This window comes from Pholis gunnellus, assembly GCF_910591455.1.
Source record: "Pholis gunnellus genome assembly, chromosome: 9".
Taxonomy (NCBI): domain Eukaryota; kingdom Metazoa; phylum Chordata; class Actinopteri; order Perciformes; family Pholidae; genus Pholis; species Pholis gunnellus.
This window is the reverse complement of record NC_136535.1, coordinates 14,345,683-14,454,204: the sequence shown is the minus strand read 5'-3', so window position 1 is coordinate 14,454,204 and position 108,522 is coordinate 14,345,683. Positions and strand designations below refer to the sequence as shown.

Below are 108,522 nucleotides of genomic sequence, written 5' to 3'. Positions count from 1 at the left end.
TTGGAAACAGCCCGACTAAATAAAAATGTAATAAAGTAAGTTCAAAACAGCACCTTCTTGAGCAGAAGTCACAAGGTGCTTAACAACAATAGTTAAGCATATACCAACAGAACATAAGAATGAAAAAACAAACTAGAAAATAAAACCTGTGCAGAGTCAGACTGCACTGTTTGTACAGGTGTTTGCACCGATTTGACTTGAATTGTCAAGTGCTTTTCGACTTGTCAAGATCCAGTCTGTGTTCTCTTTCCATGAAAGAAGTGAAACACTTTAGAGAGTTCAACTTTTGTCAGCATTTTCTACCTACATGCGTGAAAGGCAGCGCCTTGTGAATATCCAGCATAGTTTACTGTCATTCTCTCCCTGAATACAATGCACATTTGCTCCGCTATCAACCAAAGTGAATGCGGCCTAAAACACATTCAGACATGAATACAAAAAATACCCTTAATGAAAACATTCAATCACGATAGAACTAAATTAACATATTAGTATGACAAGTACTCGCCATTATACTCTGATGATTATTATATACTTTATCAAATTAAATTAGATTATAAAGGCTAAGCCTCCAAATAGCTGTGGGTAAGTAAATCATGTGCCGTTTCAGGAGCTGAGCTTAAGCCAAGCAAACTCTGTAGCGTAGCCACCGAGACACAATGCATTGAAACAAATTAATAGTCCATTAAATAAAAGCAAAACTCTGGCGGCCAATAGTGCCTTAAAAGCATATTAGCATTAGAACAGGATAGACACTCATTTGTCTCATGAGAGACTGTTGTAGCAGTGAGAATCTGAGGGATGAGTTAGCGAGCCTCGTGATTCTTTCTTTACATACATGTGACATCTGGTGGAGGTCTTTATCCCTACAGTGGTGTGAGTGATGGTTCGACCTAACCCCGACATGATCAATTCTTTTTTTTTTCTTCTTTTCTTACATTGTCACTAAAACTCATCCTTCTCATTTAAAAGGTACTGTATCTCCCTCGTCTCAATTAATCTCACTCTCTCCCTCTGTTTGCCCTTCCGCATTTCCACTCCCCGCATCCCTGCATCCATCTTGTTCCTGCCCTCCCCCTTTCCCCGAGGCCCGGCCACCACTCTGGTATTCCCAAAGTCATCTGCAATCAGACATCTTCAATGGATTAATTACACTGTCCTCACACAGCTTGATTGAGCATCTAACATCTACACCCCACCTCCTCAGACCCCAGTGCTCCCTCCTCACCTCCACCCACCTTCAGACCTCGAATGCTTTCTTCTCACCCACTTTTCATCTCTCTTTCATGCCTCCTCTCCTTGCCTCCTTTGGTTTTTTTTATTTTTTTAATCTTTTCTCCTTTTAAACCTCTACCTTCAACTCCAGACCCCACCCCGACCTCCTGTTCTCAGACGATGACCACAGCGGACGTCCCCCTCTTCTCTGGGCAAGAGAGCCTTTGCTAATTGGACATCGATTTGCCGGGCTCCCTCCATGATCTCTCCTGAAAATCGGGATCACACTAATTGAAGAATTAACTTAGGTGAGACTTGAACCTGGAAAAAAAGGAAGAGGGAGAAAGGCAAAGACAGACTAAATGCTTCAGCTTAAAGAAATACAATAGCGCACATACAAGGGTGCATTCAGGCGCATGCATGGGCGCTCACGTACAAAACGGGGAAAAGACATGCAAGGAATCGGAAGCTCCATCAAAGATAAATGTCTTGTTTGCCACATTATTAATCAGTAGAGCTTCCAAATAACTTCCCTAACAAAACACTTCTCCAGAAGAGCTCTTTACTTATTTTTAGCACACAAATACGCACAGTCTCTTTTTTTCACTCCTCCCTCCAACATACACACACATCCACTTCACATCAATCTTGGATCCCAGACCCTAACCCCAAAAGCAGAGTGCTGCTTTGAGTCATTCTAAAATCATGATGGATGACAACTTCCCAAAGCAATCCCTCTGCGTGCCAGCATCATTTAACTAAAGGCATCAACCTGCCCCAGCCAATACCACTCCTCTGTTTCCCCGGCCTGAGAGCGCCGGACCCGCCGTTCAAAACCACTGACATGATTCTGAAAAGAAATCCTCCTGAGGAGACATATGAGGGTTGCCACAGAAGAATGAGCTTCACCCAAGTTCCTGATCATAAATCTGTATTTGCCCCCCCCCCCTCCCCTCATTCACAAGCAGTAAAGACAACGAGAGACGAGATTGTGAGGAGGTTAAGCTGACCTCAGGCTCACGCTTTGGAGCAGGCTCACCCTGGAGTGTGAGATGACAAAACATTTAGCCCGATCTCACTTGCAGCTCGCTGACAGGCTGAAACAAAAGAACAGCCTCGAAGGAATTTGAAATCATTGAATGAATGTCAATTAATTTCACAGGACGAACTTGAATTGATTAGAATATAAAACAATCTTTCTTGAAAGCAAAAGGGAATTGATGTCCAAGGCCTTCAAACAGCGAGAGAGTGGGGAGACAGAAAAACGACAAAATGAAAGACGGCTGATTTTGTGTGTATGTGCGTGAGCTTAACAGTGTCTGTGCCAAGGTGCATGCATGAGTGTGTTTGTGTGCGTGTGTGTGAGCTCAGCAGTTGTGTTGCACGCTTGGTTGGCGGGGTGTGTGTAAAGTAATTAACATGATAGCCTCCCTCTAAGCCTGATAGCCTGTTCCCTGCAGCGAGGTCGTTCAACAGACACCTGAGCTGCGTCTCAGACACAACCCTGCAACGCATCTCTAATGCAAACACCCACACACACACACACACACACACACACATAATAACATGTTAAACTCACATATGTCTGGTACCAACAAATACTTGGAACATACAGCCATCAGCAGAAATGCCATGGTACATGTATACCTGTCAGCAGCATGTTGCATGAAGGCTGAGAAACTATTTATTGACATTAATCAGTTCACGTTGACAATAAAATGCAAAAAAGATGTATTAAAGAGACAATGTGGAAGCAAAAAAAGAGATAACAAGAAACTCAGGGAGCTCATACCTCCGCCAAGGCTTCACAGAATGCCCCAAATATTAACTTAACAACACGAAACGTTTTTTTAATGTGCATCTGGATCTGAACTAAATAAGACATTCTGAGAAACATCTTTCCTTTAAATCGGTTATTACTAATTTATGATAATGCATCAAATGACAATGAGAAAGGTGTTGAACAAAATGACGGAGAATTATCACCTGAATTTCAAGCTCCCCTCGGCTTTAAAGGGTCTTCATATAGTAAGTTTCAGCTCTTTGTTTAAGTGCCCCCCACCGCAAATGTACTGTTTTGGTTCACCCTCACTGCTCTCATAGCGTCATTTTTGGCGAGATAAGCCAGCTGAGTTAGTAACTAGCTGATGAATATAGTGACACATTAAGCTTCTAAGAAGCCACATCCTTTCCTCGGGAGTTGATAGAGCTCATAAACAGCTAAATGAGAGTGAATAGCATTCAATTCTGTATGAGAATGTTATGGTTTTATAAAAATAATGAATTTTGCCAAGTAAGACTCACGACCGGTGAGTTATGGAAAATGAAATGTACTTTTTCTTGTAGCGCCGCCTATGGATGATAAGCCATTACATTTTGCAGGACAGCTTGGAGTTTAGATGTTCACATTTTATCTAAATGTGGTTGCAATTCAATGTGTTCAAGGCTTATAGGTAATGACACATTGCATATGACCACTGGTGGCCAACATAATGCTGACAATATCCTTTTCTTTTGTTCCTATACAATCTATTGTTTCCATCTTCTTCATCCCTCATAACCCCAGGACCTTCACTCTGGTCCTCTAATACTATAACTGTGGCTTGGCGCAGACCCCCGGACACCCCCCTTCAGCCCCACACAGCCCTCATTTGCTAAAGGATTAGAGTGAGGGCACTGGGGTCAAAGTGAGGCCACCACCAGAGACCCTAAAAAAGAAGAAATGCACACACACCAGGCACCATAGAACCATGGTTACACACACACACACACACACACACACACACACACACACACACACACACACATTAGCATTGCGTACACTGTGCACGTGATACTGCTTGATAGCACACACAGTCTGAGGAGCGTAACAGCATTATGTATTCACATACTGTAGGTGTGTAGGCAGGACCCAGACACGTACCGCAACAGAGACACAAATTTGCATGAGCATGTGCAGAACTAAATAAATTGACCTTAACTCTCGAACTCAAAAAAACACTAATACACATTTGTGCGACTTTAAAAAACCAGGGTCAAATAACAACTTCAGAGAGAAGGAAGAAGGTTGTTGATAAATCACAGCAGCTTTAAGGCGGCATGAATCACACCTTCGGAAGAAGTGAGAGAAAGAGAAAGAGAGAGAGAGAAAAACACGGGGAGAGTCAGTGAGAGAAGAAAAGTGATTGTCAGGGAGAGAAGAAACATCACTCTGAAAACTTCTGAAGAAGGCCCTGCTCTGGGTTTTAAATGCTCTCCTCCCTCTATCACTCTCTCTTCCCACTTTCCTCTCATCCCTTTCATGAATTAAAAGCACGGCCGGTCTGTGGGGAGAAGCATAGTTAATTCTGATCAGATCTCCTCCTTCCCCCTCCCCGCCTCCCCCCACCCCCCCTCCTCTCCTCCCTGGGCGACGGTTGCCGTGCAGTCTGACAGACGGAGATGGGATCTGACAGTAAACAGGCGTGTGGATGCCCGGCGCGTGATTGACACGTAGGCAGGTCGGCGGGGGCCCGCCCCCCTCCTAATCCTGCCCTGTCAGCTCTAATTGGGGAGGTGGGGCTCTATGTCACCAAGGTGACTGATTGACAGGACCCCAGCTTTGCATAGATATGAGGGAAAGGTGGGGAGGTTCACGCATGGCATAACACTGTTAACACTACCATACCGCTAATAGAGATATGTGTGTGTGTGTGTATGTGTGTGTGTGTGTGTGTGTGTGTGTGTGTGTGTGTGTGTGTGTACTCTTGCACATTAACAGACACAGGTGAACTCACTCAAAAACATGGCTGAGCCCACAAATAAACCCACAACAATAACCATGAAGAAATTCAACATGCATACAGGATGTCTGTAGCAGAGTGCACTTACAAACACGCACACAGACACACACACACACACACACACACACACACACACACACACACGCACACAATGTCTTGGCATGCTGTGATGAAGAGCAGAGGTTGTAAATGCTACAAGAAGTGGGATACAGGACGCAGGGAGAAGCAATTCAGAGGTCTTCACCATGTCGAGGCCAATGATCGACAGGGTCAGGGGTCAGGCACTTTGCGATAACACTTCAACCTGTGGACACGCAAATGTGTAATGTGTGTTAAATGAAGAGAGTGTATTTAATAGTCTATGTGTTTGTTGGACACATTTGATGTTCTGTATGGCAGTGGTTCTTGGGGGTTAGGACCCCCGAAAGGGTCACATTATGATTAACCATAAAAAGAAACAAACAAGCTGTGCTTCGTGACTCAGTGAGGAGGTGCTTAGGTACAGCGAAGCTTTGAGCTAATTGCTAACATCAGCATGCTGACATGCTCACAATGACAAGTTAATCAGGTATAATGTTTACCAGGTTCCTCATCTTACATTAGTGTGTAAACATGCGAATATTTGCTAATTAGCACCAAAAATAAATTAGCTGAGGCTGATGGGAATGTCGATAGTTATAAATACAATTATTGGACCAATTTTGACCTGATGATGGTGCTAGATAATAAGTCGGCAGATCACCAAAGTGATTACAATTCATCCTGAAAGGTTCATGAATGTCTGAACCAAATAAAATTGCAGACAAGAGAATGTGTATTTCCCTCAAAACCACAAACGTTCACCAAAGTCTTAAATACTCTCACCCTCTGGGCACCATGATACCATGGCAACCCATCCAATAGCTGTTGAGATATTTCAGTCTCAAAGATGTGGACCGACCAACCGACCAGCTCACAGAACATCAATACTTTATCACTATTTTAGTTAAAACTATTGCTGTCCAAAAACCCTGCAATAAATACTACTTTCAATCTTTTTTGAGAACTGTTGATTATGTCAACTTTATATCTGAGGCTTTAGTTTGTGGTGGTGTTGTTGAATTGTATTAAGTTTTATATTGTTCATCCCATGTGTCTTATAGCACACTGTCTCACTGTCCACCCTCACTAGGTTTACCTAATAAACTAAATTCAAACAAATTCAATTCATTTTTTTAGAATTCAACTTATTAATCTTTGTTTTTTTTCTTGTAAAATTCTTGGCCGTTTTGCGCAGCGTATGCGGAAATCTGAGAGGGAAAAATCAAGCTGCTCACAATCGCACAGACATGCACAAACTATGAAGAGGGGTCGCATGTTACTGCCTGCTTCATTATAAGGGGTTATAAACCAAAACCGCTACAAGAAACTGTCAAAGTTTGTGCTCCGAAGCATCTGAATTTGTATGGCTAATTATACATTGATAATTGTAATAGCTCATATCTTTGTGTATACATATATTTTAGTGATGGTGTGTGAGTGCATGCATGAGCGTGCATGTGAATGTGTGTGTGTGTGTTTTGATTGACAGCTGCCACTGACCTGTGCCAGTCAGAGTGCCATACTGCGGGGCGGTGGGGTCGATCGCTACGGAGAAGACCTTCGCCCTCATCTGCATCCTGCCTTCATTAGCAGAGCCAGGCAAGGAGAATAACAACCCAATAAATTAATAAAGAGAAAGAGGGGAGAGAAGGAGGGAGGGAGCGGACAAGAGGAGAGCAGGCAGAGCAAGGGTAAAACAGGAAGAGAGAATGAGGAGAGGGAGGAAGGAAGCAGGCATGAGGAAAGGGCAGGGAAGGAAAGGCGTGAGAGGAAAGAGCGACACACTGAAGTACAGAGGGCTGGGAGTGAGGAGATGGAGGGGAGAGCTGCAAAAATAGTGTGTGCGTTTGTGAGTGAGAAGTAAGAAGAAAAGCTAGTGAATTAAAAGTACAGAAAGCCCAAGGAAGTTGCGCAGGAGGAGAGTAAAAGGTACATAAGTATTGAATTCATCCCTAGTATTCAATTCCAAGTGCAGATAGAAGATGCATCCACAGGACATTGTGACAACGCACCGAACCGCAAGTCGACCAAATTTGTAAATCTACCCAAGAAGGACTGGAAACGGATTTTGCCAAACATATCTCCGGGGCTGATTAAGAAATGTGGCTCGGAGCCCTGTTTAAACAGAGTATTGATACATTACCATCTGTACTGGCTCTTAAATGCCAGTATTGACAGAGATGCTCTAACTGGTCCACAGAGTAGCATTTTGACCGGGCCAAATGTTCCAGACTTCCCCCCTCCCTCTGGTTCATGATTGGGTTGACCACACAGCAAATGTGTTGATAAAGTGTGAGGTTTAATCATCCACTATTGTAACGGATACATAGCCGTGCTGGTGTTGTTCAGGAGGTAAAGAAAAAAAAATACCTCTACACTAGCAGTAAAACACACACAGCAGAGTCCAGAGGAAGCTTGCCACGTAAATAAATTATGAACAAGTATGTTACACAGGATATACTTGGTCGGGAGCTTTCCCAGGAGGACTCTAGCAAAGATGTTTTCCCATCTTCCAGCGGAGTTTTGCACCATACAGCAACTTCCATTACTCCGTCTTCATCAGCATGATGGATGAAATATGCGGCCTATCCTTATGCCAGGAGATCTATGATTTAGCCCTTTAACAGTGAACTGTACGTTTCAAACTCATCTAGCGTTCTACAAAGAGCCTGAGGAATACAATGGCATAGAGATCTGGGATAGTTTTGTCACTGTGTTCGGAAAACGACCGTATAGATCGATCAGTTTGAAACACTGAGAGATGTTCATCAAGCCGATCACAGCCAAGTCGAACTGAATTCGGAGAAGCAACAACATCAGCCTTCGTGCAGCCTGCTATAAGCACCCAATAAAACACATATATAATAATATCACATCAAAAAAGCCCCATCTGATGAGAAGACACAGGTAATGTGCCTGACCCTGTTTTCTCTGGCTCTAACAGAAGTGCTGGCTGTTCAGGGTCGCGGAGAGTGAGCGGGGCCTGCTGTGCTGGGGAGGAAATTCTCAGGACGATCGATGCAGAGGATTAGGGCCGGCTTTGGGGCTCAGAGGCCTGGATCTGAGCGGTATTCTCAGTGGGGCCCCTGCGAGAGCCGGAGAGGAAAGCTGGAGGAGAGAAAAGAGGAGGACCAGGGGAGAGGAAGAGAGAGGCTAACCTGGAACTGTCAGGAGGCTGAGGGAGGGTTGGTCAGGCTGGGAATAGAGGAGCTGTCATGGTCCCAGTTGAAATTATGAATGGCGCTGAGACTCAGCCACCCACTCAGACAAACACTGGCCAGTCTCATTGGATAAGCTGCGGAGCAATGAGATTGTATGTAACACAAGAGAGAAAACAGACTGATAAACACAGATGAAGTTGGTTATTTTGCCTCCTTACTCTCCATATTTTTAATTTTCTTCACGCCAAATCGGTAGTTGTCTTCTAACTTGATGATTGCAGCACACAACAAAAGGCTCCCTCCGTCTGCGAGTCTGCCTCTGATGCTCATGATTGGTCAGCCCGTTCGCCAGCTCGCCGCTTTCCCCCGGGTACAGACGGTTGGATCCATGATTCATTTTGCAATGAGGAAAAGAAAAAAAAGAAGAGAGCGCATGTGAGAGAAGAAACAGCCAAGACCACTGGGAAATTATACGGTGGAGCGGCGTGGTGGATCTGGAATTAAACGGCATAATTAATCAAGCAAAAAAACAAGCACGTTGCTCATACATTTATTATTTGCATTTTTTCCACTTCAGGAGATGTAATCAGCAGATATACGTCGGGGCCCCTGATCCATGTCACGGGGACCTGGAGGCCGAGCGCCCATTTAGACCACTGACCCTAAAAGCGTAAAGCGGGATCAGTTCTGTTCAACGCTTTATTTTATTCTCACTGACTATCATCTCCACACAATGCCCTCTGCCTCCAAAGTAATCTCCACAACAAGAAGAACAAGTCCCACAGAATCATGTTGTTATCTCCCTGTCCTTTAAATTAGGGTGTCTGCAAAATTGGGTTCACAACTCTGGGCTCTCTGTGGAGTTGTTCTGCATTATGCAGTGTGTGCACTTGACCTGATGAAGCAAAAACTAGCCACTTTTATAAAAGATAGCGTGGAAATATTACAGCAATATGATCACATAGCAGTAAGGGGCTGGCAAAACCATGTAAACACCTCACAAAACAACTTTAAAATAAGTAAATCACCATTGCAAACACAGCTACAGAGGTCACATTAGGTTGCACGCCAATTAGCAGCCCTCGCAAAACCCCTGTACACTACTGCAAGTTCATCATACTGTATCCTTATGAGTTGTTTTTCCTGACTTGTAATGACTTTCAACACTGGTCCTCACGATGCACCTGCAGGTTGGGCACAGATAATTTGACTTATTTCAAACTTTATTAGCTGTGTCGTATGTAGTGAATGCCAGGTCGTTTTTTTTACAGTCTCAAATTTGTAACTGACAAATGCTGCCGTATGTTTAATAATGATTTATTGACTTAAAATCCTTTTTTTCATGTGGTATGTTACAAAACGTTCCTAATCAACTACATTGATGAATCCCAAAGTTGTTACTCCAGTTTTGCAATAGCGCACCATTAAACCCCTTCAACATCCCCAGCATCCCCCGTCACATGATGCAGATGTCTATGAGCTACAACATGAGCAGATTGCGTTATTCCCCCCTCAGATTGATTTTAATGGTGTTTGGACTCCTGGAGATGGAAAAAATAAATAAGCAACGATTTGTGGTAAAGGAGAAATAAGCATAATTTTGTGAGTTGTGTTTATTTTTTCCTCCCTCCTTGATCATCTCACGACCCCTCTCGGTTCGATCTTGTGATACACCAGGGGGTCCTGTCTCCTCTGCTTGGACCAACTGACCTTAAGGACAAAAAGTGTACATTCATTTACATTTGAAGAAACATTGCATATAATATAGAGTATATCACAAGCATGCACACGACCTATAGGCTATAGCTTTCTAACTTTGATCTATTATTTAAGCTTATGGCTTGGATGTTATCTGTAATACTCGATTTTCCTCCTGGTGATCAATAAAGTTTGATCTTATTTGATCATCTTATACAAATAAAGAAAGCTATAAAGCACAAAATTGGCACACTATATTTTACCCAGTTATAAATTGTAGTCCTGCTATTGTCTACATAAGTATTGACGGTAGTACAACAGCTTGTTGTTATTATAGGAATATTGATCACGGAACACAGAGCATTGCTGAATTTGCACGTAGAATATATGTTGCAGCCTACATCATGACATGCACTTCATCTTTCACCTAGTTCTCCTGTGCCTCCGCCGCATGTATCTAACCCTCGTTATGCCCATTATGCATAAATACATCCGCCAAATAGTTTGAAACGTATCACTTTCCAGCTGGTCAATACGGCTTGTTCCTGGAGCGCCGTCATCAATCGAGCCATCAATATGGAAATACCACTGTGACCCAGACATTAATCAATGGGCTCCTCGGGGAGACGAGGGAGGGCAGGGGCACCTAAAATCATCAATGAGACGGATCGGCCCGCAGTCAGGCTCGGACAGTCCGTATTGATAAGAGCATTTCCACCTGTAGCGGCCCAGAGCCGGGGAGGCAGGGCCGCATCTGAATTCAATACCCGCCGCCGCAGCTGCGAAGCTCGAAGCCCAGAAAGACACGGTTGAGCGGAGATACGTGCCTCGACTCATCATAAGACCAGTCTCTTTTTCTCCATATATGTCCCCTTCCTCCTCCTCCTCCTCCTCCTCCTCTCTGTCTACCTCAGAACTTTTTCTTTTTTTTTGTGGTCGTGCCTCGCACTAAATAACCACATCACGCCTCTAATACAGAGCAACAATAGCTTCAAATTAAGTTCTTTGTCTTTATTCCGCGGCTTACTTTGCCGTGCACCTCCTCCTCCTCCTCCTCTCTCTCCCCACACGATCTCTGGAGTTTAGTCAAACCTATTTCCTCCTCCCAACTTCACACTGTGAGAGAGGGGAAGTGGAGCTCGACATCAATGAGAAACGTCTTCAGACGCTCGTCTCACGCATTCATCTCACTGTGAGCGCTGGATTAAAGCCTCGTCCCACTGTTGACGTCCAAACCTTAAACCCGAGCAATTAGGTCCACGCTCCTCCGCGTTTACCATGCGTTACCCGGGTACAGCAGAGCGATGGCTGGTGGGTAGTGTGGGACAAGGCAGCCTCCCAGTGGCGTCTTTGTGTACGCACAAGGAAAAGCAGCAAAATGCCAGTGAATACATTTAATATAGAATAAAAAGGGAATATGAGATCATTGTGATTTAGTTAAGACGGCTGAAATGGGAACAAGCACTAGCTCTAAAAGCTTTATTCTTTTGTCTCATTTTGTTATTTCCCCTCAAATTAGCTACTAATTATGGCATTCCTGTCAACCCTGAGTGGCTTCATCCCTACACTGGCCAGTAAAGCAAATGTTGACGATCCCCATATTTGACTTCCAATCAAATCCCACACCACTCTCTCCCTCATGACACTTCTTAAAGGTTAGAGTTCAAGGGTTGTGTGTCCTGTGTGCACACGGGCCTGCCCTTTTCATTCCCAATCAGCCGCTCTCTCGTCGTTTTTTTTTCCTTTTTCTTCCTGAGCCAGAATGGAGAGATGGACCACAAAGGTCATGGACATGGATTTCCTTTGGTTTGACTCAATGAAAAGGTCAGATGAGGGCACCATGAAATGGCAGTGAGGCCTTCACATCGCCCTCACAGGGACCCGAGTCCTTAGGCTACATCGTCCCTGAAAATGGCACAGGCGGAGCCCTTCTCACAAAAAAAACAAACAGGAGAGTCCCGTGGGTCGCTGTGATCCCATCTGGTCCCCTGGGTGGCTTTAGTGGCCCTTCAACAGTGTGCAGAGAAAACGGAGACAAAAAACTGTGGTGGAAAGATCATAGCATTCTGTGAGAAACTAAACTTATAGACTTATATATGAATGTACACGTCTTCTTATAACTGCTACTTAACTGGCAACAGTGTTCCGCAAACTGATAAAACAACAGACAAGAGTTTATGGAAATTGCTCTTTACCCACTTTTCTTGTACAGTGATTTATTTAGTAAGTGTGTGTGTGTGAGTAGGCCCGTCTCTGTAGTAATAGATCAGAGTTGTTTTGCTCCTCCAAAGCAGCTGCATCTCTGAAGGTAGGGCAGAGTGGCCATTAATCGTAAGGTTTGTACCAGATTCCTCCCGTCCACATGAAGTGTTACGACACGGAGCACCAGACTGCTCTCACTTTGGACTAAACATCTGCAAAATGAATGTCACGTATCTTAATAAGGGACTTAGCAAGGAGTTTAGGTGAAGATGGAATCTGCATGTTTGTTGTGCGCAGGAACAGATTTCTAATTTACCAAGCTAATTGGTTTACATATATATATATATATATATACATATATATATATACATATATATATACATATACATATATATACACACACACACACACACACATACTGATTATACAGTTTCATATGATTTTTCTTTTCAGCAATTCTTGACATCAAACCTCTTACTATGACACTTTTCCCAGTTATCCTGTAGGTGGTTCCAAGCCACAGGGGGCTGCAAGATGAATCTGAAGGGTTATAAGATGATTAACAGCTAAATATAGTCTACTTGTTACACATTTTATTTGATAAGAATTTAACTGAATCTTTATTTTCCTTTAAGAGATTAATTTACCTCTGAGTCTCTAAACCTTTTAAAAAGTAAAACAACAAAACAAGGACAAACTCACATTTTGGGTAGAACTGGTCACAAACAGACATATGTAGCCGCCGCTGACGGGCTGCAAGTAGACGTCTCTCTGCTTTATGGTGACGCAAGCCAGGAAAGGTTGGGAACCACAGGGGTAGACCATCACTGTACCTGCCCTGAATGCACTCTTCTGATTTTACAAAGTAGGTTTTGGAATTTGGATGTGTTGCCTGACAGGAAAAGTCATCAGAGCCATCATAGAACGCTGATAAACAGCAATGTATAAATAGTAGTTTGACAAAAAACAAAACTCAACTCAAGTTCCCCTTTCTAGCTGTTCCGGAGCTTGTCTGAGGTTAATTGAGATTTAAAAGTTGATTAAGAATGAATTACATTGACTGCAGACTGCTCAGGATTTCCTCATATGTTCACGCTAATCAATTATGTGTAAAAAAAAAGAGACAAGAAGCAGAAGTTTTACAAGATTTGATTTATTAACTATGATACAGATCACATAAGGCCTTGCTGTATACACCATTCCCATTGAGACAAATTACCATACTCAGCAAATAATGACAGTTTTTTTGTTTGATGTTATCTTTTCACTTTACAGCACTTCATTTATTTTTTTATTATTTTCTCCCCCCCCACCCCCTCCCTCCCTCCCTCCCACATTATTTCTTTATATTTTTTTTATCATCTCTTAAATAGTGAGAGTGGTGGAGCCCTCTTCCTTGGTTGGGAAGAAATCATGCACTATACTGGGCTGCTCTCTCAATCGTTCACAAAGAAATTGTTAAAAAAAAAAAAAAAAATGCTTTGTATTTTTTAATTATTAAAATAAAACAAAAAGAAAGTTTTTTTTTTTTTTTTTCTATCACCACTGACTAAAGGGCAACGTGTTAAACCCCCTAACATACCAATAAACAACCATTTGAATATAGTTTTGCTTGTTTCTCATTTTAACTTAACAGACATCTGTCACCATTGTTGCAAAAAAAGAAAAGAAAAAGAAAAGCAATGCAGCCACATATCGCTGAACCAAAGTCACATTTTTTTAATTCAATTGTTCTTCTAAACTGTCACTTTGCTTCCTATCTCTCCCTCGACCCTTTTTTCCACAGTCTTTGGCTGCCTCACAGTCGGTTCAGTATTAACACATTGATATACACAGGGAACGCCACTGGCCGGCGTTCACACCCACAAGTACCAGTGGTCACCCCTCCTTCCTCCCTCCCTCCCTCCGTCTCCCAAATAATGATCCCATTCACCCGTTTGCTGCCCGTCTTCCCTCCCTCTAACCCTCCCCAATCTCTCCTCCATCTCCCTCACACTTTCTGTGAGGATCAGTGTGTGTAATCTGGACGAGCTAACAGGGTTACACAGCGGGGTAATGACCGCAAGGAGAACTGCATTCCTCTCCTTCACGTTTATTTGGATCACACGGGTGTCTGGCCGTCTGCCAAGCACAGCTTGCTAGCATGTTCGCCCAAACCCACCCGACCAAACACACGTTCTTAATTCCTCTATCCCCTAATCACACACACACACACACACACACACACACGGTAAATAGGTAGTGTTGACTTATAAAAGCTCCTTTAAGAGTTCAGTGATTGGTTAAAAGTTGGGTTTTTTCTCTCCTTTTGGGCAGAGGACAGTCTGGGGAGACATGCAGAGATGCAACTCAGTGTCAGACAGAATAAGTGACCCTGCTGAGCATCTGCTTAACATTAACACGCATAAGTTCACATGCGTGCACACTTTCTCGAGCTCACAGAAACACACACACACACACACACACACACACACACACACACACCTACACACTTCATAAGCTGCTTCGATCAGGACTCAGTAATCATCTTCCAGCCCCATCTCACTGGTTTCTACGGTGACAGCAGGCCGGGCCGAGGAATTCTGTGATGCTCGGTTCCAGTCATGCAGACGGATGAATGGACTGTCTGTTCTGTCTGTTCCGTCTGCTGTCTCTCCCAGACCCAAGTGTCTCTCTTGGACTAGGAATGACTAGGGGATGTGGTGGCATAACAGTGACAGCGGGGGCCGACTGGTGTCGTGGTTACACTCTTGCAAAATCATATATTTTGAGTGCACAGAGAGCAAGTTTGAGTCTTCCTTTCAGAGGTATGATGCTGTGTCCTAAGAGGGACAGCATGCTGAGGCCTGGAACAGTGCTCACCAATTACTTCCAACAATAAAAAGCCTCCCCTGCCACCTGCCAAAGCTCGAGCCTCACTTCCAGCTCTTACTTTCTGGACCCTACTGCTACATTTTGCCTCAATCTCCGAAATTCTTATATCCTACCACTCACACGGGGGCGTCTGGAAAGTGGCCTGCACTCCTTTACAAAGGGCTGAGTGCTGTGGTGAAGTGTAAAGTAACAACAAAAGACAGAGGACATTTTACTCACTGCATATCTAATCAACTGCAAGAGCAGAGCCTGAATCTATATAATCTCAATTGATTTGTATCAGATTTAAAACTGCAGTTTTTTTTTTTTACTTACACTTTATGAGCTCGAAAGTTAATTTTTACCTGACATACAGTGATGAAAAATCGTAACAATTGCACCTAATAAGAGAATCTGACACCACACAAACCACAGAAGGAAAATGGTGCTACGCCCATGCAGTAGTGGAAGTCAGGTTATGGCTGCAATACCCATTTCTTCCTATAGATGTCAGTGGTGTGCTCCCAGAGTGAGAGAAAGTAGGGTGGACTGACATTAAAGTGAACGGTGGCTGTCATGTCATGGCAGCTCCAATTTAAAATGTGCCTTCAAAGTGCTCAGAAAAGTGCTTTTTGAACAAGGTCCTTACTGTGGAAACTGCAGAACCGACTCGCTCGTAAAACCACCACAGCGTGAAAGAAGCAACATGACAGGTGAAGGTCCGACACTGGAATTATTCCCACTATCTGCCTAATGCAGGGAAATTCAGGTAAAACAAAAAGGCATGGATATATGCACACACAGACTGGTAGACTCTCACGCAGACACTTACACACAAGGCCACGCATTGAGTGACAGGCCCCCTCCCACGATTCTGTCAAATGAAGGACAGAATAAAACACGCGTTGGGACAGCGGGAATGTAGAATCAAGATTTAGACCGATCAATATATCCAACCGTTTCCTTCATGTGTTTACAAAGTGCATGAGGTCGAAGTTGAAACCAAGAGAGCGAGAAACCAAACAGGAGACTGGGAGGAGCCTTCCCAGAATGCAAAGGGTGTGAGAGTTCCCATAATCCTTTGCTCCAATGTGCTGCCAAAGCAGATCCGGTCTGTTGAGATTTTGTTTTTTCGGCGCTTGGCATACTGCCTCAACTGAAACTGATTTTGTCTGTGTGCGTGTATCTGTGTGAGGGGTTGATAGATAAGAATGCGTGTGTGTCGCAGAGGACAGAACATCCTGTCGGGTGAGTAGTAACACGTGTTTCTTGCCTCAGTCCTCTGTACAGTGGCCAAATAAACAAACGTGTGTTAAGAACTCGCTCTCTGCTACACCTTGTCCCAGCCACAGCCTCCCAGGTGGGAACAGTATGTGGGCGGATTGCAAAAAAACGTGCGCTGGCCACAAAAACTCCCAGGTGGCTTAGGGATTGAGGAGAATGGTTGTCGGAGGCACACTGGCCACTGGGTGTTTTGTGTGTGTGTGTGTGTGTGTGTGTGTGTGTGTGTGTGTGGTGAAGCAATCCCAACATAGCAGAGTTCACATTCCCCTTTCCACTTTACTTCTGAGTCCCTCCCTGAGTCCCTTTAACAGTTACTGGCAACATCGCACTCATTAGTGTGTTTGTGTGTAGGTTCTCTATAAGGCAAGGAGGGCAGGTCTAGGTGAAGTGACACAGAGACAAAGGGATGAAGTGGCGAGGGGGTAGAAAGATCATACCGCCAGTTCAGAGGCTCTTCAGTGTTCCCCTTTTCTGCCTTGTGTGTGTGTCCGTTTTTCTAATATTAGCAGAGGCTCAAACGCCCCCTTCTTCTCCCAAACACATAGGTCTCTCCCTGTACATACTGCATCTCACTCAATCTCTCCCAACTTGTCTTCCTACCTCTGGTTCCCATTTCAATTTTTCTTCTTCAATTCCTTCCCAAACTTCAAAATCTCTTATTCTAAACCCTTAAATCTCTCTGAATCTCGTTAGCCGTCTTCTTCGTTTTTTTTTTCCCCCCTTCTTTCCCTTGATCCCTGGTTCACAGCGTGTGTTGTTCCGTAGGGGGGTGATGGGGGTGTAGGGAGGGCGGCAGCAGGGCTGGGATGGGGGACTGGGGAGTAGGAGGTGGGGAGTGGGGTGGGGACTGATGTTGATGGAGGTGGTGGAGGTGGTGGTGGTGGTGGTGGATAGGAGGGCCGTAGTGTGGAATGACTGGAGGGGTTGCTGGGAGGACATAGGGAGTCGGGGACGGAGTCGGCGAGGCTTGGTAGCCTCCAGCCATGCAGGAGTAGGCCGAAGTTCCTCCCCCGGAGGAGAGCGAAGAGGTGGGGGAGCCGGGGAGGCCGTCGGCCAGCGGCTGATTGTAGAAGAAGTATGCGCACTGGTGGATGAAGCTCTCGATGATTGTCTGGTAGGTGCGGGTGGCAGTCAGGGCGTCCATAGTGGTGAAGTCTGGTCTCATCAGTGTGGGCCAGAAACAGATGGACAGGTTCTCACTGGTCATTAGGTTCAACTTGTTGTTCTGGTTCACCCTGCGCAACACAAAGACACCAAAAAGAGAAATTAATTGGCCACAAATCCCCACAGTTCAATCACATATTATTATTCCTAAATAGCTTCATTTGAAGGAGGTAAAAGTATTTTATATTTCTGTGTGACAGATTAAATTTTCTCTTATTCTTTTAATCATCTTGTGACAACTCAGATTTTTCTTGGGACCTCTTGGGGGTCCTGACCCACCGGTTTGGAACCACTGATTTATACAGTTTGACTACAAAGTTTTCCTCGCATCTATGGAGCAGAGTATTCATCAACACACACATAGAGATAACACTGCAATAACACAGATAATGACTCAACCCGAGCAAAGCAACCTCTATTCTGTCAGTAAGCTACTATCGGTGATGTCACTGCTAGGTCACTTGACTGGATGACCGGCGGGGGTTAGTCAGCACGGCTGTCAGAGGCGGACTCTGACCCCATCACTCACTCACTCACTCACTTGTTCAAGTGGCTGGCGACATATTTGAAGACCTCGTAATTCTCTTTGGGGAAGCGGCGCAGAATGTCCTTCATCGTCTGGAAGCGCTGCTCCCTATCATTGATCTCTGAATGGTGGCAGAGAGAGAGAGAGACGATAGAGGTTAGAGGAGGGAGGAAAGTGGCTGAAAGGAAAGATTAAGGGAATCTATGGCAAAGATGTCAGGGGAGTGAGAGTTAAGACGAGGGGGCTGGGGGGGGGGACGGGGGCAGTACAACGGAGAAGAGGAGAGTTTGAAGAGCATAGTGAAAGCAATTGGATTCAGCTCTCAAAAAATACGTGCAGAACACAGCAGTACGAAGTCATGAAAAAACACACACAATCAAAAAGGACTATAGTTACAGTACAAAAAAACCCCAGACAAAGACCACACACATTCCAAAAGAGGAAAGTACACCCATCACAATGTCCTATAGATTACAGCAACTCACACACAAACACACACACTGGGTGTGTTAAGCCTGATGGCAGCGAGGAGTGAGTCAGAAAAGCTGACGTCACCGGCTAACACAGTCCATCCTGTGTGTGTGTGTGTGTGTGAGCGAGGCCGAGCGCTGCAGTGGGAACAGCAGATGTTCTCGTCCACTTCGAAAACATGATTTACAATCAGAGAATTTGGGTTTTGTATTCCCACAATGAGGTCAGTGTGGATCAAAAACAGATTTCGTGCCTGATGACTTAACACAGCCCCAGTTCCTCCTGCTGTACGTCCATCGTCGGTAATGAACACATAACTTCCTACGGCTTATTTAAAGTAACGTCACCATGACAATGTGCACTAAAAATCCACCCGCCCAGCTTTTTTCGCATCCCTTCTTTTTCTCCACCTCTCACGCCTGACAGTAAGAAAATGCCCAGCGCAATTTGCAATTTTCAACCGAATGAAGTCTTTCTCGTCTCTAAACTTGTGTTCACTCCGCTCTTCTTTTCCTCTATTGTGGCACAGACTGCAGGAGCTTTATCAGGTCTCTGTCACGGCTGAAAACGCTCGCCATGGCCGTTAAAAAACACACACATACACACACACAGAGCTCAGTGAGTGACAGCAGCCTTGCGGCCCGGGGGTAAATCTCTGTGGCGCGATGCAAGACTAAGCTACGCCTTAAATCTCCATTCCAACAGATTACAGGACACAAAGAGAAAAAGAGAGGCCGTGGAGAGCTCAGGAGCACCCTCGTTTATCTCGCATATGACTGTTTTCTCATGACTTCATCCGGACCCCGCTATCCATAGTGCTCCTGCATCCCTTCAACATGTGCAATCATCCCCAAATTCTCCTCCCACAAGCCTTAAATATTCTCTCCTCCATCCCTTTTTTTTTTCCTCCGTTCCCCATTTCCTCACGGAGTGGCAAATCTAATTCTCACGGATGGTTTGGGATTGCAAGAGTTTAGCTTGTTAGGTTAAAGAAAAGTTACAGAAAAGGATTTAAGGTCAAATCCAATACACTTCAGGTTTTCGTGCAGAACTCTGCCCCGCATCCCTGAGCCCCAAGTCCCCTTAAACCAGAGCCGAAGGACTTACTGAAGGCCTCCACCAGCTCTCCCTGCATGTTGTAGGGCACCAGAGGCTCAGGTAGCTCGGAGAAGAAGGCCTTCATGGCTCCGGCTACTGTGTTCATGGTGAAGTCTTTCTCCACCAGGTCCAGGTTGTGGTCTGGAAAAAGAATTGAAATGGAGAGAAGACATTTAAAGTACAAAACGCACATACCGTATATATACATATCATCATTCTACATGCATACAGTAAATAAGAGAGGAGGCTTCAATAATAATGATAATAATAAAAATGTTATTATTATTAAGACAGCATGGTGGCTTGACAAATCAATGAACGGGAGTGTTTTATATGAGCTTTGCATGAATGTAATATAGTCTGTTATTCAATTTTCTGGATCAAAAACTGACATTTCGGTCTGGTTGCGTTTGAGGGTTTTATCCATAAAGCCTACTTACGGAATTATTCACCGTTTGTGGTTGTTTTTGATTGTGCAACACAACTTGTAGACAAGCCTGGACAAACAGGTCTGTTCAATTCATCATTTAATCAATATGAATAGAAAGCAAACGGCATCTTTGGCGATACCATAAGATACTTTAGTTTAATAATAGAGGTAGAGTGAACCACAGACACTTGTAAAGTAGATTTAAGCCGAGAGAGACCGGTCAGACAGCAACACCACTAAAGAGGCACTCAAGTGCGTGAGTGCGTGCGTGCGCGCACAAGAGACTTAATTAAAAAAAGTAATTTTCTGATAACTTTTTACTTGACAAAAGGTAGTATGTGTAGAAAGATGAGGGGCTGAAAAAGTAATAGAGATACGGTGAGTGAGTTCTTGAACAGTCCGAGGAGAGATCCCATTTTGAGAGTTCCCAAAGTGCGCGGCTTCTGATGCTGCTTTGCCCTGTAATGAGATATCTGAATCTTCACGGGGCTGTTGAAGTGCCATCTTCAGTATGGCTATGAGACACCTTCGCTGTAGTTTCACCTGTAATGTCCTGTCCCATCGGCCGGAGGCTCAGAATGATTCAACGCAGGGCTTCAACTCTGATTACCTGAGTTGGATTTTCGGCTCAACCAGGCGTGGACGCACGCGTACACACACTCATACACAGGCCATCTTGCTCTGCTATCTATCTCGGCAGCGCCACGCTTCATTAACCGAACCAATCTGGAGGTAATTAACTGCCCACAGCAGATAGACACACGCATGGAGTCGCACACGGAGAGCACTTGCACATGCACACGTGTGAAAATGCGCAGGCACGCAGGAGCAGGTACAAGATAGACGAGGCAGCTCTGCAGTCTCAAAGGAAGTGAAGGCCAATTCGCTCCGTAGAATTAATGCTCCCCGGTTAATGAACCCATCCATCTATTTGTTATAGATAGAAGCAGACATACATACGCACGTCTTTGTGGCCTTTTCGCCAAGCTTGTAAGTGTACAGCTGAAGCGAGGATGAGCAGGTGTACACTTGTAATGTAGGTTGAAAGTTACGTACCTTGGTCAAATTGCCGCTGCATGCTCTCCATCTCTGCCTTGTTCCCGCTGACCCTGTAGAGTCCCTCTGTGCTCAACCCTAGTGGAGCGAGAGAGAGAGAGAGAGGAATGTCATTATCACAGTGTTCTTTTCGCGTGTCTAATTTTCAAATATCAAATATTTACAGTCGCTGGTCAATCACCACCAATAACTATTTGATGTATCACTATGCTGCTTATAGATGCACTCTGAAGACCTAAAAAAGCAGAACTGCTCTAATGGCCTCTCCCTATGTCCTCTTCCATCTAGACACACTATTAGCACGATTTATTAAACCCATAAAGCACTCCTGCAGGTCTGCTAAGAGCCCACTGGTGCACTGTGACAAGCTGAGGCTACCTTTGTAGCCACACATACTTTAAAATGACTTGAGGAACTGCAGATGCCAAATACCAGCTTCATCCCTCGGAGGATAATTACTCAGGATGTGCCGCCTTTCTTTAGACACGACGCAGTCAAATTGTATCCGTATTTATTAAGGGCCGTGCTGAGGCTTTATACCCGAAGACCAATGAAGCAGAAGAGACCGTGTCTGATATGTAATGTCTGGAAAAATGTATCCGACACACACATAAGGAGCGTACCGGCACATTAAGAGGGTTACAGACAACCATCTAATAGTTCAGACAACAACAACATTTAAGTGGCTGCAATAAATAATACTGCAGCAAATTAAAAGATGCATATAAAAAGGTGACCTAAGAAGAGCTCTCCATTCATCACTATAACAATACAAGACAAAAGAGCGGGAATCCAACAGTCTGCTGCTTTTCATACAAATTCTGCCTTCCCGTTTCTCTCGCCTCTTGATTAAATATGTATTTTTCAATACGTTTAATGGCAGTGGAGTACTGGTTGTTAAATACATGTTAAAGAGGCCTGTTGGTTTTTATTATTATTAGTGTTTACAGCAATAATACATCCCATTATACTCTAATAATCTAATATAGTCAACGCTTTCAAAGTTTTAACAGCGAACAAAAATCTCCCCCATTTATTTTTCTTCACTCTTGAAGGGCTTTTTAATTAATTCTGAGATCTTTTTGTTGAGCCGACAACCACTGACTAAGCTAATATGTACTGTAGTCGCATGCTGTATAATTTAATTTTATGGGAAGAATAAAGCACAATACAAGTTTTAAAAACTGTCGACCCTTCAAAATATTTTAAGTTCAGCAGCAGAAAGCACTTGTACAAAACACGTCTTCTACGGCCCAGCGTCAGTTCTTATTTTGCATATCATCACACATATGAGACTTACTAAATACTCCCTGAATTCAGTAGCGGTGGTGATTAGCAGAAGGCTTAACCTCTTAAGTATTTTCGCAATACATCCACGTTCTCAGAAATGGAAAACACATCAGTGAAAGGCACATGGATAGCTGGTGGGAATGAAAGCTCACTTCATTTTACTTAATTCTTTTCCCAGTTTATGGAAAGATAAGGTTCCAACTCCTGCCCTTGAAATTCTCACTTCGTTCACACTTTGGTGGAGATACAGGGAGACAAAGAGCAATCCAGAGGGAGTGAAGGAGATAAGGAGTGGCAGAAAAAGAGGGCGAGATAGAGAGGCAGGGAGGAAATGAGAGAGCTCTCAGTCAAGGCATACGGCATCGATCGCCTCCTTCTACCAATCAATTATCCACAAAAGCTTTTCTAGCCAGACACACTAGGAAAACAGGGATGGGAGGAGAGATAGGAGAGTAGTGTAGCAGTGGTGGGGAGAGAGAGTGAGCGATAGGGGCAACACAGGACAAGCACCCAAGTATGAGAAAGATAGTGGGGGGGGGGTGAGGACGCATAGGAGTGAGGGTCAGGACTGATGAAAGAGACAATGATAAATAATAAAGGGATTAAGATAAGGAGGGATCTGTAGAGGAAAAGAAAATGTGTTTGAAACAACGCAGCATATCAAAGATGGAGGTTGCAGGAGAATGAAAATAATGGAAGAGGAGCCACAAAGCATTGGGAGGGTGGGGGGGAGTGAATGGCTAACGGATAGAAGAGTTTTACAATGATAGAAATGATGAAAGGTGAGCTCTCCAAAACAAACCACGGCATCCTCTTCCTCTGGGGTCAAACAAAGCGGCAGCGCTTCCTGGGGTCAACGTAAATAGGATTTCTTCTTGTGGCAAAACAAAGAGTTTTTTCCTACATCATCTAAGAATTGTTAGATAAATGTAACAACTAATCAACTAACACCGTTTCCATTCTTTTAATCTATACTACATAAATCATGACTTTTTTTCTGCTTCTCGAGCACATACCAGCAGAAGCCCGACATTAAAACCATCAATGGTGCCGTCACAGCACAGCACTCAAGTGGGCAAAACACACCTGTGAACCTGCAATCACACAAACCCTGAGAGGGCGATAAATGCCCCCCTGCAGTTAGCCGCTGTGCTCCTACAGCGTGTTACTATCAGACAACACACCAGCTGATCCCAAATCAGCCCCAGACCCCAGCGGCTGATTTCATAGTTCACCATGAAAACGCGTCGGTGGCTGGGTGCTGCCCTTTACGTCGCTATGGAGGCTCCTACCACCAGCAGATATGCCCGCACACGCTAACACACACACACACACACACACACACACACACACACACACACATTCATCACCCCGGCATCCATGAGCAGAACACACTGCGGCTACCGCGCCAAGACAGAAAGCCAGAGCTGAGAGATAAGAGCAGTCACAATGGATTGATTTTATATAGCTGCTTCTCTACAAGCTCAGAATGCATGAAAACAACACAGAAAATACCACATCTACTCCTATTATTCTCAGGGACAAAGGGAGTGAGCTGGGACGCACAATTAAGAGATCCAACAAAGAAATAAGACTTTTGAATAGAAATATTAAAACAGAAAACAACTTTTACTTCAGTGGCTCTTGTGTGTTGCCAAGACATGCCTCTAAAACATCTAAAACATAAGAAAATCCATAAATGCAATGATTTGTGACTAGTAAATCAACAATTTGGCTTTGTCTGAGGGCAAAACAAATCTGTTTCCATCACATAGACCAACATCTTCCTCGGTATATGAACACAAGACTGTAAGAGGATTATGATATTTAGCAAGTTAAGAATAAAGGCAGGAACCCGGAGTTTGTTTTTTGAGTATTTGTGTTTGATTAGGAGGTAAGGGGGAAGGATGTATGTCAAAGCTGCAGGTCCAGGGTCAGCCTCTCGAGGTCAGTCATTATGAGCTCACTCTATAGTGACAAACATAGTGTCAGCACTGAATGGCAATTTCCCGTGAGTGCCATTATACCCACAGATTGTAGACACAGATATTGAATAAGTAAAGTCTGACTTACAGCGACTACAATTGAAACTAAATAGCACATTGTAACTCATTTCCCCTTGCAGTCGCAGTAATTGTCTGTCTGGGTGTGCCATTCTGTACTGCATGTGTTAGTATGTAAACAAAGCATTTCTGTGCACAGACTCTTCTTAGTTCCGACAGTGTGACGTGTGAGGCTACACTTCTCACACACACACATGCATAAATAACTCAGGAGCAAGCTAAACACACACACAGAAAAGAGCTGAGCCCAAACATTCTTCCAATTTCCTACCTTGTGATATCGATCGGACAGAGGGAGCTATGGGGCAGAACATTACCTTGCTACCTCCGGGCGAAAACACACCCTGACACACACACCCTGACACACACACACACACACACACACACACACACACACACACACACACACACACACACACACACACACACACACACACACACACACACACACACACACAGCATGCTGTCAAGAGGAAGGAGAGGCAGATATAAAAAAGCGGGGGGGGGGGGGGGCATAGCAGGAGAAAAAACTGCAGTGAATTGAGAGAGGTGACGATAAGACGGGGAGAAATAGAAATATGGGTTAGGAAGAAGATGAAAGAAATCAAATCTGACAAGTGAAGGTACTCGTAGAGACAGAAGGAGCAGGATGACTGGATCGGGAGAAAGCAGCAGAGAAACAAGGGCACAGGAGGAAACAAGGGGATTAGGCGAAATACTAAAGGAGTGAGTGAGGGTAAGAGGTGTACGCACACACACAAGTGTGTGTGTGTGTGTGTGTGTGTGTGTGTATTAACGCATATTCAACCAGTTTTTTCTCCTTCATCCAGAACTAAGTGCCGCTGAGTCTGCTCCAGTTAGCACCTGAACAGGGGGAGGTGAAATCTAACGTGATGCCTTGTTATCTAGCGCTTTGCCCCTATACTCCTACACAGAAGAAGGCGGTGGATGTTTTGTAAGGCCGCCACAGTAATCCACAAATACAGAGTCTGTAATCAGGACACAGATCACAGTGGAATGCAGTGGCACGTCAGTAAGCATCAGCAAAGGTTTCGGCAAACACGCATGCAACTCCCTTCATGGAAAGTAATGAAAAGACAATTTAAGCAACTGTGAATCATTAAAAACTTCTGTATTCTTAGACCCAGTAATTTAAGGTAAAATAGACGGATTCAGAGACGGTTCCTGAGGCTAGATATTAGTTGTGTTGTGTTTATTAGCTCTTGATGATTTTTCGAACATGTACAGATGCTCAGTTTAAATGAAACTTGTAGAAAACACAATAAAACAGCCAAATAATCAATAAAAAAAGATGTTTGGCAGTAGAGGGGTGAGAAACCGACTCATGACTTTAGTATCTAAAAACCTGGGAAGAATAAAGTAAGACGTGTTCAAAGATCTACACACACACACTCGTTGACCCTAAACTAAGTCGCCTCTGGTTTAGTGTAACAGCTGGTGGCAGACTGAGAGGCAAGCTGGCAGTCCTGGGGCAGTGGGACACCAGCACAGCCTGGCAGGGGGTTTGGCATCTGGGACAGGGTGGCAAGGTTAGGAGAAGCTATCCAATCACAACCGTGCTCTCAGTACTCCCAGGGAGGAGAGGAGAGGAGGTATGAGGGTCTGTGGATGACTGGTGGCAAAAGCCTGAAAACCTGTTAAACACAATTGAGCACAGACTCTAATCCACACAAAGTTCAAGGTCAATCTAAAAAGATGAGAGCATTTTAGTTCAAATACGTGGAGCCATTTTAATGTCATACTCCATGACAGATATATTTGTTGCTCAAATTCAACCTTGGATTTTCTCATCACAACATTGATCTGAATGAGGCTCTGAGGACTCATTTTAAAAGTTAGCACAAAACACCGACTGTAACCCACAGAAGCCCGCATGATCCACTTGGTGTTTTTACTCGAACCAGTGTGGGAGTTGCCACACAAACAATACTTGTAATATGCATGTACAAATAAGGAACTGGCTTCACCCGTGGATCTTATCACACCTCGTTTTGCTTTACTTTTATGAGACGACTATTTAGGTTATCAAAAAAGTTAAATAGCAACTCCAACCTGGTTCATGTCCCTGAAAGGTGCCCACCTATAAAGTCTACAGCTCAGCAAAGCAGTACCATTTGTCAAACCTGAACAAAGAGGAACGGAGGTACAAAAGAAAGCACAGAAGCATGTGCACGTTGACACAAAGGCTGTGATTTAAGAAGGACCAGAGAATCGTCACTGCGACGAAGACCACAGTACATAAGAATCCCACCAGGGAGGGAGGAGGATTAAGATAAGGAAATGAGGAAAAAAAAGAGAGCTGAAATGAGACAGGTATAGCATACACAGAGGCAGAATGGATCCTTTTAAATCATTTCAAAACACTTAAATGACTGAAAACAACAGCCTGTTCTGTGCCCGATTGGATCCCATTAGGCATCTGTACTCCTTGTTATGTAAAGTGAAACAGATTCTTACCCGTTGTTTCAATGAAACGGATGCACTTCTCAATGAAGACTGGGATTGGCCTCTCGGGAGAGACCACGGTGGCCAGTGGGATACCAAAGTAGTTGCTCTCGATGGGTTTCGAGATGGAATGCCTGGGTTTGGGTCGTGGTTTCTGCAAAGATATGATCGAGAGGAAAGAGAAGATTGGTAGGAGCACTCAAGAGACTAAATCTAACATTATTTGAGCCCGATTGACCCCAACACTGCTGACATAAGCACACATTTCCAAAATGACACTAAGTTTAGAGTTGTTCTTGAAATGAGTTGATATAGATGGAAAGGACCATATTTAATAACTATTTATGTTAGTATCTGCTTGAGCAAAAAGACTAAGACACACACACACACACACACACACACACACACACACACACACACACACACACACACACACACACACACACACACACACACACACACACACACACACACACACACACACACACACACACACACAATCTCACACATTCCTTAGTATCTTAAACTGATAAGTAATCAAACATTCCTGACTTGAACCCTGTTCTGTGCATAAATGAGATATACATCAGTTCCTCCATCACTCTTATCTCTTCATCGTGATCCTCCTTCCTTCAGAGTTCTGTGTTTCTCTTTCTGCATTGCAGCTCTCGGATAATCAAACGCTCTTATTCATTGTTTAATTACTTTGTAACTCCTGTTATTCTCCTGTTAAGAGACCTCTAATGCACTCCTGCAACATCCTCTGCCTGCCTCCGTAAGGCTGAGGGCATCAGCAGTAATTGTGCTGCACTTTAATGGTGTTCAGCAGGAATGTTTTGAAGGCCCCAGAGGCCTGGATCTCTAGTAAGTCTGTCAGCCCCCCGAGGCTCTGCTCTGGCAGGCAGGCAGGCAGGGTGGTGAGGCAGGGATGCATGGTTGACTGGGCACACAGAGAGTGAGAGCAGTGCAGGCCTGACAGACACAGACACAGGAAAGGAGCAGAGGCGTGCTCATTAGAGAGAAGGAGTCCGGCGTGCCCTCTGCTCCAGATACTGGCCTCACTGCACTCCAGCAAACATTTTTGATAGCACATATACACACACACTCACTCACAGCGGTATTCAAGGAAACAAGCAGGGAAACACTAATTAATACTGAGCAGATTAACACACACTCACCTGGACCTTTTTCTACACTGTTTTTTTTTTGTTCAAACATTTAGTGAATTTATTCTGTTAGTGTGCGTTATCGTTCAGCTGGCTTTCTAGGCTTTCACCTAAAAAGAGCCTGACCAAGCCAATATTATTGGCCGATACGTGGTTATTACAGATAAAACATTACCAGTTACTATGTTTGGAGATACATATAAGAGATCGAAGAGTAAATTAAAGCAATACACGTTGTATTGGTGGCATTCCAATGTATATACATTTTCGCATGTGTATACTTACATTTATAGTGTTATTAATGCGTCATTTTAAGTTAAAATTCTAAATAACTCATATTTTAATGTTTAACGTCCAAATTGTACCGTTACATTTACTGTTGTGGTAAAAGCTGTCATTGTATTGTACAGTATTGACATCAGTATTGGCCTCAAAGATCCAGTATCATCCATGATTGATGAGTGTTTAATGATAAACTGTAGAAAAAGGGGGCAGAGTCGCTACTTCACCCGTCAACTGGGTGCCAAGTGTCAGGAAAAACAAAATGTCAAAAGATAACTCGATAACGCTGACCAGCTTAAGAGTCTGCACTTCATTCAGCAAGAGCTGCTGATGAAGGCTCTGCGCTGAAACACATCTAGGGTAAATAACGGCCGACTTTCCCAGCAAATCAACAAATGTTACCCAGTTATCTTTCTATGGAGGCCCAACATGAGCAGATTCCTAACTGGAATTCCTTCACTTATCACTCCGGGCTAACTCCCCTGTGGCCCTGCCCGATCCCCTCTTTGACGCTCCCGTTCTCAACGTACAGACATCCATATACTTGTGGCTATTAGCTGAACATCTGCGCATACATAAATGTGCGGTGTGTATCCACACGTGCACAAAACACTCACACGAGGCTTTAATTGGATTACAGGGGTAGTAATAATAGATGTGACACTACAAGACAACAGCCTCTGTGGTGGTAGAGAGCTGCGCTGTCATAACTCACTGCCAGCTTGGTTTGTAGCTCCAAGTAGCAGCTCATAATTTATTTGTGTCCTATCACACTGACTGTGTTGTATATATGTGCCCTATCTCATTTTAGCAGACTGTCTCTGTACCCCCCCCCTTCTCCTCTCTTCCGCCCACTTTTCTCTCTCACTGTCTTATCCCCCTGCAGTTTTGCCTTCTGGACACTCCTTCTAGTTGCTGACTGAGACAGGATATGTTGCCAGCGCTGAGAAGACAAAACAGACCTCTACCGCGAAATACAAACAAAACACATCCTTAATAATAACATACAGACACCATGGTGAGCGTTTACATACTCTGTAGGCTGCTGAAACACAAAACTGCAATTCAAAAGAAAAATAAACAGTTCTATCTTAACTCTTATTTCTCCCCGGCTCCATTTCATTTTCTTCCCGTCGTTGTGTTTTCTGTTTTTCTTTTGATTGTCTCCCTCCCTCTTATTTTTTTTGTTTGAGGACACTAGACTGGAACTAGGTGACTGAGGAATTTAAAGCATTCCTCTTGCTGGCTGAGGAGGTTTGAAAAAAAGCTGCAGGAGAGAGAGAGAGAGGAAATGTTTCCGGCCTCTCGCTGAGGGAGGGCGGGCGGGACAGAGACACAGTTGGTCATCGCCCGAGGTGAAGGGGGTGTTAAAACAGACTTTAAATCTACTCTCAATTATTTGTTCCTACCCGTCATGACTCGGGAGTGGGAGACAGGCTCCCTAAGGCTCTGACTAGGAAAGTGTTTACAGTGCATGAACCCAAACCGTCACCCTAAAACCAACTGCCTTGTTTAACCCTTGCAAGCCACTATAACAGGAACGGCTGTTTCTATACCAACCTTGAGTTACTGCTACAACACGTCTCCCTGAGATGACCAAATAACTCAAGAACATGCCAGCTATCCTTAGGGGATTTTAGACTACAGCATATTGAAAATTGACTCTTATCTTTGAGACAGCTGCTTAGAAAATTGGTGCTGGACCTTGATAACTTGTTACAACCACAATTAAGCCATTATGGCCTTTAACACGGATATCCAGACTCCAGACCGGCTGTAGGGCAAAAATTAGAGGCAGTAATTACAGCAATGGTCAAGAAACTGATCTAAATTCAGCTGGCTTCAATTTTCTTGTGGATTTTGTTTTGAAACAAGCCTAATAATGTGTCATGTGATTCATCGGTAGCCTGTCCTTGCACACTTATTTCAGAAGCACCGAGCACACTATGTGCCAAGTCAGTTAGTGCATAAAGGAAATAACGTGGTTTCGGCAGCAAGGAGCTATGTGAGAAGACAGCCTTCATGCAGGTACTTGGACATCACAGCTGAGTGTGTGATAACATTAATCATCCCCCCTCCTGTTCCACCCGACTGACAGCCATGGTAATTATCACAGACACACAACATACAAAGCTGTAACGCCTATTCAGCTGACACTTCTGTAACACGCCATGTGTGTGAGTGAACAGCATTCCAGGCTGATAAGCCTAACAGAGTAAGGTCAAAACTATCGTCACACGTGTGGGAGACAAGCATAGAAAGAAACAGGACAGGGGTAGACAGAGACTGACGATAGAGAGATATGAGGACCACATAATGGGGGGGGGGGGGAGAGAGACAGAGTAGAAAGTATGAATCAGCAAGAAGAGACGAAAACGGTGTTAATATGAGAGAATGAAAGGAAGGAAGAAGAGAAAGCCAAGCTGACAGGGAAGAATTTTGGCGTCTAAAGAACAAGCTGACCAGCCTTGGCGCATACTTCCCTGCAGTACCACAACGCTGAACAGTAAACAACACTGCCTTAACCTGATGACACTGATGTCAATCACGAGATCATTAATAGCAAACACACTGCACCGTTGGCAACCAAGTTGTAAACAATGCGTAGTCGTACTACTAGCGAGGCTTGAAGCAAGGTGACTGCACAATCGGGTACTGTAAATTACAATTAAGGAGTGAAGGACTCCATGGCTGCGATTCTCACACATTTAGTACTTTTGTTTGCCGAACAGCAGGGGGTGTTTACAGCTAATTTGCTGAGGGTCTAACATTAGTTTTTATTTCTCTTCATGTATCGCTACAGCAAGAATTGTAAGATGGATGTTGATGCTTTCAAAATCTTGCTAAAATAAATATCAAACATCATTAAGTCAGCTCTTGTATAATGGGAAACATGATGCTAACCAAGCAGACATGCACAAACAGATAAAATAACAGTGTGCTTCTCTGGATCTGTCCCAATTCATTAAGAGTTTCTGCCTTCTAGTATAAATGTTTAGCGACTAGAGTTTGTCTCTTTTCTCTCTGATTATTTGGCTAGTTTAGAGAGCTCTCACACAGTGGTCAGGGTCAAAAATAGCAGACATGCTTTCAGGCGAACTCCTACGGTATGGCTTGTTTTCACTGATGTAAACTACAGAGAGTAGAAAGAGTTTACTGAAATCATTCCTCGCCTTTAGTAATTAACACAGCTATCCACCAAAGCTAACAGGTGTTGAATCTCAACCAACTAATTGTACTGAGGATTTTGGACAATTCATTAATTCTGTCCTTAAACCAATACACGTGTATTTATACACTGCAGACACATTTGTATAGGTGAACATCCAACATCCAGTCAGTAATAAGTTACAATTCACAGTAAGTATTTTGCTTTCAAATTAAATTTCCACTGTTCAAACATGTGCCACTTTCCTGCCTAAATACTTAGAAGGATGGTTCTTCACTTTACTTGGACAATGTTCACGAACAAATACGCAATATTTTTAAATAACACTTGTTAACTGCTGTCTTTGGGAATAGTTAAATCAACCAATTAAAAGGAAATGTTGAAAATAAAATTTAAGATTTAACAGTATTTTAGTAACAGATTTGAGACTCAAACATCAATCATATCTCACAGAAACAGATGGATGCACAAACACTAACCTTCGTATTTCTGCGCAGGCTCTTCAGAATATTTCTTCTTTTGGGGTCCTCACTCTCCTCGATGGAGTTGTCTTTTTGGGCTCCTCCCTCATCAAGGTTAGCCTTGGGTGGACCCCCCATCTCATCATCACTGCCTATAGAGAAGCTCGTCCTAAAACTGCTGAACTTGCCAAGCCGTTTGGATCTGTCTCTGTAAAGCTTGGGCTTTACTCCAATGGCGGACAACTTTCTCCTTCGCTCCAGCGAACTGCTATCAGCCTCACTGTCTGACCCATTCCCCCCAGCACTCCCGTTGGAGTGACCTTTGTTGGCATTGCGGATAGTGATAATCTTGCCTTGTGTGCTGTCATGAGGGACAGAGTAAATATTCTCCTCTTCTGTGGATCGAGGTTTGCTCACAGCATCCATGGGCTCTGCGTAATCTGAGGGGTCATAGCCACCATCGCTACCTGGAGCCCAAGTGACAGCTTGGGGCAAGGAGCGGCGGTTGGTGCCACCCTGTTGGTCCATGTAGGGGCCGAGGTTCACCTTACGGACAGGCTTGGGCTTCACTTGTGGAGGAACCTTGTTGTTCAGCTTGCTCTCAAAGGTGCTAAGCTCAGAAATAACAGAGAAGGTGTCACTTGAATCCAGATCTGGCAGCTTGAAGCTTCCCAATTGGGAACTGAGGCTGCCATCCTCCCTGAGGGTAGGGTAAGGTGGTGACGGATCAATATCGTCCTCTGAGTCCATAAGAATATTAACTGGACTAGGAGAGCCACAGCGAGGGCTGATGCTCTCATTGGTACATGCCTCAGCCACATTATCATACATGTGTGTGGCCTCAACAATAGTGCACTTCTCTACCGCCTCTTTGAGAAAGGATTGGAAAAGGTCTATCTTATGAAGCCCCCCTACTACCCCACCATGTCCACATATCACTGTGTTGAACCTGGCCTCTATTTCATGGGCTAGTTCCTCTCCTTGACTGACCTGCTCCTTAGCTGACTCTGAGTCTGACAGCTCCATCTGGCTCTCCCCAACTGCTAGCAACTGGACTGGGATGATGTCTTGGACCTCACACAGGAAAGCACATAATGTCTCCATAGAGGCCTTGCGGCGAGCAGAGTAAACTGCAATGTAGCCGTGGACCAGCTTGGTCTTGCGGAGCGAGAATGAGGAATGAAAGGAGAGTAGCGACAGCTCAATATTCAGCCTCTGACCTCCTATACTAAGATCCAGCAAAACCGAGGTGCCGCTGCTGAGGTTAGCAGCAGGACGACAATGCTGGGGCAATAGGAAAGGAGCAAGCAGCTGGTCTATGTCGTACGTGTCTCCACACATCAGGCACATGACTATCCTCAGGTCTGCCTCTAGCACTGGCTGGGACTGAGAGTCTCTGAAGGCAGAGGATGGAGGGGGTAAGGGAGGGGAGCTGGTCCCTATGCTTCTCCGTGATTCTAAGAGGCCCTTCAGCATCTGGTTGATCTGCCTCTCATTGACATTGCGACCGTAGCCCACGCCTGGAGAGGCGGGGTCTAAGTAGGCACACTGCAGCTTTCCAGCCACCTGCTGCCCTTGTTGGATAAGAGTCTGAGCTGTCTCCCCCCCAATATCCCCAATGGACCCCACTCCCCGCTTGGTGACCAGAAGGAGGGACAGCGGGGGTTGAGCTAAGCTGTTTTCCCTTTCCCTTCTGCTTATAGTTGACTCCCTAAGCTTCTCTAAACTCTCGACAACATAAGAGAGGGATTCCTTTGAGTTGTACAAACACAGGCAACCATGAGGTGTAAAGGTCGGTGTGTGGAATGAATTGACTGGCAGACGTACGTTGCCCTCTATGGGACGAAGGGCTAACTCATACATCTTGCCATCTAACACGTACCGGTCGTCACTGGTGCACATGGCCCTTATCTCATTTGCCATCTCTCTGGCTAGCCCATCTTTACCGAGGATGACAAGATTTATCCTTTCAGCCCTCCCCAAATCCAGTCTTGAACTATCTGATGATGGGTAGCGGGTAGGGAATCTGTAGGCCAGTATCTGCTCTATCTTACTGTCCACACAGTGGGGATTGTTGGGACAGGTGTCCTTTGTAGGGTGGTAGACAAAGTGGATATGTTTTAATACCAGAGCATCCCTTTCTGCCTGCAGCTTCTGCAGGGCTTTAAACCGTTGCTCCTCACCCAACACCTCCTGAATGGCTCCCATTTTCTCTTTACTTGGCTTTGCATCCACTTCCAGCTCATAAAAGAGCTCAGAGTATTCAAGAAGTAGTTCCTGAAAGTCCTCTTTGGCTCGGTCAATAATTTCCTTCTGGTGTTTGTTGTAGATATCTAGATATTCAGCCTCAACCAGCCACTGGTAGAAGTCTTCATTCATGATGAAGCTTCGGGCCTCCTCCCAGGGTTTCCCTGGTGTGATGAAAGGAGAGACGCTTAGCTTCTCCTTGAACTCCCATCTCATCTCAGCCCGCTTGCGCTCATTCCTTAGATGCTCCAGATGGGTCTCATAGATAGCTTCAGCTGCGGGAGTCTCCAGGAGGTCCTGGGGGATTCGATCATCCTCCATGTTATCAATGTGTGTCGTGGTCTCCCAAGGGGTGTCATCTAGCACTATAAACCATTGGATGAAATCTCTCTTTGTCTCCAGGACTTTCTGAACTCCAGACCAGCTGAGGTGGTCTATCACATCCAACTCTGCTAACAGTATAGACAGGGCCTGTGGTAGAGTACTAAGATAGGCCTTCCTACGTTTCTCTATGTGGTCTTGTTTAAGTCTATGCACATGCTGCTGGAAGAGCTTCTTGGCTTTAGCTGTCCCCTCAAGAAAAACATAGTCCTTGTACTCAGGGGCAGACTGCATGCGACGACTGACTGTGAGCCATGCCTCATTGTGGTTCTTCACGATTCGGTTGACCAGCCACTCATAGCGGTCTTTAGCTGAGGCAATCTGTTGACTCTGCTGTTTCAGTGCCTCAAAGTAGGGAATGATTTTGGGCTTTCCCCTACCCTTGTCTAGTAGCTGAATCAGTGTAAGAAAGGCAAGTTCAACATTGACATTAGATCGTGCTGATGTTTCCACCACCTGTAGGTTCTTCTTGGCTAGGGCAAAGGTGTGGGAGTCTTTAATATAGCGCTCAACTCCTTCATCGCATTTGGTGAGAACCAGTACAACAGGTTTCTTCGTTTTGGCTAGCTGGTTGTACAGGTTGGTAACAAACTTCATCTGGTCCTCAAAGCTACGGTTCATACCCCTGCTAACATCCACACAGAGTAAGAAGCCATCCACCATAAGCTTGCCTTCAGGCATCTGTTTCTGCTCAAAGTCCTGCTCCAGCCCCAGCTGATCTGTGCAAAAGTACATCAGCTTCTCAGCCGAAGCCAGCTTGGTGGAAGCTGCCCTCTTGATGTAAGGCTGGAGCGCCGTGCTTCGGTGCGGCTGGAACGTCTGATCATCAATGAACTCTGTCTGCTCCACCACATTCATACGGCATTCGGGCCCCTCCTCCAAAATCCGCCCGGCCTCTCCCCAAAACAGGAAGTGGTCATTGTTCACCACACGGCCTCCAAAGTCACTGGTGCTGAGAACGGAGGTGTGGTCTAGGTAGAAGTCATCTGCACTTGGCCGAACAAAGCGGTTACACAGGCAAGACTTGCCCACGCCACATTGGCCTTTCTCCTTTTCCGTGCCGGACAGCCCAATCACGACCAGGTTGTAGGTGGGTGTCCGCACATCTTGCTTTTTGGCCATCATCAATGCTGGCAGAGGCTCATCCTGCCATGCTGGCCAGTAGCTCTAGGGAGAGGAAAGGACTGCCAGGGAAAAAGGGGTTTCCATGCAAGAGGATCTCACTGGGCTGGTGTCTGGCCCTGCATGATAGAGAGAGAGAGAGAAAAATGGAGAGATATAATTAATCTACAGAAATACAGAAGAAAAACACATTCCAATGACAGGCTTTATTATTAGAGAGCTATTGTGTCACTCATCTAAATTCCTTCTGCACGCCTATGTCCTGTTAATAATGTTTAATCTGTGATCCTATTTCTCTACTGAATGTTTCCTGAAAAGATTGAGGTCAGTGGCAAAGCTGCTGGAATGCTGCAAATTACTTAACCCAGCTGTAGCTCAGTAAAAGGCAATTTTTCATCATTTAACTCTTTTAACTGCCAGGACTGCACTGCTAACAATGGTGCCTTCCACATTTCATTCCTATGTGCGTTGAGACTCTGTATGTGTTTTGGCGTATTATCCAACATCTAACGCGATGGTTAGTCGTCTCACTGCCAGTAGCGGAAGAATAAAGTTATGTGGATTTTTCGGTATTGCAGAAACATTAATGTGCACACAAACACATGCACACGCACCACCACACACTTGTGAAAACCGGCTCACTAAGCTCCCTGCACCCAAAATGAAAGACACACAAGAAGATGAAAGCAGATAAGTGTTCCAGAGCTAAAGTTACTAATTGGCCAACTAGGGAAAGCCATCTGCATTTTAAAAGGCTGCACTGCCTGTTGGCTGACTCGTCTCCATCAAAAACATGTTTTCCTATGTTTCTCACTATACAGCACTCTGCAAACCAATCAGACTTGGCTGATGCACCATCACTAATGTCTCAACATATTTCACTACAGTAGATGAAGGAAAATATGGAGCCAATTTCTGGGCCGCATCAACAGCAGACAACATCCAGAACTGATTTTTCATCACGCACAGCCATTGTTAACTAAGAAAGTCTGTTGTTCTTTTAAAAGGTATGCTGATGAACCTCCCTGTAGTGCTGCTTGGTATCAATATTGTTTGCATTATTAGTTAGTCACATAGGGTGGGGTTCGTGGCTGGGGGAGTGTTAACAATGTGAAAATGTCCTAAAAATGTATTGCAATCTTCATGTTTCGACAGAATGTTGGACACAAATAAAAAAAAAAAAGAGATGAAAACAATAGCACATAGAAAGATACATAGAGATTTAGTAGACTGGCCAATCACAGTTTAATGTATTCCATCAGTAGATCTGGCCTAAAAATAACAAGAGAAAGGACGAGGGGTGGGGAATGCTCTTTATGGAATGGCCCTCTTTGACAGCACAATTTGTAAAGGAATAAAAATCTTTCAAGACAGCCAGCAAACAGACTTGCAGTACAAGACCACCCCCTCCTTGTCATAACTGAGGCGTTAATGTAGTAAAACAGACATTAAAACCACTATTAATCATGAATAGCTCTTTTGACAGAGAGCACAAAAGCAGACAAAGCCTTCACTGCTGCTGAATCGAGTTTGTCAGACAACACAGAACTGTGGATGCGCAAAGATGAACTTCAAAGCCCAACGCTGCTACACCAGAGGGCGAGACAATAAAAAGGAAATGGAAGGAGGAGTAAGAAACTCACTACAGTGGAACACACTGTAGATAAAAAGCAGCCTCACACCTGCGGTGTACCGACTACTGCATATACTGTACATTTTTTGTTTTTACTTGAAAGCGGAGCCACTAATTGAAGTTCAAAGCTGACAGTTATGGCCTTGAAAACCTGAGTTTCACGAAAGCAAATTCCGATCAGACTGTGAATTAACATTAAAGAAGCAAGACATCCCAAGTGCCAGCACAAAAAGGAATCAATATCAAAAAGAAAGTCTTGTGTTTTGATATTTGCAGAGGAAAAATGCATGAAAAATGGATCAAGGCACCCATAGATGGACTCAGTCTCTGTGTTAATAATAAGGCATGGTGTTGTGTGTTGTGCTCGGCCAGACTTGCTGGTCTATATTTTTCAAGTAGGTATATGACCTTTGAATTATGGTTAATTCAAAATCGTGTCTTTCCAGACTCTCTTGTAAGTTAGTAAGTTTACTGCAAACATGTGTATTTCCTCGTCTATATATGTGTGCGTGTGTGTGTGTGTGCGCTCACCAACATCCAGTTGGAAAACAGTGCAGTATATACAGCCTTGACTAGTTGAGAAGAACTGCAGGTGTCGTATCTATAAAGCTGGAGTCTGCAGGTTAAAAGCACACCTGTGTCCTGACCTAGTCATGCTCACAATACAGAGCAGACAGCCTAAACTGCAATCAGCCACAAAAAAAACATGACTTGCGGCCCCTGGATATTGTCCACCGGCTAAAGAGAACATGTATCCAGCCTGTTAACCATCATTTGTATATCCTGTATCTACATGATACCTGTGCTACACACTGACCAGGTTCATAGGCATTACATTATAATGTGAAATTCATACAATAGATACCTCTGACATCTAGAAGAATTTATTAACAGTTCCTCACTAACTTTTTTATCATTTTGTGTTATCGTTAACTGTGTTCTAAATTGTATATAGTTACTTTTGGAAGTCAACCAAAAAGGGCTCAGCTATTGCAAAAGGTTGCTGTGATCTGCATCTCTGCACAGACTGAACCGTTGTGACGTGCTCGAAGTAGCTGCCTACTCAGCTGACAGAGGGTGTTGCATACAGATAAGTATGGAGACCCACATGAGCACAAATGGCCTATACGAGTTTACACATAAAAGTGCACACATGCATGCACACACAGACCATTTTTGTATCCTATGTAACTCCCTGGTGACGAGCGTCTCTTGTGTGAAATAGGTCATGTTTGTGACCAGTTGTGAGCGTGTCTGTATTAAATAAAGTCAAGCACTCCTAATGTCCCGACGGACCTGGAGGCTAGCCAGGCTCAACATTCTCACAGATGCATTGCTAACATCTGCTTTACTGACCCCACCTATCATTTTCTAGGAATGTTCCTATGTATGTACCGTGCATGTCAATCTGCAAGTTCGTACACATTTTTTGACGGTTAACTAACATACTCACTGCGGTAGAGTGCAGGTTAGGTGTGTGTGTGAGTGTAAGAGGGAGAAAAAGCTGTTTTTTGTTGGTTTTTAGTTTTTTTTTGCAATTTCCACAAAAGGAATATCAAACAAAAGAGAAATGATGCAGTTCTGATTTTTTTTTTCTGGTCTGTCCGTGGTACACGTCAGTGTGAGTAGCAAACATACAGCTCAGAATTCAGTTTCAAGTGATGTGAGGATGCAGTGGTTTAAAACATAACGGCAGCAGATTATGGAAGAAATTAAAATGTCTCGTGACTGCCGTGTCCAAGCCAAAACGGACAGAAACCTTGAATATATATGACATTACAACTGCACAACTCGGCTTGTTTCAACAGCCTGTGTACTTGCAGTCGAAGTGCAGCATTTCACACACAATAGATCTAGTCATTTAGGGAATACATTTACTCTTTCCGCAGACCTATAAAAACACCACCGCCTGAGCTAAACTAGCCTTAGTGAAGCAGTCCAGTTGTAGAGCACTCAGACAGCAAGTCTCCCAGTTCACCCCGAGGCCTGGTGCCTGGTGCGCATGTCCAACAACATACCACTGTCTCGAGACCCAGGGCGGTTTAGGGCTGAGGCAGAGATAGGTTAGGGCCTGCGTTGCATCTGCCTCTGACCCTGAAACATTAGGGTAAGCAGAATATGAGAAAGAGAGCGTTTGAGGAGGTAAAAGAGATGCAGGAAGGAGTGGAAGGAGTTGGGGGGAGGAGACTGAGGGCGGGAAGTTAGTGCACATGGAGAGGATGGGGGTATAGAGAAGAATGGGTATGAGGGGAAGGGGAGAGGGGTCAGTGGCCTGGGTCATGTGAGCTGCACATTGGAATCCCCTCAGGGAAGAGAGGGGGGAGGGCGTGGTGAGGCCTGCATGAGTTAAGGGTCAGGGTCTGACCCTTCACATCTCTCTCTCCCCCTGCCTATTCACAAACAGCACCACAGGGAGGACATACCCAAATACCGCATGTCCATTTCCCTGTTGCTTTTTTCTCCTTCCTTTCCCCGACAAGCATTTACAAATCTATTGGTTCAAAACAGTCAAAACACAGTTAAGACAGCCAATCTCGCCCCGGCTGAACCAGCCATTTCTAGGTCACCGACTGTCTCACGGACAAGAGAAGCCAAGGAAGATAGGATGCATCTGTGGGGTATTGGGAGTGCAGCCTGAAGCTAATGCTAGGGCGGCAGGGCGTGAAGTTCATCATAACACGTGCTACAAAAGGGCAGCAGGGAAGAGGCTGTGTTCACTGCTCATAAGGAGAGACTATGTAGCCTTCACGGGGTGGCTGCATTCCTTTCATAACAGAGCACGAAGGAAGAGTCAGCCTGGGAGTAATTGTCAGTCAGGCCTGCTTTGACATGCCAAAATAAATCCTTATTGCTTTGACGTATTGGCCTAAATGAGTGCACATAGACTGACTGAGATAGCCATGGAGGGTAAGCTGGATCTCAAACGGAGTAAGAGGAAAATCCAAGTCAAGTAAAGTAGTTGTGAGCGAACTTATAAATGTTGAGCAGGGATTCATTTTCCTAATTGAATTCTTAATGAGAGGTTGATATAAATCAAATATATGTGGGAGTGCTTGGAGATATCCCGTGCTCAAGTTGTTCCCCCAACACAATGACACAACTATCAGGTATTTCTTACTACATGCCGTACAGTTCATACTGAAAACTGCTAAACAAGGATAAATGCGGAAGATCGCCTGCATGGTTTCCCAGCAAGCCCTCTGGTTGTACAGTATTATACACTCAGGAAGGCTGGGAGTTGACAGAAACAAAGGTCATGAAATAGTCATGAAGCAGTGTGATGGTGATGATGATGACAGAGCGGCAGCGAGGAAAAACTCTCTCTCCCTTATTCTCTAAGGCTCGGGGCTGGCTAGCCCTCCCTTTGCTGCAGTCCAAAACATGTTTTCCCTCCCCTTTTCACTCCTTCTGCATGATGTAAGTCTGCAACCAGTCGTACTTCCTCTCTCCTCCACCTCATTATGTTTCTGTCTCTCCTGCGCTCAGCCACAAACATTACCCTCATCATATGGATTTCCCATCTCCATGTGTCAAGATTATTTTCATTCCAACGCTTCCCCGTCTCCAACACTCTATCCCAAACCCTTCCTCCCCCCCTTATTCTCCTCCTCTGGAGACTTGTTGTCCATTAGTAGAAAAACTAGGGTCGTGGGCAGGGGATTGGGCTGTGGCTGGGTTGGGGTGCGGGGGTCAGTACTGTGCTCCCTCACTTCACACGGGTATAAACACACAAATGAATGTACGGAATAAAACATGGGACGATGAATCCAAAACAACGTAATGAAGATATATAGCACACAACGGCTGATGCACACACGACCATAAAAAAAATAATCAAAAGAATATATAAGTAAAAGTCTGGCTCTACACCACATTTAACACGCTTTATATAAAGTGCACTGTGGTGCAGTGTGACTCGGTGTATTCGCTAATACAGAAGTCATTTGTCTCTTCCACAAATGCAGCACATCAATCCAGCACTCAAACAGGAAATACAAATACCCTCCGTGTTTCCATTAGAGATGAAACGTGTCATAATGACCAAAAGAAAATAGTTATCAGTATTATCGCTGTATAGATTCAAATGTGCTGAAACATTCAAATAGTATATATATATATATATATACACTGAAATCATTTCACCAAGTTTTATATTGGAAACAAATAAAATTAGCAGCACTACACACTAACCAATACCTTAATCAGAGCGCTGTCATTGACCCTCCGCCATGTTTTCATTGACGTAAAACAAACCCTCGGTGCATGCTGCGCCTGTTAACTTTGGTTGATGGACAGTATTTACCATGACCAACCAAACCACCTGAGCAAATCCAACAGAAATGAATTATTTCAATGAGAAGAAAATACTTTGACGTACCACAAAAGCTCAGCACGGATTGTACCTATGTCCTTCCATTCATTTAGCATGTTTTGCGTCACACAAAATACAGTATCTGCCCACAAACGCACAGAGATATTACATATCCAGGTCCTGATCCAGGAGAGCTGGTCAGTTGTGACTGGGATTATGGGCACCATGGATTACCTGCAGCTATTTTCATCTTTCCATTTGCAGGATCACAAGTGGTGCTGTCTGAGCATTAGCATGATCTGATGGCATGGTGATATAACCACATGCAGATAACAAATCCTCCTTACGGCCGCTCTATCACACTACTGACAAAGTGTGCACACAGAAACACACAGGTGTGCATGAAGTGAACAATTAGCTATTCCATATCTTCTAATAAAATTCATTTTACATGCAGTTTATGTTATGTATTCCACACCTGTCTGCTGCGGCCTACGTCTTCAGTGTACTATAGTTTTTAGTAACCTAAAGTGAAGCTGCCATGTAGCCACTTCCACCTCCCTCCGCCTGGCACTGCAGAGATAGAGGGACAGTTACCGACGGGCCCCCTGAGGAGAAAGGTGGACAGACAGACAGACAGACAGACAGAGGGAGGAAGGAAGGAAGGATGCAGGATAAGAGCAGGAAAAAAAAGGATGCGAGGGACAAAGACTGCAAACAAACATTCAGTCAACAACGGAGAATGCAGCATATCAGGAATAAGACAAAGGGAAGAGGGCAGAGAAGATGAAATTCAAAACGGAAGAGTTCACGGAGCAGAGACGGACGAAAGAGCAAGGTTTAAGTCAGATAAAGAAAGGATCTTGAAAGAATGGGCAGCCTATTTAGAGAGTGGAAGGAGAGAGCGGTAAGGGCAGAGAAGGAGGAGTGTGTCACTGTGGTGAAACCTCTTCAAATTGTACCAGAAGGCCTCACTGATAGCACAGCTAAACATAATGTGCAGGAAACATCGACAATGACAGTTATAGATTTGGTACTAGCACCAATAAAGTGAGAGGTCACAGTGTTTCTGCAGCCGCAACTTAGCCAACTGCAACGCCAGTTCTCTGACCTTCACGTGCCGCTTTGTTTGATTTCAGTCACTAGGCTTTAATCTGTTCACTTTCACCGGATGTTGAATTTTCTCTTTGATGCAGACGGAGCTTGAATCATCGGTCGATTGATTGTTTTTGTTGAATAATAGAAAATTAATTGGTTCATTGTTGAATTCATTTATCAGACGAGATGAGCTGAACATCTCTGCTTCTCAAATGTGAGGCTTTGAGGTTTTATATAATTGTAAATGTAATAACTTTGGGTTTTGGACTGTTGGTCCGTCGAAACAAGCTTGGAAGAGGGCATTTTGGGTTTGAGTCTTGGATGATCTACATTTGATATCAAAGCTGCATGGGATATGGGGAACCAAACACTGGTAGATGGAAACATTTGCTCCAGAAACTCCCTGTTCAACAGGCTACACAACATAAACAACAACAACAAGTGTTGCTTTATATGCACGGTCAGAAAGACAGACAAGCCTGTGTTTTCCTTTGGCACAAAAGCTCATCTGTGGGCCTCTGCTCTCCCTCCCACTTAATTCCCTCTGCCGGGCATGAACTGCCTTACTCATTTATTTCGATGCCCCCTGGCCCTCGTCTAATTCTGCCTACATTTCCTGTCTTCCTCCGTCTTACCACGTCTCTGCTGTGCTGCGTATCTCTCAGCAGTAGTAGCCAACCTCGTGGCCCAGCCCCTTGTCAGACTATAGCAGACTGTCTGCTGCCGGTGTTATTAGCATACATCTGATCCCTGCTCCCCTGCTAGAATGCCTGTCAGCATCAGCACAACTGTATACACACATTCAGACATCCAATACAGCTGTCCCGTCCTCCCAGCCAAACTCGATGCTACAGCACAAACAAACAGCTACAACGCAGGCAGATATAGACCGCACGCAAATATGTCCAATGCGCTCAACAGTTGTGTGGTTCAATATGACGGCATTTTGCTCTCATCCTAGAGGAGAGGGATTCGGGGGCGGGTCTTCAAATCCAGCTGCTAATCTTCCACCTGAGTGAGCCTCCGATTGTAGATGTTATTGCAATTGGTTTGACAGCAGTGTGTGTGTGTGTGTGTGTGTGTGTGTGTGTGTGTGTGTGTGTGTGTGTGTGTGTGTGTGTGTTTAAAGAACTGGGGACTCCCATCATTTTTTCAGTACCAAGGACTGGATATCGTTTGATGAATATTTTCACATCTATGCCTGTTTTTCAAACAAAACAAAAATTCTACATTCGTCTGTGTTAATATACGTGTTCATGTCTTGGTGCATTAGTGTGAAGTGAAAATTGCGTAGAGCTCATCCTCTCCATTTACAAATAAAATGAGACTGTGCATAATAGATTTCCTCTATAAGAAGAGCCTGTAAACCAGAAAAGGAGTTGTGCTCTCATACTGCTGAAGGGATATTACAGCAGAAAAGTTCCTGAACAGAAACTTAACTACTGTCAATACATCTGCACTCTGACCTCTGGGTGGAAAGGCGTCACGCAGTCAGAGTGTGTCTCAATAAAACATAATTCCATATTTCATAAATTTCCAATAACTCGACAAAGTGACTCCCACTTATTCAAAACCTCAATTCCACTCCCAGGCAGACAAAGCCATCCACATAAAACACTACGATTTGTGAGGGACAGACCGACTGCGGGCAGCTTTAATTTAATTGTCATTATCAAACCATTTTTAGTGGAGTGCTCATTATTTGCTCGAGCGGGTTTCTGTCTAATAGATGTGTTATCTGTGATCTACAGCTGGGATGGAGGGTCGTGATGGCCAGACTAAACTCACGGCACAGTTTTGATTGCAACAACAACTTGATTGCAGCAGCACAGCTTTCATTGTCTTGTCTTACAATGACAGAAAGTTTCCATCGTGCAGCATATGGCCTGCGTTCACTCAGGGCAAAGATTAGTCTACTAATCGTCCATCTTGGTCGACTAAGGTTTCTTTAATTGTTATATTTTCTGCTTTATTTCATGCCAAATTACTCATTTCCAAGATACCTGTGAGAACATCTCTGGGAAGATTTAAAGTGGTGCTTTTGTGCGATTCTTTGTGGAGAAACTCAGTTGTTTAACAAATCAAATGTCTTTGGTCGAGGACAGCTCTATCTTTTGCATCCCGTGCTTTAGGGGTTTGGTGGAAAGATGGGGTAGAATGAATCATGCAAAATGGCTTCTTCTTGGATTTGACTTTAAATACCAGTTGCCAAAATATGACCATATTTAATTTGCACCCATTTAAATGTGGCGGTGCCCCACTAGCTAGAAAAATTCTCTATTTGGCCTTTTACTTGACTAGACTCCCAAAATAAATCAAATTATGATTAAGCACGATTAGCCAAAACCTTAAAAAGGAGCTGTATTTAACATTCTGAACATTAATATAGCAGAAAAAAACAATTAGCTATGTAAAGACATAGTGTAGTAATGTCTACCTGAGCAGAGAATGAAGTCACTCTGCCTCCGTGTGTGATTTTATACAAGTTTCTCCTTGCTTTGTTGACATAGCCGGGTGTGCTTTTAGTGCATAATGGTGCATGTGAGCGTGCCCCGCTGCTCTGCACTGCTCTCATACATCGCCGTTGACACGACGAGCTGTTGAGAGGCAATCGAAATATTCCCAATCTTTGATCTTGCACCTTTAACGAAGGCACACAATGTTGTATATCAAATAGAGAGCCTTTAATAACCTGCACCATCTGCTGAAACTCATCAGCCAAGATATATTGTACTAAATACACAGGATTCAGAAAGACTCCATTTGAACGTTTATATCGCTGAAGTATAATGTTGCTTAAGTCTTTCCATCTGGGCTTGTAACCCCGAGGCTTTGTATATAATCAGGCGTTATGATCCCAACAGGGAGATCTACCAGTCCAGAGATCACACAAACTGTTACTAGGTGACAGATGGTCATCTCACACACACACACACACACACACACACACACACACACACACACACACACACACACACACACACACACACACACACACACACACACACACACACACAAGACGCCTACATCAGTTGCTCCACCGTAGATACGGCACGTTCTCATCTCTCACATACACACTCCCTCTAACTCGCCTGCTCTCTGCTTAAATAGAGAACGTGTTTTCGTCTCTTCCATGCCGGGAGAGATGTTCAGGCACCGCTGAATCTTGAGACCAATTAAATCAGAAAATGACAGAAATTTAAAAAAAAAAGGGACAACATTTGGCCAAATGGGAAATGCAAAATGATATAAACCAATTCCTACCGAAGCTCAGAAACAGCGTTGGCTGTGAAAACGTCGTCTTCCAGGAGCCACTGTGCATCACTGTGAGGCTGTGGCCTGTTCTCATGTTCTCCTGTGTGGAGCCCACGTGCTAATGGGTCGGTCTGAGCGGCAGTATCCTTAAAGCATCATCACACCCTGCCAGTCGCACAAACTAGACAAACTAGTCAATAGGTGCCACGTCCACTTGCATCTCAAGTCAATCCCCCTCAATCCTTCACTGCCCTGCGGAAGGCTAATAAAGCATCCAACAGTAATAAAGGTGCGCCTCGACACTGCACTGCCAGCTGCTTTTGACAGGCTCTCTGGTAGTGAAAAGCACAAACAAAAGCGTTAGATAAAACAATCACCGGCTTTGTTTGTGCTAATTATTTTGTCATTGAATTGTACCCACAAACTGATCGACCCATCTAGTGATGTTGGCAAGAAACGGCTCGTTATTATTAAATTAATTCGAAAGCTACAAATGGTTTTTGAAGGCATATATTTGTTTGTAGACACCGGCGCAAATTGTGTTTTTTATTTCGAGTGGCACAAAGAGAAAGAAATTACTTTCCAACAGTTAATGCAATTTTTCAAGAACTTGGGCGTCCCAACCTTTTAAAAGAGAGAAATGAAATGAGCCAAAGAAAAGAACAAAGGTTTGTTGGATGCAGATGTATTGCGAGGGCGAGTGTCTGGTGTCATACATGAGGAACTGAAAAGGTATTATGAGAGGACAAGAAGAGTTTTGAGCAAAGTACGGTAAGAAGGGGGGAGAAGGAGAGAGTTTGCATCTGGGGGAGGAGGTTAACACAAGCAGCTTCTGGTAAGTGCTTAGCACTTGCGGTCGGCTAATGGTACACAGACAGGGCTACTTTACGATCGCTCATCCGCACTTCTTGCTGCTGCCGCCCTGACAAGCCTCAACATGAAAGAAATAAGCCGCTGTTAAGAAGGGTAGACAACCACTTTCTCTACCTCTTTGCCCTTCACCTTTCCCACGGTCGTCTCCGGCTGCCATTCAATTGTTATGCTCCTGTTGTTCTTCTCTTTAAATTGTCCTCTCATTTCTCTCATCTCATATCGCACAGTTGCATCATGCCCTATAGGAGCGGGATAACCTTACGGAGAATAAAGAGGTACACGGCACACTAAAAGAAAGGATGACACGGAGAAAAAGGAATGAAGAGCCCCAGAATGAAGCGGAGGACTGCTGCCAACTATGGGTGAGTCACTGCCGAGAGACAATTGGAAACACCTGAACCTGCCACAGTGTAAATTAAAGATAATGACTTTTTACTGGTTGCCACAGTAACCAACTGTTGGCACAAAGGCAGATGGCTGCAAAGCCCCCCCTCCCCCCTTTCCTCCCCTCCCTTCCTATGTAGCTTTCATTTTTATCCCCCAAGAGCTTCACTCTCTCTGTCTGCCCTACTGTGAGCTCCACCAGAGTGCAAGTCATACAGGGGATATAGAAAGCCAAACAAATAAGCCATGTCCATGCTTCATAACCCCCAACTAGAATATTCTTTGCTTCGTCTCCGGCAGTACTTCATCGGTCCCAGCTGCCCAATTCGCCTACCCAGCATGCCTTGCCCCTACTCTGCCTCTGATTGGCTACAGGCTGCTAAACGCTAATGTGTTAGCTACGATGCTAACCAGTGTTTCGAGCTAGACAGGCCTGGAAGGAGCGACTCAGCCGAGGTAGCTCACATTCCCATGGTAGGCTACCCGGTCTGAACTGTGCGTTTTTTCATTTACGTTTATGTATATTTTTTCTTCATTAAATTAAATTCTGATCATTTTTGAGGCGAGGTCTATCAACTGTGTTGATTTCGAGTATTGGCAGCTTTGTGAACGTTTGTATAATAATCCATATTAGTATGGCAGCCTCTCAGAAATATGAAAATATGTGAAGATGAAATAAAACAAGAATACTCATTATTATTATTATTATTAAAGGGGTAGCTCCTCCCTGGTCGGTCGAGTTCGATGCGCAGGCTAGCATCAAAGCCAGGCTAACTTTAGCATTTAGCAGCACTTGGCTGCTAAATGACAGGCAGAGTCGGGTCGGGTCTTGCCCCAAGTCACTCTGGGTAGGCAAGCAGCTGGGGAAAGGATCAAACAGCTGGGACGGATCAGGTAGTGACAGAAATGAACCACATTCAGGATCACAGACGATTAAATAAGATGGAAAAGTAGACTTAAATACAGTATATCTCCCACAGTCTAGTGTAGCTGGTAAGCTCCTACAGAGTGTGCATATGTAAACGCATCACCTTTTAACACTCTTAAAGCAGTGTTTATGTGCGCACACGTGGGAGTGTCCCCTCTGAGCTCCTTCTGCAGGCTGAGTGGAGGAAGCTTGTCCAGAGGTTACCGAGCTTGTGCTTGGTCATCCATTTTAAATCAATCTCCAGACAGACACTGGAGCGCCATTACAGCTCAAAACTTTGCTCCTCTGCAGCGTTCTGCCTGCAGCTGCAGCAGCATTAGGGCCCAAGGCCGAGCATTGCCTGCCGAGGCTCACATGGTGGTGTCCGCTGCCCTGTTGGTCCTGTCTGCATCGCAGTGAGAGGAATGCAGCCTTGCAGGGTAAGAGTCAAGCTTTTACCACAGTGAGATAAATACTTTACAGGGTGCAGGATATTTTGTGTCCTTGTGCTTGTACAACCACGAAACGGCTTCTTTAATCTCGGTCGTGCTTTGTTCTTGTACATACATTGTAATTCTGTGGTAACTGGAGTACTGTGTATACACAGGTACTATAAAAAATATGCTTGTACTAGTGTTATGCGAAAAAGAAAGGGTAAGACAATTGATGTACAATAAAACAGTGCTTATCACACCGTCAATGGATTCATGTTATCGCAATGGGTGTTAATGCAGTAACATGATACGGCAATGAGCGGTTGCATCTGAGCACTGAGTGGAAGATAGCAATGAAAAAGGAAGACATCAGATCAAACTTGTCCTTTCACCACTTTAAAAAGCACATGATGCAATTTCCCACAGTCTAAAAAAAATCCTGTTTTCTTGAAGTATGTGTGGTTATTTAGCATTTCTTCATAGTTTTGTGTTATAGTTAACTAAAGAACCGTTTTAATATCAGACTGGAAGCATGGGGAAAAAAAGCCTGCTTATGGATTTTACATTCCTATTTGCATACAGCTTAAACAAACAAGAAACCATATGTTAATCGCTCACTTTTTAGAGGTGCCAGTGAGCATATTTTTTAACTTGTGAAATTGAAGCTAACCACCCCCTGGCTACAGCTCCATAAATAGCACAGAGATATTTGAGCGGCATCGATCTTACCATACAAGTCTTGGCAAGAAAGTGAATAAGGGTATTCCCCTAACATATAGCCGCCAATGGCGGCATCGTGGTGTAGTTGGTGTAGTCAGCACCGTCGCCTCACAGCAGGAGGGGTCTAGGTACAAACCCGCTGGCCCTTTCTGTGTGAAATTCACATGTTCTCCCTTTGTCTGCGTGGGTTCTCTCCGGGTTCTCCGGCTTCTTCCCATGCCTGTCAGGTTCATTGTTGTGCTACGATAGCCTGGAGACCTGTCCAGGGTGTACCCTGCCTTTGCCTTACGTCAGCTGGGATCGGCTCAAGCCCCCCCCACCCCCCCACAGCCCTGAATAGAATAAGCGGTTCCAGATAATGAATGGATAACTATGATTCTGAAGACTATTGTTATGCCACAGTAATTCTATATATTTCTGGGATAAAACTAGCTAACATGAACAGTGGGTCCAGCCTTGAGTCGACCATTATTTCTTCCTGGGCTAGAGAGGGTGTGTTGAGAGTGGCAGCGTGAGGCCAGCAGCGGCCACAAACAGCCTGGACCCGTACTGTGGATCTGTTAAGAGGCTGTGGAGCACATTGAAGGCCGAGAAGCTGCAGACTAGACGAGAAGTCTGAAGCTTAGAATGTGAAAATATATAATGGCAGACCACAAACAGAGACGCTGCCACATAGGGGAGAAAATAATCAATCTTGACCAGTTGACCTCCTCCTCCTCCTCCTCATTTCTAAAAGTTACACATGCACTATAGTATTCTTCCTGAAACTAGTTTCTATGCCGTGCTGGCCATGTTCCCTCTCAAGGCCCCGAGGAAGACAATGTGTCAGGAAAAAGCAGTGGGTGAGAATTAGACCATTCTCTCTGCCGAAACAGGAAAAGAACCACGTTGGATGTTAAAGCAGTTCTCCTGGCCCTGATCCATGTGTGAACCTCCCCACCCCTTGAACACACACACACACACACACACACATACTATCGAATTCATTTCTCTACTTGGCCATGATGCCGAATCGTATTTACTACATTCCCTTCCTTCACTGGCCAGAGAAGGGCAAAACAAGGATCCTTTCCTTAGGAAAACAAAAGGTTGTCTAACCCTTCATGCCGCTTTTTGTCTCTTTTCTAAAGTACATGGATACATGTTTTAAACTAAACCTGCCTACTGACTGTTAATAAATGGTTTATGACAAACTGCAATAGGGATATTTCTAAGTGTCTATTAATAACTAACACATAACTGGTGTATAAACAGACAATGAAGGACAACATGATACCAAATCAAATTACTCTCTTTAAGGTCAAGCTCAACACGTCTTCGTGAGTTTTGACAGTTTTATGTTGTGAACAATAAAAAAAAATCTGTTATCATGCAGTGCGAGGATTGGTTCAAGAGCATAATAATCATTGACTAAGATGACAGTTATGTTACACTGTCAATCATTCATTAATTGTTTATACACCAGTAACAGATGCTTTGTAAGAGAAAAATAACTGATACCTGCTGAAAAACCACATTACAGTGTGATATGAAATTATAAAGTGATTATTTATCGCTCACACATGCTAAATAGGGCTGTTAAAGTTAAGTGTTGCTTATTTATGGTTTTAATAAACAGTTTTAAGAGCTTTGATGATGAACCCATGAGACTACTGTGACTTGCAGACACCAAACATTATGTTTCGGTCTCTGAATCCACAGCACGGGGCCGATGTTACTGCAGCCTCTGCACTTGAGAATGTTTCGAATGCAACCCCAGCCTCTTTAAGTGCTGACGTCATCTCAGATAATGCCAACCCCACAAAGACACACAAATGCACACACCCAGCTAGGCGTACCATCTTTAAGCCTTTCTAATCCTTGATCTCAGACGGAGGGGACTTCTCACACACACACACACCTGTCTCTATGAAGATGCAAGTCTGTCTATTGGTGAGCGCAGGCTAAGATCATTACTGTGATTGTCGTGTGAAGGTAAAAGGATTATTTTTGCCAGCGTCCACTCAACACACATCAGGGGACCTCAGGTTATCTTCATTTCGTCTCCCTCTTTCTCTCTTGTTATCTTGCTCTTATAAACTCTCCAGCTCACTTTGCTGCCTTTTCTTTCTCTCCTGTCATTTTTTTATTATCACGAGATAAAGCGTGAGCGTCTTGTGCAAAGCATTGCCAGGCACACGGTGACCGTACGACCCCGAGTGGGCTCATTCATAAAGCCAACCTACGTAGCGGGGGGGGGGCACAACCAAACAACAAAACGGGATAAAATCTGCTGGGTGAGAGGTGGGGGGGGGGGGGGGGGGGGGGGAATAAACGAATTAAGCCAGATAAAGCCTTGTTCCTATTGCACTCTGGAGACTTGCTGTCATGGCGGTAAAAAGGGGAGAGAGGAAGAGAGCGCTTTAGAAAGCTCTTGGAAGTGAAAGAAAGAGAAAGTGGCAAGCTGAGTCACACACTGAAACCTGCAGCTACACCTATTCGCAACTTCATTACGGTGGCCAGAAACTTTTCCATTTATAAACTAATTGATGTGTACCTACATATTAGCTCTCAATATCCAGTCATCCTTAAAAACCCTTCAGTGGCAGTAGCAAAAGACTGCTCCTGGCTCCCATCCCACAATGCACTCTGATGTTTAGGTTTTCAAGTGTGGCTCTTGCCTCAGTAGAAACCACCAATGATAGACGCTAAATCTAACTCTTGGCACAATCGAGGAGTATGATAATGAATGAGCCGGATTAAATAAGAACAATTTAAAGATAAATGACACTGAGAAACTGGGAGGCCAATTTAAGCACAATCTGACATGGTCCAGACGGGTAAATATTGCCCTGTTTAAATAAATCTACTATTCTTCCTCCAATGCCTATTAAACTCTATCCCTTCATCTCCCTATTAACTGGCCTGCCAGGCTGTCTGTTTGCTGGGCCGCTCAACACAATGACATGTTTACCGGCAGTCAGATTCCCATTTAGATCGCTGAAGAAGCGCAGGGAGGTGAGAGCGTGTGTTTGTCTAGGTGTGCAACAATAACAGAACGTCTTGCTGTTATTTCCCCTGTGTTGCTAAATGAGTTAATTTAGTGTGACGTCTTTCTCCTCACCAGAGTATCATCCTTGGAAATAAATGTGTCAGGTAGTTGTGGGGCATTAACGCCGGCTACCATGTAAAACATGCTAATTATGCGTCGCGCTTTCCTTCGCCTGCAACGAGGACACTAGTATATTCAAATCCAAGGACATTAACAGCACGGTGAAGAACCCGGAGCACAGTGAGCAGCGCACACAATCTTGGGATTTGGTGTTGCAATGGCTGCAAGTCTACTCTGTTGCCCCTTCAGTGGCACTTCAGTATCTAACACAGTTAAGGCCCACCTGATTTACAGTTTGTACTGTAGGCGGAGGCACAGATTTTCTATATATCATGGAGCAGAAAAGTCGTGAAAAGAGACGTTAACTCCGCCAGCTCTACATTCTTGTTTTTAAAGAACTCCTACATTTTCAAGCTCTACACTGCTCACTTACATCTCCATCAAGAAGGCCAGAACGTGAATGCTTTGCAGAAAATGGCCGGCAAACTCTGTAAGAATACCTCCATGGGGCATGAATCTACATCGATACAGAGTTTAAACTCTACACAGCATCGTTAACAGCATACTCATAAAACCCAACCATTAATGCACCGTCATGCTATACTCTTATTGGCTCTAAACAGAGCACATTGCCAGGACACAGTTCCCTTTTCGAGTTGTCCACATATGGGTAAGCTTCCATATAAAATGTTGTCAGTGGTTTTACAGACAACTGTATTTATAGTGCCATTCCGGATTAGACAAAACCGTGGCCAATAAAGCAAAGATTGCTTAATCAGTCAAACTTAACCAACAACTAAATCATCACTTTGTTTGCCCCTCAGGGTTAGCCATGGTTTTTGTGTCCAACAGTTCACGTCGCTATTTTTTTTGCAGTTTTTGGATTCCACAATGAAACACATGAGTAGAGTATATTTTCAGCTCATACATTGAATGTAGCCTAGACATATTGTATTAGAGCAGAGAGCTTCTTTTTGAGAGTATACCATAAGTAAAACTGACTTGAAAGCTAGAGTGAATGTGTCAAATTGGGTACAATATATGCTTCGAGTTAAACCTCAGTCACACCAGCCACCATAAGTGTTTGGTCAAAATAGAGCCACATTACTCCTTAGGCTCGGCATTCATCTTTCTGCATCCCAGAACTACCTGCTTCCACACCCACTGAACATAAATCACAACCTGATTCATCTTCATAAAGCAAAGAGGCAGGCATACATTCTCTACAACTCTCCACATACAAGTGTGTGTCATGCGGTGTGTAGTGTGCATTCTCTCCTCAACTTCTAAAAGAGATCCCAGCGGGACCAAATATTCATGAACAGAACAGTAGCAAAAAAAGACCTCCACACTCAGGTATGGGTTTTCTGATATTACACACGATCTGTAAACCATACAGCCAAGTCTACTGGAAGGCAAATTTATGTGCACACGTCACCGTATCATGAATGTGTCTGTAGGCAAATTATTCAGCTTCTGCTTTGACAGCATTTTCTCGGAGCCCACTGCTCACACACTGACATATCTACACGCTGGCACAGGACTCGCCCTCTCTCAACGATTGCAAGCCAAATACACACGATTACAAACTCATCCTTGCAAATTAAGCTGGTTTATCTGATGCATGGGGATGTGTGTCTGGTGTGACGGCCACACAGGTGCATGTCATGTTGCAGACAAAGAAGAGGACACGTGGCTTACAAACGTCACTCAAAAGCCCTTCGCGTTAACACCTCGGTCACACACACACACACACACGCACAAAAGAATTGTTTCATTCAAGCTGCATTAACACAAAACCCACCCACGCTCACTCTTCGTGCAGATTCGCCACACACACACACACACACACACACACACACACACACACACACACACACACACACACACACACACACACACACACACACACACACACACACACACACACACACACACACACACACACACACACACACACACACACAGCGCTTGTGGTATAATAGGAGAACATGCAGCATAAAGACAGAATAAAGGCAGCTGGACCTGACTGGTGACAACACTCCCATTCATCACCATGCCCTTGGAGACTCTACATCCCTCCACAGTGACAGCAGAGCGCGCTCGGTCTCTCTCACACACACACAAACACACACACACACACACACACACACACACACACAGTTACAAAAAACACAGCATACAACGGCCCTGTGTCAGCATCACCACCACCAATTACTTGTGTTGTGTGTGAGTCTGTGTGTGTACGCGCTTGTATCCACATATATTATTCATCTGCATGGGAGCACATGAACCAAGTGTCTCTGGTAGGGGAGATAAGGGGCTTCTTTATTTCAGTCTTGTATGTGAATGAATGTAGGCTTGGGTGTGTTCTTCCAATCGTCTTTTAAAACAGACAATTTGTTAAAAAAAAAGGGAGGAGTGGAAACACACAGAGATACCAATAGAGGAAGCTAGATGGTTTCAAGGACGAGGAAAAATACGAGGAGCCAGAAAATGAGGAATCACTTAAAGGAACAGGAATAGAAAATGAAAGGCAATGAAAGAGGAAGTGAGGTTCGGAGATGGCAAAGAAGGAGCTCAAGGGGGCTTATCATTGTCATATTTTCATTTTAGTGCACAACCTTGAATTCATCAAGAGAGATTTGCAGAATTCAGACACATCCGGTACAAGAAAACACGGCAGATTTGCCTTCCCATTGTAGCCCACAGTACTCAGCATTCATCCACCCCATCAGCGCCAACAAGCCAACGCTGTCAACACTCGCAGTGGGCTTCACTTTATTCCATCTACAATGCAGCCTGCTTCCAGAAAACATAACACGCGCGCTGGCACATACAGAATTACACATTTACAAAAACACCTCTGGAAGGAAGTGCCTGAACAGCACACAAAATATTATTTTTCATACTAAAATACAGCGACCTATAGAGACGATATGGTAGGGCCAAATGATGAATTGATTTTAAATTGAACTCACAAACTGAAAGAGTGTGATTTTCATGTAGCAAGAGCCACCACTTTAATTAGCACTGACATGATTAACACCGTCTCATAACAAGCAAGTAAAAGTTTAAGCCAGCCATTTCACCAACTACAAAGACAACTGTCACCAGCACATTTCCTCAGCTGTGGCCAATTATTGTTAATTGTTCGAGTTAGCTAAACAATAAAAAGCACCGTACTATTTACGCCTAGCCACAGTTTTATAGAAGAAGAAGAAGAAGAAGAAGAAGAAACACCACTATGTATAATTTTTGTTTAAAAAAAAAGGGGGGGGCAATCTTTGGATTGCTATACACAGAAGACCAACAGAGTAGCAAGACTGTTTTGACAGAAATGAAGAGTAAATACGTCCCGTCAATTTAGATAGGGAGCAGGTTACTTGGACAACAGCTGTTGAGTGTAAAAGACGGACAGTTAGTACAGCGAGTTGTCGAGATCTGCATCTTAAACCTTTTCGGAACATTACACATCTGATATTAATAATCATCATGATAATGATTTTTAACCATAAAAGGGAGGCCGCTTGTCTCGTCTAGCTAACGTTAGCAAAAGCGGCGTCTGTGCAGAGCTATCGACAGTAGCATTATTCTGCTTCTTCCGCAACCACGCCCACTACCAAGAGGACCTGCATCGTGGCTTTCAGAGAATACAATTATAACTGTGCTCCTGGTCCCAGAGATGTATCGGAAGGCCGTAACCAGTGAGCAATTCTGATACTGCATGCATGTGCAGACACAAAGAGAAACTGCTGCACAGACATCCTTCCATATTTTACACGAAAAGCTATTAATGCATGCATGTATTAAGGTGGTGCAGTGCAGGGATTCAGGGATCTGTTGTGTCTGAGTATTAACATGTTTCAAGCACAGTATCTGGGCTGCTATCTTATGGGCTGAAACAAAAATGGTATACTAACAGTATTCATAATAATGTGTACGCACAGATACACACACACACACACACACACACACACTTCCACAGGCACAAAGACACACAATAGAAAGTCGGTCAATGAATGGGAGGGGGCAGGCAGACTAGCAGGTGCTGTGTTGGTGGACGATATGGCTTCTGTCCACCTCAGCATTTCTTAACCCTCACAGTTATCTTCCCTCTGAAAAGGAGAGGTCGTTTCTTTTTGCCTATGCACCTCCATCCTCTCCACATTTCTGCTCCAGCCTTTTCTCCCGTCTCATTTATCTACTCCCAACCTCTCCTTTTATATCCTTTCCCCGTTAGCTTTTATCCTCTTTTTTTTTTTTTCAGCCTCCTCCTGCTTTTCCTTTTCCACCCCACCCTTCTCCTCTCCATCCCCTCCTTCCTCTACTGCTCCTCGTCGTCGTCGTCGTCTCCTGCGCCCTCAGTGGAACAGCCCATTCAGCAACAAAACAAAGCTGCCCACAGCATCACACACTGGCTAATCAAGCAAGACCAGAATGCAGCAGCCCTCACATCCACTCAACCCCACCATGATACTGGGCCGCACTGGAGGGGAGAGCTTTGTCACGTGAGGAGGAGAGGCAGCAGCGAGACAGAAAAAGGGTAGAGTTTGAGAAAGTTTAAAGACAATAAATATGACCTCGTTTTTTTGCAGCAGATAGGTGCTAAAGGTAATTTTAAATTCCCACGGTTCAGTCTGCGTTTACATTTGTGCTTATGGAAATAGTGAAGAGAATGAGTTTGACAGTACAAAAGGCCACAACCACTTCAGGTAAAGACGAGGTAGGAAGGAGGGCATGATGGAGAGGCAGAAAGATAACGGGGTGAAGAACATTCTCTGATAGGCTATGCCCGGTGAAGCAGCGCATTCATGATGATGAAACCCCAACAATGGTCAGCTGCAATCTCCTCCTGGACAGAGGATGCACGTTTACAAGCTAGCATGCCAGCCAGCTCCTCCGCGAAGCTGTCCAGCTTCAGGGGAAAACTCAAAACACAACAAAGAACCCGGTCCTGCAAGATGCAGAGATAGGAGAGATAAGTAAACATGCCACAGCATTAACAGGGTGGGGGGCCACATCGAGAGCCGGTGTAAGAATAAAGCGTATTGTAAGCTGGCTAAAAAGTTGGAATAACTCATCCACAAATATTCATACACATGGGCCAGGGCACAGATTTGCTCCATGTAGGGATTAGGCAGGGGAAGTGTGTTTCTGACATTCTCTTCTTGCTGGAAGAGGAAGAAGGAAGGCTTAAGAACAAGGTCAGAGAAGACTGTGGTAGCCGAACTGCTGCCGAGAAGAAAATGTGCTTAAGTACAGCAGACCCTGCCAAGTAACTTGTTGTAACACTTACCGCTTCCTCCCCAGTTCTCAGTCTGGCTTCAACCTTTTGAATTCAGATCACAGCAGCCATTAGTGCCTCGCCTCAGAAAGACCTCGTTATTTGTTTTATTCTTTTGTTTGCTCGGTCTTGAGGAACTTTGTCATGAAACTGTAGCTTTACTTCTCCGCCGAGCTCACACTGGGTACCAATCATTGACAAGACAAGAGGTGTTTCCTTAACCGTCTTTAGTATTTGTTTACCAGTGACAAGTATCAATCTGAATTCATGGCTTTCTGAAGGCTTTCCTCTGCTCAAACAATGTGCCCCTAAATGCTCATCAGCACCAGGACTATAGGCAGACTATAGTAAACTACGGGTACAGTTGATCACGATTTGTAAAACGTTTCTATGCTCATGCACCGAATATCTGTCCGTATAATGACGTTGGTTTCTGGGGGTTTCACTTGTTCTGATGACACGCAACATGGTTGAAGCTTGTAATGTAGGCAGGACAGAACGTCTGGGTGTGATGCAAGACATTAATGGTGTTAAGAGGAAAGAGTGGGATTGCAAGGAGGAAGAGAGGGCAGAGTGTGCTGCCAGGAGGAGAGTGTGTGATAGTAGGCAGCAGAGAGGAGACCGCAGTGATGAGACCAGGAGGCGCAAGTGATGGTGTGGAGGAGAGGAGAGTGTGATGGTAGGATGGGATTTGAGTCTTTTAACTTCATTAGTTCCGCCTCAGTCTGGGGTCTGTAGATTATGTCTAATTAAGCAGCTTAACATGGCTTAAAAAGCACCACACAGAAAGCACAAGAGCCTTATCTATCAACCTGCTCAAACGATTCTCCGCTTCTCCTTTTCTTCCCGTGGCAGGCGAACATAAATTCCCTTTGCATGGCCTTTATGCGAGAGAGATTAGAGGCTCCGACATCGGCGTGAGCTGGATAGCTAGCAGCCGCGGCAATAGCAGTGTGGGCTGTGGCGGGAGAGAGAGAGAGAGAGAGAGGGAGAGAGTATGTGTGGCGGGCAGTGGGGAGGCAGAGGGGCAGGCAGATGCTTCAGACTGCAGGGGGAGAGAGTCGATAAAGAAGGGTGGGGCTCACCAAACACGAGAGCTCCTGTCATTCTAATCGGTTTTGGTACACCAGCCGGAGTAAGGCCCAACAGTCTGCTCATTATTAGAGAGCGTAACAATGCATCACCAACCAGGCAGCAGCATTAACACCAGCGTGGTCCAGGTGATCTTACAGATGTGCAAATCCAAAAGTGGAGTGATGTTCCCTCCATTGTATTGAGAGGGTTAACATCGGCAGACTAGCATTCAATTTATGATCAGGTTTTGGGAGGATTCTGGTTAATCTGTTACACATTCATAAACCTGGACGAAGCCCTCATCGTGGCTTTGGGGAACCCAGATGTGCTAACTGCAGTACCATTAGTCGTTAAAGCAAAAATCGGATGATAAATGATAGACAAAAGAACAAAATTCAAATATATCAACTTGGGTTTTGCACCACATTCACTGATGGTGAAGGTAACTGTTAGTTACAGCCCTACTAATGATTTACACACTGAACTGAAATTGTGTTGTTGCCCTCATCTTCCATTTAACTGGTGATCCAGCAGAGTAGTAAATGCAGCAACAGCATCAGGGCAGCCAGAAACCACGGTGAGTTAATGCTAAACTGCCATTGCATCACGTCTCATACGTTCAGAAACCTGCATCATGTTAGAAGCTGTATCAAAAAGGACATGATTAACAAGGTTTTTCATGTTCCTTGTCTTATCTCGAACATGATCAATACCAGCATACAACTCTAAACTGGAAAACTGCCCTGCATGCTAAATTACTCATTACAGAAACGGTTGCAACGGCAGCAACATTCACCAAACCAGATATTTCTTCTGGGTTGGGTTACTGGAAATCTTGTTTGGCACCTCATCCCAACATCACATGAAGAGTGCGTGTGTGGCCTCTCCACCTCTTCCTAAACACCACCTGTTCATTATCGAACGGAATTGTGTGACATCAGACGAGCCTGGCTGCCATATGTCATCGGTTTGCAACGTGATTGAGGAAAAGTTGGCGGTAGCTGTAACAAAACACAGGAGGTCACTGGGAGTTTGGCTCCACTCGGCTTTTCCCTACCAGGCAACATTCCTCACCTTCACAGGAAGACACTCCCTTCTTTTTCAGTATCCACAGGTATCTCACGCCGCAATCTTCTTTATTCCTGCCTCGGTTAAGTTATTATCTTTTGTGAATCCACAAACACCATCTTTCCAGCTATAGACAGGATGTACAGTATTATCTCCTGTGAGATTTCAGACAGCCAAGATGGCCGCCCCTCAAAGCTGGTCCATCACACCAAAAATCCCACCAGAGGATTGAGGAAACCGTTCACAGACGCAGACTGTAACGTGCTGGTTGTACGATCGGCCTTCGAGCGTCTCTTTCTGACACTAACTCATCTCATTCACTCCGGGTGCGAGGCCCCTGGGCTGGGAAAATCCAGTCTACTGCAGACACACAAATAGGTGCACAACATGAGGTATTTACATACCCTCCAAAAAAAGGAAAGCCTGAAAGAAGGAACAAAGGAAAAGAAAGAGGGAGAAGTAGAGGCCAACGGCTACAGAGGAGAAGAGCAGAGCAAGGTAGTGATGAAGAGATAAAGTCAAAGCCTGACTGATGTAGTGAAGAGAAAGAGAGTGCGGGACTTGGAAAGGAGGGAGAGATGAAGAGAGAGCTGCTATCTGATAGAAGGGATTTGCCCTTCCCTGGAACAGTAATTTACTAAAGCCATTCTACAGAGGCCCATCAGTGGCGATCTGCTGGCAGATTAGACGACAAAACCTCATCCCTCGCTTTCCCCCCAGCCAATCAGCGCTGGGCAGCGAGCACAGGGCAGAGGATGAAGGGAGGACGCGGGAGGGGAGGGGCAAAATTTCCGGTCTGTCTCTTGAATTTAGGGAGGCCGCATACACAAACACGGTCGCACACACACATGCGCCGCAGAATACATACAGGAGATTGGATTGGAGTCGGAGCCATTACTGTTGCATTTCCCCCGCCCTTAGGATACAGCTAACACTGCTTGGTTGCAAGAGCTGGGGATTTGTCATTTATAATCAGTTTTCTGCTCTTGTTTCCTCTGCGCTCGCTTGTGCTTTTTGCAGTTTGTATCCTGCCCTGAAGGCCCTCACAGCATTCCTCTGTTGTGTTGGGTCCAGCCACTCTCCCCTTCCCCTCCCTCCCTCCCTCTGCCTCCTCCCAATCCCTCTCTCAATCTCCCTCCCTCCCTCCCTCCCTCCCTCCCTCCATGCACTGCAGAGGCCGGTCTAGTGTGCCCCAGCTGTGCAAGCAGTAGGAGCTGTTTACCATGCTACATCATGAGGGAGCCCCGGGAGCACCGCCCCAACACGCTCAGAGAGCACTCACGACCGTGTTTCGCACATGATGTTGAACATTATAGACCCTCTGAACGAGTCAACGACCCAGCGTGCACTAAAACAACCTTTCCTGGCAGAAGCCCACAGCAGGAGTGCAAATCTCAACTTATCTTATTCTCGACGACTGTGTAGCAAAAACAAGGGAATTCTAGAGGTGAAAAATATAAAATGCCGCTGAATCACAATTGAAACTCTGACGGCCTTGTGGCTCATCAAATGGTCCCAGTAGCTCATCGATAAACACGTCACATGCACATACACCCATGACTGAGCTCTTCCTGGCCGCACAGCCCTAACCAGCTTTGTCCTGCGTCTCCATCTTTGGCGCCGACGTGTGAAAAAAACAAACAAAGTAGAAAAACAGAAAGCTGTTCCTTCCCTCTCTCTCTCTCTCTCTGCCATCACTGCTTCCTGTTTGGAGCTGCTGCTGCCCAACCTCACAAGACACCAGAGGATCCCCGGAGGCCCGAAGGAGAGGCCTGACATCACCCACCCATGTCTCCTGTCAACTATGACCTCTGGAGGGAGGGAGAGGGGGAAAAAAAGACAGGAAAAGGCAAGGCCCTAGATGTACGCCCTGCTCTGTGGTCTAAAAGCACAATACCCACAGAGTTGCACAATTTCCGAGAATCTGATCCACTATGGCCAAACACCGAGTGACCAGGGACAGAGATAGGATGTGTTTACATAGTTGTGAAGCAAAAACTGAAATATTGTGGATGGGGAGTCTCTGTAAAATATGTGTGTTGAAATAGAGTTAGCTCAAGGTCTGACAATAAGTGTGCTCGTGTGTAATACTTGTTGTGGTTCAAGGACAGGCTAAACTAGTCTCAGACACTTGTTTGGTTGGTTCCAGAAGGGCCCCGCAATCAAAACAACATGACTTAAAATGATCCGACATGTTTATGGCAACAACAAAGCTGATGGCTCTGACATACTTTTGGACGTTTCTATCTTACAGCTCTTGCCGTTCAGAGTCACTTCATCTCTCTGACACGTGCATACATACTAAACACAGCAGGTGGTTGAAATAACGAAAGGATCAACATCCCTATAATGATAGCTTTGGTGTTATTTCTGGCAGAAGTTTGACAGGAAACTCATAAAAAGGCATAGTAATTGCCAATTACTGCTATCACAGGGAGTCTGAATGTTTCCAAGATTACCGTGACAGTGGAAACACAATCACATGTCCCAGACATGACCACAATCATGCCTTGTTTTAGCTTGGTTAGCTTGTGTATTCAACACATACTTTATGGTTGAGATAAAGCATTAGCTTAGTACTCTCAGACAATACTTGAGCCCAGAAGTAGAATAGATTTCCACTTATGAACTCAAACAACTCATTCTTCTCAAGCGACTTTAAATCACTACTACTAATAAACAATTAGCAGTAGTAGTTTTAAAGCTTCATATGGGTATTCTTGCAGGAGGCGGAGAAATAACCACCTTGATTGGACTAAAGATTTGTTGGCTTGTAGGTAGTCTACGGGACAAGGAATGCTATTAGCCTGAGTTCACATGTTCCAACATGGGCAAAGCTTCATTTTTGATAAACCCTTTTTGTTCAATCTATCCGCCACTATGGTAAGTGATCCAGGCTGGGGATTCAAGTATTACTAGTGTAAAAGCACATCCGTTCTCTAATAAATCCCTTTTGCATAATGCATCTTAAATTTGATGTCAGGAATGGAGCCAGACATTTTTCATAATCTATGATGCGCGCGAGGGACAAATTCCAACCACAATACCATGATGTCTCTGAGCTTATTTAACTTCTCTCTTTGATTGTTCAAAGATATTTCTTCTCATTGACCGGTCAGATATGATCAACAAGTGAGAACAAAAGAAATTCTTATTCAGCATTTACCACAATCACTGCAGGATAAATACGCCATTAGTCATCCAGAGTCATTAGTCATGAACTACTTTGCCTTATAGGAGTAACTGCATGACCGAAAACACAACAGTCTGCATGAACAAACACTGTTTGAACAGCTTCAATGCCATTGAACAATATAATAACACTATACGACTATACCAATACTACACTGATATAACAATAATAATGTCTGGCATGCTCTTTTTCTCAAGTTTTACATGAAAATTAAATGTATCATAAATACATTTTAAGTTCCAACATTAGCATGCAATAATTGTTTGTGAAATATTAAAGTTTTAATAAAGCCATAAAGTGTAATCATGATTCATGGCACTCCAATTGTACTTGTTAAAGTCAGTTTATTTGCCATGAGGAGTATAACACAGGCTGTAAAAACAGTTGCTCGCTCTCGTGGAGCTTGGACACGGCTGAGTTGCATTATGGGAGATGTAGGAGATTAAATCAGTCTCTTGATGTCCCCTAAATTTATGGTAATTAATAACTTAAATAGCTGGAGTACCCATCATGTTGACATTACTTAAGAAGCTAAATTAGACATTTCACTTTTAAAGATCACATCGACTTGTACAAATAGCAGAATTCAAACGTTAATTCAAATAGAAAGAAGAAAAGGCTGCGCCCCCCCCCCCCCCCCCCCTCTTTTATCCTCACTACGCCTATTTCAGTGGAGATATGGTCTCTGTGGAAATCTAACACCGCATTGACAATGTAACCGATACGAAAATGAACATCCTATAAGTCATTTGGAATGATGACATATTCATACTCATGTTTCACCAAAGATTAGTCCACGTGAGGTTCACCTCTCTCCCGTTTTCTTTCTGGCAGTCACATAGACTAAAGCTACAACAGGCCCAGCTCGCAGCTCGTCTGGACCTGACAAACTGCATTCACAACGACCTTTTCCCTCATTGGGCAAAAAGGTCTGCATTCTCTTCTCTCCGATGACTGTGACTAATACGAGCCGTGGTGTGGTGAGGCGGTCCTCTCCCTGAACAACCCTCAAACCAAAAACAACTCAGAGAAATGTTTACATTCTTCCCCCATGTTTCCCTTACTTTTATCTTCACGACTTCGGACATTCATGCAAGTCGGCACAGCAACAAAAGGAAGATGCAGGACTTGTGCAGACTCAGGTTTGTGGTTTATGGGGATTTGCGACCAGAGATGATGCATTCAAAGTACGATTAGAAACTTCAGCAAAAACTATTGTGAGGCCGTCTTCCTTCGAACATTTAACTGCCTCATGTTTGTGACTCATGAACAGTATCTTAAATAGGACGCACAATCACACCTCTGCTACTTATGGCATAGTTTGTCCTTGGCTGTGTTAACTGTTTACTCAGCGTTAGGCTGAATGCTACATGATGAGTTTTCAACTCTTTAACTGAGATGAGACATTTTTAGAGTTAAAAAGCCACACTTGTGAGTAATGGGTGGTGAATTGAGACACATTTCTCCAGACCTCATCGGGAATGTTACAAAATGGTGGATCCTCAGGAGCTGCTGGAGCACTGCAACAGGAAATGAACTCTGACATAAGAGCTATGGACCTTGGGGCCCCCCCGACTGCATCCTGGGAAATCACGGCACTGAGAAGAGAAATGACCCATGTCACCCCCATGAAAACCCAACTCACAGCTAAATCCATTTACAAACCTCCAAAATGGCACACTGGACATATGTCTTTCTGGTATTCATGGCAGTCTTTTCTAATTGCCTCTAGATTCAAGCATTCAAGGTGAGTCATCGCTAAGATTGTTTATTTCGCGCGAATGTGCTGTTTGCCCAACAACAGTAACAATCAGAGCAACAAGGTCAAAACCAGGCAAACAAAGAGACTGGCACACTGGCGGAAATCGTGGTCTGTCTTTCTTTCATGCAGATGGACCAACCCGCACCACAATAAAGACAGCCAACAAGAGAAGGAAACGGGAGAGGGAGTTGGGACGGAGAATGACAGTGCTACCATCTTAAGATAGCATAAGGCAGTACCATTTAGCTCAGGCTGCTCCGGGTGTGCCTCCCCTGTCGGTAAAATCCATCTTTCCCTCCGACGCCCGACGCCGCTCTCTGTTTTATGGCCGTTTTCCCAGCCGTGAGACAATAGTATGGACATCATTAGCTAAGTGGTGGCTGGATGACAGGCAATGGCGCTGCAATCGATAGCGGCAGTCCAAGCCATCCGCAGGCTGAGCAGTGCTTACTCATCAGCCCCAGCTCGGGCCAGAAACCGGGACATGGCCAGATAAGGGATGTGGAGGTGTGGGGGGGGGGGGGGCTCGCTGCTTATGATAACAAATGGATATACAGCCACCTTATCTTCTCACCTTAAAGAGAATATGATGTCCACTGTCACACAGCTGCCTAACGGCCAGAACCACTCTGACAGATATGTTATGAGGGCGAGGAGGGGTCAGCCAGTGTTCGTTACACTGTGCGCGCAGAGTAGTATACATACTTTAATTCAGAACGGGGTGCTAAACAAGTTAGCCCCTTCCAATGCAAATTTCCAAATTTTTGAAGTTCAGTTGCCAACCATGAATACTAAACAATAAAAAGCCACATAATGATTTGGAAATGTTGAAATGCCTGGGGCGAGCACAACGATATTAAAGGTATTAAGAATACCTAATCACAACATTGTAAAAGAATTGTCCAAATACAAGGGGTGCGTGTGTCCTTTTGTGTGTGCGAGAGAGACAGTGTCAGCACATATTCACTGGGGAGATGCCACAGGCCAGCACAGTGGTGGCCAGATCCCCCTGAAGTGGCATCCGAGACTAACATCTAGTGACAAGGTGGTGCCCTTCCTGCGTCCTCAACCACAGCGGACTAGAACATGGCACTGTGCTCAAGGACAAGAACATTTGAGCGACGGAGGGAGCCGTGGGAACAGAAATAAACAGCAACGGAAATATTCTGTGAATAGTGGAAAAGAAAGAGTGAAAGAAGCAGGGAGGCAAAAAGAGCAATCGAAAGAGCTTAGGAGGAGTTTGAGAAAAGTAGGAAAAACTTGGGGTTGAGTGAGGTACTTTCAAAGGCTTCCGGTTGTTTTGATCTACAGGCACCTTTTCCCTTCCCTCCCCACTCTACCTCTGTCCCTCTCTTTTCCTCTCCGATGCTTATCAATCTGTGATTAAACCTGCCAACTTTAATTAACACGTCTCGGCCTCCCACTCTCCACCGCTCTCTCTTCTCTTCTCGCATGCTGCAGGTGTACAAAGACACTTCCAATAAAGTTGTCAGAACGCTGGGCCGAAACAGCATGTACAGTAAGAGACCTCACGATAACCGGACAACATGGCGGGATAACACACAAACTAGAACATCATGTTCCTGACTCGTCATTATGCTGTACCCATGACCATCAACATTCCTAAAGCAGTTATAGATTGACATGGCACAGATCAAAGCAGGAGTTACAACACACAGTAGAGGGACTTTACATTCGTATCACCACAAACTCACTCCATGCCTCTGCACACAGTTGTAAACTGCCAAATACTAATAGCATTCCGACGCAATCTTTTACAAGACACCTAATCTTATTATGGCGATTGTGTAAAAATGAAATGAAGAAGTAGTTTGTCACACGACCCATTGGTTTCAATTACAATGTTTACAGAACAGTTAGAGGAGCGGAGCAGAGGTGGGGATGCATGTTTTATTTCTCTCTCTCTCGCTCGCTCGTGATATTATTACACCTAAAAAGGTGCAGCTTACGAGTGCAGCCAGTCTTTCGCAGATAACACCCCACCTCAGAGTGTCTCAGTCGCACCGAAGTTGCTGTTACAGGAGCCTTTCCGAAATGAAATGAATCCGACTAATGATACCCGAGGATGTATGATGATGTACTGCAGCACTAAATAAAATGAATGCATAAGGTGTCAGAGTGGAAAGTACCACAGTAGGTAATCAAGAGAGCGATGTAGCATCATACGTAATATATAATAAATCCAGCACTCCACCTCTCTCTACATTTAAAAAAAGGACGGGAAAGGATAGACACGGATTGAGCGCTAGACTGCTGAGCTTCCTACTGAACCAACAAGTTGTATGAGAATACATGAACGGAAGGTGTGCCACCTGCAGCACCCGCCATCATAGTGGCATTTGGCTTATTACTCCGAATCTTCCCCTCACCTTTGAAATGATCTCCTCGTCTCCTCCACCCTATCCTTATCTACTTCTCCTGAACCCCCCCCCCCCCCCCGCAGAGGAAACCCCAGGGGCGCCACAAGGGAGAATCTCCACAGAGAAAGTCAAACAATGACACACAGGGACTTCTCCTCCTGACTCCAGCCCAATTTAGGCAATGAAGCCTGGAGCCTTGCCAGTGACACGAGGGAAGGTCAGCGCGACATGTTGAGACAGAAATGAATAGCGTTGGGTTAGGGTGGGAAACGTGTGAGCGTGTATATTAGTGTCCACAGACTAGAACATGCTCAAAGTGATCCTTTAATACTTGTGTAGGTGGATTTCAGCGCCATATCTCTTTGTTTCTGAGAGGTTTCCAGCGTCTACAGTACAGTCAGCGCAAACACTGACTCACTCGAAAACAATCAGAGGCTATTATACCCTTAACGTGATAAAATAATGGAATATGTATTCATGTAAGACAAGCCCCTCTTTTCAGACTGGTCCCCCTCACAACCCATAAAACTTGGGAGAACTTAAGGTGGTACACACGTTTTGCATGTCATTATAGCAGCAGCAGTCCAACCTAATGAACTAATTTCATTGGCAGTGACTCAATCATAACATTTTATCTACAGACACGCTGAGTCATGGAATTTAACTGTGGCCAATTGCCAAGCAGCGGGGTTACTTATGGCTGTCATTGATTGGTTGATCCCTAAGCAGAAGGCTGAAAGGGCACATACCAGGAACACAGCCTGAAGCAGAAACTGGCAGCTCGCGTTTTACTTTACTCTCTCATGCTTGTAGCTTTGTTTTCTCCTCCAACTGACTACCTGCTTTGTTGTGTCACTCTCTTCCTGTTCCTAGTTTATCCCCTCATGTTCCCCCTCTTCAGCTCTTCCAAATTACCATAGCCCATTAGCCTTGCCCCTCTGTTGTGTAATTGTATCTGGAATAGCAGAGCGGGGCCGCTCACGTCCAGAGGTCACCATTCCTCTGTGGCTTACATCCTGGTCCTTCATCTCCATGGTCACCGTGATTCCAAACAGTGTCTTTTTTTTTTTTTCTTCCTCGGGAAGAAACACGAAGGCTAGTTAAAACTACCCCAACATGGCACTATGGCCACCATTCAAACCATTAATCATATCTAAAGCCCTTACTTTCCACTAGCATTATCCATTAATAATGCATTTGTATTGGAAAAGCAATACCATAATACAGTGGGCTTGGGATAGAGAGCAAAGGCAATCTTTATTACCAATTGATTTCAATAAAAATGACTTACAAAGACTTACAAACTTCTTTGGTGGACCATTTGTTATGAAAAGGCCTCTGCATATGAATACTAGTGATATGTTCTTATAATTTTGTTACAGGAAATAAAAACAAGGCGCAACCACCATTGCCGAGCGGGGGTCGGTTCCCTCATACATAATTCGGCCATTCAGGATATGGAGTTAAAGTGGCTCTGAAACAGGACAGGGGCTCACTACAGAGGCCTTTATATCAAGCTGTCCCCATCTGCAAATCTGTAATGAGCATGGGAGCTGAACCAGTGGGGAGAGAAGAGAACCTCAGTTCAACTGAGGCAGGCACACTTTCTAATGGAAATTCAGATACAATCATCCCAGAATGCACTTCTCTCTGCCTAATAATCGGCCACTAGAACAAGGCAGCCATTGAGAGGAGAGTGACTGTAATCTGGTCCACCAAACTCCAAAGCTGCCCGCTATAATTAGCTCTTTTCTCCATCAAACACGGGCTTACACTGACTCACAAGCAAAACCTCTCCTGTGATACAAGAGAGAGACGAGATTTGGTGAACGGCACATTTTCAGACGAGCGGGGACATTTTTTCCATCCCCGGCATACGGAGTCACTCTGCGTTGACAAGTATGCTAGCTGTGAAAACGGCAAAAGAGGGAAAGGCCACCGTTTCATTCGGCGGCACAGTGTTTTGTGAAGAAAGAAGAAAAAAAAGCCCGGGTTGACTTGGAAATAACATTGCATGGTTGAAGTTTTCAAATTGAGTGACATCACAATCAAATTAACTCACAGCTGGGTTTACTGATTCAGAACATGTTCCACACTTAAGGGCCCAAGTACTCTCTGATTGCCTTCATCCGTGTTGCGAAGTCATATTGAAAACTAGTAGAATAAACTTGATATAAAAAGGATTGGATGTCCCTCGACAGTTTCCCTTGTTTTTCTATGTTTATCTGTCCACATAATACAAGGACAGAATCTCACATCAAAGGATATATCCACATCTCTGGCCTACATCCTAACGAACAAAGCCTGCCCTCCTCTAATCCCAGGAACATGTTCTAGCCCAGGGACTAAAGACACGATCCGCAGCCCAGAGGCAGGCAGACAGACAGACAGGGGTGAGTGGGTACGCTGGTAGCTAGCCTGCTGCCTGGGCAAATGGCACGGCTATTAGGGGAAGAAGAGGCTTCCTGGAGAGGTGTGACTGCACTGCATAGGGCCCAATCAAGCAGAGAACAGAAGTGCTGACAGCTGCTAATGCATTTACCTGAGAGCAGAGAGACTCTCTTGCCAAGGAAAGTGTGTGTACTTGTGTTTACTTCCTCCGCGGCATGGTCGTCCCAATAAGGCTGATTAAGATCAAAGATCAAAAAGCACTCAAGTCAAAGAACAGCCAGGGACATGAGTCAACTTATTTGCTTGGTAAGGATGTAAAGTCCTCATCATAAATCCATGATTAAATAGACAAAGTTCCTGTTTTGAACATGTCCCCTGTATCTGGCAATGACACAGCAGTACAGGCCACAGCCCTCGCTGTGTTAAAGGCCATATCACAGACATTCCCCCCACTTATCTCCTTCTCTGAAGTCTTTCACAGTCGATCTTAAATCAATATTCGAGAGGCAGGTAGAAAAGACCACTTCGAAATGAAAGTACTGAAGTCCAGTGGAGGGACTCGGAGAAAAAGGGAGTGGCTGGCAGGGCAATGACCACTTTGCAGTGGCAGTGAGACTGAGCTTGTAACACACCGGTGACATGTTCTGGCACAATAATAGATTAAAGGCAGTGTTAATTGTTATCAGACAGTCACCTTAATCAGTCTGTACCTTGTCTTAGAACGTGAAGGGGTCGACAAGCCGCATCCAGACCATCAGATTAAAATAGCCACACCTGAGATATAGATATTTGGTAGAAATGGCCACACATATAATATATATATATATCCTGTCTTAGAAGATTGAAGCCACTTGTGTGACAGGTACAGTTAAACGGGAGCAGAGCACTGTTACCTCCCGGCAGGGCGTAACGCACATTATCTAACTGTGTCACCAGGAAGCACTGTACATGCAGCTCTGATGTTTGCAAAGTTAGTGAGGCATTTACCAAAAGAGAAAATAATCACTCAAACAATTTACGATGTGTATAGAGCGTGTATCACGATCTCAAACTGATGAGGGCCGTGGTTTGTGGCTACTAGATTGCTAAACATGACAAATAAAAGCCCAGACAGCTACATTACACAACTTACAACTTCACAAAACCTCATTCTAAAAAAAAAAAAAAAGAAAATCAGCATTTGATCAGAACATTGATAAATACACAAAAACACGCAACATCTAACTGTTGTTTGACAGCCAACGCAATTAAACCCAATTCCCCCCCTCCACCAATTAAAAACCCGTACTGCTCCTTATATTCAAGGCTTACACGGGGAGTTTCTCTAGGCCTGACCAGACCAATGCATACCAGGTGTTGTTGTACAAACAATTTTAATGTTTGGACAAGACCCATTTTTATGACCCCCCCCCTCCCTTTCCTCCTCTGTGAACTTCCCATTTAAAAACACGCACAGGGCAAATGTAGCCTACATTAGAACCGGTTTTATGTGTATCCACGCATGCATCGTCATTAGAATAATCATTAGTATTACTATCGAGGGCTTCAACATCTCTCCAGCCCTCAGGGGGACTGGGGTTGACTCCCAGTTTCTTGTTATTCGCAGCACTTCATATGTAGTGAGGCGGTAAACGCCTAAAAAAAATATATATAAATATATCCTTTCACCATTGTTTCAAATTGTCCATTCACGTGCGTTATTTGGTGCAAAAGAAGAGTGATCTCGTGTGGTCTACATACCATAGCATTCCTCTCTCCGGCTCCTCGTCCACTCCTTTCTTTCTGTCGCGGCTCCTCTCTGCTCACAGCCGGGGCGAAAGACTTTAAAAAACAGATTAAAACACTTCCTACCAGCACTGACACCGATCAACGTTCCGCGTTTTTAAATGAACGGGCTATCTGTCCATTGCTTTCCCCCCCATTAAGTGCTCGTTTTCATCAGACTGAAGTTTTCAGAAACGAGATGCGTATCTCTCCCTGTCTTTGGAGAAGAGAGGAGAGAAAAAAAACACAACTAAATTCTCGTTAGGAAAAGAAAAAAAAAAGAAATGCTGTTCAAACTCCAGTCTGCAAATGAGGAGAAAAGGGGGAGGCGTTGTAAAAAAAAAAAAAAAAAGCGCTGTTTCGGTGTGTTTTTTTTCCCTTCTTGATTCAACCACCACGTTGTTTTCACCAATTATTATTTCCTTTGTTGTGTCAAAAATAAAGAGTCCGTATGAAACGCGATTAAAAGCCCTGCCTTCATTTACCAAAAGCGCCACTTTTAGTGTACAACAGATCGTCCGAAACCGTTGTATTCTCCTTTCTGATCTTAAGCCTTTTACAGGCGAAATGTGTGACGGTGTGTATAAGTCTATTTTTTTTTCAGCTTCACAATAATGGCGGACCTTCTCCCGAATCCAGCATCTGCCCTCCTATTCACAGAACAGAGAGAGAGGGGAGAGAGGGAGAGCGAGAGAGAGAGAGAGAGAGTGAGTCTCGCCCAGCGGTTCATGGACACAATTACAACACACACGCACGATTTAAACGTGACTATTAGATCTTTTTCACTTATACATATTTTTGAAACACGTCGTTTTCATTAAAAAAAATCATACTAGCCAAAAATCCGGAAGATTTCTCTCTAGATCCCATATCAGTTTTTTTCTTCTTATTAGTATTTATTTTTGTGTAGTTTCATGTAAACATTTATTGTTTATGTAATTTATCAGTGGACGAATGAATCAAATAAAAAACATACAGAAATATCTGTAATAATGACGAAACAACCATACAATCACACGCAAAACACTTTTTATCATCTAAACTGTATGGAGGCCGCTGTGCTACAACTACAATGTTAAGGTACATCTACATGAGTATCTCCATTCTGTTACTTTGTACTTGTGCTTTCACTACATTTCATTTGAAGAAATAATGCATTGTTATTTCAAATACTTCAATTTGTATTATTTCGTATATGTCGAAACAAACAACATAAAGTACATTGTTGACGGCCATCGCATATACATCACAATAACTCTCTTTATGTGGCACGTAAGAATTAAACAAAGATAAAGATGGGGGGGGGGGGGTTTCAAATGAATAAAAATTCCAAATTGGATGTGTAGCATCACTGATATCAGACTATTATTCTGTGTTGCACTGTGTTCTACTGCAACACTGTTTCCGAGCTACAGGAAAAAAGAACATCATGTCATCATGATTGTAATTAATTGACTTTATTTCGGCCCATTTGCCCTCTTGGCCCCATGTCTCACACATCATTTCCTTCCACAGCTGATCCCCGTTTTCCCGTACAAACTCAAACATTTGTCATCTCCAAGATTTTAATGTTCCGTGGCTACATAACTGGTAATAGATTTGTTGAGCGTTCACCCGAGGACTCCTACCTAAAACCGTATCGAACAGCACAGAGAGAAAATATTTAACTCCTATTCTGGGAGGGGGGAAAGCATCATCTCAAAGACGAGTCATAATTATATATTGTGACCAGAGCCATCCATTTGGTACAAGACTAGCTGTGAAGTCTGTGCTTTGATTTCACTACACAATTAAACATTTTAAGAAAGACAATGCAACTACTTTCACATACTTGGTCTGCAATGTTGTACATGACAACTGCCTGTACCAACAGCTCAAACAGATGTCTAGTGTCTTGCATTGGGACTTCCTCCTGGAATTTAACCTCATCTCTCTCCCATAGTCCTTCCTGGTGATCTAAACTCTGTCTGATATGAAGACACATACTTTATAGGGATGTAAAACCCAATTTATTGATTTGAAATAGAATTGTTAGAAATGTGGAAATGTTAGAAGATAGTTGAGACTGAAACACTGCATCATAGAAGCAATACAGACATAATGTCAGAGGCATGTCTCCAAAGTTAGAGTCAAGGTAAAAGCTGTTACAGTATCCCACCTTCTGGGCTGTTGAATGGCACAACCAAAACATAAGAAATAATTATTTGTAAGTATAGATGTTGTACTTGTGCGACATGAGTTATCAAATTACAATGCGCTGTGTGTGCTTTGATAGTTTGAAATGTGACACACCATTAAATACACAGTCAGTCAGGGTTCAAGGTGCACTGCCCACCGTTTGAATAAGTCCACACTTCTGTCCAATCACATTAGTCACTGTGTTCTCAGTCATATTTGCATGACCCCAATTACACAGAGCAAGATTAGCATGGGGTCAAAGTTTCTGTTGAATAATCTGCCTAAGTTTTACATCCCTCTCTCCTACTACTGTTTTTTTTTCCAATATGGAGCGGACCCTGTCATACAACTTGTTCATTTAGCTATTCAATTATGACACAAAAGGTTATTTGTGCTATTCAGTTTTCGTGTGAAGGTTACGACATGTTGTGCTTTCATTACCATAGACACACCAGAATCAAAACACAGCTGCAAACACATATGGAGGAAAAACTATGTTTATCGTTAACTCACTGGTTGGTTTTCTCTTTCATTTTAAATTGTTTCTCGATCAACCCTCATTGTATTTGTAGCTGAAATATTTATGGGTCCCGAGAGCAAGCACATTCCTTCACTCACAGTGTTGCAATCCCTGACAATCACAGTTCCCCCATCCCCCTCTGACCCCCTAAACACCCTGAATGCCCAGAGAGGCAAGCTGTCCAAGCTGTCTGGGCAATGTTCTGCAGTGAATGGCTGCACACAAGTAAACAAACACTGGGCCCTGACACTGCAGAAAACAACCACAAATGGTGTAACCTCCGGAGGTGGAAATATATTCTGGTATTGCAACGTTTTCATTTGATATAATGTATGAAAGTTATTTGGAGGTGCAGTGTCTCACAAAGGTAGTACACATAACCACACTCTCATCTCTCTCTCTCTCTCTCTCTCTCTCTCTCTCACTTTCTCTCTCTCTCTCTCTCTCTCTCTCTCACTTTCTCTCTCTCTCTCTCTCTTTCTCTCTCGCTCTCTCTCTCTCTCTCTCTCTCTCTCTCTCTTTCTCTCTCTCACACAGACACACTGAAACACATGTACACACTGAAATACTATTATGAAGAAATGGCTGAAATACTATTTATAAAATTTCAAAAACGTAGATGGCATATATATTTTTTACATCTGATGTGGTAGAAATGTCAAGCTGGACAACAGTAATGAGTACAATTTTAAAGTAACCTTTAGTTTCTTTAAAAACGTTAGGGATACGACTGATTGAGTGATGTTGAGTGTCACATTAACTGTTTTATAATGTATGTCATTATATCACAGTCTGTTTAAATTCGCATTAGAAACTACATGTCAAGGTCTTTCTGCAATAGAAAATAATAGATCTTCTCATGTGATCCACAGCGCGACTCAACTGAAGACACTACGGAGGGACGCTGGTTCTTGAAGTGCCATAAGACGTCCCAGTGGCTCTAAATGTCGCAACTTCAACTACCTTTCCCACCATGCAACGCAACTTAGTGTGGTTTCTCACTTCCTGTTAGCTTGAGGAAGGTAGCGGACGAGCGGTCGAAGAAATTACTGATGTATATATGAAAAAATCCTCGCAAAATTCTTCAGGAACGTGATATTCTGGAGCCTCTCAGGTCCACATTTAGGAGACAATGGTAAATATGTCACATATGAACAATGTTTTCCTCTCATAGTGGTAGCGTTTTACCGCTAGCTGGATAACCGCTTCATTCAGTCAGTAGAAAATGTTAGCAAAGCTAGTCGGTTAGCTAACTTACCTTAGCAGGCTAAAGCCACAGATCTGAAGTCACGACGTTTTTTATCACAGACAACGACTACCACGTCGCTCAAATAGATCGCCTGGCAATCGGTTTGACTTTGTCTAAGGTCTTGCACAATCTAGTTGTCAACAGAATGGGTGTGGTTTAGCTACCGCAAGCTTACACGTTAGCTAAAGCTATTGCTACCAGTTTTTAAACTAGCTACAGTTGAATAAATAACTAGAGAAATACTGCTAACTCATTAGATAATGCAAAGTAACACTACCGTTAGATAGTCGTGTCCTATCTATGAATTACCTGTTTCATATCTCTTAACGTTAGATATCTAGGACAAGTAACGTTGCACTATTTCTGTTGTAAACTTGTATTATTTATTTAATTGTGTCGCATAGATCCGCTTCATCCTCATCCAGAACCGAGCAGGGAAGACGCGACTGGCCAAATGGTACATGCAGTTTGATGATGATGAGAAACAGAAGTTGATCGAGGAAGTGCATGCTGTGGTAACTGTCAGAGATGCCAAGCACACCAACTTTGTGGAGGTATGGGATTAGTCTGTATCACACGCATGCATGCACAGTTGTATGACAATTAGAAAAATAACCATTTCAGCCAATTGATGGCATTCTGGAGAAACACACTGTCCAAAAAAAAAACAAATCCTGGTCTGTGGACCAGTTTTATCATGCATTTTGTTCCAAGGTAATCAGACACATACTGGGTGTGTTTTACCATAAAGCTGGGAAGCTTACTTCCAAGCAAAGCTGCTGCTGTTGTCATAATACGACAGACATTGTTGTTAAGAGGCTTTATCTTTTTTTGTTCCCACAGTTCAGGAACTTCAAGATCATTTACCGGCGTTATGCTGGTCTATACTTCTGTATTTGTGTGGACGTGACTGATAACAACTTGGCATACCTCGAGGGGATCCACAACTTTGTAGAGGTAACAGACATACACAACACATGATATATATATATATATATATATATATATATATATATATATATATATATATATATATATATATATATATATATATACTTAGTACGTGAACTATGATGATTTACTTCTCACGGCCTGATTGTTTCGAGGAATGTCCGTTAATGATTTCCTTAAAAAAAATCTTCTTCTACTGTCTTGCGGCTCCTTAATATCAAACCTGCATTCTGTGGGAAGTACGGATTGCAGTCAAATGACATTTGGTGCAATGCCATATCTAAGTCGCTGTGATATAAAGCACATACGGTTTAATCTTCAACAGAATATGGATTATCAGAGTGCTGCTAGCACAACAAGTGAGTCACAGTTTAACCGTGACCGTCTATTTCAGTACAAGTTAGGAGGATAAAGTTCATTTTGCATTCTTATGTTCAGGGTGTATCATTATTGACTTCATCAGTGTTAGATAATAAGTCAAGTGATGCTGGAAATATGCCTCCAGCAATAAAATAACAAATTGATCACTAATTACAAACTGAGTCTGATAGCAGCTCACACTAAAGTGGCAATGATGCAGTCATTTCAGAATTTGGAGCTGATTATTTTTGTAATGTGCAAGTATTACAAAAAGAACGTTGGAAGTTTCCTAATAATGTCTGTGCCAGCTACTGTATGACCTGCTTTAGTTGCATCCTGTCATTGCTCAGGTTGGCCCATGAAGTGCTACTGCAGTAAAAACAGCAAGTTAAATGCATTTCATTTGTCTGATAATCATTTCAGATGTTGCTTGACAGCAGATCTACAAATATTTGAATCAGAATCATGTTTTTTATTTCTAGTTTACAAGTAGGCCGCTCGAGTGTCACTTACTTTGCTTGATTACTGGTGAACAGCTTTTTCCTCTTCAAATAATATAACATTAAACAAATCGAATAAATAACTGAAATTGTCAGCTTATGGTCGGATCTGCTGTTTGTTTTTGTCTAAGAAGACAAATAGTAGCTGTAGTCGGAGCCCTCTGGAGTGAAGGTCATTCCATGTAATGTTTGACTATGAAGAAATGCCTGCGAGTCTTAAGTTGCACTTTCTAAGCGTGTTGTTGCACACGACCCCATGCCCAAGGAGAAATAACCCATTTAAAATAAATACAGTGCATGTTTTTTTAATTTAGGAGACGAGCTCGCGGCAGGACTTCATGCTGCTTGTTTCAACATTTACTTTAGCAAATTGTTAACAATGAATCAGTAGTTCTGCCATTGTGAATTACACTGTATCACTGCATGAAAATGAGTTCTTGTGGAAACAAGATGGGAAGAGCACCACTTACATTTCAATTTGGCATATTTTAGATGGTTGTAGTGGAATTCGGCTTCTTTTCTTGCCTGGTTGTAAAGTGGATTCTGCTGCTGCTACAGCATCAACATAATCAACATAATCTGCAGTAATGCGTAACATTCAATGAGCTGTATTCAATATTCTGAACATTAATATAGCAGCAAACAACTATGAGCTATGTAAAGATTTATTATGCCAGAAAAACCTGTACTTTGTAAGGGCAGCAGCAGTTTACACTGACGGTAAAAAGAAGAAGTATGCGATTTGTAACTCAGGTTACACTGTTGGCCCTGTCAGCACTTATGCACCACTGTTAGCACCGTTAGCTGTTAGCACCGTTAGCTGTGAGCCACTGGCTCGACTTCGCCATGTTAGCCATCTTGTATCGTGCACCCTCCAATCACCAGACATTCTTCCGTCTTCTCACAGTAGACTATCTGGTTATCTCCTGGCTGCTATCAGATTAATAACATTTTTTTTTACTGTTCCTCTCTTTCCTGTAAGGTGCTGAATGAGTATTTCCACAATGTGTGTGAATTGGACCTTGTGTTCAACTTCTACAAGGTAAGGACATCGCAAGATTATTTTAGCTTTGTGAGACTATTTTATAATCGCCTTCATCAGAGAGGAGGAGCAATTAGTACAAACGGCAGATGAGAGAATGTTTCTTTCATTACAGTCAATGTCAAATGGATATAATATCCACAATTCAAGTCATTCAGTGAGATCCATCTCAATCATTCTAGTGATGGGATGTATATTTCTCATGGAGAGAAATGCTAAGCAACAAACGCCTCTAAACTGCTTCCCAACAGCTGCCGGTGCTCTTACTAATCACTTAAGGTGTCTGAACATCCGCCCACAATGCAGTACTTAAACCAAGCACCGCCCACGTTTGACATGTTACACCCAGATATAAGAGAAATCAATGTTTTTGGACTGTGTAGTTCCAATTTCATCCACTGATGCACAGCTGCTCTGAGGACAAAGCTATTTCACAAGCTCAGCTATTCACGCATTGAAGGACTGATTCCTCTCTGTCATCCAGCAGTTACTTCTACATGTTGATGACACAGAGGTGGAGTTGAGTAATGATGACCACAGGATGATGATGACCCTTTTGTAGGGACAGAGATAATAGCACTTGTTGGGTTTCAGGTCCAACAACACCACATGTGGTTTGTGGGATTTGTCCTCCATGTTAATCCAGCCTGAATCCTCTCATTTCCTGCCACCACACTGTTGGGCCACGCCCGCCCCTCTAATGCACTGCCTTTGTCTGCACTTTAAGGTGTACACGGTGGTGGATGAGATGTTCCTGGCTGGAGAGATCAGGGAGACCAGTCAGACCAAGGTCCTGAAGCAGCTCCTCATGCTCCAGTCGCTGGAGTAGAAAGCAGTCCACCTGTCCCTCCTCCCTGCCCTGATACCCAACCTCACCTACTCCTCGTTCCCGTCACTCTGGAAATCATTTCCCCGCCTCTACGGAGCAGACTTCACTCTTAATAAAACTTCAGGAGGAGGTGATTTTAGAAATAGAAATGCACAATATTGTGTACATATGGATATATGACGGGGAGCTTCAGTTAACCCGTTTGTCAAAGCAGTCTATATGTTGCAATGTTCTGTATTTGTTATACTTCTGAATTCTCCCAGTGTTGAAAGGCTGTACATTTCAAAGTGTTGACATTTCATATACTGCCTAAGTTACAATCAACACGATATTCAGTTTACTTTTCCAAAGCCAGAGGCTGCAGAAATGAGTTATTTCATAAAGTAATCAATTAGTCTTAATTAGTCTGCATTTCTCTCTGTGTGGAAGCACTGATGTAGATCCAGCAGTGTGACACTGCCCCCCCCCCCCCCCCCCTCCTCTCCTGCCCACCTCCTGTCCTCCCGTCATTAGCTTCAACTTACATTTAATGGCACTACTGTCACTAACAAGCACCACGTATGAAGAGTGACCGCCTGCAACAGCCACTTCTATAAATCCATGTAAAGAAAGACCGTTGGCTCATTTTGTGTCTGGATCACAGTACACGTAAACTATAACTAGAAAGCCCTTTAGAGCAATTGACCCATCCCAGCAGGTTCATAATTGAATCGAGTGTACTTAGGATGAGTGCCATTCTGACGGTGTGTTATGGCAACCTGTGGCAACATCCTCATGGCTGATGATGATACACAGTGGAGGTTAGGAGGCTCAGACGGCTGCGCTCTGGGTGTTGTAATTGTTTTCATTGCATTTCTAATGATCCAGATGATTTGAACACATTACATTAAATGGTGCTTGTTGGTCACACAACAGAAAGTATATTTTACGCAGTCTGCGTCGTATGGTGTGTGTGTACATACAGTGTATCTTGCGTATGTTGAATATTGTGAAAGTGACACATGCATTCCAGAAGGAGTGGTTCTTGCTCACTGTGTGTGAGGAGCATTTACTTGTGTAAGATCCATAAACATCTTCTTTTTTTTTTGCCATTGCATAAAATAAATTGGCTTTTAAATTCCTCAGTCAAGCCTCATGAACTTTGACAAATAAATCCACTTTTATTCATTTCACTTTGCTGGACTTTAATGTTTATACAACTACATGACATACTCTATAATTTTACCATATCCTGTCACAAAGGTGGTTTCAAATGTTACTGTGTTGAACTTTTGTATTTTTTTTTTAAATGATTAGGCAATTGTGAAATATGTACTGCTCCCCTTTTTGTCCACCTGTGTGTTTGTCGATGGAAGATGTGTGTTTGTATGTATTGCTGTCTCCAATTTAACTACCCACATCAATACGTCCCATTATATGTAAATAATCTAATAAACATATGAAGTGATACATGAATATCAACTGTCAATTGCTTCTAATTGATGATTAATCTCTATGGAAAGGGAATTTTATTTGATATTTTCCCATCAAGACGATTGCCCGATATGTCATATGTAGAGACTGTCCTAAAAATATGGTAATACATATCCCAAAACATGTTAATTTGACTAGTGCAGCTTTTAAAACGTCTGTCGGTACATGAACTGGAGATTTTTCTATCTGATATTTCAGCACCATCTAGTGGTCACACATCAGCTCGTCGACAGTAAATTATGCAATTTGGTTATGAGGTCATCTTGACATCCTGCGTAGGATCAATAAATCAGTCGATATATCCACTTCAGCTACATTAAACCACTCAAGCCGTTACTCCATCGACCCCGGGACATAAATCCAGACAATTGGACACAGAGGGCATTTACTCTCCATCTCGAGTCCTCTGACATCCTAACCTCACCCTAACTGCCTTTCAGAGGAATCACTGAAGAATGAAAGCAGGAAAATGAATCACGTTCATGGACGCTACTGTTAAATTTCAGGGCCTGCTAAGTCAGCTGATGTGTAATAAGTTAGATTTACCTATAATCATGATCTGATGTACTTTAACAGGAACCTGCAGTCACTCAGAGACAAGACACACGTGGACAGGAAACATCCAGGAGACGGGTAAAAGGGATTAACTGAAAAAACAAGCAGTTTACTGGGAATTTGCATATTCATTACAATCAATGAGCAACACTCACGCTCAATAGACAAATCTTATTTACAGCATAGGTTACCTGAAATGTACAGTAGTATTTGGGGTTGATTCTATAACATTAGTTACTAAGCAATAACTGAGTCGGATTGCGTTCATCACATGATTGAATCTAAACAGGAAGTGAGAAAGTGATGCTTATCATATGGCTATTTTGATTTAACTGTACGATAAACACACACACACAATGATGAATGCAAGCGGACTGGTTCAACAGCAGTCAGCCATTTACATGTCTTACTGATTATAATCGACAACTTGTGATCAGAATGGCTGCTGAAGTGAACGTCCTCTCGTCACTACCTCCACATCAGCAGCGGGCGATAAACAAAGACAACCTAAGACAGAGTTCCCCTCGCTGCAGCAGTCCTGTCTTGTGACAGCAGAAACCAGGGAAATTAAATTAAGGATCTCAGTTATTTAGTAAGAAATGATAACGTATACAATTAAAATCTTTATTACAGTATACTGTTCAAGTAAAATAAAATGTACAATTCTATAGTTGCAGCATATAGACAAAAAAAACATGAAAATTCAAAAAGTAAAAGTGCACTTGCAGAAGGAGACAAACGATCACACAACGCTAGTATTTAATGAAAACCAAAAAAATAAAAAATCTTTGACCATCTGTCTGATATTCTATAGGACCTCATGCTTGCACGACTCGGGTCTTTTTCCCTTCCCTATGCTAGCACTCGGGGAGAAGACGTGGGAAATAAGATCTCCTCTCGGCTGGGTCAGTACGACCTGCTCTCAGTGGTTCAGACAGAAGCAGTGCCTTTGACTCAGCAGCAGGACAGGATGTTTTGTTATTAACTCGCAACCTCATTTCTCCTCTTGGCAGCGCCGCAAAACCGTGTTGTCGGTGCTGCATCGAAAAAGGAAACCATGTTACAGGGGAAATTCCCCGTTCCTCTCTGGGGCAACACGGGCTCTGTTCTAAAAAAGGAGAAAACATCATGGGGGTTGACTCGGCAAACTCAATGACGGTTTGTAGCAGAGCTGCTGCTTCTTTGCTAGACTTGGAAGGCTAACAACAGCATTCCTGCTTTCATCAAGGCGCACTTACAACCTTGAGCGTGATAACGGTGTCAAGCCTCTATGAGAGCACTGAGTGGGCAGAAAGTTCCCCTAAACACGGCACTGAGGCAAAACCATCTGTGGTTTCCTGTGACGCCCCCGAAACAGAATGTGCGGCGTAAATTAAAGGGGGGGGGTCAAACAAAAATGGAGAAACTAGCCCAGCATGAGCAGTCAAAGACATTTTACTTTTGCAAATATTGACGACCATCTTAACCGTACACTGTGATGGGACCAGAGACACTGGGACTAAATCTGATTATGCAAATCTACAGATTTTGGAGTAAAAATAAAGCGAAAAATCTGTTTTGTGCTTCAAACCGGAGCCACAGGCTCGTCTGTGTGGATGTACAGTGACGTGATTGGACTATTCCCTCTGACAGTTCAGAGACACGGTGACGAGGAATACTATACTGTAGATCCACAATATCAAGTATATTACTAAGGCCAGCACTTGATGTCATAATGGTGCATTTTAATGCAAAGCAAAGAGTCAAATGCCTCAACATGACACACATTTTAAAGTGGGTAGAAGAACTGGGCTCTACATTTGGGCCTGTGACTTTAAAAAGAATCTTCACTATGGATAAACTCACCAATCAGCTGCTTCCATTCGGATCAGGACAAGTTACTGAAGAAACCGTGACAAACGTTTACATTGTGTCTGGTTTTCAATATATTCTGGATGAATACTTAACCAAAATGTGGACAGGTTGACTCCTAAAAACGTCACTTCGTCACCATCGATGTCTGAATTTACGTAAAAGTACAGTGAACTCAAATAATGGATAATAATAAGCAAAACATCAACGATTGCCTTTATGAATATTACAACTCAAAAAACACTGACCAAACTTATCTTGAATCATATTCAGATAGCTCGAACAAGGGAATATGCAGAAAAATAGCTTACCAATAATTTACAAACAATGATGTGCAAACGTAGAAAGCATGGAGGTGATACTAAAACCAGAGTGAGTAGCACAGAGATAAAACAACAGTAGGGGAGCCCACACACACACACACACACACACACAACCCGTGATTCTGCCTGGTCTGGTACGGAGACTTTACGCTATGATCCCAGCGCGTTCACACTGAGGGGTCTCCCTGCCCAGACACAGGGGCAAAGTACCAGAGGTCAGGGGTTGCAGTGACCACTCGTCCAGGTGATCCAAGGTGTGTGAGACTGCAGAGAGAAGGGTCCCACACACCAAACAACACCTGGGGCTGCAGAAGAGACAAGAAAGTCTGATCAAGTAAAAAATGAGAGAGGGGTAAAATGTCTTCTTTAAAAATGGATGACCAGCCGCTCACCTGTAGGGGGCGCCCTGTCTGTGTGGGCCTGTGGGCTGAGGTGAGGGCGGGGCCCCGATCCCCTAGCAATTACACTGCTGCTTATTCGGTGTGGTGGTGCCTCTTGGCTGTCGCAGCTGCCTCAACGAAGCGTCTCCGTACTGGATACCTGAACCCATCCTCTCCGGGTCCAACTCTCCTTTGGAATGAACCGGAACGAGTGAAGTCAGAACGGTTACACAGTAAGACTAAAAAGGCAGATATAGGGGCGACATGCATTCGAGTAGTGAAACATGAGCAGAGTACCTGAATCTATCTTGGAGAGGATGGTGCGAGCGCACTTCAGGAAACCCTCCTCGACATTCTCTCCTGTCAGAGCACTGGTCTCCAGGAACATCAGCTCTACGGAGTTAAAAAGAAGACAGAATGAGAAACAAAAGACGGGGGTGAGGTGGCACAAATTATGAGAAGCAAGCACACGAAATGATCCAGCTAATGTGGATTTAACACCAGTTACCGTTCTCCTGAGCAAAGCGCGACGCTTCCAGGAAGGTCACCTCTCTGTCGGCATCCAGGTCCTTCTTGTTGCCACACAGAATAATAACAATGTTGGGGCTCGCCAGAGTCCGCGCATCCGTCAGCCAGTTGGTTAGCGCGTTGTACGTCTCCCGACTGTAAGACAGGACAGAGGGACACACGGTGCAGCACAATGGCTAGCTCATCGTTTTGTGTAGAGGATCATCCTGTAAACATCTGCATAACCTCAAGGGTCCAAGTCACATACAGATGTTGTACATGTGGACCTTTAAAGTACTCTTGAGTATCAGTATCTTAGATATATAGATAGATATATCCTGCTTAACCTTTTTCACCTGTGAGAAGTGATACATGTCTCCAACTCCAAAGACGCTCTTGTTTTCCTTCTCCATCTCCTCATGCCCCCCCACCCCCCCACCCCCCACTCTGAGGACTGTTTTTTCCTGAGGTGACACTTTCTGTGATGGACCTTTTCTTTCCCGCTTGCTGCTGCTGCTGGGACGCCTCTATATTACAGCTCCTGTCAGTCTGCACTCCATCTCTCCCTCCTCAACAGCCCATACATTCACACAAACACTAACTGTGTTACATTCCTGTCTCTCTGCATTACTCGCTCCATCTTCATTTCACAAGCCCTCTATCGCTGCACAAAGCGTATGGAAAGCAGGCCTGTGTGTGGGTTCTGGTGTTCCAGTTGTTAAAATTGCACAATTTCTGGAGGTGGTGTGGACACCATGACAGGCTGAAAAACCACAATATAGGTGCTCGTAAAAATAAAGCGAGTAAATTGAAATACTATTTACAGTTCATGGGTCAGTGAGTTCACATTTCAAAATATCACTGCTGTGAATGTCTCACTGCCATGTTGTGTTTTCAGCTTTCTTTCGTAGTTTTTAATGATTATTTTTGTCATTTAATAAAAAATGCCTTGGTGACTTTTCCTGGAAAATGTATGTAATGCGCTTGCGTCTATATCCCGCAATATGGAAAACGTTATTTATAAATGTTCATTCTGACACACACATATGTAGTGTAATAAATGTGGAGAGTAAGTGTTTTACCTGGTGATATCATAGACGAGGAGCGCTCCTGCTGCTCCTCTGTAGTAGCTGCGTGTAACAGAGCTGTGGAGAGAAAGCAGACATCTGGGTTCAGAAATAATAGATTCACAACATCAATATCAGCTGGTGAATGAGAATCCCTCGCTTTCAACTCTTATCATCAGTTTAACGGAGCTGCTCTGAGACAGTGGAAACGGTTTGATGCTGGATGTGTGCTCAGTAATTCAAGTGAAAAGTTTGCCAAACCCGCAGCAGGAAAATATTATAGGCCGTTACCGGAATCGCTCCTGGCCAGCAGTGTCCCAGATCTGCAGTTTGACCGTCTTTCCACCAACATTGACGACTCTGGATCCAAACTCCACGCCGATGGTGTGGTTGGAGTCCTGTTTAACTGCAACAGGAATGCGGAGAAACAAAGTGTGAAAAAGAAGAGACACGAGGCACTAAGCACAGCAGAACAACTTCAACAGTTCTTGTAGTGTTGCCTTTGTGTTTGTGTTCCTGGCAAATTCACGTGCAACTCTTACCTCTGATCCAGAATATGTTGGTGTGTTGTGCTTGTTTAAAAAAGGACCTACGCTGTTATCTTCAAACGTCTCACATCCTCATTAGAGGCTGGAAGGAGTCGAGATGGGATTAACACCGTCGACCTGCCCTCCCTCCCCCCCCCCCAGGGACAGCACAGGGTCCCAACATGTCATCATTCAAATGAATACGAGCACATGTGTGTGAGAGGAAACTGGTCCACTTACTTACTAGCTTACTTATTAACACGGTCACCTTTCTGAAGTTCAATGGATAGTTAAAATGTTGTGTTTATAACTGGATCACTGAATTACAGCTTCATTGTGGACACGTGTACAATTTCAAAAAGGCCCTGCAATAAATCCACATTGTCAGAGAAATAAGTGTCGTTCAACTCAATGTTTGAAGTCATTAATAGTTTGGGTGTTTTACTGGATTACAATATACAGAACGTGTACGTTTATTAAAGTAATTGAAATGCAACCATAAAATGACAGCTAATGCAAAACATTATACTTTCATGGTACAAAAAAGAAAGACATAAATAAAAAAAAAAAACATAACATCAAAAGGGCATGAGTACATCAAAAAATGATTACAATAGAAGATCTAAGTTCAAATCCAAATGAAGTGTAGACAGCTTTATAAATTCCTACATTCACATCCAAAAATTAAGCTTTTTATTTTGGAAAATGTAGTAATGTCCTGTCTCCTAAGGTCCCTACACCAGAGAACAATGGTGTCATGTGTTGTATTCTGCTGGATAGATGATTACCTACTGAGAATGTTAGGAATCTGTCATTCTGGTTTGACCGCACATGGGAGGGTCAATGAATAACTCTTTCAGGAGGAACTTGTTGAAAAGTAAGTGAGTGAAACCTCACAGCAGAGTGGAAGGCTTTATTTAGTGTGTGTGTGGCATGAAACAACGTATTTAAATCACCAACACTAATTGTGACCGTGTCTGTGTATGAGCATAATTATGTTTTTTTTTACTCTTATGCAAACTGATGGGACTTATAGGCTTTAATGGAGGTCAAACTTACACTTGTTCTCAATGAATTGGTGGAGGAGGCAGGATTTCCCCGCCCCGGCGCTGCCAATCACCAGGAACTTAAACAGGAAGTCTGCAAGCAGAGGAAAGGAGGTCGAGATCAATGCAACATCAATGTGAGGGGAGAATCTCAACCTGCTGCTCTCGACACTTCCATCCCCAGAGACGAGCCTTAGATTTACTCCTAATCCTATTGAGCTTCAACTCGCAGCGTATCCAACAACCCCGAATTAGCCTGCTAATCACAAAGCCTCGCATGGAATCGGTATAACCTGCTACTCATGATTCTGATTGAATATACTCGTTTGTCTGAGGTGGAAGATGACTCTAAGTCACTTAATAACGCATGTCAATAGAGCAAAGGCAAAGCTTTAGATAGTGAACGTGGCTTAGGTTAGCTCACAACCAGCTGGCTGTACAGATGATGTTGTTGTTGTGGAGAGTGGGCCCTACAACCCAACCCACGCATATGATCCAGAGCCCAAATAGCTCCGCCCCCTGACATGCAAGGCCCATCCACGCAGCACAGACAGCCTTTGTGTGCTGTGACCAAAGATAGCGCGGGCCAGCGGGCATTTACATACGTAGGCTGTGCTTCAGTTCCAACTGGATATGAAACAGTGTGGTGATAAGGGGAAATTACAGGTGTGTGTGTGTGTGTGTGTGTATGCCAGAGAACCATGACCGAATCTGTGTTTGTGCATAATGCATAGAAGGGGGGGTAGTAAGAGTATGACAGGAAATCCGAGAGAGGTGGTGCGTTCCTCAGACTGTGAGAGAGAATAAATATTGCACTCTACACCTTCCCTCCTGAGAGCCTACAATTCAACAACAGTGTGCAATTTCAGCTCTGAAGGCAGAAGTGCTGGCCTGGCAAAGGATTAGTGACCACGGACTACTGTTGAGATCACCAGCAAGGTGAACATCCTGAGAGTATTCCACAGAAAGAGTAAGTTAGACAAAAACAGGAGGAGCCGATGAGATTGATCTTTAGTTCCTGCGTGGCATTTAAACTCATTATGCTCGTGCTCTCAGAGCCGCCGTCATCGGGCCAACACCAACACGCTCAGTTTATGGTGCACCTTTGTTTGTTGAAGCGGGTGTTTTCTCAAGCAGCACAAGCTAGAGGGTAAATATTCACAGTAAGAGAACGGCGAAAGCAAAACAAGCTCTTACGGGTTTCTTCTGGACCAGCAGTCAGCGTTTATAAGCACACAGTGTCAACGGTCCTGACAACAGAACTGACGGAATCAAAAGCGAACAGCTCGGTTTAAAAAAAAAAAGAAGCTTGCCTCAGCGTCTTCCCAGACATCGCATATCCCCATGCGAGATCTGCATACGACAATGAAGCTGTCAATATGTCAGCGCAATGGGCAGAGAGGAATGCAGCACTGCCCTCTCAACAGCAGCCTCTCAGGCGATTGTATTCTTCACACATCAATATTAAAGAACCCTCGAGGGAACACGCCAACACTGTTGTCTGCATTCACTTACGCTGTGACAACACTTAACACACGGAGGCCCAGATCTACCGAGGGTCTGGTGTGCACAAAGTGCACAGGGAATTTGCACTTAAAGTTACATAAAAATGTTTGCCTTAGTGCACACAACAGAAGGAAAATATGGAAACGGGAGAGATTAGATTTAATTTCATAAGTAACAAAATATGACTCAAAATGTCTATTGTTTTTTTCCCATCCAAATACAGGATTTTCCACTATTTTGTTATTTTATATACAAGATAAACTAATGGTAGAGTGCCTTACGGTCCAAATGAAGCAAAACATATAATGAATCCCCCCATGGGCCCATCCAACCTGCCCATGTACTTTCTGTGTTCTTATTGCTTTTTGCCAGTTCCAATAATACTGGCCCTCCAGGAGAGGAGACAGCACAGAAGACTCAGACAGAAATCAATAAGCTATCACAGCTACCATTAGCGCTGGCACTTTTACCTAAATACTGCCCACCGGGATAAAGTTTCATACAAGGAATGAAGGAGACAGGGTACAAGCAGAAACACGTGTAGAGAGTGAAAGTGAGTGTGTGTGTGTGTGTGTGTGTGTGTGCAACATTAGAAGATGATAGTGTGCCATTTCAATATCACTGGGTCATTGTCAGGTCTGCTGTGCTACTGACACCATCAGGCAGTAACAGAGTGAATTCATGCAGAATAGTAAGTTACTATTCTATAATAGTAACTTACTATTCTGATAATAGTAATAATGTAATGTAATAATGGTTACTATTAGTAACCATTATAAAAATAACTTTTTGTCTGTAGTACTGGTGGTCTGTCTTGTAATGGAGATTGTCTGGAGTGCAGCTGCCTGGTTTCAGGATGTGGTGGAGAACAAGGACACATAACAGCTGCTGCTCTACAGGTAACCGGATGACTGCCACAGCTACCTAACTTCCTCATAGGCCTTGTAGCTAACGGCTACATCTCAAATACAAAATACACAGACCGAAGGCAACATGCTTACAGCTTGCGAGGTTTAGCTAACCAAACTCAGGTTCCCCCGACACGTCCTTGATGTATCGACATGCTACTGAAGCGTCGTGTCTGGAGTTTGTCCCAACTTTTACCTGTGAAATGTGTCACCATCTGTTTGCTCGTGTAGTTTAAGGAAGCAAGTGCACTCCGCCATCGACGGACAGATGTGTCAGTTAAAACACACGTATGCCCTAACTACAGTACACTCGTTTCTTTGAATGAAATACACGTTCACCATCACTATATCAACCTATGGGGAGGTGGCAGCCTGCAGCTAAGTCAAGCTAACCATGTAGCTAGCTAACTAGCAAACACTTGCTAAGAAGCAGTCCGTCTCATCACACCACAGTGTGTACACAACGTTAAAGACAAACGTACCGTATGTCTCAGACATGTTGACCCTCGCTGTACGAAGGCTTCCCTCGGGTCTTTGTTAATGCCCTCTTGGTATTGTGACAGCTGTACCCGCTGGCTCCACACCTCTTCGGGGGTGTTTATCTACGATGCTTAACTAGAGGTTTCCTTGATCCTTTCCTTGCGTCTTCGCTTCGAACGCAACCAAACACGGCAGCAGCGTGCTACGTCATTCGTCGTCGTCACAGCTCGTGTTGCCTTCACGTGTTGTTGGTCCGTGTAGGAATCTTGAAGACAACGAACATGACAAGATGCAAAAAACGTGTTGGAAAACAAGTTTTGTTTGCTGTTGAATAACAATAAGTGTGGTTCGCACATGTCTCTCGTTTTGACTATGTGTCGGAAATTCCGGTAATGCCCCAATAGATCAGATAGAATAGTAAATCTGATCAAATTGGCTAATTATTTATCATTAAATTCGCACTTGAGTCATTCTGTGTGAAAAGTGTGATTACGTTCATTTCAAAACAAAGGATATTAAAAGGCTAGTGTACTAAATTCTGTTCTGTCTTTAATTCATTTCAAGTCTAAGTATTTTAGAATTCATTATATAAAATAAAATACTTACTTAGAGAACTGGAAGGCAGCATTAGATTGTAACGCTAGTTACCCTACCTTTACCTAATTACCGGCATTCTCAATGTCAATCCAAGCAGTCTGTATTCAGAATTATTTAATTCCGGTATTTCTGTTATCGTCTAAATTTAAGCATGATTGATTTAGTATTTTCTAGTTCTATGTCTGTAGATGCAACAGCAAGCCACAAGGTGGCAGGCAAAGATAAAGGGATTACCTGGTCAAATACTGAAGCCTCAAAATGACATGACACAACATGATTTGAAATCTTTGGTTAATTTATTATTTATTATTGTATTTATTTCGCAAAATGTCTTGTCTTTTTCAACTCTTACTAGGATGCGTACTAGAGTGATTAAGACATCTACTATGGGAAATGATATATTGGGCCACAAAAAACAAAAGAATACCACCCAAAAAGCAATCCTTACACAAACATGTAGTATCAAAATCTGTGGTAATAGGAGCTATGCATACATGTGGTGTCTTTGGCAAGCACATGACTACTTTTTTCTAGTAATAATTGCTCAAACTAATGTCTCTTGAGGTTTGAGAGAAATGAGGTATGTCTGCTTCCCTGTTCTTTACTTATTTATTCATCACCTTTCCATACCTGCACACATATACACACACAAACACTCACACAGAGCCCAGAGCATGGAGTACAGGGCCGTCCAAGGGCAACAGGTGATAAATTACAGAGCCTTCCACTCTGCTACTATCGCTCCCAGTTCCTCCCTGCCTTTGTTCTGCTTTGGCAGTTCCCCTCATCCTCCCCAGCCTTGTTAAAAGCTCTTTTCACTAAGATTAAAGACAGAAGGAAACACCAGGCTCAGCGTCGTGTGGGGGCACGGATGTTTTCCCAAGGTGGGCTACAAGAAAGGCTCGTCTCAAAGGTGCAGCAGGCAGGAAGAAAAGAGGGAGGCTTTTGCTTCCATTAGGTGCTCTGCTTACCTTTGTAAGTGTCTCAGTGTTCATTGTGTCTCTCTTGTCATCTTTCTTCCTCGTCTATTGAAAATGACATCATCAGGGCAGATATTTGATTGGACTACCGGGCAAACAAAGTGCTTGTGAGTGTGTCTGTGTGTGGGTTGTTTGGGGATTTTGGACTTTTCTGTTCTGTCACAAACAGTTCAGACTAACAGCAGAAAGGCCTGCTGTGCTGGATGCAAGTGCTTTTATAGAAAAAAAACATGTAAAGCAGAAAATGGCTTTGAAGGGAGGGGGGGATCTTTCATGTCGCCTGCAGACAGTTTCAATCCAAGATCAGAACAAATGTGTTTATGATGAACACATTGGGGAAGCCCCACATAAACCCTACAATGTCCACAATGTTTACAACCAACAATGAGTCATTTTCCAGAGGATCATTTGAGTGAATCACTTCTTGAGACAGGTGGGCTCTGCGGTTGACTGGCATCGCTGTATATATAAAGGCGTTCGTCACATCATGAGTCATAGGCCATACAGTAAAACAGAGGGATGCCTGACGACACGCTGTTTTATATACAGACACAAAGGCAAACTATGAAGTAAGGGCCATTAAGACACACTGTGGTGTAAACATAGCCAAAAGGCACAAATCCATTGATGAGTTGAAACAAGTATGAGAATTTTGCATCTGCTCGAGCCGACAGATTTGACCTATAGAGGCGCTGTGACTGCAGCAACTGAGGTTAGAAAAGTCTCAACGGACAAAAACTGAATGAGGCTCTCAGACAGACGGTTATGTGTTGGAGTGGAGAACGAACAGTTCAGCTCTGATTCAAACTGAGGGGGTGTATTTATGTGCATACCTACAGTGCACAGTAGTGCTTGTGCAACCGTTTGTTTGCTTCGGTTTCTATCCCACCTCACTGTAGTCCACTCTGTACTGCCTCAGTGAGTAAATACCCTTGTAGGTCGCCACACACGAGAGCATATTTGAATTAAAGGGAATGGGAGCCTCATGATAACACAAGAGGGACTGCAGTCTTTGAAATGAGTAGGAGGAATAAGAGAGCATCTCTTGAAGTCATACTGAGGGTTACACATAGAGAAAGGTCTGGCATATCAAGTTCCTTTTAGCTATTCATAGTTCACGTCTCTTTCATCTTTCCATTATCAAGACGGTTGTAATGCTGTCAGCTGTAAATAGATTACAGCCATTTTATCTATGAAAATAAGACCATAATGGCATGGTTATCTTATCAGTCCCACATCATGCTGACGGCATGGTTTCCATCCATTCATCAGCCATTTCTGCATATTCGTGAGGGTCGTGGGAGAGTTGGAGCCAATCCCAATTTACATTTGTATTATTTATTTTATACAACATTTTCTTCTCTTAACTTCTCTATATTTTTCTCTACAGAAAACATCTCTGAGACATGTTCACAAAAGTTAAATCTTGGTTTAGTGTGGAAGCCGTAGTTCACAGAAGTCAACCATTTCCCCCATGATAAGTCATTCTGACGTGAAGGTTACATGCTAGAAGGGGACTTTCTTTAAGGCCGCAGCAGACAGGGTGCTCTAGAGAGATGATCTAAAATAGAACGAAGGCATCACAAGCTACCCAGAGGCCCACAGACCGATTGGTTTTCACTTGGTAGACAACGACATTCACCAACAACAAGTGTTGCTATTTTCGCTGTATGATTAATGTAACTTATACTATTAGTCAGTCGCACACAAGAAAACATCAATTCATATCTTTCAGATTTAATACTGAACACAACTACAGACTCGCTCTGTAGGTGGCCATGAAGAGGTACTGAAGTAAGACCAAGTTCCAAAGGAGCAGAAGAATGTCGACGAGTTCAAGGGTCCAAGCAAACCCAAAACAGCAACAACCCAGGCATCCCATCTCAACCGCACCTCTAGAAGCCAAGGTGATGCTAAAGAGTTCAAACTTAATGGAGCAAAGGCTGCAAGCTAGATCAGGCAGACCACTTGTACTGCTACATTCACACATGGCATACTGCAACATATATTCAACACAGCTGTTGCAATGAAGCAAACTTTGTAAGTTGTCAAAGCTCGGCAAAACTCTTTGGATCACCAATGAACTGTAGCTGAAAGCAGTTTTTTTCTGTCTGTGTTTTTGGGAGCTTGTGTCAGGGGTGACTGCTCACTTGCAGAAATGTTAAGGATCACTGATTCATTTCAACAAGCTCTTGTCACGTGGGCTAACGCCGATATCATGAGGAGATCTCTTGGCTCTGTTCAGTTGGTGTTTCTGTGCCTGGCAATATCACCAATTATTGTCACTCCAAATCTCCTCTGAGCTTGTTGTACATTCTTCACGGAAGTGACAAGGTCGGAGCCCAGGCGCCAAATATCAACTCTGTGCATATTTGATATTCACATAGTAAATCTGTTCCATATGAGTTGGCTGCCTGAACTAAGGATTTACGACCCCTTTTTTAGTCAGTCACATAAAGTTTATCCAAATGTGAGCATAATTACATTTCTGAGATACACACAACACGCTGCCAGTTTAAAACTAATGCAGTCCAATACATCCGCGCTGCAACATATATCCTACATTCATGAAGGTTATATGTTTGGTTATTGTTGAAACAGCTTTAAAAGAGGTGTTAATTTAACTGTTTGGTCATTTTGAGGCTATATGAAAACAAAATGTATGTATGCTTAACAGGTTCTTTGACAAATATAGTTTTCATTGAGAAAGGGCTCATTTAAGTTAGAGTTATTGGTCAGAGGAGATAAGAGGACCGGCTGTGTTAACGGAAAGAGCCCTGCTGACCTCTCCAGTGGCAGATTGCTATCTAAAGCCCAGCAGCCTCCTCCATACATCTTCCACTGCCGGTGTTCAAACTCACCTCTCTTCACCTCTTGCCACCAATTTAGTTATTCTTCCGCTTTTCACACACCACAGCCTGAAGGAGAAAAGGAGGACAGCCACATGTTATTTGTGGTCAGCTGTCTGGAGCCGGAAAGAAGGTTTCACGTTGTTTGTTTATGCATTGCAACACATTTTTCTTTTTTTTCACTTGAAGTAGTTTTTTTGGGGTAAAAGAAACATTAAAACTAGACTGGACTAAAACAATAGGCCTTTTTCACAAATGACATTTTCACAAGTCCATGTAGGTGTAAATATAAAAACAATGATAGTTACATTCCCTTAAGCTTCTGTAGTAATATATTTGTTATTTTCAATCTATATCTGGAGAAAGCTATTGTTTTCACATCACAATAAGACATGAAAGTTCAAAAGAGCAATGTAGACTCTAGTTGGGGTGAGAGAATTATTTGCTGGGGGAGGGAAAGGGAACAATGAAGTAATTGCAACCACAAAGAAGACAATGCAACAATGTCTTACTCAGCATGTTAGTGCTAGGTTCCTGTTGTTCAAAACACGCATTCTCCTTAGAACTTCACATGTTCACAGTTAGTTGTGTAAAAGCTTGAACTCTCTTCAGCAAAAGGTTATTACTGAAATCATAACGGGGGGAAAAAAACATGCCCTGATGCGTTTCTTTCAAATTCTTGGCCCCATTCCAATAATCAATCTTTTGCCTCATGCTATGACACACATTGACATATGGAAGGTCTTATCTGCTCTCACTTGATGTAACTTGTTAAGGAATCTTTGCATGATGTCATTCAAAATGTGTGGAATTCATACAGATCTGCTGTGAAGATCATCTTGCAGGTCCCCGGGGGTAAAAAGTGTAGTGAGTAGGTGCCTCATCTCAGCTCCTCTGGAGCTGACTGTAAGTGCCTGTTCTCTTTTCAACTCCAGCACTGCAAATAAGAAGAACTCATATTTCTTAATTTAGGGGTATTTTGCAAATGTGATTGTCAGTTCATCTTTCAACACACGCTTAAGTGAAAAAAGACCCCTCCAGAAAACATCAAGAGACATGCCAGACTGCACCTACACAAAGGCTGATGCTTGCTGGGAAGAAAAGGCTCTTTTCTTTACATTGTATCTGTGTGTGTGTGTGTGTGTGTGTGTGTGTGTGTGTGTGTGTGTGTGTGTGTGTGTGTGTGTGTGTGTGTGTGTGTGTGTGTGTGTGTGTGTGTGTGTGTGTGTGTGTGTGTGTGTGTGTGCCAGGCGGCAACCTCCGGTTCTACAGTGTCTTGAAATTCGCATTCTCTCTACTGACCAGTAGGGGACGAGTCCTCCGGTTGCAAAAAGAAGTGAGTCTATGAGAAAATGACCCTACTTCTCGCTTGATTTATTACCTCAGAAAACATTGTTAACATGAGTTTATGATCTCAATCGCTAGTTTTAAATCGTCTTCAATACAACATGTTTTTTTTTGTAAATTATGGTGCCTTTTTAAGTAAAGTAGACCATAAAGCAGAGTATGCTTTCGGGCGGGATTACTGTGATTGGTTGCTGCCGCTACCAGAGCGGTATACGGTGTCGCTACGTCACTCATTCAAAATATGGTAACTTCCGTTCACCGGTTGCAAAAAAACAACAACATGGCGACGACTGTAATCTCGAAGCTTCTAAACGGCAGTCCACAAAGCAATGGGAGACGTCACGATGACTACGTCCACTTCTTATAAGTCTATGGTGTGTGCAGAGGGAGGAGGAAATCCCTGCTGCCAACAAAGCCTCATTAACCATCTCATACAAAAATAAACAGCTTAATTATTATTTATTCAATCTGTGTCTCTGATGTTGTCTTTTCCTTCCCTGAATTGTTTTCTTTCCAATCTCAGAGGTTATCTCCCACCTTCCCTCAGGCCCAATCTCTTCCCTATTACCCCCTTCCTCACACACCTGTCAGAAAGCCTGAGAACGTTTCCTCTCCATACAGATATAATCCCATAATTATTATTTTATTCTCTCACTTTCTTTACAAGGGACAACTTGCGTTGCCCATTTTAGTGTATAGCTATTAGTAACTGTTTTTACTAAAGGTTAGAAAATGTATCAAAAGTGTACCAGGTGTGATATCATCAGAATGGTCTACAGTTTCATTTGTATGAGATACCAATGAAACACAAATCCCTGCATGACGGGTGAAGTCTTACAAATGTGAGTGAACACATGTTGCTCAAACAGATCCCAAACTGAAGTTGGTAGAAATATAATACAATCTACAATCTAGGTCAGTGGAACTTGTCTGTCCAAAATGTAAAAGTGTGCATACGTACAGGAGACCTTCGCCAAGTTGTGGCGTTCAATAGTGTGCTGCTGCAAGTTCATGCACGCCCTCGGCTGGCCCTGCAGCAGAGTGTCAGTGAGAGAAAACAGTCGCTCCCTAAGGATGATGTCAGAGGCCATGATGGATGACATCACTGACCAAACTCCCTTATATCTACAAATCAAAGAGATGTCTGTGCACATCCTCTCCGTGTCCCATAAAGTTTGAAAAAGCTTAGTGCCATTACTCTCTTTACACCGTTCACGGTTTTGTAGTGGTGCAAAGTAAGGTTTAATCCATTTAGCATGTAATCTAACAATAACAGGATTATTTGATTAGCGAGCTAGAATTGAACTTTAACGCTGGCTTCAGCTCTTTAAATGTGCGGATCTGCTGCTTTCAACAGATGTGTATTATTGGATATTGAATATTGAATATTGTCGGGTTTGGGACTGTTTTTCAGACAAAAAATGCAATTTGAATCACCCCGTGATCTGGGCCATTTTAATGGGCATTTTTCACATTTTTATTTTACAGATTTCATGATAAACGGATACAAAAAAAAATGAAACGGAATGATTGACATTATTTTGTACTACGTGTATTATATGCATCTGTAGACTTAAAAGAGGTGCTGTCAACAGCCTGAACTTGCTAATGTGTCCTAATTCCACCTCTCAAAAACCCGTCTCTAGTTGTAACAGGAGAGAGGGTCATTGACCTCGGTTGGGCGGGTTAATCTTTATGGCTAATGGGGACATCCAAAGGCCCAGGTGTGCAACACCTGTGCTTTGGTCCGACCGCTCGTGCAGGTGAGTGTGGCTCACCCTCATCCCCTCCCCGCAGCTCTGCTTCCCCCACTGCCCTCCCTTAAGCTCCTCTAATTGTGTTCTCGTCCCACATCCCCTCAAAAAGCTCCAAACACAAACTCAGCCCCGCCTCATGCTGCCGTTCTCTTTATGTTACTCTTTTTCTGTCGTCTCACGCAGAAGAATGTGCACTGTGGAGCTGTTATATGACAACAGTATGATGTTCTTCCCAGTAGACATATCAGATGAATAGATGTCAAAGTGCAAAAAAGTATGAGTCTATATAAAGTAAAACAAATATGAAGCACATTTTCAATAGCAGATACTGAGCCACAATCATTTTGAGTGTTATTGGCCACCTGACGGATGTAAGCCCAGTATTCACTCTCTTTTAGCGCCAACTGCTGAGGGAAATATCTGGCTCTTTAGCCACTAAATACTCCACTATGTTCACCATGTAGTTGCGAACTGCGTCTGAATGCCGAAAAGAAGAGAAGTGAACCAACACAGCAAAGTTGTGGGCCGGAAAACCAAAACAATGAGCGGAAAGTCATAATACATCTTGAAAAGCTTGGACTTGAAAGTTATTATTTATGTAAATCAACTCAAATATGCAGTTAGGCAAAAGTTTTTGTTTAGTGTTTTTTTAACAGGGAATGAGACTTCAGACCGGGACAGAAATATGTGTATGGATTTAAAACCGTCTAAACTAAATTGTATAATAGCATAGATCACTTCTCCGAGGTCAGCTAAGGATAAAAACACCTTAATCGTTGTGAGGAGGTGATGATACGTTTGTTGTCTGCGTTTGAAGGAGTCCAGCTGCTCTGTCTTTATTTCCTCTCAGAGTGTGCCTCTGTGTGTTTGCTGAACCTCCTCTCTTTACCACCTTTTAATTGTATCTCTCTCTGCCTTATGTCCCCACTGCAAACGTTAGCCACACACTTGTCATTTGGGCTTAATTAAAAGGTCAAACTTTTCCACCCCCCCCTGCTTTACCCCTCTCTGTATTTAGCCTCTCGGTCACTTTTTTCCTGAATAATTTCGCAAAGACTCGTTTCCCCCGAAGGGTCAGGGCTGACTTGACGGCCTTAAAGGACTGTCAGTTAATAGAGTTAAACCCTGGTAGGCCTTTAGAGGCCTGGAGTTAAATTAGCTGGCTATGCTGCTCTGAGTGGCTCGCCTCCAGGGGCCTGAATGGTGGCTGAACCATTCAAAGAGCACAGATTTGATCTTTTGTAGAAGTGACAAAGTTTTGGAGATGAGTAAGGGGGTCAGGAGTCCTGGTGATCTCACTTGGGATAAGTGGCAATTTAGCCGATCCCTTCTTTAGTTGCAATGGCTACAATGCTTCTGTGTCACACACACACACACACACACACACACACTATGGGAAAAAAGTGGATGAAAGTTGAGCAGAGTTGTATAATCAGAGTTTCACACACTTCATTTCTGATTAGCCTGCTCATCACTTGAGACTAAAGCAGACCTTTAGGCAAAGGTCACCAACCCACTCACCCACTCCCTGTCCCCCACTCCTCGGCCCCCCCCCCCCCCCCCCCCCCACGGTAGAAACAAATAGCCTCCACTGGGGTCTCTCAGCAGGAGGCTTCAGCGGTGCAGAGCTGCTGACCACGTTCCCGCGTCCAGCAGCTGCATGAGAACCTGTTGGTGTTTCTCTGCTTGAAAGTGTGACTTTACGTTACGTTACACAATATGAGAACATATGGGAAGCATGTGGAGCGCGCCTCACAAGATGCCAGCTTCTCCGCCTGTAAAAGTTTTCAACGAAAGCACAATTCCCTTCTCAAATATCGCTCTGATGTTGTGATTGCAGTGGAAACTGTGTAAGCTCTTCTCTTTGATCGCCACACGTGTAACTAATCGCAACTGAGCACATGAAGCTAATTCATCTTCATACAACGGAACAAAGTCGCTCAAGTGGAAAATGTCAGACCTGGGTGGAGCTCACAGGTGAAATTTAGCTGTCAAGGATGAAAAATGAAATCAAAGTCTTGAGAAAGTGCGGTGGAGACGGTGTCTCTGTTGATTTGTGGATGAATGGAGGTAGGAGGAGGCTTATTTGGGGTTTGTTTGCCTGTAGCCATGCTGATTCAGCTCCCTGCAATCTTGACTCAGAGCTGCGAGTGGCTGCCGGCCAGGACAGGTAACCCCTGTGACCTAACTTCCTCTACCTTCTAGACACACACTGATCCATACAAACTAAAGGCTTGGGTTAGTTATTGAATGTGCACATGGGTATGCGTGTGTGTGTGTGTGTGTGCGTGGAACTCTTTCATTTCCTCTGTAATCTCTTAATCATAGAGCCCACCTGGGGGCTGCAGCCTCTATTTGCACAGCGTTCACTTTCCATGATGTCACTTCCTCTCTCTCATTCTCACTCACACACACACACACACACACACACACACACACACACACACACACACACACACACACACATCTCATACTTCCCACATAAACAGCTAAAACTACAAATCTGTCTGTCTGTATTGTGTGCTGTGAAGATTTAATTCACTTAATTTAGAACATTTACTACCAATTTTTTAGTGAGTAATGATGTTATAAGACGCAGCGAGAAAGAGTAAAGGAGAGAGCTGCGATTTGAAATATACGTTTTCTGGAGGTTACTATAGTTCAAGCTCACAAAAACAACACTGCACACGAGACTGAGGAGAGCTGCCAAGAGTCACAAATAACATTGTGCTATTTTTAAGTGTTTGTTGTTGTGGGTTTCAACAAAGAAGAGAAACTCAGGAAGTTTACACCGGACTTCCACAGATTGTGTTTGTCTGTGTGGTTTTATCATCTCCGCTGGACAATTGGTCCTACGAAATAACCAAATACCGAAGGCCTTAAGAGCCTTACAAAAGGTTACAAACCGGCTTATCAACTCCTTTACTTGTCGAGCTTCACTGCCATAAATGCTCCTTTTGTTTGTGTGTGTATGTGAAACAAAACACAAATCTATCAGCACATGTGGATTTTGAATGATGGCATGTGTTGTGCAATATGTTTATGGGTATACTTATATGCGTGTGTTGTTGAGGGAGTGTGTGCACACACACCTACATAAAGAGACAGTATTCTGAAGTTTCATGACCTGCTGGAGGGCAGAAAGTAGACTCCCATACCAATACAATGACAACTTCAGTTATTATGTTATCTGTTGGCAAAAAGCGTAACATCAGTATGCTCTTAGCTTTCCAATTCTTACTATATGTCAAAAAACAAGTCTGATTTTCACACTGGTTGTAGCTGCATTTGGTCCAGTAAATGTTGTACCATGCCTGTACTGAAGTGAGTCAACCGTAACCAGAGCAACGGTCTAAAAGTGGCTGAAAGCAACACAGAGCTGCACAGGGTCTACATTTTCACTGGGATCTGTCCTACAATAAACTCTTCAACATTACAGGTAGTTATGTAATCATATATTTAAATTTTGATGTTTAATTTAACTTCATCAAAATCATGGTCAATATTCAAAGTGCCTAATAAGACACTATCTATTTGAGTGTTGGTACGTGTGTGATAGAGTTTAGGGGGGAGATTTAAACCTCACTCGGGTGCCTCCAGCTGGAGTCCGTCTATTTGTGTTTTTTAGAAATATTTTAAAGGTGGGATCATATCATCTCCATTAGCTGTCCGGAGCTGTTATTATCACAGATTTTCCAGTGCAACCAAGGTATTGCCTGCCAGGCTTGTTATCCTCCACTGAACAAAATCAAGGCCAACATTTCTAAAATACACAGCAATTTGCCAGTAAAATAACCGGCTCCTTCTAGCCATTCAAATAAATCACTTTAAGCTCCTTTGACACGGCACTGGCTAGACAGTCACTAATAAATGCTTCAAGCTAACGCACACTCAGCAAGGGATCTCGGTTGCCACACACATATACAGACAGACACATTTATACACATGAGCGCATGAACAGAGACAAGTACACACATAATCTCGCCACATCATCCTGTACGGCGTCTCTCTTGATCCCCTCTGCCTAAGCCAGTCTGCTCTGCCTCCCTCTCAACCCAAACAAGCTCACGTTTGGAGAAGAAATTGGTCCAATAAATCAAAACTGTAACCAACACCAGCACCACGCCTGAGTTTCTCTGTCCTGCTGACCCCAGGAGCCCCATTAAGGGGCTATAGTAGGGTCCAGGGAGGAAACGGGGCAGCCTGAACTCCTTCCTCTCTTCCCTGCCTGGCCCAGCGCAGCACACGGCACAGCACGTTTCCCACACACTGTTGGGGTTCACCTCTGACTTCTGACCCTCCAGAGTGGGGGTTGTATTGGGGGTAGGGGGGGACCACCCAGTCAGGCTCTAAGGGGGCCCCCTGGGGATGGGACGGCTGAGGGGGGTGGGGCTTAGACTTCAGGGGACAGCGTTACAGTGGGTTAGGAAAGGGGAAGAAGATCAGAGTATGTGTTTGGTTGGGTCGGATGGGTTGAGCTGAGGATGGGGGGAAAAAAAACTGTGAAGGAGGGGTTAAGGGGGCTTTAAACTTTGTGAACGGGTGTCGGGGGTCACTAAGTGCTTCACTAAATGACCAGAGGACAGACAGAGAAAACAGCAAACTCATATTTGGGAAAAATGCTAGTCCTGACGTTTGTATCTCTTTTACCACACCTGAGGGCGGGGCCTTTACTTGCTTTTTGTGGTTTTGCCACTCTGTATAATCTGAGCGATGAAGAACCTTAATGATTGAAGTCAATTAAGGTTGGTGCTAGAGGGTGAAGTGATAACATTAGGAGTGAGTAGGACTGATGGAGTGAAGATAGACTGATTCTGTCCCTGGGTTGTAAATCTCTCCTTTATCACCAACCAAATAATAGTTCCAGGGTATTCACTCAGGCAGGAAGGCGCCCCAGTAAAGCTGCCAGATTGTGCCGACACATCATTACTGTAGCAATAGTATTTCACATTTAACCAATATTATTGTTGCAAGGGTAATGTTGTGAGCGTGTTTTGGGGCATCTGAGATTTGAGAGACAATAACTATCGTATCTTTTTCTTGACATCAGTGTTTTCTGACTTTATCATCTGGAAAAAGTTGTTTACCATTTTGTTTTCAGGCATGTTTGCTTTGGAAATGTAGTGACATGAATGTAAAGTGACAACTTTTATAGTCAATGGCCTAAAGCATTCAAACCACCAACAGATTTTGGCATTTAAAGCAATATTTGTTATATTCTACATTTTATTGTCAACATATTTCATGAAACGACAAAAATCAGGAATGTGTTAGTCTGTCGCTCAATACTTTCTGACTTCCTTACCCTGTCAGTTGCCTATTAGTTACTACAGACCTAAAACCCTTTCTTACTCAAACATGTAAAAACTGCATTAGCTTCGGACTATTCTGCAGCTGCAGATTAGTGCTTAGTGAGTATGTTGAGCGGCAGGATGATTGGATTGATTGACAGTAAATGTAAATGGCTATATATGTATAACATGGCACACAGTGAAATGGTGTGAGTCACTGAGCTCTATGACACAGAGGAATAAGCTATTGCAGGGTTTTACTAATATTTAAAGTTAAGCATTTATTAAAGCTACACATGGAAAATGCAGATGAGATGAATAAACTATAAGCTGTAGAAGCCCTCTCTAGCCCTAAAATGTAGGTCTTATTATGAACCACAATGAGCTTATTTGATCAGAGCCCGCATACAGCTACCGTCACATTGTCCCGACCGTGTGCCGTGTTTTTGTTTGAGTGTGGCAGGTCAGCGGTGGACGGCGAAAAACAGAGATAACACTTGCAAAAGGGTAAGAGAGGAACAGGCAAAGAGGGCCATAAAGAAAGAGTGACAGTGGAAACAGAGCAACAAAGAGTACGAACACAAAGAGATTTGACAGGGCAGGAATGTGCCGGCAGGTAGTGCAGGGGCCCAGGAAGAAGGGAGACATGGGAAAACATGGAGGGGGGAACAATAGCAGCGTGGGTGTGTGTTTGTCTGCGTGTGTGTGTGGTTGGGTTAGGAGGTGGGGTGTAGCAGAGCCCAGGGGTAGATCGGTTTACCCACCACTTACCTGCTCAGCACAGCACTCACGCTGGGAGCAGGCCTCAAAGGGAAACGCATCAATGGCTGCTATTCATATGACCCCATGACTGTGTGTGTGTGTCTGTGTGTGTGTGTGTGCAAGCATGAGCCGTTGATTAATTGATGCAGAGATAAGGTGGGGAGGAAATCTTTCAGACTTGTGTAAGTTGCATTCTAAAATAAGCACAGATGTTTCAATTTGTGGTTTCTATGAACTCTAAAAAAAAAAAGATTTCCGCTGTGCAATAACTCCTTTAACTGAGCTGCTCTTTAACTACACTAAATCACAGAATGGATTAACACTCCATTTTCTGTCAATGATACGGGGAGAAGAAGGATGTGCGGTGGAGCTCTTCATTACACACAAACATCTCATTTAGACACGCAGGTAATGATGATCGTGTACAAGGTTAAATAGCTCACATCACATGAGTCCCAGAGAGCCAAACATTTGGTTTCAGCAAAGAAAGGGGGGAAGTGGGGGTTGTTTTCGGGAATCAACACAATGGGGGTTTTCGCGAAAAACAAGGGGGGTTTTGGTGAACCGTCTGACAGCAGATAAGAGAGATATTGGGTTTCTAATATCTTTCTCTCTCTTATTTATGGCACAGTTGATTCATATGAGGACACCTTGTGTGTATATATATATATATATATATATATATATATATATATATATATATATATATATATATATATATCGTATATGCAGCCTCAAAATCCCCCCAAACAAATGTGTTGGCCCTTTGCTCTAGTAAACTCTCCAACTCACAAAAAAAGGCTTAGAGAGCTAAGATTTCATCCTCACAACCACACTGGGGAAGTAATTACTGTCCTTAAGGAAAGTTTTGAGTCTCTTGTCGAGAGTATTCTCATTTTATGCTACTTTTTACTTCTATTCTACTACATTTCAAATAGTGCTGTTTCTCATACACCATTCAGAGCTATGCCCACGAAAAGCAGCATTGCACTGTTATTTGTATATATTCCACAAAATAGGTCTGCATGTAATATAGCATAAGTGTGGTCTTTTCTAGGTTTCAAAGACTGCACTTTGAACATACCAGTCTATTATTTACCTTTACGCACTCATTATATCCACGTTACTGATGATTATCAAAAAATCTTGTGGTCCATGGTCAACCCTATAATATCGTTTTAGATATTAGGTAAAAAATATCACGATTGATTTGTCACCATATCGCCCAGCTCTACCTCAAAAGCAATTTCTTTCTAAATAAGACTTGTCCTTATTCACTGTGCATCTCCTAGAAGCAACATAAAATACCCAAACTATCATGTTGTGCTATGTTGCGCTAATTAGTACAACTTTGCATCAAAATAAGTCTTAAAATACATTTTTTTCTAAGATTCTGATTCATTTTGCAGCCCTAAACTCAGTGACAGTCAATGCCTTTGGGATGAATTGTGAGCCAGCTCTTATAATCCAACATCAGTGTCCGACCTCACTAATGCGTTGTGGCTGAATGGGAGCCAATCACTGCGGCCAGGCTCCATGATCCTGTGGAAAGCCTTCTCAGAAAAGTAGAAAACCAGCATATTAATGACCAGGATTTTCTAATGAAACTTGACTTTAACTTCTAACGAATTTGTGTTTCTTTGCCTTGTTTACTTGACCGCACCATCTGAGGGATAGAGTGTGTTGATGGTGGCAGATGTTGGAGTGCAACCTGAGACAAGCTCTGGTCTTCTCCCAAAGCAACAGAAGACATGGATCACAGTGACAAAAACAAGTGACCCACAGCAGCTGGGGGAACATGGTATGTGTGTGTTGTTTCATATATGTGCATGTGTTCTGTGTGTTGCATACATGTGTGACATATGATAGTGCACGGGGCAGATGCCTGGAGCAGAGACAGCCAGTTGTCAGTGGATTCCCACGCTAAATCTGTGAAGATGATGGACATGAGTTTAAGAATAAAAAAAACATACACAGTGCAAAACATTTTTTACTTTAACAATCAATCCTTTTGGTACGCTCATTTGCGAGGCTCACACGTGTACAATTACACACACACACACACACACAACCACGTACACACCTGCTGGTGTGGTATTTTTCCAGAGATAGGGTAAACTCAGGGGATTCCCACGCTAAATCTGTGAAGATGATGGACATGAGTTTCAGAATCAGGTGCAAGTAGGTCAACACATGTCAGGAAACTAAATGACTGAGTGAAAAACATCTTGCTTAAATGATAGTACTGTAGGAGGTCTACCCAGCACAACCACTACAATGCTGATTCATGCTGCCCCAAAAACACTGCTTGACTACAAACATGACATTACACTACTGCATCTGTCTCTCCCTGTTTGCGTGGACGCCCGTCAACACGTGCCTGTGTTTGTGTGTTTCCACGAATGCAAAGTCTGTGTGTCCTTTAAGAGGAGGTCACTTTGCAAACAGGGAGGTGCTGACAAAGTCTTCATTTTTCAAACCTTTTAGCCTGTTGAGATTATTTGTTTTGAGGGGCTAATGAAGATAGTGGGATGGAGGAATATGAGACTTTCATTTATTGATATTCAGAGAAGTAAACCCATATTTGAACAGAGACACTGTTTTGCCTCCATTCAGGCACATGTCAGTGTTTATGCCAAACATCAGACTGAAGGCTATGTGGAGCAAAGGGGATATTGTAGGGCTATTATTTAGTAAACATCAAAAAACACATTTCCCACTTTGGAAGTTTTCGTGTTGCGTGATAAGAGCTCATGGAACCAACCAGAACGTGATGTCACCCAGTTCCCACCGTGACATTTAGAGAGATAAGAGCACAGGGCCAAAAACATAAAACACGTGTTGAGTAATATGTATGCCCTATATAGCCTTAAATCTGATATTTGGCATGAAGACTGATATGTGGTTTTTAAAGCTTTGAGCTGTGGGATAAACCCTTGCGATTGGGCTTAAAGGGGCTCTGCTCTCAGCAGTGTGACATGCCCCTTATTTGCCCTGAATGGCCCAACGGGGGTGTGTAATCTCTCTCCTCTCTCCAGCCCTCCTCGCCTATACTCTCCTCCTCTGGGAGCAAAGGGACAAGTGTGAAAGGTTGATGTCCATTCGATGTTTTGCGTCAGCGACCAACAAGATGTCAGACCTCGGAAATAATCCTCACAGTCTCTCCAAAAAGAATCCCCCCCCCCCCCCCCCCCCCCTCCCGTCTGGAGTCTCATTGTCATTGTGTTATTTATGACTTTCTGGTCATAAAATAGTGATTTGGTTGGCATCTATGCACATACATCCAGTACAGGTCGAGTGATAGTCGAGCGTACTGATCAGTTCAAGTTGACACCTGAGCGTCCTCTGTGGTTGCCCAGGTGTGTGTTGGTGTGTGGGTCAGTGGGCTTGAATAAACAAGTGGACCATGCACCGGCATTCCAGAGCCGTTTTTATTATACGCTCCCATGATCACACTGACACACATGCTTCTCTGGTCTTATCTATACTGCTGGAAGGGGCTCCCTCTGTTCCACAGGAGAACAAAGTCCACTAGTTTCACCATAATAACCCACAAAGGGCGAGAGAGTGAGTGTGTGTGTGTGTGTGTGTGTGTTTAACTTCCAGTAAATGGCCTTACAGCTTTTCGCAGCAGCCTTAGTGAGCAGGTGTCCTTTGTTAGGCCTAATCCTCACAAACCTCTTTCAAAACCAGCCTGATATTTACTTTTTCCCCTCTTACTGAGAGACTCTGACGTCAATGCAAGATACTGACGAGGCTGAAGTGTGTGTTTCACAGCAATTCCGTCTGGGTAAAGTTTTTACAGCCTGTATCTGCTTCACTAACAGAAGATTTATGATAATGTCTCTCCCCCACTCCTCTCCTTCTCAACTCTCTCCACTCTACTTTCCACACTTTGTTTTTTAAACTCCTAAAACCTCCCATCCTTATCTGTTCTCCCTGCCCCCTCTCGTCTGCTTCCCTCCCCCCTTGTATCCTCCTCTATCTCCTTTCTTTAAATGCCCCATCTTGCCTGCAGTTGCACCATCGTGCCCATCATTTACTTTTTCTACTTCCCCTTCTTATGTCATACCCCCTGTCTGCAGCCCCGGGGCGCATGTCAATCAACAGGGGATAAAACAGCACTCATCCGACCCTGCCCACTTTCAATCAGCCCACATACACACACAAAATCTGACTATGCTGTTTTTTCTGACCTCTTTTCTATATTCCTTTTAGTAGTTAGCCGTAAGTTGCATGTCTAATTTAAGGTACAGAGATGAGACATCATTTGCATTAGCCAAAATGTTTTAAATAGGCCGTCGGCTATATAAAACACAGCAGCCTAATCCAGCAGCTTGTCAGGTCTGTTTATCTTACTATATTTATGTTACTCAGTGTTTCTAGTGTCTGATTTACTCCTCAGCTAGTGGGGGGGAGGGGGGTCTGAAGCAGCTGTGAGTGCTGTTATTGGATAAATGTCTGAGCAAAGTCTTTATAATGCATTTCAACTATAAAACACTGAAGACATTTGAAAAGATGTGCAAATGCTCAAAATGCGTACAGTAAGTAAGACACGTCTGCTTTCGTTTGCAAGCATTTGTGGGTTGTGAGCATCTGTCAGTCTGTTGTTCATTGAAGTGTGTGTGTGTGCGTGTGTGGATGAATAGTACATAACAGTGGGGTTTTGGGTGGGTTATATAAAGGGGGGGGGGGGGGGGGGGGGGCAGAGTAATGCATTAGGGCGGACATACAGTACACAGTCTTTCCGTGTTGTGACATGTTGGGATGAGAGAATGGCACCTCTTGTTTATCTGCGTCTCCGCTCCACAACTCATCAATAAGGCTCTGTGACAGAGACACAGATACACTGTGTGTCATTCGTCAACCTGCCGCTCACTCCCACCAGCTGACCCTTGAAGCCCCGAATGCTCTCATTTGCGTCCCACCTCCATCAAACTAAACAAAACGTCCATTCAAAAACATCAACACACAGAGTATAATATTTTTATAAATAGCCTCCCACCCATGCTTCTTAAATAACATGTCCGCCCGTTAGTTCCACAAACTATTATTTGCTCAGCACAGTCAGCTGCTTGCTCAGAGCTGAGATGGTTTTCGATAAGAGGTTCTGGACCAGTCTGGTACAATAGAGACCCATTGTTATTCATACAGACCCAGGTGGAACAGCAGACAGACATCCCGATGACAACACTGTTTAAACAGATGTCAGGTGTCACTTGGACTCAGGTTTTCCATGGCTAGCAGAGCGCCAGCTCAGCTATAACTCACTCAGCGGCAACATAATACTAATGACAACAATCAGGATACAGCATTTGATATGCTACAGTGAAAAAAAGTGATTTCATGCATCACCTCGACTGCAGAGCTGCGTGTCCGGCCATCTTAGAAT

The 108,522-nt window shown here is 43.7% G+C and overlaps 3 protein-coding genes across 3 annotated transcripts; 1 reads left to right on the top strand and 2 right to left on the bottom strand.

The window, feature by feature from the left end:
• Positions 1-16,483: 16,483 nt before the first annotated feature.
• Positions 16,484-71,544, bottom strand: arhgap35a (Rho GTPase activating protein 35a). Its single transcript, XM_079166316.1, has 7 exons — positions 71,272-71,544; positions 31,937-35,787; positions 26,853-26,994; positions 21,022-21,099; positions 19,545-19,676; positions 17,982-18,087; positions 16,484-17,511 (listed from the first exon to the last, which is right to left on the bottom strand). Exons 2-7 carry the CDS (start codon positions 35,669-35,671, stop codon positions 17,019-17,021), a joined length of 4,686 nt encoding a protein of 1,561 aa, XP_079022442.1. The 5' UTR covers positions 35,672-35,787; positions 71,272-71,544; the 3' UTR covers positions 16,484-17,018.
• A 3,448-nt stretch (positions 71,545-74,992) lies between these two features.
• ap2s1 (adaptor related protein complex 2 subunit sigma 1) lies at positions 74,993-80,369 on the top strand. The gene is made up of 5 exons (XM_079166770.1): positions 74,993-75,128; positions 75,647-75,796; positions 76,086-76,199; positions 78,036-78,095; positions 78,823-80,369. The coding sequence occupies exons 1-5, from the start codon at positions 75,126-75,128 to the stop codon at positions 78,922-78,924; spliced, it is 429 nt and encodes a 142-aa protein (XP_079022896.1). The 5' UTR covers positions 74,993-75,125; the 3' UTR covers positions 78,925-80,369.
• A 662-nt stretch (positions 80,370-81,031) lies between these two features.
• rab4b (RAB4B, member RAS oncogene family) lies at positions 81,032-89,713 on the bottom strand. Its single transcript, XM_079166033.1, has 8 exons — positions 89,550-89,713; positions 86,667-86,747; positions 85,372-85,486; positions 85,096-85,158; positions 84,015-84,169; positions 83,804-83,899; positions 83,519-83,696; positions 81,032-83,431 (listed from the first exon to the last, which is right to left on the bottom strand). The coding sequence occupies exons 1-7, from the start codon at positions 89,563-89,565 to the stop codon at positions 83,581-83,583; spliced, it is 642 nt and encodes a 213-aa protein (XP_079022159.1). The 5' UTR covers positions 89,566-89,713; the 3' UTR covers positions 81,032-83,431; positions 83,519-83,580.
• Between the last annotated feature and the right edge of the window lie 18,809 nt (positions 89,714-108,522).

Coding starts and splice junctions, on each gene's coding strand:
- ap2s1 (XM_079166770.1), top strand. Junction 75,797..76,085: donor AGCACACCAACTTTGTGGAG/GTATGGGATTAG, acceptor TTGTTCCCACAG/TTCAGGAACTTCAAGATCAT. Junction 76,200..78,035: donor GGATCCACAACTTTGTAGAG/GTAACAGACATA, acceptor CTTTCCTGTAAG/GTGCTGAATGAGTATTTCCA.
- arhgap35a (XM_079166316.1), bottom strand. CDS start 35,671: ATGATGGCCAAAAAGCAAGATGTGCGGACACCCACCTACAACCTGGTC. Junction 21,100..26,852: donor CCGTTTCATTGAAACAACGG/GTAAGAATCTGT, acceptor TCGCTCCACTAG/GGTTGAGCACAGAGGGACTC. Junction 18,088..19,544: donor AGAGCTGGTGGAGGCCTTCA/GTAAGTCCTTCG, acceptor GCCACCATTCAG/AGATCAATGATAGGGAGCAG.
- rab4b (XM_079166033.1), bottom strand. Junction 84,170..85,095: donor CTCGTCTATGATATCACCAG/GTAAAACACTTA, acceptor CCTGTCTTACAG/TCGGGAGACGTACAACGCGC. Junction 83,697..83,803: donor CCTCTCCAAGATAGATTCAG/GTACTCTGCTCA, acceptor TTCATTCCAAAG/GAGAGTTGGACCCGGAGAGG.